This window comes from Phyllostomus discolor, chromosome 14 (genome assembly GCF_004126475.2).
Source record: "Phyllostomus discolor isolate MPI-MPIP mPhyDis1 chromosome 14, mPhyDis1.pri.v3, whole genome shotgun sequence".
In the NCBI taxonomy this organism is placed as follows: Eukaryota; Metazoa; Chordata; class Mammalia; order Chiroptera; family Phyllostomidae; genus Phyllostomus; species Phyllostomus discolor.
The window spans coordinates 3,894,440-4,036,586 of record NC_040916.2 but is presented as its reverse complement, the minus strand read 5'-3'; the positions used below and the strand labels follow the sequence as shown (position 1 = coordinate 4,036,586).

At 45.0% G+C, this 142,147-nt stretch overlaps 3 protein-coding genes, 2 non-coding genes and 1 pseudogene across 18 annotated transcripts; 3 read left to right on the top strand and 3 right to left on the bottom strand.

Annotated features, from left to right (window-relative positions):
* Positions 1–3,026: 3,026 nt before the first annotated feature.
* On the bottom strand, positions 3,027–39,957 carry MDM4 (MDM4 regulator of p53). Of its 10 annotated transcripts, none has more exons than XM_028530620.2 (11): positions 39,821–39,956; positions 26,070–26,180; positions 24,546–24,620; positions 22,473–22,606; positions 18,163–18,218; positions 13,977–14,044; positions 12,893–12,989; positions 10,545–10,705; positions 9,176–9,325; positions 7,451–7,531; positions 3,027–5,601 (listed from the first exon to the last, which is right to left on the bottom strand). In XM_028530620.2, the coding sequence occupies exons 2-11, from the start codon at positions 26,145–26,147 to the stop codon at positions 5,029–5,031; spliced, it is 1,473 nt and encodes a 490-aa protein (XP_028386421.1). In that variant the 5' UTR covers positions 26,148–26,180; positions 39,821–39,956; the 3' UTR covers positions 3,027–5,028. The 10 variants fall into 10 exon arrangements, 6 of the variants coding, with proteins under 6 accessions (XP_028386421.1, XP_035871345.1, XP_035871347.1 ...); XM_036015452.1 differs by lacking the exon at positions 39,821–39,956 and adding an exon at positions 39,448–39,649; XR_004900700.1 differs by lacking the exons at positions 9,176–9,325; positions 10,545–10,705 and having other exon boundaries at positions 5,537–5,601; positions 39,821–39,957.
* A 5,861-nt stretch (positions 39,958–45,818) lies between these two features.
* On the bottom strand, positions 45,819–46,612 carry LOC114512180 (annotated as a pseudogene).
* Positions 46,613–46,729: 117 nt separating this feature from the next.
* Positions 46,730–46,802, top strand: TRNAK-UUU. The gene has a single exon. It is a non-coding gene; the product is annotated as a tRNA-Lys (tRNA).
* Positions 46,803–47,062: 260 nt separating this feature from the next.
* On the bottom strand, positions 47,063–47,135 carry TRNAK-UUU. Its single transcript has one exon. It is a non-coding gene; the product is annotated as a tRNA-Lys (tRNA).
* A 9,472-nt stretch (positions 47,136–56,607) lies between these two features.
* On the top strand, positions 56,608–121,569 carry PIK3C2B (phosphatidylinositol-4-phosphate 3-kinase catalytic subunit type 2 beta). Of its 4 annotated transcripts, none has more exons than XM_036015576.1 (33): positions 56,608–57,055; positions 79,825–80,841; positions 83,760–83,860; positions 84,500–84,654; positions 84,946–85,066; positions 87,970–88,057; positions 88,197–88,276; positions 88,660–88,723; positions 90,119–90,265; positions 90,891–90,924; positions 91,809–92,004; positions 93,054–93,176; positions 96,447–96,614; positions 97,184–97,295; positions 98,476–98,618; positions 99,912–100,100; positions 101,332–101,425; positions 101,578–101,672; positions 102,100–102,280; positions 103,062–103,169; positions 103,795–103,887; positions 104,644–104,773; positions 105,547–105,683; positions 109,026–109,195; positions 109,701–109,857; positions 110,206–110,315; positions 111,218–111,419; positions 111,857–111,981; positions 113,293–113,410; positions 116,219–116,300; positions 116,711–116,817; positions 118,913–119,041; positions 119,550–121,569. In XM_036015576.1, exons 2-33 carry the CDS (start codon positions 79,912–79,914, stop codon positions 119,718–119,720), a joined length of 4,860 nt encoding a protein of 1,619 aa, XP_035871469.1. In that variant the 5' UTR covers positions 56,608–57,055; positions 79,825–79,911; the 3' UTR covers positions 119,721–121,569. The 4 variants fall into 4 exon arrangements, with proteins under 4 accessions (XP_035871469.1, XP_028386382.1, XP_035871470.1 ...); XM_028530581.2 differs by having other exon boundaries at positions 56,609–57,055; positions 87,970–88,081; XM_036015577.1 differs by lacking the exons at positions 56,608–57,055; positions 83,760–83,860 and having other exon boundaries at positions 80,745–80,841; positions 87,970–88,081.
* A 10,659-nt stretch (positions 121,570–132,228) lies between these two features.
* PPP1R15B (protein phosphatase 1 regulatory subunit 15B) lies at positions 132,229–140,455 on the top strand. 2 transcript variants are annotated; one of them, XM_028530637.2, is made up of 2 exons: positions 132,229–134,790; positions 137,792–140,455. In XM_028530637.2, the coding sequence occupies exons 1-2, from the start codon at positions 132,874–132,876 to the stop codon at positions 138,047–138,049; spliced, it is 2,175 nt and encodes a 724-aa protein (XP_028386438.1). In that variant the 5' UTR covers positions 132,229–132,873; the 3' UTR covers positions 138,050–140,455. The 2 variants fall into 2 exon arrangements, with proteins under 2 accessions (XP_028386438.1, XP_028386439.1); XM_028530638.2 differs by having other exon boundaries at positions 132,250–134,037.
* The last annotated feature ends 1,692 nt before the right edge of the window (positions 140,456–142,147 follow it).

Below are 142,147 nucleotides of genomic sequence, written 5' to 3'. Positions count from 1 at the left end.
TTGGGGGAAAAAACCTCCACAATTCACTGTTTAAAAATACTCTGCCAAATTTTGACGTCTCCTTCAGGATTGAGAACCTAAAACTGTAATATAATTACTCTATAGTTGACTAAGGGGAAATACCAAAGTTGCTGTTTAAGTACTTTTTTTTTAAGATGTATTTACTTTTAGAGCATGGAGAAGGCAGGAAGAGTGGGAAAAGGCCCAATCCACCAAGCCACACCAGCCACAGCTAAGTACACTAATTTCTATGGCGAAAGCTACTCTAATCTCTTCGTCCCCAAATCAGACCAAAGTTGAATGTCAAAACAGAAAATGAGATTTTGCTGTATATAAACATACATATTTCCCCAACAATGACACCACAAAATGGCAAAATTAAAAATATTTATTACACAAAAAGGCACAACAGAATCAACAGATATTTTTAAAGCATTACATAGTGCAAACACCAAAAACACACACAGCTATTTAGTGGCACTTATCATTTTAGCAAGCGGGCAACTATTCAGAGTTATTTTAAATTGCCATTTTCTTCACACTTTATGAAAACCCCAGAGCTTGGTCTACCAAAAACACAACAACTTGTACTATCTTATTCAAGGTTATTACGAGTTTAATTGTTCCCACATACTTAATCCTCACAACAAACTATATGAGGTACAGAGGGTAGTTATGTATATCACTTTACACACGAGAAAAACTGAGGTGTCGGAAGGTTAGGACTGGGACTCAAGGCAGTGCAATCACCTTACTCCTTATCTCTAAGAGGCTCTTACAAGCATCCACCTATAAACTAAGGAGACTCCCATTCACAGGCTGCTTAAGACCCCTATATTGCCAAGTGCCAAGGGGGCAGGAACATTTCATTCCCCTTTGAAAACATTCTCTGCTTTTAAAAAGAAGGACCAATGCCAACTATAAGGAGAAAGACATAATCCTCCTGTAGGAAGATGGAAGGTTGACCCCAATTTCTTAGTGCTGAGACATAGGGGAGCTAATTGCCCTGTTCCTCCATGACAGACACTAAAAAAGCTTCAATGACAAGTTGTTGTGACATCAGATACTCTGATGTCACAGCTTCCCTTCCTTACTGCTACAATCCACCAACTAACTCTGCAACAGAAACATTTCCCAGGAGCAACTAGAAAGAGGACTCTTACCTAAAGGCATGCTACATGGAAGGCCTCTGATATACAAGCAATACCCAAGAGTAGAGAATAACTTTGAACTCCAAGGGAAAAAAGAAAAAGAGTAATAGTAAAGAAGGAAGGAGGGAGAGCTGTCTGACATCAACTAATCACTGCTTAAAAAAACACCCTGGGATAACAGCAGGTATACTGCTAAACTCATGCTGTTATCATGATAATGCCAATTTTCAATAAGGCATCTGCCTAAGTCCACAACTGCTCTGACAATGAAATTGCTGACACCAGTACTTGCCCTTTTTTATATCCGTGATTCATTCTACCCCCAAGAAATGCTCAGTTCTACTTCCTGTGCTACACTCGCAGAAGCCATTCAATAAGGATTCTGGATAAAGGAACACCATCTGCAGAAGCAACATCTTGCATTTCAGATAAGCTACCAAGAAATACTGACTACCTTTTCTGCAGATACACTTCTTTCTCTAACCTTTTCAGTCATTCAAAAAGTTCTTGATAGAGGTACAGTAAACCCAAGTACAGATTTATTATGTTTTCTTTAACAACGCCACATTCATCAAAAACAGCATTAGTTGGGATTGCTCGTTCTTGTATCAGATCTTAAAATATTGGGATGTTTCTCCCACAGCAGAAAAAAGGTATGGTGGCTCCTATGAAGGAATAATACAGCAATGGCAAACAAAGAAAACTGTTAACAGAAAGTACATGTCAAAGCAATCTAGAAAAACGGTCCCCAAATTAGGCTCTGGGGAGCCACTGGCCAACCACCTCAGACACTCATTTCCAGTTTAGGGTTCTCAGTATTTTTCCTCAGATGACAAAGCGCAACTCCACTAATTACAAATCTGGGAAATCCCAGCAAAGTAACCTCCGCATACCCTGTGTCAGCGCAAAGCCCAGGCATTTGTAAACAGTGTACATTTTAGTTTTGGCACAGGAAAGAATGTGCAGGTTCCTTTATCTTTGAAGTGTAGATTCTAAACACAGCTAGCTTCTAATCTATATCCATTTTTAGCGAAAGAATTACCAGTCTTGATACTGTGTGTACACACATGTATACCCATGAACGGGAGAACCAGCAGTACGAGTCCTTCCTTCTTTAGGACAGGGGTTTCCACAATTTAAGCAGCTACTTGGCTAAACAGAAAATAAGATTCACAGTATCTAAAGGCATATATACTTTCAGATTACATAGCTCTCTGTGGGAAATAAAACCAAACAGCTAGTTAACAAGTTTCCTCCTTTCTAAAGAGAACCGAGGTAACAGTATAATAACAATCACCAATTTCTCATTAACGACTTTTCAAAGGAGGTGACATTGCATTGAACTGGCATTTAAAAAGCTACCAATGATCCTAACCTTTAAAAATAAATTCTTACAAAAAAATAATGTCCTACAAAGCATTATATACATCTAAATATATATAAATTATTAAAACAACTGCATATTTCAAATGCATGGCAGTGATTCAATTTTACATTTCAGGAGTTCATGGCAGGCTGGAAGCTGGCGTGGCTGGATGCTCACACACTATTCAAGCTTAGAATTGAGAACCTATGACATTCCATACATTGGCTTTACAGAAGTGGTTTTATTGGTTTGCATTTAGTGGTTTTAAAGTTTTGGTCTTCAATTTGTATAAAGTCTGATTAAAGTATCAAATATCAAATATCAAAACATACCAAATATTAAATGGAGTGCAAGTACAGTTGAGTTATTAAAAGACAGGAGACAGTTTTAGCTATAATCTATAAATTTTTTGTAAGGATTGACAAAGATCCTACATTTACAGATTATATGTAGGGTTAATGTAGGACAGATTATATGTAGACTAAATGTAGGATTTACAAAAATCCTTGTAAGGATTCATCACTGATGCTCTGAATCTTCTGTCATGGATAACATGATCACAAATACTAATACTAATTTAAACAGAACAAGAAACCTGCTGCTAATGTGGGATGATTCCATCAACCACAATCATGTAATGCGATAGAGCAGAAAAGACAGACTCCACTGACACCTACTCTAACAGGCCCCTCCGCTCTGTCAGGACCTCAGCTCAGGGCAGCTGACTAGGGGACAATGTGATTTAACATCTCAGTGAAATCATGTGAGAGTAAAAAGAGCGAGACAGGACAAACCAGATAGGATGCTGAAAACCGGGAGTGAACTGCCACTGTTTCCAGCAAACCGGGGCATATAGTTATCCTAAACACAACTGAAGATAAACGGTAGTGTTTCAAAGTCAAAAGTTTATCTTACAGTAGCAAACTATGAAGACTTCACATGCAAATGTCTTGCTTTAGTGGTAGTGAGTATAGAATAAATCTGTAATGAACAGGCATTGAAAAAAGAAAATCTCAAACACATCAACATGTAAAAAACTACTCCGATTTGCAATATTTGGCTCTTTGAAGCATTCCTGACCCATTTCGTTCTACCTCCAAGAAATCATGAGTTCTACTTCCTGAGCTATACTCCCAGAAGACATTAAATAAGGATTCTGGATGAAGAAAAACATTTTGCAGAGGCAGCATCTTGGATTTATATAATACCAAGAAATACTGACTACCTCTTTCTGCAGATTCACTTCCCTATAACAGTTTCAGTCATTCAAAAGGCTCCATGGAGGTACAGCAAATCCATGTAGGTTTTTATATTTTCAGCTCACTCAGATCAAGGGCCTTCTAAGCAAAGTACTTAGTACTAGTGGGAAGAGTGAAAACCCCAGATGAACAAAGCAGAAAAGAAGGAAAGCTGAGTACCGTAAGAGGTGTCTGTATAAGGTCGCACCAAAATCAACTATCTACAAACATGAATAAAATTTTAAGATTTTTTTTTAAGTTTTCTAAAAAACTGTAACTTCATATAAGAGGAAATCACAGGATCCTAGTGCAGACCCCCAATTCTCCCTGCCTCTTGTAACGTATCCCTTGTAAAAAGACCTAACCGGAAAAAATAAAATTGAGGTCTGTCAAACTAACATGAAGAAAGGAGTCTTGGGGGAGTAACAGGGAAGTAATTTAACTTTCTGAAGTTTTAAAACATTTACCACAGCCTAACAAAATACTAAAATCAAAGGGCTAGTCCCCCTTACTGGGGGAAGGCCTTGTTCCTGTCCCTAGAGGCAGAGCTGTGAGCAGCACTCCCCAAGAAGGGACCATATTGGAGAAAATGCTTCAGGGCCCTTTGCCACCTTTACTTGCCCTCCCAATAGGAGGAATCACTTACATGATTATATAGGGAAGCCTGACATTTACTGGGCCTTCTCTCTTTTGGGAAAAACTGCTACAAACTACTGTTCTATCTAAAGGCCAACCTTGGCTGCTAAGTCATATTCTCCAGTATTTTAAGGCTATGGGTTGTTCCAAATTCAACAAGCACCACCATTTAAATATTTAACAACTAATGAGAAGAAAGCAAGTATGGCTTCAAGATTTACTGAAAATATGACTTAAAATATAGATCTGGATTCCAGCACTAGCTCTGACTTTCCGCAGTCACTCAACCTTTAGCCTCATGTGCAAAATAAAAGAGGCTGAGTATATGAGTGCATTCTAGTTTTAAAGTTCTTGGATTTTAACAAACCTTATCCTCTAGAAATTAAATATGATGTTAAATAAAAGAATCTTGTTTACTTCCTGTATCTGGAAAAACCCCATTGTTAATTTAGCCCCCAAATTAATGATCTAGTTCTAAAGAATTCATTCTCAATTTCCATGTTTGGAAGCAAAAAATGTCCTGAAAAACATGAATAAATGAATGGACACAATGGGTCACACTGAGTGGAAATGCTTAATACTGATGTTTTGCTACATGCTCTGGCCCTGTTAATATTTTTGTAATTCATTGATTCAGCTATGCTATAAAAACCCTAATAACCAAATGAATCGCTTTCTTGCAAATAGGACATGAAGCTCCAGCCTTCTTTAATCTTCTGGCACAGGGAAAACAAGTGACAAGGTGGCTCGTCTTCCCATGAATAATGTTCCCGTCTCGTGGTCTTTTCTCACATACACTGCATGGCTTCAAAAGATTCCGGCAATCCTCCACATTTTCTACAGCTGTTCTCTGTTTAAGAAGATCAGCCGATTTGTCTCCCATGCTTGATATGGTCTCTTGGCTTTCAGATCTATGAGCCAAATCCAAGAATTCCACCGAGGTGCAGGAATCAAAGAGTCTGGGGTTTTCTTCTTTTCTATATCCATCTTTAGCTATAACAACTGGGGCCGATATGGTTCTCCGACAATCAGGAACATCGATTCCTTCACTTTCCTTCTCTTCAGGTATGGCAGTGATGTCAGACGTGGAGAGAGAGTGGGTTAACTTAGAGCAATCTGAGTACCAGTCCTTCCTCAGGGCCCAGCACCGAAAACAGTACCTCTTGCTTGGAGAGTTAAATTTCTTGCACTCAGTACACTGCCATTCATCCTACAAAGACAAGTATAGCCAATTAACACTCGGTAGGGAACTGGATGCTGAGAGAAAGGGAAGGTAGGCCAAATTCTCATCATCTCACTAAGCCCCAGGTCTAGCCTAGATGAAAATAAGCTGTACAGCCACTTTGATAGTTACGCAATTGCCAATTCAAGCCAAAATTTTATGTAGCAATCTTTTAAAAAGTTAAGTTAATTATTTTGGTGTTTTAGTCTGAGTGGAATTTACAGTTTACTTTTCCCTACTGCCTTCTTTTACAATCATTTCTTTTTGTACAACTAACTCTTATATTGAGTTAAGAGATACAGAATGAAGAAGAGATACTACTCTCATTCTTTCCTACTATTTAAGAAACATTGTAACATCTGGCAAAAAAAAAAGCTACAATTCTGAGATTTAAAAACTCCTAAGTGTATTCATGCTTTCTCACTGCTCTCAGGATCATAGGTAGCTAATGGTACACCCAACTTACACCCTCTGAAAAATGAATGTTCTTATCCTTGAATGCCAAGTGAATTTTTCCTACTTCACAATATTCAAATTAGGAGATCCCAGAGCTCAATACATTTTACATGCCTTGCTTAATTCGAAGGTTGCTACCTGGAACAAGTCAAGAGTATTTAATGCAGATAACTGCCTGGCTTTGACACAGGCTGACCCGACTGCTTTCAAAATGAACACCAAGCACTTTAAGTTTGGAAGTCATAACTCAGCTGCCCAGACCAAGAGACAGGGACACCATCTGTTAAACTGGGATGTTCTCTAGAGTCTCAAAACACTCCTATGGCCGATGAAGATCCTCAGATCCCACACAAATACTCAAAGGAACTTCATCATAAAGATCTGGAATTCATAATCGGTGGTGTGTCATAGTCTAATTGGCATCAACTTTTCTGGTAGTACATAAAGTAACAGGGCTTGTTAAACTCGAAAAGTCTATTTGCTTAATAAGTTTTCTGGGTCCAAGTAGCCACAGAAATCTGATGAAGATATAAACACTTTACTCTGCTATTTGTACTATGGTCAAGAACACTTAACGGACCAACATATCCTACTTTATTACTTAGCTATGCACAGATAATTTGCAATGAATTATTACCATAATGGTCAATAGTGGTGGGGTGGGAATGGGGGAGGGATCAACACCAGAGACAACCTGAAAGTTTTCTATCCCCAAGCAGCAAAAAGTAAATCCCCTCCTTATCTTTCCCTCATCACCCCCTTTTTTTCAGTGAGTTAGCTCAGGAGAGTACTTAAAGGAAAATGGGGAGCTAGCATGAAAATAGAAAAACAAGGAACACATATGTGTCTACACCTGAGCTATAATTGCTGACAAACCCACACCTATTACCTGAAACCTTAATACTAAATCTTCACTTATTAGCCCTCCCTTAATGTAAATCTGTTTGGAAATTAAGCCATTTTCCATTTCTTTTTAAGAAAGCATTGAAAATGTAGTTTTTATACTTGACAAAGAATTGTAGACAGCTTGTAAGTCTAGCTTTGGCATTACAGAGATGTTAGTGGGAAAAGCAGTGCAGGACTGTTCTGAGTAACTGTGTACCCACTACATTGTGCACAAAGTTTCTGTGGCAGGGAGAAAGGCACACAAAGAAGCATTTAAGTCATCCCTTTTCAAGGCAGGAAGAAGACAGATCAAGTCATCTCTTCTCAAATTTCAATAAAAATCTCTTAACAAAATGTAAAGAAACCCACATCATTAATCACCCAGGAAAGGTAGATAAAGATGGGGGAAAACGGCATTCTTCACAGCAAACTGCTGGAATGTTACCATCTGAAGACATAAAGGGTGCAAAACGGCTCTTTTCCCAGAGACTTGTACCTCAGAGGCAACCTCTACATCAGTATCATCACATATGGACTGAGTGTCCTCAAGGTCATCACTGTTTCCTGCTTCAATCACCTGTGACGGCAAAGACATCTTATTAGTAAGGTTTACCTATTTCACATGAAGTTATTACCAGACAGCAGAAAAGACAAAAAAGCTTCCATTGAAAACTCACATGCTGCCTCCATCATTACCACTTTCAAAGGAGAGAACTTAAATATGAGACCAAAAACATGGTTCTGTACATACCTAGCACTCAGAGAGTTACCAAATACCTTCTGCATTCAGAAGGAAGAGGGTGCCCATATTTATGACTTTAAAAAAACAAAACAAAACAGTATTTGAGTAGAAAAGCTACAATTAAACATGGAAATCTATCTTGGGACTCTATGTGGGCATTTTAAGACTATATACAATAAGTAACTTAAATGTAAAGAATGCACATCGCATATTCAAAAGCACAACTAGATATGTGATGCTCTGGTTGTCCCACAAAAAACATGCCTGCAGCCCTGGTTGGTATGGTTCAGTAGACTGAGTGCCAGCCTGCAAAATGGGGGCAGGGGCGCGCACAGGGCAGCACTGCAGGTTCAACTTCCAGTCAGAGCACATGCCTGGGTTGCAGGCCAGACCTCCAGTAGGGGGAGCATGAGAGGCAACCACACACTGATGTTTCTCTCCCTCTCTTCCTCCCTTCCCTTCCTTCTAGGAGCAAATAAATAAAATCTTAAAAAAAAAAAAAAAAAAAAAAAAAAAAAAGCCCACAGGCCAGGAAACGAAATATGTAAAGTGTTTTCTGAATTTTAAAATTTAGAATATAAAATTCTAAAAATTAAAACCCTTTATGACATATTAAATGGAATAAAACCAATTATAATACAATTATGACTCCCTGAATAGCAAATTTCTCACAAAAGTTCAAGTATTTTAAGTTCCATCTCTCTATAGAGGTTCCCAAATGTCACCTTTGTCTTCATTCTAGCCACTTGCATTTCCTCCTAATGCTACCCATGTAACTCATCTAAGAGAACCCAAGCATCTATCTGCCTACCACAAACACAGTGGATATCCCCTTCAGGATCCCAAATTACTACGAAAATTCCTTAAATTAAAACAAGTATCCAATTTAGGTCTGCTTTTTGCTATTTATTCAGTGGATATTTACTGAGATTCCTGACCATGTCAGGCACTGGGGTCTGCTGCCCAGTTGTTTTTGAGACTTGAGCACATACTCTCCATCTTGGTGTAGTCATATCATGCGCACTCAGAATTCTACCCCCCCCCCCCATCTAACATCTATAATATTTAGGAAAAACTCATCTGTTTATTTCCATTGGGTATAAAATGGTTACGAAAGCCATTGAGATGTCCAAGAAATAAGGATTTTTACTTCCTACAGGCTATTGTGGCCATTTAGAACTTTGCCTTATTAGCAAAGCAAGGTCTCCAGAAAAAAAAGCTCTACCATGAGAAACCAGGCAAACAGGAAAAGGGTAAATTATTGCTTCTAACAAAGAAGGAGCTTTATCCATGGAATCCTAGCCTATTTTTAAGACACCCTTGATTAACTTAGTATGAATCTGAAAATTAATATAGGAAAATATTAAGAAAAAAGGGGGGATTATGTACAAAGCAGTATAGTACAGGTCACATCACCAGATCCAAATAGATTCTGCACACACATAAATACAATCAATGTGAAATATTTCCACAACATACCATTTTGTCTCTCACTTTCCCTACTTCTTCACTTGTTTGTTCAGTACCAGCAGCTTCAACTCTTACTCCAGCACCAGACTGCTCTGGTACTGACTCATTCAAAAACCACACGTCATCTGTCGTATCTGAAACAATGGCAGTTCCTACATCCTAACAGAAAAAAATAAACATGAGTTTTTGTAGTCAGAGGCTTATCAGAGATGCTGAACCAACATAAATGAACTCAAAACTCAGTGTCCTCAGCGTCTCCAAACACCTAGCCTTTCTCCAATGGACATCTACTCATTCAGCAAATATCTACCTGGCACCTGCTATGTAAAAGCTAATGGACGTACGGGTGCCTGGTGAGGAGTTTTCTGATGTAACAGTACCTCAGTGTTAACACCTGAGAAGCAGCACTAAAGAGCTCACAGAATCCATTCCCTACATTCATGTCCACAAGTGGCACTCTGAGAACCTAGAAAACATTCTATTAATTATGAGTTATTCCTTCCTTTAATGGTCCAAGTTTGTTAAAGAAATATGAGAAATACTGACAGTAACTCAACTTTCTGATCTTAAACAACTTTAAATATAAATTTCTTTCTGCTTTCTGATCTTAAACAACTTTAAATTTCTTTCTACATTCAACTATGGAATTTTATGACATGCTTTTCTACCATATTCATCAGAGACAACTTATTATTTTGCCATAATATGCCCATTCATTCACTGAACAAATACTCAGTGAATGACTAGTATGTGTCAGATACTGTTTTAGGTAATAGGCAACAGAACAGAGTGGTTAATAATGCAAAAGCCCTGGACTTACATTTCAGTGGGGATAAACAGTCAAGGCATACATAAACACAATAAAATAATCATTTTACAAAGCAAGAAGTACAATGGAGAATATAAAATAAGATAAAGGAACAGAATAATGATGGCTTAAATTAGGGTATGGCAGAAGTAATAAAAAGTGGTTGGTTAGATTTCGGACATTTTGGATAACCTGAATGTGGTATGTGACAGAGAAAGAAATCCATCATATTCCTTGATATTTGGCTGGAGTAACTGGTAGAAGGTAGACTTACAAAGGATAGGCTGGATAGGAGTATTTAGTATAAAAAAAAAAAGTTCTGTTTTCAACATGTTAAATGTCAGATCATCTAAGCAGAGGTGTAGCGTAAGGAGGCAGCTAGGTACGGAGGTTGGGCATTTAGGGGAGAGGTCAGGACTAGATACAGATCTGCGCATTGTCTGTACACAGACGGCACAAGTCACAGCACTGTATGAGAATTCTTAGAGAATGTCATGTGCGGACAAGAGTAACCAAGAATGTTACTCTTTTCAAAAGGGGAAAAAAAGTTCCTCTCAAACAGAAATTTACCCGATTTGTCTGTAAATCAGTTGAGGCATTACTTCTAGGTGTATAATTGTTTCTCAAATTTCCTAAAAACCACCAAGGCAGGCCGGCTACATCCCACTCCTCAAGCCCGAGGTCCAGCCTAGATGTCTCATCTTGGGTTAAATTTTCTATCAAGTCTTCATCTACAGAAGTCAAATGAAAAGGATGATAACAACTATGTACACAACCCTTAAGCATCAAGACTCTTTATAATTCTTATAATCTTTTTGTAAGTAAAAAGTAATTCCTACTCCCAGGAATAAAGACTCAGAAACCAAATACCTTAGTAGCAGAGCCCAAATCTCCTCCCCTGTTTAGACTTCATTAACAAGTAACAACACTAGAAATAGATAATCGTTTATCAAGAAATCTATACTCTGAAAGCATACAAACAATGACATTGTTCTAAAGTGGTTTCTAAGGGTCACTTACTGGCATTTTAAACATTCCTACCACTGTAGTAACTAAAGAATGTCTTGCTCTAGTACATGGCATCTAATAATAGCTGATCTACTGGACTGCACGTGGCAATGGTACAGTGGCCAGACCCTTGAGATAGGAGGTGATATAGGACAAAACACAGGCAAATACAACGTTGTCAAAGCAGTCTCATTGGTACCACACATTTTGGGACATTTCTCAATAATTCATATGTTTGACGGGTAATAACCACTGTAAAATGCCAAATTCTAGGATGTCCAAAAAAATATATACATATGTCCCTTCTGGATCAGTGGGCTCTTTCAGAGTTAAGATACCTAAAATCCAAAAGTACTGAAAACCCAAAACACATTAAGTCCCCACATATTCTATGTAAAAGATCCTCTGTCCTACATCTAAATGATACTCAAGGCAGTTACTAACATGTGTTTGTTGCTACCACATAAAATTTTTTCTCTCCTATTGTGCCATCTTTTTTGTTGTGTTTTACTCTTTTCCTTTCTCCCTCTCCTCTACCTCTTCTCCCAATGCACTAGACATACCAATGGCAACAATGGATGTTTAAATGTGCTGAAGTACATATGTTTGAAAAAAATTTGTAATAACGGGTCCCCGCTAGGACAAAAATTTATCCCACCTACTTACAAATTATGTTGATCCTGCCTATTAAAAGGTTTATCTGTGCTCAGGGAAATGTCAACTCCCTTTTTACTCACTCATTGCTGAAGTTATCAGAAACCAAACTCCTAAGATGACTATTGAAGTATCTTCACCCAGTCAAGCTCTGTAACTTCTCATGCAGGGAATGGAAATAGATCATTCTTTCCACATATAAAAATTCTGTCCTTTTTACCTATATATCTTCCTGAAAACATTAAGCTATTTATTCTCAAAATTTACATCATAAAATACATAGTTTCTTGAATTGGCTATTCTTATATGTTAAATAGCATTCTAAGTAGAAAATAAGCAAAACACTGCATTTAAAGAAACAAAATTATACATTTAATGCCATAAGACTGGAATAAGCTCCAAGACAATTAGCCCATTATTCAGTTTGCAATCAAATGCAACCTGAGGAAAACCACCCAGCTGATAAACTGATACAATTTTAATTTAAACATTTACAACAATTTCTACAGTATAACTTTCCTGCCACTGCTCAAAGTGTGAGCCTAGACTAGAAATCATCATGCCATAAAATACCTTTGGGGAATTTTTGACTTTATACATTATTGCAGAAAAGTTTTTAGGATATATTTCATAAAGCAGGACTCAGGGGAAACGTCAATGAACTCATTTAACCTAACCATACTATATCTAGTGTGGATGGCAAAGATCTGATAACTATCACCCAAGGACCAAAGAACTACAAGGCCACTTATGTCTCATTCTTGACTCTGAGATACTAAGTATATTTTATCATTTTTCAAACTTCAAAAACCTATGAAAATTTGCATCAAGCAAATGAATCAAAATAAAAATTCTAACCAAACCAATATGTACGGGGGTGCCAAGGTTTAAAAGGCCAAGGCAGCTAAGTTACCACTTGGCAAACTGATCAATGTGCAGCCATCTTCTACTAGGCTTGCTGGCTGAAGGAAGTGTCTCTGCACCATCCCAGTAATCATCGGCTGCTAAAAGAGCACTACCATCTTCTTCAAAGTGAACAATAGTAACAAGGACAGAAAAAAAGATTTTCAGAAAAGAATGAGAAGCAAGTATGACATATGCCCCTCCCACTTTACATGCGAAGAGACAGCATTATTATTTTTTGAATTGTTTATATAACAGCATTAATTACAGCTAGTGCTTAATTTGGATAGATGCCATTTCTAGAAGTCATCAACAAAAAAGAAAAGTCTACACAGCCTTAATCCCAAACTTACTTTCTCTAGAAAGTTGTTTGCACTGTAAGGTAGGCACAGCGGGAATATCGCCTTCTTCAGTACCTTTCCTGGAACTGGAACTTTCCTCTGCACTTTGCTGAAAAGAAGGGAAAGGCGTGTGTCAGTGCAACAGAAACAACTGAGACCAGGGGATGTAGCAGTTCCGTTCTGGCTCAACAGCTAGTGTGCGACACAAGGGGTTACACACAAGAAAGAGAACTTGAAGTTCACAGGAGTCATCAAATAAAGGCAACGTCTCAACCCACTGTGAACACAACTAGGAGAATCCCAAACCTGGGGATGGGAGGGGAATCTCTGCACAAAAGAACAAAATCTACTGTTAAAAATAGGCTATCAATATAAATCCTTTAGTCTACTACAAAATTAAGTATAATTCAGAAAATATGAGAAATCCTCACCATATACCAAGATGATCATAAAGTTTTCCCAGGTTTAAGGAAGCTTTAAGAAATAGCCTCCAACTATGAAGATGGTAATTCTTTTTCAGTATAAGCTACTTATTACGGTGGAATGGAGCACAGCAGCAGACTGGGATCAATATTTGTAATTAACAAAATCTAAGTTTGTCACTGAACTATTGGCTGCAAGTACCAACATAAGAATAAGCATAAAATTCTGATTTTTCTCTCTTTTGATGAGTCTTATGACTAATTAAAATGTTATTTAGCAGGAATAAAATATCAAAAATGTAAAAAAGAAAGAAAAAGAAACGACCTGATATAAACTTAAACTTACTTGCAACAAGTCTGTTAAAATCTTATCAGTTTCTTCACACACCTATGAACATATACCATCACACACACACAGGTGCGCACACAAAGAAGATGCAACTGGAAAAACTGAAGATCAGAAGTGCTACATCCCAAAGAAAGATTCAGAGCCTGGAGCTCTGTTATGGATAGAACAGAGAATTTTCACTCTGTCCCTGGTCTGTGAACTCCCAAGAACCTTTCTTATTAAATTCTTACCACATTAAGCAAAAGGTCTTGGGAGTCCAAGATCCACAGGTACAGAGAAGGGGCCACTCTGTACAACAAAAGAAGTCACCATGTGGTGATTTTACCTTCAGTTGGTCTTGACTTGGAATATCCAGATTTTGATCCTGTGCGATAGCGAGAGTCTGAGCAGCATCTGGATAGCAAGTAAAACAAAAGAAAAACCTTCCCTGGTAATAACCATTCTTTCCACACAAAAAGGACCTCAGCAAACAGCCCTAGAGCCAGGTTTGGTCCCTAGAGATGAACTTCTCCATGTTGGTTGAACAAGGCTCTCATCCAAAAGGAACAGAAAAATCAAAACTGGTAAAAAGCGCAAAAACCAAAACAGGCTATAATCAAAATATATTACCAAAATATAATGTGGGGGGAAATGAAAAATGACCAAAAAATCTTCCACAGCAAGCTTTCAAACTTTAGTATGAAAAGTGATTGCAAGAGGAAATAATGGGGCATATTTTTACCATCTCTTCCTATAGGTATTTTATTACCAAATTTGCCTAACTATAAATAACAACAAAAAAAAGGTTTAGCTTTTTAATTTAATTTTTACTTTCCAATGTTAAGAAATTATAAAAGGTTATGAATCTGAAAATCTGAAATTTCTCACTTGCTTCATAACACAACAGCATCTTCATGTAAACTTACATTCTAATGTCAATGATGATTTCACAGTTTAAGTCCCCATCAACCTGAATATAGATTAGGTTTTTTTAATCAACAAGTCTTATTTTTCCCAGCTACTAGAAACATTTCCCAAGAAGGAAGAAGAAGCAGAGAAAGTTTTTTTCAAGGACAATAAAAAGATGCACAGGAAACAACAACCTGAGAGAAATTCTTAGATAGTCTGAAAGAAATGTATTCAAGGACCTAGAAATTTTCAAACAAAACAGAAAGTGAAAACTTAGCTTCTGAGAGTTTAATAATCTGGACCACTCATTGTATCAGACTATACATAACTAAGATGCTTGTAAATCAGTCTATCATGGATTGGGTTCATTGACTACTATCAATCAGGTCCAGAGATATTATGGAAAATATCCTCATCTAGGCCCTGGCCAAGTAGCTCAGTTAGTTAGAGCATCATCCCAACACACCAAGGTTGCGGGTTCAATCCCAGTCAGGGCACATACAAGAATCAACCCCAGGCCCTGGTTGGTGTGGGTCAGTGGATTGAGCACCAGCTAGCAAACTGGTAGGTCGCAGGTTTGATTCCTGGTCAGGGCACATGCTTGGGTGGCAGGTCAGGTCCCCAGCTGTGGGTATTCAAGAGGCAACTGATGGATATTTCTCTCCCTTTTGCCCCTCCCCTCCCCGCTCTCTAAAAATAAATAAATAAAATCTTTAAGAAAAAAAAAAAAAGAATCAACCAATGAATGCATAAATAAGTGGAACATCAAATCAATGTTTCTCTCTCCCCACCCTTCACCGCCACCCCCCCCACCGCCTTAACCTCTTTTACTCCGAAAATAAATAAATTTTTTTAAAATATCCTCATCTAAATAGACTGGCAGAGAATACAGATCCTACAACTGGTCTCATAATTCAGTTGTTTTGCACAAACATTTTCAAAATTGTAATTATAAAGGACATTATTTCTAGAAGCACTGTTACAGATAAACAGAGCTACTGAGAAGCTATCTGCATTTTCTGACCACAGTGGTCTTCAAGCTCAGTCAACATTTAATGTAGATGAAGCACTTTTTTTCACTGTCATTTGATTGTCATTTATATTCTAAAAGTTATCACCTTACTTAGGTTACAACAGTCAGAAGCAAAAAAAAAAAAAAAAAAAAGTTACCTGAGAAAACTATACTGCACTAAACAATTTTAAAAATAAATTCAAAGTTTGTCATATATATTTCATTTCATTAGGATGCATGTGGAAATTTGGAGGGAAAAAGAACCACTGTCTCCCTGGCCAGGCAGCTCAGTTGGTTGGAGCTTTGTCCCATACACCAAAAAGGCTGGGGGCTCGAATCCCCGTCAGGGCACACACCTAGGTGGTGGGTTCAATCCCCAGCTGGGGCACATATAGGAGGCAACCAATCAATATTTCTCTCTCATATTGATGCTTCTCACCCTCTCTCTAAAATCAATAAATGTATCCTTGGATGAAGATTGAAAAAAACAAACAAACAAACAAAAAAAACCCTTCAGTTTAAATAACATTTTCTTCAACTACCAAAATAAAAGATTTAGCTCAGTTGCAGAGGTGTAAAATAGGTGATATGGAAAACACTTATCTCATTTGTCCTTTCAAATATAACACAGAGCAGGTCACCCATTTTACAAAAATCAACCGCAAGTAGTAATTTAAGTGCAAGTCAGAGCAGACACAGTTACTTCGACAATGATTATGCAAGATGTTACCCTTTGGGCAATCTAGGTAAAGAATATAAGAACTCTTTATAATAGTTTTGTAATTGGTTTTGTAGGTGAAATTATTTCAAAGTGACAAGCTGAAAAATAAAACATTTTAAAGATTTAATGTTCAAAATGTTCAAAGAAAAGATTAAAACATTTTAAGGATTTAATGTTGGGGAAAAAATGTTTAAAAAATTAATTGGAGCAAATTCTGTTACAAGTGAGGGTTAAGCAATGTGTGGCATAATAAAAAAAAAATCAAGGGCTCGCCAATCAGATGTGTCTCCTGTACCACTTAATCAGTGGCATCTAATCTAGAAAAATAACTCTTATTTTAAAAATCTTAGTTTTTTTATCTCTAGACCTTCCTCAGGGTTGTTGTGAGGATCTTTTGAAATGTTTGTCATAAAAATGTTCATTAGTGAAACAGCGTAATAAATTCTGCAAAGGGAGTGTGAGAAAGAAAATGAGAGACAAAAAGTGAGAATTATACCTACTCTAGATATTCACAGAACAGATCAGAGAACAAATTTTACTGAAATGTACAGAAGCAAATATAAAATTCTCTATTTCAAGCGTGTAGTAAATACCACAGAAATGCCATATTATTTCTCAAGTGATTGAATTTCAAATCAAACTATCATTTGGAAGGCCTTCCCCCTCAAACAGAAATTTACAGCTGGGTGAAGTGGGCAAAAGCTCAGTGAAACCCTAGGCTTCAAAATTTGCTCTCACTTTAAAATGTAAATCTTTATTAGGAACAGATTCTTTTCCAAGCTATTTGTTTCAATAAACTATTGAAAGATAGCCAACCTAAAGTGCTATCTTGAAGAAAAAAAGTTGCACTACTTGGAAATGAGTGAGACACAGGGTTACATTTCAGCTGTCTCCAGTTTAACTCACTTATCTCTAACACACCACACTTCAGACCCAAAGCAGCCAACTTCCTGTACACACCTAGTGAAGTAAACTCAAATGGCAGTATTTAAAAGGTATGGAATCAAGCAAAGTGTGAGATAAACTAGCGTTCAGATAACAGAAAACTAAAACCATTAGGTCAAGGGGTTCTTGGGGGACCTTTATAATAAATAGATAGATCAGGCTGATGCTATGCGAGCCCACAAAGCCTGATCGCTGAAAGAGGGACACAAGACCTTACACGACTCTGATGTAAATGCAGTAGATGTACAAAGCACCACCTATGAAACCTTATCAGCAAAAAATTTAAACTTGAATCTATTCAAGCACTACTGGTTTACCAAAAATAGAGCAGAGAAACAAACATGTTAAATAACATCACAAGGATACAATCTGCTAATTCTAAAATGCAGAAAATGCTACAGGACAAATGATCCATTTCTTCACCAAATAAATGACATAACAAAAGGAGTGTTAGCAACAAATGCAATGTGTGGGCTTTGCATCAAATGTAGCCTTTGAACAAGCCCAGTGTAAAAGATATTTCTGAGATAACCGGGGGTCACTATACATAAACTGGCTATTGGGTAGTATTATGGAGTTAACTTAGTTTATTATTATACTGCTGGGTATAATAATGACATTATAGTTATGTTGAAAAAAAAGTCCTAATCTGTTAGAGCTTTTAAAAGTATACCTACATGAAGCAAACATAGTCAAATGTTAACAATTACTAAGCCTAAGAGGCACACACATTAATTATAACAATCTATCTCTAATATATTGAAAAATTTTCACAATGAAAAGTTAAATAGCATAGTAATCACATTCTGTGTAATCGTGTCCTTCCAAGTCATGCTAAGATAGCATTCCATCTCCACTTGATCCTTCTTGTTTTCCCTTCCCATCATTTGCCCCCCTTGAATTCAAAGCTGTGATACAGACTGAAAAAATATAATGAGATCATACCTGCAGCAGCAGTGGTTAAAGCAACAAGATTCCTTCTTAGCATAGCATAGAGAGGGCTGTCAGGAAGATAAAAATAAAAAAATTAATAACCCCATGGTTTCCCATTAAAATGTTAAGTGTATTTCTGATACGCCCTATCTCCCAACTTTGTAACATGTGGAGAGATAATTTTCCCCCCCAGAACAGATCTTTTAAATTATTAAAATATCAAGATGTTGCCCTGACTGGTATGGCTCAGTGGACTGAGCACCAGCCTGCAAACCAAAGGGTTGCCAGTTCTCAATCAGTGCACATGCCTAGGTTGTAGGCCAGGTCCCCAGTAGGGGGAGTGTGAGAAGCAACCACACACTGATGTTTCTTTCCCTCTCTTCCTTTCCTTCCCCTCTGTCTAAAAATATATAAATAAATAAAAATATGCCCTGGCTTGTATAGATCAGTGGATTGAGCGCAGGCCTGAGAACCAAGGCATCACCAGTTCGATTCCCAGTCAGGGCACATGCCTGGGTTGCAGGCCAGGTCCCCAGTAGGGGGTGTGCAAGAGGCAACCACACATTGATGTTTCACTTCCCCTCTTTCTCCCTCCCTTCCCCTCTCTCTAAAAATAAATAAAATTTTTTTGAAGATTCTATTTATTTATTTTTAGAGAGGGAAGGGAGGGAGAAAGAGAGAGAGAAAGAAACATCAATGTGCGGTTGCTGGGGGGGTCATGGCATGTACCCTGACTGGGAATTGAACCTGCGACACTTTGGTTCGCAGCCCGAGGTCAATCCACTGAGCTACGCCAGCCAGGGCAATAAAATATTTTTTAAAATTAAAAATTTAAAATAAAAATAAAAATCTTAAATAAAATAAAATATCAAGATGTTAATGCCCAAATCCTATTACTTGTATTACTTGTCTCCATTAAAAACTGATTAATTTACGTTTTACTTTATTAGCTGAGTAACCAAAGTGGGGAGATTTCCTTTGCAGACTACTCCTTCCTTATAAGAGTTAAGTTTTACATTTTAATCAGGAAGTGGTGGTGGAAGTGAGTCTTTGACCAGAAGACAAAATAACTCAAAAGAAAGTCATCACAAAACTATATAGAGAGAAAGAGAACACTGGCTTCTCAATTACTAATTAGCTTTTGATTGTACAAATAACCAAATATTCCATGTACATGAAGAAAGTCACACAACAGGTCAGAGAACTGCTACTGTGACTTTTATGAAGTCCATTATCAACCTCAGACTACCCAGCAGTCCTACTTTTCTCTCATCACCTAACTTTTCCTTTCTCTACAACCATTTCACAAAATTCTAACCTAGCCACCAAGCTCCCTAATATCCAGGCCTTTACACACAGTGGTTCAATCTGCCATAAACGCCATTTCACCCAGCTCCTTCTAACTGACTCTTTAATTATCCTTTGGCTCTCTGTTTAAATATCAGTTTCTCAAGGAACATTTCCTTGACACTTAAGATCCTAAGCCCCAGACTACAAGATGGCAGCGCAGGCAGACATGGCTTGCCTCTTTGCACAACCACATCAAAATTACAACTAACATAAAGAACAACCATCACTTAGAACCATCAGAAACTGAGCTGAGTAGAAGTTTGAAAACTATGGGATTAAAGAAACCACATTCAACCAGACTGGTAGGAGGGGTGCAGATGCGGAACAGGCTGGTCCCTCACTCCACGTATGGTAGATAAACATTTGGGCAGGGTATCTAGGAAGCAAGGAGTACCAGCCCTGCATCAGGCCCCCTAGCCCAGGTTTTCAGTGCCAGGAAGTTAAGTCCCCACAACTTCTGGCTGCAAAAACCTGCGGAGATTGAGTCAAGGCAAGAAAATGCTGGAGCAACAAGCAGTTCCTCTTAAAGCACACACACACAGACTCACCTACTCAGACTCCCTCCCTCTGAGCTCCAGCAGCAGGGTAGCAGCTTGAAAGGCACCAGTGACATACAGGGAGAAACTAAAGTGCCTGGCATCAAAGCAAGCAGAGGCCATTGTCCCTTTTCTACTCCCTCCCACCACAGAGCCAGAGGGCTGGTGCCATATCTCAGACTCCATAAACATGGCTAACACTGTGTGTCCCGCCTTAGAGATCCCGCACCCAATGTACTGGCCCACCAAAGCTGCTTTTCCATATGAATGGCTGGTCATGGCTCAAATTGCACAACTTCCTAACTCCTCTCAGGCAACAGCTGGCCTCAGTAGCCCCAGGCCCGACACTAGCAGCACCAGCCTACATTCAGAGCTTGGCTTCACCTGGGAATCTCCAAGCCAAGCACAAATAGAAGCCATCTCTTTGAGCTCTAGAGCTTTATAGCTCAGGCAGGGTGGCCACAGGCAAAACACAGATGAGGGATGACCGTGGGTTATACCACCCGGGAAACCCTAGAGCCAGCGCACCTGGTAGACAGCTACAGACCATGTCGGAGCACCACCACTCTGCCCCTGCACAACTGATCAATCCTCCATGGAGGTTAGGTGAGGGTTAGTGGTCAGTGGTCACAGCCAGTCCTTGCCTCTGACTAGCCTGGGTAAACCACCCCCCCATTGATCTGCCAATAGCAACCAAGGCTCAACTACAAGGGGAGGGTGTACTCAGCACATGAAGGGCACATCTCAAATACCCAGCTGGGTGATAGGGGAGGCTGTGCCACTGGACCCTACAGGACACCTACTACATTAGGCCACACTACCAAGACATGAAGTCAAAGCAGCTCTACCTAATAGAAACAAACACAGGGGGGCTGCCAAAACAAGGATATAAAGAAACATGGCACAAATGAAAGAACAGATCAAAACTCCTGAAAAAGAGCTAAACAAAATGGAGATAAGCAATCTATCAGATGAGAGTTCCAAAAACTGGTTATAAGGATGCTCAAGGCACTTAGTGAGGACCTCAACAGCATAAAACAGGTCCAGTCAGAAACAAAGGATATACTAATTAAAATAAAGAACAATTTATAGGGAAACAACAGTAGAGTGGATGAAGCTGAGAATTCGAATCAATGATTTAGAATATAAGGAAGAAAAACACAACCAATCAGAACAAAGAGAAGAAAAAAGAATAAAAAACAAAACAAAACCCGAGGATAGTGTAAGCAGCCTCTGGGACAACTTCGAGAGGTCCCACATTCAAATCATAGGGGTGATAGAAGGAGAACAGAAAGGGCAAGAAGCTGGAAATCTGTTTGAAAAAATAATGAAAGAAAAGCTCCCTAATTTGGTGAAGGAAATAGACATGCAAACCTAGGAAGCACAGAGAGTCCCAAACAAGATGAATGCAAAGAGGCACACTCCAAGACACATCAGAATTAAAATGCCAAAGGTTAAAGATAAAGAGAGAACCTTAAAAGCAACAAGAGAAAAGAAATTAGTTAGCTACAGGGGACTTCCCATAAGACTGTCAGCTGATTTCTCAAAACAAACTCTGCAGGCTAGAAGGGACGGGCAAGAAATATTCAAAGTCATGAAAAGCAGGGACCTACAGCCAACATTGCTCTCTACCCAGCAAAGCTATCCTTTAGAATCAAAAGTAGGGAAAAAGCTTCCCAGACAAGAAAAAGCTAAAGGAGTTCATCATCACCAAAGTGACGTATTCAAGAAAAAGATCAAAGCCATGAACAACACAATGGCAAAAAATACGTATCTATCAATAATTTAATCTAAAAATCAAACTAAGCAAACAAGAAGAACAGAGACAGAATCATGGATATGGAGAGCATTTTGATGGTTGCCAGATAGGAGGGAAGGTGTGGAGGAATGGGTGAGGAGGTGAGGGGATTAAGAAGTGCAAATACGTAGTTATAGAATATCCATGGGGATGTAAGGTACAGTATAGGAAATGCAGTAGCCAAAGAACGTATACACCTGACCCACGGACATGAACAATGGTGGGGGGATTGCCTGAGGGAGTGGGGTTGCTAGGTAGAGAGGGACAAAGAGGTAAAATCAGGATAACTGTAATAGCATAATCAGTAAAATAATAAAAAAATTTTAAAAAGATCCTAAACCCCACACATCACAACTTCACGTACCTCTTTTCTATAATGTTTATCATAGTATAATTTTACTATATATTAGTGTGATGATTTGATTAAGATGGGGAAGAGCATCTGTCTCACCACACTTTAAGCTCCATAAAATCAGAGACTGTTGGTCACTACTATGTTCTCAGTGCCTCATAGGCCACCTGACTTATGTAGGCTCTTAAATATTTGTGGAATAAAGGAACATACAACCATTAATAACTTATGGAGATTAAGTGGTTAGGAATAAGCACCCCCCAAAATAAACCCCCACTCTTTTTACCTTGGATTTTTCACAGAGAAGCTCTGACATCCTAGGAGTTCTCCCAAAAGATCTCCACCACAATATACCATATGCTGTTCCCGTGGATCGTACAGCTGCTTCATTGTTATATACTGACCTAGATAGTGCATGACCTGCATGGAACCAAAATACCATTAAGAGTTCTATCCAGCTGCTGTCAAAAACATACAAATTATAAGGAAGTAAGGTAAGTTAGGCTTGCTAGAGGAAGAGGTAAAATATAAGGGGTCCAGGGTCATACAACAGTATAGTTGACCCCAACTACTAGGTTCCTCCACTTATTATCATTCTGGACATTAAAAGACCCTTACGTTTTGTAACAGAAATGACTGGGAATAAGAAAAAGTGGTAAATTTACCTAGTACCCCTTTAAGTTTTTCTTACCAATCCAAATAAAGGGGTCTCTTATATTACAAGAGGGGATAAAATTTAAATTTGCCTGGGTCATAAAAATATTTTACAAGTCCAGGAGTACTTAACTATAATAGTTTTTTGATATGTGTTCACTTAATTATTTAATGGCTAATAAACCATCGGCTCTATAAGTGCATAAAACAGAATTTAAATGTTTATCAAAACTTTAGTCTTTTTTCACAGGTTCACAAAATAGAAGAGAACACAGACAAGTTCATAATTCAAAACTTAAGAATGATCAAATTTTGTCCTAACGTTTTCCCTAGATAACAGATTTTTTTTAAATTGCTTAATAATCAAGTTCACTTATGGACAGTAAGAATTCTGTTATCTCAGATTACAACAGACCAAAGTATCTATCGTTATCTTTAGACCCCAACTTCTCAGAAATTATTGGATATCTGGTGATCTATCCAACACTGTTCCCATTATATTAGGAGCAATGATGCTCATAGGCCACCTGCCATCCCAGGCAGGACGCCCCAATATTAACAAAGTTCTCATAGCTAATCAAATATCCAGGGGAAAATAAGATGGGGAGAGCATCTACTAGAAAAAAGGGGGGGCAAAAATGGGGGGAACAAGTGTTATATTTATGTCTACCCAAAATTCAGAAAAATATACACCACTCTAAATGTGTATATTCTCATTATACTACACTGCCTCAATGCACATACTGAGAACCAATATTTGAAAGTATTTAGGGAATTCCTCTTTATGGACCAGGTAGGGTCAAGATTCATAACATAGGGCTTAACAAATAAACCGCCTCTATCCAACTTCTTCCCCAGTAAAACATTTTCCCTGAACATTAGGTACTTCATTTCTTAATCCAGGTAAATTCTGCTACATTATTAGAGACAACGTAACTCATAATTTTGATATAAAAATCCACACTTTTAGTAAGTTTGAAAAAAGTCACTTATCAGAATTTTAGAGATATAGTCCAAAATGATATAATTCATTTAAAATAATAAAGAAAATATGAACGTTCTAGAGAATCTGAAATGCCCCCAGATTTGTTTCCTTACGCATTTTCATGGCTCAGGGGTACAACAGTGCAGATAGGTGTTAGACTTTTTAACAGAACTCAAAAAAAGCTTAGTAATTTTGTTTTCTTCTGTTTAGGAAGAGTTTACCTTACTAAAAGCAAGCACAGTTGGAAGAGTTAACATTTTAATACCGTGTCTTTTCCACTTCAAGATTTCAGTTTGTTTTTGTTTTTTTAAAAAAAACTTTAGAAGCTAAATAGGTTATTTAAATGCATAAGTGTTTAAAGTAACTTGCGGTGCCCCAAAGAGTATCTGACACATTTATAATGCACAACTACAGCATTTAATTCCTGCCTGGCAGCATATCCTGTAAATCATAGACAAAAGTCATTATTTAAAATCTTACACATTTTGCATTTTAATTCTAAGATCAACAGACTCATGATTATGTTTAGCTGATAACATACTTCAAAAGGAAATTTAAAGGAAATATGAAATTCAACTTAATTTGATGGTCATTTAAACAGAGTGAAAGTTGCCTCCCCAGTACCTCAGGAGAATTTTCTGTTTTAGGCCTGAGTTCTGAACTACATATTCATCAGCTTCTACTTCTCGGCTATTCTTAAACAGAATTTTGATAGTTTACCTGGGTAACAGTGAAGATTTCACCTTGTGCACCTGCTGTCTGCAAAATCTTCAAAAGTGGCAGTTTTGGTCGTACCTGGGGTGAATATAAAATAAACCTGATATTTACATTTCAATTAGACTGGTTTCTGATATCTCAGGAAACAAGAAAACCTTTAACTTTTTAACACTGGTAGTCAGTTATCTAATACTGTACAATCTTTCAATGCGTAAGATAACTACAGATGATTTTTTTCCCTAAAAAAATCACACTTTCAAAAGATAGCACATTCACACCACTAAGATGGCTATAATAAGAGGAAAAAAAGAAAATAGTGTTGGTGAGAATGTGGAGTAACCGGATACCTCGTGCACTGCTGGTGGGAATCTGAAATGGTGCAGCTGCAGTGGAAAACAGTTTGGCAGTTCCTCAAAAAGTTAAACAGAATTTGCATATCATCCAGCAGCTCCACTCGTAGGTACACACACAAAAGAACTAAAAGCAGGGACTCAAGCAAGTATTTGTACATCAGTGTTCACAGCAGCATTATTTACAATAGCCAAAAGATGGAAACAACCCAAATACCACCGGCAGATAAACAGATAAGCAAGATGTGGTATATCCATATAAGGGATAATGACTTTGTTTACTATTTCTTGACTCTTGATTGTGAAGCCTGTCTTTAGCCACACAACTTTGTTTTCTAAATTTTACACAGTCAAATTTGTTTCTCTCTTTCTCTTAACCCTACACAGTTTTGTCCTAAGGCCTCCCTCATTCTAAAGTTTCACAAATATTTCTTAAATTTTCTTTAATGTTTTAATCATTTCATTTTTTACATTTAAGTCTTTATCTATCTGCAATTTGTTTTTATACAAGGTTTGAGGTCTTAATTTGTTTCTTTCCAGAGATGGCCACATATGTCGAAACCATTTATTATATAAGCCACACTCCCATCAAGTACACATTCCGCCTTTTTAACAAATCACACTACATACTACATAATAGTGTGCACTTTTTGTGAAAACACAAAACAAAAATGATGTACTTTGATATGTTAGGGAAAAAGATCTGGAACAAGACACAACAAACTGATTAGTAGTAGTATCTTAGGGGAAAGGGACTTTGGGGGAAGAGATGAGTCAAAAATCTCTATAAATACTTTAAAGATAAATATATTATAAAGTTTTAATCTTTTATAAGAATACATTTGCTTTATCTACAATTTAAAAATTAATTAGAATGAAGAGATAAAACACAAATTTATGTAACTTGGTCCCAAATTCCCCACTAGCCACCTATACCCTAAAACATGCTAGTTTTCAAAATTTACCAATGAGCAATCAGTAACTCCCATACATTTATTTAATCAATGATCAGTTCAAATTTACAAGTGTTAATACTGTTTATTAATTTCCCTGATGACATTTTTAAAACAGTACTTCCGCTCTGTATAAAATCCTATCATCAGTGAAGTCGGCTACATCCCCCTACTCGATTTTCTAAAAACATAAAAAGAAGTAGGAATGCTTAAAAGTGATTTACCTGCTTGACTTGTCTCGGGGGGCTCCTGCAAGCACCGTCAGACGCCGAACACTGGGCAGAGGTAGTAAGTGATGCCATTCTGGCAGTGAAGAAATTAGCCTGTTGATAAGTCTAAAAGGATAAAAAAATTACAAAATCTCTTCTAAAGTAGAAAATTCTCTCTTTAGAATGTACAAAAAGCAGTCAGCAGAAGTAAAAAAGACGCATATGTCAGAACACCCTACACAGGTGCAATATACCTATGCTGAGATTCCTGATACCCCATCACTTCCTCGTCCCGATCCTGCCAGAAAACAGGAGCATAATCAAGAGTAAGAACCATTTATGCAATCTACCAACTTAGCTTCTGGAATATGAAACTTTTTAAAGTTTCAAAGATGGGACTGAAGTGGCCAAAGTTTTGCCACCCCAAAATAAGCTTTTTGGGATATTGAGTTTAACCTGTTTTATTAAAAAACAAAAGACCCAGGAAGAACCTTTGACATCCCCCCCTCCTGCCTAAAAGAATTCAGATAGAAAAATCTGCTCAAAGGAAGGGAGCATTAGTATCAAAATATAAACTAAATGTATCAGGGAGAAATCTAGCAAAGCCTGTTTTCCTCAGTCCCATTGTTTATGGTGGCTCAGTAAAAACTTGTTTATCACTTGTTGCTCTTTCTCTACACATAAAAAGGGGAGGAAAAATGGTGAAGTAAGGGCAGTTCTTTCATAAAGGCACAGTTTGTTAAGAAAATGTTTACTACTTTTGACTGGTTATGGCAACAGTCCCGAGAAAGTTTGTGCATATGCAGGATTCCGAGGCCCCAAAGGTTGGTCCAAATCTCCAACATACACTCAGGGGATGTAAGCAATCTTCTGTTAATTGGCCCACGGTTATTAAATGATTAATTATTCCTGTGTTTCTCACTCTCCAGCAGCTGTAATTTAATTTAGACCAGACTTTTTCTCTTGTCAAAAGCAACTAAATATCTATAAATTGGGTTAAACCAAGGTGAACACATATGATCAAATAAAGATCTAGCATGAACTGAAATATAGAATAATGTTTAATTAAAAATTCTCAACTTCTACCTTTTCTCCTTAAAAAAACTGTAGAAAACAAAAATAAAATTTTTAAATAAACTTGCTTGACTTTACTTCAGGCCTTTTTCTAGTAGAAAGGTGACAATCAGTGAAATTTATGAACACTCTGCATCAGGAAAAGGGTGAAAAGAGCATAGAAAAACTGATAGTCTGGCTAAAGCCAGCAAGATCCCTCACTCTTCTTACACAAGTATCAATTCCTCCTTCCTATCAGCTTCCCTTGCTACAAAAAGGGAAGTCTAATAGGATACTAGCATAACTCACATTTTAAAACAGCTAGCTTTTAATTGACATTTCAAACCTTACAAACAAACTGGGGGCTAAAAAAAAAACACTACATTTCCTCCTACCTTCTAGGTTCTTCTAGCTGGGCTAATAATCAACAGACAGTTAACAGGAGAAAATCAAATTTTTAATACATTTCACAAGGATGAAAACTCCAAAGACAGTGAGGCAAAACTGGGTATATGACATTTTAAACAAAGGAGAAACAATGGGGAATGGGATCTTAGATTTCAAAAGTGAGAGTTGGCCATTTACAGATAACTATGGAAGAGTGGAACATAAAAGCAGGTAAGTTTTTGCTAAGCAGCCACGAAACAATCAGATGCTGCGAGGGGTACCTAGTTAACAGGGCTGGGTTTGACACCCACCAATCTACCACACTCAACTGAAATTAGGCTAAAGTACGTATGTTAAGATTTCCTTCCTGGAACAAGTCTTTTCCATCTGGAATTCTCAGGCAGTAAAGGAGGGAGGGTCAAAGTTTCTTTCTGAGTCTTGTTTCTTAATAACCAATTTAAAATGAATATCCCAAAAAGCAGCTTTAGGTGGGCAAAACTCTGGTCCCCTTCAAAACCCATCCTCCCCCCAAACCTGCTAGTCCTGTAGCCTTCCCCATTCCAGTAAATGGCAACCCCATCCTTCAGATGCTCAGGTCAATGGCTTAAAACATCCTTAATTTCCTTTTTCTCTCACACGCCATACCCAGTCCATAAATAAATTCTGAAGCTGTGCCTGCACAATGTATTCAAATCTAAGCACTTCTCCCTACTTGTATTATCAGTACACTAATCCATCTCTTAACTGCACTGGCCTTTTAAAAGTTCTCTTGCTTCTGACACTGAAGGGGCAAGTCTATAGGGAACCTATCCGAATGATATGGTGCATGTAGCCCAGTCCCTGATTCGGAAAACCAGTGGGGAGCGAGTGGCACACAGGAACTGAACCCACGGGTAGGTTCTCCCATGGGGAATCAGGCCTGCATTGCACCTAGGATGCTTTGAGGCTTGCTTTTTTGCCAAAACTCCCTCACCCTGAATTGAGACAGCAAATGTTTACTGCATATCTTTAAAGTAACTTCCTTAAAGTCTTTGTGCTAAACCTCCAAAGTATGGAGGGGAACCAGTTCAACCACCTTCCCCCTTGCATCTGAAACATCCTTTTCTTTGAAGTCATTAGCAACATTCTTTCCTGATATCTGTAAAAGGTAACCACCTAAAGCAAACCTGTGCATAGTAAATGTGATATACCCAGAAGAGCAATTTAAAGCCTGTCCAGGCAAGGCTCAGGGCCCTCTCTCACTCAGAGTGGCCATGCTGTCCCTGTTTCTCCACAGGACTTCTGCAGTCCATGTGAATTTGTTCACCGCAGCCACAACACACAGACCCCGCTGGCCAGAGTCTGTATCACAAGTACCTAGGGAAAACTCCATGGAGCCAAGAGGGTTCTCAGCTTCACAAAGGAGCTAGAAAGAATTCAGGACTTGAGCCAGACCAGAGGTTAAAGCAGAAGCAAGTTTACTGAGTAGAGAGGATAAGCAAGAAAACCCACTTCACAGAGTGGATTCTCCAAAAAACAGAAGGAAAAAAGACCCACAGCCACCTCTAGAAGTTGAGCTGTTTGTAGATTCTATGGAAAATTACCAACCGGTAGAAATAGAGGGTGGAAAAAAACAGGATTAACATTAACCTTTACGAGGTATATTTTGCAGTCTGTTTTCCTTTTATGGTATGGGTAACCAGGAAGGTATTAATCAATCTTTGCAGGAATTTTCTTTGTTCTGGGGGCTCCCTGTAGTCTTCCTGCCTGCCTGTGTCAGGTAGCACGTGGCAGGCTCCTGACTTTATGTAGTTCCCATGCCTCTCTCCTATGTTACTTCCACTCTTATCTCTCTAGCACCTAACCTCCTCCTTTTGTTTTTTGCTCAACTGCCAACTTACCAATGAAGGCTTCCATGACCACCCATTTTTCAAACTGCAACTCCCGTACCCAGTGTTCTCTCTGTCTTCCTGCGTTATTTTTCTTCACGGTCCTTGTTACCAGCCACCACACTAGACATTTTAATTATTTAATCACTTAAGATACAAGCTACAAGTGGGGAGAGATTTGTATTTATTTATTCATTAGTATACCCCCAGTGTCTAAAATAACAATATACATGGTACAGCAACATGGTGGATACAAATATTAATAATAGTATGGATGATTTCCAAAAATGGTCTCCAATAAACCACATCTCCCAACTGGCTCTGTGACATAAGTTAATCAATAGAATGCAACTGTTAAAAAAAATTGTTTTTTAACTTTCAAGGGAGAAAGTACTTTGTAAAAGAAAGGATTAGGCCATGGACAGCAAGAAAGGCCAGGTCCTGAGGCACAAAGCCTGAACCATCAGCAGTATGGCTAGGTGAAAAGACAACATTTCTACTGTCCTGGTGTTGAGTGTTTTTATACATCAAGTGGAACAAGTGGCGGGGAAAAAGATGTAAGCCATTCTAAAAAAATTTACATTAGCTATAGACAAAGGAGGTGGGAGAAGATGAAGCAGAGCCAGTTCTGGGATAGGCTCAGAGTCAGCAAGAAGTGTCACTTACAGATTAGCCGTGGGCAACGGATGGAAAATTCACATGTAAATAAAATGAGGAGGGGTGCCTGGCTATTCCCTTTTGGATAATCACAGAAATAGCCACCTAGAAAGTAATCCTAAATTCCAACAGATACACAGGAATGTGAGCAGACTTTCCTCAGAGCTGGTCCACGGCTATTAACAGGCTAACTGTTCTCTCCCCTTCTCCTGCAGCTGTAATTTAATGCGTCCAACCTGCAGGCCACATGCAACCCAGGATGGCTATGAATGTGGCCCAACACAAATTTGTAAATTTACATAAAACCTTGTTTTTTGCTCATCAGTTTTCATTAGTGTTTGTGTATGTAATGTGTGGCCCAGAGACGCCAAAAGGCTAGGCAGCTCTGATTTAGAACATCTCAGAATTTTTTTTTCTAATCACAGCAGAACGGTATGTCCCCGTTCCAGGCCTGGCAGCTTCATTTCCATGCTTATTGAAGCCCCTGAAATCTGGCCACTCTACTGGAGACCCCACAAAAAGGACATGTGGATATCACTCCAGTAAGTTTAATTTTAAAAAGGAAAGAAAGGATACGTGGAGAGGTCATTTGTCCATCTGAGAGCCCCAGCCTTCCAGGCATACCTACCCTCAAAAAGCAACACACATCTTTGAACACGTCAGCCTCAGATGGACACCTGTCTACGGCTCAATGACAGACCACAAATGAAACAGCAGAAAAACCATGCAGCCCACAGAATTTTAAGAAATAAATATTAAACAGCTGCTGCTTTAACTCACTAAGTTGTTGGATGGTTTATTACATAGCATTAGATAATCCAAACAAATGGCAAAAACTTACAGATCACTCTGTACCAGGCACATATATTAACCCATTTAATATTCAAATAACCCTATGACGTAGGTAATATTTTATTTTACAGATAAGGCAAGAGAAGCATAAGGTTGTTATTTGCCAAAGAACAAACAACTCATAAATTGCTGGAGTCAAGATTGCAAACTCAGAAGAGCTCTTAGGTCCCCCTTTGGCGTTTCCCTTTACACCTCAAGTGCACAGAATTAACTACAATCCTTTCCTTCACGGCGTACTCTCACTGTTCATCCACACCTGACCCACTTTTGATTCTTTTTAAGTAGTACAATAAGCACCCACAAACTAGGGCTACAACCACAATATTGCTCACCCTATTTCCCCAAACTCCCCCCAACAATATCCTGAATCCTAAGTTTTGCTTTACTTCCTTTTCTTTTTTGTGCATTTTAGTGCATCAAAATGGAATCCTAAAAAGTATCTGTGTGTGAGTGGTTTGGCTGTTTTTAATTTTTTTAAAGCAGGTATATATTATATGTAACTTTAGCAATTGTTTCACTAAAATAATTTTTACTGTATTGTCACATCAGTTCTTTAAAAATATTGTGGTAAACTACGTGTATGTGTGTGTGTGTGTGTGTGTATACACACACACATATATATAAAACATAAAATTTACCATTTTTAGGTGTATAATTCAGTGACATTAAGAACAGTCACAATGTTGTAAACCAATACCACTATCCATCCATCTCCAGAACTTTTTTATCACCCCAAACTGAAACTCTATTCATTACACAATTACCTCTCCAATGCCCCTCTCCCTTGACCCTGGTAACCACTATCCTATTTTGTCTCTATGAATATGCCTATTCTAGGTAGCTCATATAAGTAAAAGCATTCAATATTTTTCTTTTTGTGTCTGACTTATTTCATTTAGCATAATGTTTTCAAAACTCATCCATGTTGGAGCATACTTTATTTTTCATTTAGTTTGACTTGTATAATATTCCAGTGTGTGATGACTTCCGTTGTTTCATGTGCCACATAAGAATGTTTTGGTAAACAATGGATCAATCAAATGTACAATGATGGTTCCATAAGATTATAATGAAGTTGAGCCCTGGCTGGTGTGGCTCAGTGGACTGAGTGCCGGCCTGTGAACCAAAGGGTTGCTGGTTCGATTCCCAGTTGGGGCACATGCCTAGGTTGCAGGCCAGACCCCTGGTGGAGGGGTGCATCAGAGGCAACCACACCATGATGTTTCTCTCCCTCTCTTTCTCTCTCCCTTCCCTTCTCTCTAAAAAATAAATAAAACCTTAAAAAATTTTAATTTAAAAAAGATAAATCTTTAAAAAAAAGAAAATCTTTTAAAAATGATTATAATGAAGCTGAAAAACATCTAACCCCCAGAAACACCACAGCCTTTGTAAAGTTGTAGCACAACACATCCTTCATGGTGTTCGCCATTGTCTAGTTCAGTGATTCTCAACCTTTATCATCTCATGGCACACATAAATGAATTTCTAAAGTTCTGCAGCAAGTAGCACACCAAAAAACATACTTTTTGCTGATTTAACAAAAAAAGGTATAATTTTTTAATTTGACAATCTAAGATAAAAAAGGTCAGTGCCCCTGACTGAATAGTTATGTACTGAATGTTTTAAAAATTCCCATAGCACACCAGTTGAAAATCACTGATCTAGTTGATCAATTCTGTAATGTATGCTTACAAAAAACTCTATGTTCATTAGGTTAACCTTACTGTTTTTTTTACAATCTTATATATCTAATTTGTCAGCTTGATCTACAAATAATTACTGAGAGAGATGTAATGAAACCTCCCACTATGTTGGTGATTTGTCCATTTATCCCAGCCCCAATGCAGTTCTAACCAATTGTGCTTCCTTTATTTAAAAATTTTTTAATCAGATACATAAATGCTTTAAATTGCTTGATTTTTTTTTTGGTAAACTGTCATTATATAGTGATTATTATTATGTAGTGATATTTTTCACCCCAATTAAGATATTCTGTCTTAAAGTGTATTTTAACTTTTATTAGTATAGTCACAACAGCTTTCTTTTAGTTAGTATTTCCAGGTTTGTATTTTCCCAATATTTTACTTTCAATTTTTGTGTGCCTTTAATCTTCTGGTGAACCCCTTATAAGAAGCACATATCTGGACTTTGGATTTTTAAATCCAAGTAGTCAAATCATATCTTTAACTGGTTTAGTTCATTTATTGTAATTGAAATATGTGGATCTATTTAACATTCCTACTCTCCTTATGCTTATTTGCTTTAACACCAGCAGAAAGTGTTGTGCCATTAAAAAAAATACTGATTTAAGAGCCATGGAAGTTCAGAGCAGAACAAATTAATTTTGACTGCAAGGCAGAGGATGAATGAGAGGGAATGGGGACAGGAATGGATTTTCAAATTGGAGAATACTGGAAAAAATGGGAAGGAAAACATCATGAGCAAAGACACTGTTTGAAGACATATGTAAGAAAATGAAGTCAATTGATGGACTCGGAATCGCAAGCATAATCTTGTTCCTTTTCCACTTGGAATCTCTTTCCATTTATTTATTTTTTTAATTTATCTTGATTTGAGAGAGAGGGAGAAACATCAAGCTGTTGTTCCACTTATTCATGCATTCATTGGCTGGTTCTCATGTGTGCTGACTGGGGATCTAAAGAGCAACCCTGGTGCATCAGGACCACACTCGAGCGAACTAAGCTACCCAGCCAGGGCCTGGAATCTCTTTTGAGTACAGCATGGTTAGATATTGCTACTTATTCCTTAAAAGAGAAAACAGGCTTAAAGAAGTCAAAAAACTTGCCCAAGCCAAAAAGCTTATCCTTTTTCATTATAGGCTTTATTGTACGGGTCTGCTTATACACAATAAAGAAATAAATAACTGTAAATGTATTTTCTTTTCCTTATGATTTTCCTAATAACACTTTATTTTCTCTAGCTTACTTTACTGTAAGACTATAGTATATAATACATATAACACACAAACTATGTTAAGTGACTGTTTAAGTTACCAGTAAGGTTTCCAGCCAACAGTTCTATTAGTAGTTAAGTTTGGGGAAGTCAAAAGTTACATGCAGATTTTTAACTGGGTGGGAGGTCAGCACCCCGACCCCTCCCCTAACACTGTTCAAGGGTCAACTGTCATTTCATTCAGTTGCTCAAACTAGAAAGTTATGAGTCATTTTGATCTCTCCCTCCCCCACCATTATCACATCATCAAACCTTACAGATGTCAACTCCTAAATCTGTCAAAACCACCATCTTCTCTTCAACTTCATGACAATGTCCCCAAAGCAAAAAGTGTTATTTTTCTCCTGCATCACTGCAACAGACTCATAAGTGGTCTCTCTAACCCCACTTCAATCCAAACTCCACATTACAGCCAAGATTAAAAACAAAATAAAACAAAGGGGGGAGGGGAGAAAACAACCCTATAGTGCAAGCTCTATAGCTTGCTACTGCTCTAAAAATAAATGACGGAGTCTAGCCCCTCAGCACCTTGCCAGTCTTTCCACTTGCACTGTTCTTTTCCATGTTCCCTGCGTCCCAGCCACACTGACCTTTTGGCTTGACAGAACTTTGCTTCCTGCTATAAAGAAGCCCTTTGCAACCCAGTTCCTTCATGTGAGCACTGTGAGTTCTGTACAAGACTGACTCATCCTAAACTCTTCAAATCTCAGGTCAAATGTCACTGCCTCAACAATCATTAATAGATACTGAAACCACTGATGTGAAACACTAGGGGAAGAGGAAGTTTAAAACACCTGGAGCAAGCTTGGCATTTAGCACTTAACTCACTGGCCAAATTTATCTCATTTAGCTCTGGGCCACTGTGACCTGGTTGGAGCAGAGTCCCCTAACCAAAAGGTCACAGGATCGATTTCTGCTCAGGGCACATGACTAAGTTGAAGCTCATCACATCAGTGTTTTTCTCCATCTCTCTCTCTCTCTCTTCCTCCTTCCTCCTTCCCTAAAATCAATGAACAAGGCCTCGGGTAAAGGTTTTTTAAAAAACCACATACATAAAAATAAAATAAAAGGTCATTCACACATTATGTACTCCCTGATACGAAGCAGTAGGAAGCACCCCCCTACCTATGAAGTATTCTTATCCCCCAATCCAAATTTAATCAAGCTTCTAGACTGACAAGGACTCCAGCCAACAGTGTCCGTGGTGTTATGGCTAAAACGAGATGAAGTCACACAGACTACTGAGTCCTGGAGAGGAAAAGGGATCGCATGACCATACTCTCAAGGGGAGAGCACCCCAACCCTTGCCTTGGCTTTAATCTACATAGGAATACAGGGCACATATGGAAAACTCATCAATCATTGTCAGGAAATAATGATCAAATAAATAACATTCAAAGAACTCAGAGGGCCTATTTTGAGTCAGGGTCAAATAGCTAAAGGGCCATAAACTTTGGGGAAACAAACTCATTTCATGCTTGGACCCCTATCATTTAAATTGAGGGCATTCACAAAGCAGGTTTCACAGGATTTTATGTATTCTTTCTTAGGCCTTATTGCCCCAGGGAACCCGCCCTTCCCAGCACAGGGCCGCACCCACCTCCGGCATTGTTTCAGGCTTAAGTCAGGCAGGGGAAGTAAGGCAGCCAAGAGATTAGGAGACTTCTTGCAGACAGAAAGAGGACTCAGGCTATGTCAAAGCTAAGGGGCGAGGGTCCATCACTCCCTTTTTCTACAGCCCCCCTTCCCTGGGGGCCCCCCGTGATCCTGCCTGTCTTAGGTCGTCCCTCCCTTGAGGAATCTTACCCGTCACTGGCTAACTGGTCATGCACTGGGGGCCAGGCAGGGTGAAGTAAAGTGGGCAGAGGCAGTGCCCCTGCCAAGGGTATAAGCTTTGTCTCCTCAGTGGCTTATGGTCCAAAAGTCTCTCACTCAGCCTTAGCCATGGGGCGGGGGGAGGGGGTTACAGCTTCTAAAACCAGGCAGGGCAGTTCCCAACACTAGATCTCACTGCTAACTACCTGTTGGAAGGAAAAATGGAAGGTAGAGGAATGAGTAAATACTAAAAGCAAGCAATCTGCCAAATTGAAAATGTAAGAAATTCTACAGGACCTGGGGTGGAGGGTATGGTTGACGTGGGGACATTACAAAAACATAAGCCTAATACAATGTGCCATCTGTAAAATGTCTTTTTTCCCCTAAAAATCAGTAAATTTTAAATTATTTACTAGGTATGAGATACTATTAAGAAACTGTTGAATGTAGTAGAAAGGCACTGTGGTAATTTTTTTTTAAATCTTGATCTGATTAAGAGATAACATCCCTATACTGTTTAAAGGTAAAATAAAAGACATCTATGATTTGCTTAACAAGGGGTTATTGTTTTAAATAAACTACCTTATTGAATGGTATACACCAATGTTGGGAAAACAACAGTAAAAATTCTATGTGTTTATCTGGAAAAACTAGTACTCTTGGAAAATATTCCAGTTACACTAAAATAATCAGTACCACTAACCTGTACTACTTTGGCTCTGTGGAGATGTGATTCTCTCCAGTTAATAATAAAGCCAGGAGTGAATACAGATGGCTGAAAAGAATATGCCTGCTTTTAAATGAAATGAGGAAAAGAAAGTTCTTTTTGCAGTTTAAAATTATTTTTTGAGAGAGAGAAACATAGATTTGTTGTTCCACTTACTTATAAAGTCATTGGTTGCTTCTTGTATGTGCCCTGACCACATCCTTGGCTTACTGGGACAAGGCTCCAACCAACTGAGCTACCAGGCCAGGGGTGTAGTTTTGTCTGCCTGCTTTCAAAAGGACTCTCCCTGATCATTCCACAATATAGCAGAACCCAAAATAACCAACGGCGGGCCAAAATACCTCGGTTTTTCAAGGCAGTTGAAGAGTATAGGACTATCCTAAAAGTAAAACTAAGGCACCAGGCACTCCCATTTCCCAAAACTCAGCCACCTCACCAGGGATGCGTACATAAGCTTTTACTATGTCTCCAACTTACTCTTCATTTCATCTGGTACTCTGCTCCAAGTCTCCACTTAACCACTCAACACACACCATAATAAACAATGAACTCAATTTCATTAAGTTTTCTAACCCTTATCCCACTCACCTTTCAATGTTTTTATACTGTTTTCAAACTACAAATTGTGCCCACCCCACTGGTCTTAACTCCTTCCCTCCATTAAGCAAGCGAGCCCTAACTGGTGTGGCTCAGTGGGTTGAGTGTTGGCCTGCAAGTCCTGCAAACTGAAGAGTCACCAGTTCGATTCCCAGCCAGGGCACATGCCTGGGTTGTGGGCCACATTCCCAGTAGGGGGCATGTGAGAGGCAACCGATTAATGTTTCTCTCCCTCTCTCCCTTCTTTCCCCTCTCTCTGAAAATAAAGTCTTTAAAAAAAAAGTGAGTAACAATGGTAAGTTTGCTCTGTGGAACATGTTTCTGTTATTGAAAACAGTAGACACTTAACAATTAAGCACCTTTGTGTCAGGCATATTTTACATATATACTTTATATATAATAACTTAACCCTTACAGAGATCCTAAAAGGTAGATATATTATTTCTTCATTTTCAGAAAAGGAACTGAAACAGAAGAGGAAAATAACTTGCCCAAAATCATGGTCGGCAGAGCCTGAGCTCTTAGCCATCAGCCTTCCAATGTATACTAAGTCATAATATAAAAAGTATTTTCAAGTGGCAGTCATGGTTGAAAACATTTCAAAGCCACTGCCTTAGCACCAGTCTTTTCTCTCCTCTTTTATGCCTATTTTCTGTTCTCAAAAATTATCATATCCAGGTCAAAAGTCACTTCCTTCGTGAAGGCTTTCCTGACTCCCCAAGGGAGGCTGATGACACCAGAGCAAATCTACTAAGAAGCCACATTACATTTATGCTTTTACGTGTGTCTCCTACCACCCTGAAATCATGGAGAGCAAAAACAGTCCTATTCATCAGAATGATGAAAGAGTCATTTTTTTGTTATACTTAGTTCAAGAAACTCCTACACCTCATCTTCAAATCTCTACCTCTTAAGACAACTGTGACTTTAAGAACAATTAAAATAAAAACTTCTTGTGTGAAGTTAGCAGAACTAAGCATTCTTGCCAATTCTTTAAACCCTCAGGACCTCTATATTAAACATTGTTGTCTGGATTCTTTCACTCAAATGTATGAGTATTAAAATAAATACATAAATCACGGGCCCAAAATGGGTCTGTGCTAAAAGTCCGTGATACCAAACCTGTCAATAGATTTAATACCAGATCAAAATGCAGTTTCAACTTCTCCCAGAAATGCAATCTTAATCGACTTCAAATTTTCTAGTCAAATACTAGTCAATGTGGACCCTCTCCATTCCCCCACGGAAAGAGGCAATCTGCATGATAAAAACCCTTCCATTTTCTTCCCCAAAAGAAATGGTGTCCTGGCTCAAAACGAATCCTTCCTGTATGCCAACTGTAAAAGAAAATAAATTTACAAACTAATCCTTCCTTTCCCTTGCTCCACCCTTCTTCCTACAAGTCTTCCATTTTGCACAACCCTATGAGCTCCCTTCTAGTAGCCAAATAGGATACGACCCAATTCATGAATCACTTAAAGCCAATTAGATCTTCAAATTTACTTGGTTGAATATTTTTTAAAAAGTTAATAAAAACAACTTTTTCTTGTTAAAAAAGCCACTATTCCGACTTTTTTTTAAGATTTTATTTATTTATTTTTAGAGAGGGAAGGGAGGGAGCTAGAGAGAGAGAGAGAAACATCAATGTGCGGTTGCTGGGGGTCATGGCCTGCAACCCGGGCATGTGCCCCGGCTAGGAATCGAACCTGCGACACTTTGGTTCGCAGCCCGCGCTCAATCCACTGAGCAACACCAGCCGGGCCCCGACTTTTTAGTTCTTGCTAAATCTGCCTACACGTGTACAAAGATGAAGGGTATGAGAGAGTATATACTCTAGCCGTTTGCAAAACCAACAACACGTCAAGAAACAATCTAAAAACCCATCAATGGGGAACTGTTTAAAGAAACTGTTGTACAACACAAAAGACAGTATATATCAAGTATATTTTATGTAAAGGGCATATTTTATGTCCCTGATATTATCTGAAAAACTTAGGGTGCAGAATCATACATACAAAATGATCCCACTGTTGTTTAAAATGTGTGTGTACAAAAGTCTGGAGGGATATAACACCAAGCAGTTAACAGTAGCTAGCTTGAGGAGGAAAACGGTTAGGGACGGTGGATTAACGTCACACACTTCTATATTGTGTGCATTTTTTAAAAAAGCACACGCTATTTGCAGTTTTAAGACTATAAAAAGTTGTGATCTGCCCAGTACAGATGAGGGGAAACAACAGCTTTTTCTTCGGGCGTCGCTTTAAAACAGTGACTTTCAAACTTTAGGCTGTACCAGAATCAACGAGGGGGGTGGGGGGCTGTGCGGATTAAAATACATATTCCCAAGTCCCATCTCCTGATATTGCCTGGGGAGGTCTGGACGTGGCCCCAAAATGAGCATTTTTGAAACAAGCACCACGTGCCTCTGAGACACATGACCCGCAGCCCTTCTGAAAATTGCTACCTTAAACTTTTGAGACACTTCCTTGTCATTCTCCCTGCCTTCCTCTCTCGCACCTCTTTCTCCAAAGTGCCTCAGTATTCCTCAAATTCTGCGTCCAGTTAAACATCGTCAACCCGGCTATTTCATTAGGCTTGTAACCTCTTGGCGGAGAGGCACCACTTCACTGCACCTCCATTTTCATCTTCCGCGGGTCCCGACCTTACAACCGTTTCCCCACCAGCCCTTTCTCCGCCATGCGCGACTGTCCCAAGGCCACCACCCCGCCGCAGGCTCCTCCTGCCTGCTCCCGCAGCTCTGGGACTCACGGAACCAGCCACACAGCCACGCTGCCACGCCGCCCCCCCCTTCCCTCTTCCTGACCCAAGAACCACACCTTAGCGCTCCACGAGCCGCTCTAACGCCGAGCCGTGGGGAAGAAGACGTCAAAAGTGCAGCGGGACCAGCAGCAATTCGAAATAGCGAGCACTGAGAGCGCAATTTCCGGCCGCCAGAATCTGTCTCATAGGGGAACTTCCGGGGAGGCCTCCGGCAACCATAGATGATGAATTCGAGGGCTAGAGAGGATGACCTCGCCTTACCATAGAGTAGAGAGATCGCAGTCAGGAGGACGGAGTGCAAAGCCTGGGGTGACTAAGAGCTGTGAGGTCCCAGGAGCGAACATTTCAGGAAATCGTGAGGTCTCGCTTTATCTGTAGCTGTGTCCCAGGAGACCAAAAAACCGAAAGGGGAGAAACGTAAGAGCATCCTCGGAAGCAGGCCTCAGCTCGTCAGAAAAACGCTACTCTCTGTGTTCCTCAGTGTTCTTCATTCTTAATCCCAGAGGAGGCTGGAGAAAGGAAATGGCCCGCTAGTGTTGTAGCTAATTGGGGGAGATAAGACATATAGACTCCAGATATGTGGTAAATGCAAAAGGACAGGTGCAAAGAACAATGAAATGGAGCTTATTTTGATCACACAAGCAGGTCATAGCTCTCTCTCCAAATGTAAAAATAGCTTCAACAAACCTCTCAAATGGGTCTTCTTCAACCTCTGTGGCTGCCAGAGGAAGGCCATTACCTCCCCCCAAATACCTCAATTTATTTTAGAATGATTATACATGTTAGAGGATTTTCTGAACGGAAGTATGTTCTTCTGCAATTTCTATTTGTTTCAGTTCTGCACTTTGGAAAAGAGTAAGGCTTCATTCTTTCCAATATAAATACTATTCAGTTATTTGAAGACAGATGCCACATCCCATCCCTAACTCTCCTTTGATTTTCTGCAGGCAAAAAAATTCCCTTAAGAGACTTCAACAACAGTGCATGGTTAAGGGTTCTGACCCCCACAGTCCGCCTATAACTTTTGATTTCCTAAAAATGTTACTATTAAATAACAAAATTCAGCTAAGTAAATTCTAAACATTTGCTTTTCACATTTAAGCCTTTAATTCACTTGAACTGACATGTGTACATGTTGTAAGATCCAATTTTATTTTATTTTATTTTTTAAATTTCTGTAGAAAGAAAGGGAGAGAGAAACGTCCATACAGGCCCTGACCAGGGTAGAATCCACAACCTTGGTGTGTGGTGTGGGGATGATGCTCTAACCAACTGGGATAACTGGCCAGGGCTCAAGTTTATTTTTTTCAATGTGAGTAATAAATGTATGGCTCTATTACTGAATCTATAAACTAAGTGTGTTTATGGTCTCTTGAATTAATCTTTCCTTCCTATTTAGCATAAATATTGAAGGTTTTGTGGCAGAAGTGTCATTTGAGTTGGGCCTTAAAAAATGAATAGGATTTCAAGAGGCAGAGATGTAGTTTGAAGAAATATGGCATAAATAATGAGGAGAGGAGACGGATGATGAATGAGAAGACAGTCTTGAAACTGAGAAGAGTCTGCTTTGCTTGAAGTGTTGAATGTTGCATAGAAGATTGACATTGTGTTGAATAACACACTCCAATATAACACAGTCCAATATTTCAAGCCACACATAACAATATGTTATATGAAATATTTTTAACAATATATATGGCTTGAAATGTGATGGTCCAAGTTGAGATGTGCTGGAAGTGTAAAATACACATCAGATCAACAAACTTTGTAGGAAATAATAATGCAAAGTATCTCATTAATAATGTTCCATATTGATTACATATCAAAATAATATTTTGGATATATTGGGTTGAATAAAATATATTTAAATTAATTTCACCTAATTCTTTTTACTTTTTTAAATGTGGCTACTAGAAAACTTTAAATTACACGTGTAGTTTGCATTATATTTATATTAAATGGCACTGGTATGGAATGCTAGCATAGTAGGCTGGGGCCAGATTGAAGAGGATTTAGAAACTGTTACAGAAAGTTCCATGTGTGCCCCGACTGGCGTGGCTCAATTGGTTGAAGCGTCATCCTGTAACCAAAGGGTTGTGGGTTGGATTCGATAGCGGCTTAAGACTTAGGAAAATGTAGCTTGAGGTAAATAGACATAAATCTAGCAATATTATGTTAAGTTTTTGTTTCAGAAACTACAGATAAGGCCCATCCTGGCACCTGGGAAAAAGCAGCTGACCTCCTGGGGCACTGGCTAGAAATTACTGCCTGGAGACATCCATACCAGGAAGAAGCAAGCGACTACCCCTCCGCCTTGGAATTTCAAGGCTTTCACTGACACCTTGTTTGATCTCTCCCAACCCCCTTATAAAAGGTCTGTCCAGAAAAGAAAGGGCAAGATGGTTTGTTAGGTTATGAACCCGCCATCTTCTTGGATCACTGGCCATCTGAATAAAGCGCCTACAAAAGATTCAATCACTGTCATTGCTTATTGGATTTGGTAGTGACAGGCAGCCCGAACACCAGTGTCTTTTCCAGTTACAGATTCATGGTTAGAGCACATACCTCAGTTGTGTTTCAACCCCTGGTGCAAGAGGCAAACAATCAATGCTTCTATATCACATCATGTTTCTCTCCCTTCTTCCTCACTAAAAGTATGTCCTCAGGCAAGGGAGGGAAAAATGTTTCACATGTTATTCAATAAGTAGTAGGAAAGAATCAAAGGCTTTGAAGAAAGAAAAGGCAGTCTAATAACCCTAATTAGATGGCTCAGCATCCCATCTACACACAGCCAATTTTATCATGGAAACCATTCTACCTTTAGCTCTGGGTAGATGATTAACTCTGGTGACGTGATTCTTATAGATAACACTTAATATAGTAGTCCTTGTTATTTTTAATGTAACATGAGTGGAACAAACCTAATGTGAGCTCCTTTGAATGGGAAATTGGAACATTAATGAGCCAACTTTTAATAGTTACCCAATGTTTAAGGGATAAAGTTACTCCTTTTGCCAAAAATTAACCCAATATTGTCTGCTTTCTAAATTCTCTATATCTCCCTCCATTCCAGCAAAATAAGTCAAGCTGTATATATAGAATGATGGCTATAGGTAACAACACTGTATTGCACATTTAAGATTGCTGAAAGAAAACCTTAAATGTTTGCAAAGGGAAAAATTGTAACTGTTTGGTGACAGATGTTAACTAGACCTATTGTGGTGATCATTTTACAACAAATACAAATATTGAATTACTGTGTTGTGCACCTGAAACTAATAATGTTATATGTCAATTACACCTCAATAAAAACAATTTTTTAAAAAATTATGTTAAGCATTTGTTGAGGGGTGGATAGTGTCAGAGAATAATAGAAACAGGAGAAGTCATAGAGTCTGTTACTGTTACATCTTTGCCAGTAAGACTTTTTTCCCCCCTTCTTTGCATCTTTATTTTTTTGTTTGTTTGTTTGTCAAATACAGTTGTCATTCAAAGTTGGGAACCGCCCTGCCTGGTTCAGAAGCTGTAACCCCCCCATGGCTAAAGCTGAGTGAGCAACCTTCAGACCATAAGGCACTGAGGAGACAAAGCTTATCTCCATGACAAGAACACTGCTTCTGCTCCTTTTACTTCATCCATAACTGGCCCCCCAATGCTTGATTCGTTAGCCAATGATAGGTAAGATTCCTCAAGGGGGGAACGACCTAAGACAAGCATGATCACGGTGGCCCCAGGGAAGGACTTGGGGGGCTATAGCAAAAGGGGGTGATGAACTTTTGCCCCTCAGCTTTGACATAGTCTGAGTCCTCATTTTGTCTGCAAGAAGTCTCCTAATCTCTTGGCTGCCTTACTTCCCCTGCCTGACTTAAGCCTGAAACAATCCCGGAGGTGGGTGTGGCCCTGTGCTGGAAAGGGCGGGTTCCCTGGGGCAATAAGGCCTAAGAAAGAATGCATAAAATCTTGTAAAACCTGCTTTGTTTAGAATGCTCTCAGTTAAATGATGATGGTCCAAGCAGGAAGTGAGTTTGTTCCCCAAAGTTTTGTAGTCCTTTAGCTAACAGACCCTGACTCAGAATAAGTCCTCAGAGTTCTTTGTATGTTATCTATTGTTTGATCCTTACTTCCTGATAATGATTAATGAGCTTTACCTGTATTCCCAAGCAAAATGAGCCCATTAAAAGCCCATTAAGGAAAAGGCTCTTGGCCCTTCTCCTTTGAGAGATCAACCACCTTTCCTTCCCAAGCAGATCATATCTTGGCAGACTTATTCTCATCCATGGTGGCCGGGGGCCCTGTGGGTGGAGACCCCCCACAATTGAATATTATTTTATACGAGTTTCAGGTGTAGAGCATAATGGTTAGACATTTATATAACTTACCAAGTGATTTCCCCCAATAAGTTTGGTACCCATACATATTATTACAATATTATTAACTATATCCTCTGTGCTATATTTTACATTCGTGGGACTATTTTGCAACTACCGATTTGTACTTCTTAATCACTTCAACTTTTTCACCTAGCCTCTCAACCCCCTACTATCTGGCAACCCGCAGTTTGTTCTCTATATCTGTGAGTCTGTTTCTGTTTCATTTGCTCATTTATTTTGTTCTTTAGATTCCACATATAAGTGAAATAATAAGGTATTTGTCTTTCTCTGCCTGACTTATTTCACTTAGCATAATAGCATCTACATCCATCCATGTTGTCACAAATGTTAAGATTTCATTCTTTTTTATGGCTGAGTAATATTCTATTATGTATATGTACCACATCTTCCTTACCCAAACATCTACTGATGAACACTTAGATTGCTCCCATTTCTTGGGTATTGTAAATACTGTTTTGCCAGTAAATTTTTGACTGTATCAATGCTTATTATGTATCAGCCACTGTTCTAAACAATTTATATAACTATCTCATGTAATTCTCACAATCCTCCTATCATCCTGAAACAGAGAAGTAGCTTGCTCAAGATCACATAGTGATAGTAGATTCAAACATGGCCACCTCCCTTCAGAACCCAGGCTTTATGTAAAAGTAGTTATCCTTTCAGTTTTTCAGTGCTCCTCTTTAAAAAATGATTTGAAATATTTCCTAACTTAACAATATTTTGCATTTTCCCCAAATTGTATTCTTCTATAACAGGATTACTAATGGCTGTATAACATTTTATATTAAGGCTGTACCATAATTTTTATAGCCATTTATGTCTCTTCCAATTTTTTCCAATCAAAATGCCATGACAGTATCTCCCATAATCAGGTCTTTTTGTACATCCCTGATTATTTATTTCTTTAGGACAGATTTCCAAAAGCGGAATTGCTGGACCAGAGCAATCACCTGAAAAGCGGTTGGAATTAAGCAGATGGAATTAAAGGAAAGCAACATCAGCTAACAAAAACCGCTACTTGTCTCACTCCAAGACCCATGGTGGGTAATTCTCAATCCCGCCCTAAAGCAGAGGGACTGCTCAGATACTAAAGGCTGTGGACAGGAGACCAGTTTTCGGATGACAAGATCAAAAAAATTCTCTGTTGGAGGTTGGCTTTCTAGTCTCTGGCCTAATAAGGTTTCTACCCCCTAGGTCACTGCTGGTGACCTCCTCTAGGGTTTGCTTCGCTTAGAATTACTTACAAGACAATCATTATCAGGCTGCAGGGTCCTTTCTCCCACTTTATACTATGCAGTTGAACACTATAGTTTCAGAACAGCATATTTGTATTCTCTTAGACTCATTTTTTTTTTTACCTGTTGTAGGGTAGGTTAGAGAACTGATATCCACCCTACTATCAATAGTATAATAGACCAGACATTACTGCAGCACTTCAAAAGCGGTATACAGTGTCATTCTCTTAATCCTGTACCTATAACAGAGATTACAAATCAAAGAAGCCTACCTAATGATAATTATTTAGTACATAAATATCTCAGGATTCTGAATTAGCTGGTAATGCTGATGAAAGGTGCATGATTTAGGTCATGTGTGTGTGTGTGTGTGTGTGTGTGCATGTGAGTGTTTTAAACCCAAAGTGTATTTATATATTTAATATATTCATCACAGGGGCTCAACCAGGGACTTAATTTAAAAAACAAATAAAACAAACAACACAGCTGAAGACACAGAGTCCTATACAGAAATCAAGGCAAGGATAAACCATTTAAGGAAAAAATAAAAAGCACAAGGAGAGAGGCTGAACAGCCTGGGTCAGGGCTCTTGGCTGGAGACCTGCTTTGCATAGATTTCTTGTAGGAACTTTTTAAACGCGTTGGGATATGCCAGAGTTGGGCAGCACGTGTGTTCAACCACGGCTGTCGAAGTTGGGTTCTCGTAGCAGGCTCTGAATGGAGAGCAGGGTCGTTCTTACGTCATGCAGGGCAGGCCACTTGTCCTTAGCGACATCCAGGCAGGTGTTAACCTGGGTGTCCACGTTGGGGTGGTAGCAGGGCGTGAGGAGCTTCACTGTGGGGGCGTTGTACGGGTAGCCACACTGGTGGGGGGGGGGGGGGGGGGGACTCAAGGGAGAGCTTATACCTCAGATATTTATATACTGTGACAGCTGCTCCGTGGATAGTCCCCACACATTTAAAAAGATTGTCTGATTAAAGAAAGGCAGAAATTCCTTTGTCGCCAAACACCGTGTGGATCGTTAGCTCCCATCCCAGGCCTGGCGCAGCGGTCCCGTGCGGCGCCCCCGCTGGGCTCCGCCCATGTATTACCAGCGGCGGCCAGGCTGGCGGCGGCTGGGTGGCGGTTCCGGGAGGCCATCGGGGCAGCACAGGCAAGGACACAGGAGCTCCGAGAACACGATTGTAACTTGTCTCGGGTTTTCCTTTGGCAAATGAATCCCGAACTTTTTGAAGTTTAAAACAAGTGTCACAAAAATACAAGTGGGAGGAGTCTATCACGCAAGAGTCCTTATTTTTATGTAAGGGTTTACAAGAGCAGCAAGCATTTGCAGGAGCCCGGATAGCTCAGTCGGCAGAGCATCAGACTTTTAATCTGAGGGTCCAGGGTTCAAGTCCCTGTTCGGGCGCTTTGCTTTTCCTGCCTGTTTTCTTTCTTGTTTTGATGTTTTTTCTCCTCAAATATTAGTTATCTGAAAAAAAATTACTTTTTGCTGGGAAACCACTGTGCAAAACCTCCATACTCACAAAGAAATTAAGTAATTATACATAATCACTTCCCTCCAACCCGACCATTTATCTGAAATGAATTCAACCTAAAATAATTATACGCTCAGCTTTGGTATTTTTGTATAACATTTGGTAACTGCAGAAAGGTGCGAAAAGAGGACGCCCGAACAGGGACTTGAACCCTGGACCCTCAGATTAAAAGTCTGATGCTCTACCGACTGAGCTATCCGGGCACTCATGTGACAAATTTCTTCTTTTCTTTACTTGGTATAATTCTAATAAATTGTTTCAAAAATTAAATTTAGATTTTAACTATATTTAAAGTGTCTTTTTGAGAAAGATAAAAACAAAGTTCACTTTTCCATTTTTCTCCATTTATTTAAAGCATGTGTCCTTCAAATTGTTTCATATTTCATATTTCATGTTTGATAAATTGTCAATATCAACTGAACTCGCTAAAACTCAATGGCACTAAATAAAGGACAGAAAAATGGGCAACCAAGCTGAACATCGAACATTCAGGTGTAGAACTGCAACCTCTTTTTGTTATAATTCTTCTGTCTTCCATTTATCACTTCCCTGATAGGACCTCTTAACTTTAGTTATTCTACTGAACCAGATTACAGTATCTTTCCTTTTAATGAAAAATATATTTCCATTTACTAAATGATGTAGCCACTAGATAAGCATTCCTTAGCACAAAAGAAGGAAAAACACATTTGATTCACAAATATAGGACAATAGAAGTGATTGTAGAAATGTGGGTCTGAATTTACACTGAGAGAAAGGGAGTTTTCCACCTTTAATTCAGATTTTTATTAATTTTTTGCCTTTTCTGCTCTTCCAGACAAGTTGTAGTTTTCAACTCAGATTCACAAGATAAATACTTCTAAAGTTTCTAATACTTAGTATAATACTTATACTAAGTGTGCACCAGAGGGAACAACATGTAGCATTAAGAATAAAAATTTCCAATTAGCCCAGTTTTTCCTACAATCAAGTTTATCAACCCTGATGCATAGGGTGTGGAACACAAGATTATGAAATTTCAAAGACTGATGAGGTCATTCTTTTTTTTTTCTGGGAAATTGAGGCTTCTGAACACAATGGACAACAAAATAGCTCAGCCTTGGTTGGAGGTATTTCTTTCCTATGATTGTCTAATTCCTTTAGAACAAACACCAACAAATTGTGTGGTCCTGAACAGGCCTGGGTTTCCACATTTATAAAATGTGGGAAACCGATTAGATGACCTGTAAGATGCCTTCTAAATCTAAAATTTTACCACTGTTCCTTTTCCCACTGTGAATACAATTAAAAGTGACAGACTCAAAATGCAAAGGGAAGGAATGATTTAATTGAACAAACATTTATCAATCATCTATTATTTTTTAGGTTCTGTTTTAGCTCTAGACGTACATGACATAGATCCTGCTCACAGTCTAGGAAAGGAGGCAGACATTTGAGCAAACAATTTTAACAAAGTAATAAATGCAGTAATAAAAATTCAAGTACGAGTGGCAAAAGATGAGAATGGACAGAAAGGCATAGGTTATAAAGCGAAAGGAGGTGGTCTGTGAGTTTTCAGCAAGAAAAACACATGATCAGACATCTGAAACCTCTACAATTTTGTTAACCAGTGTCACCCCAATAAATTTCATAGAAAGGGGGAAAAACATCATCAGAGCTGTACATAAAAGAAATTGTAATGAGCCAGACAGATATTCATTTATTTATTCAGACATTTCTTGAACACACACTGTGTTAGATAAGGAAAGACTCTTTGCTCTCTTTTTACGAATAAGATGAATTACACCTAACTTTTTTTAAAGGAAGATAGTTAAAGCAGCAAGACTAATGAGGACTTTGAGTATTTTTCTCCTGTCCAATAACTTTGTTACATCGTACTCCCTTTCCTTCTAGATAATAAACCAGCCGTTTAAAATCAAACAGACTAGTCCATAAAGTTGCTTATTGAGTACCTACTATTTCCACAGCAGTGAGCTAAGCACAACAGGAAAAAACGATAAGACTGGAAGGAAAGTGAGGAGTGCAAGCTCTGTTTCCAGGGGTGGTGAATAAATTAATCTGGCTGGACTGGAAGGAGAAGGTCTTGACTGGAGACATTTGACAGGTTTACTTCAGAATAAGGAGAATAATTTTGCATTTGTTAACATTGTGAAGTCCCATCTGAGGCTGCATATACCAAAATCAGCTTTTTCTATGTTGCATTATTTTATTTAGACTATTGGACTTCATTCTCCCAGTAGAGGGCAGTCTAAACCGACAGATTTAAGCCCCACCACTCTTTCTCTGCTCCTATTTCTCCTGCTTAATTTTCTTCACTCTTTAGGGAAGGTAGGGCAAAAGAAACTTCAATGTGTGGTTGCCTCTCACTGTGTGGTTGTCTCTCATGCGCCCCCCACTGGGGACCTGGGCTGCAAACCAGGCGTGTGCCCTGACTGAGAATGGAACAGGCAGCCCTTTGGTTTGCAGGCGGGTGCTCAATCCACTGAGCCACACCAGCCAGGGCTCCCTCATTAATTTTTAAAGGGATTCTTTTTATCCTCCTACTCATCAGACTCATATGTCTTTGAAAAATCACCATCAATTCTTTATCAGAGCTGGGAAAATTTGTGGAGCAAGCAAAAATTACAAGGCTTACCCTTGTAATTTTCACACCTTGTTCTCTCAGTGGCCCTATTTCTTACTTGGACTCTGACACAGTACTCTTCCTCCAGCCAGCAAGCGTTGGCTCACGTGTTTGCACCTTGGCGCTGCAACTGTGTTTTCACAGGGACTTGGGGGCACCTACTTGGATGGTGAGGTCTTGTCTCTCCCACCCTGAGAGTCTCACAGTGGTGTATCTAGCACAGGGATAGTTGTGAGTTGAATATAATGACATTAAACAGCCAGAAAGCACACCTCCAATGGTGGAATTTTAGGCCAGCAGGAAAAGTTTAATTTCAAGAGGCTTTTCCAGGGCTCCCCAAACCAATATCAAGTGTAGCTGCCTACTCAGAGACCAAGATGTCCATTATCACTGCATAGTCTTCGGAGTTGAGACCATTACAAGGCACTGGGAAAACGTGTGGTACAGAAGTCTGTGTGTGTGTGTGTGTGGGTGGGTTTTGGCCTAGTAACTCCATGCTGAGAGCAGTCCGGGTTTCTGATGGGCCCTCTAACCTCTCTTCCCCCACTGTCCTCTGAGAGTACAGACCAAGAATCTTAGCAGAATCAAAAGCTCAGACACTGGCATCAGCCCTCAAATGTTCTGGGTCACAGAAAAGATGTAGGGGAGAAGAGGGACTAATTTCAACACCAGTCAGAGTAAATCCATCTCACTACCAAATATTTTACAGAGCACCCTTACCCCATCTCCAATATCCATTCTTCTTTCAAAGATACTGGAATCTTTTTGAAGACAGTATACTGAAGAGCTTTAAAATGAAAATGGTACAAACATTGCCTTTTTTTATAATAAGGATTTTTATTTTTAGAAGGAGTGTAAGGGAAAGAGAGAGGGAAAGAAGCATCAATGTGTGGTTGCCTCTCACACGCCCCCTACTGGCCCACAACCCAGGCAAGTGGGTTTGATTCTGACTGGGAATCAAACCAGTAACCCTTTGGTTCACAGGCCTGCACTCAATCCACTGAGCTACACCAGCCAGAGCCAAACATTGCCTTTTTCAATTTTAGCTCAGATTTGTTTTACATTTTAGTCTTAACCCATAGCAGTACCCTGAGAGAACATAACACAGGTAAATAGATTCAATCACCTTCTCCCATTCATTTCAACCACTTGCTCCCTGACTGATAACCTGCTTCTTGTTACTACTACTGAAGCCTTAAATTCTCAAGTGCTCCATTGTCTAGCTTGGTCACTCTCTTCCGGTGAACTAAATCCAGGTGTTCATTCATTCACTCATTCACCAAGTCTTTATTGAGCACCAGCTTTGGATCAGGCAATAAATTAGGCCTAGAAATTGAAAGGTAAACCCAATAGAGATTTCCTTGTCCTTAAGGAGCTTATAGTCTAGTTACCCTCTTCTTCCATTTCCTCCCCCATTCAGACAAAAGCAAACAAACAATTCCAACATGTGATTAGTGCTGCAATCCAGGCAGTTATTGGGTGTGCCTAGAGAGCCTTAGAAGGCACTCTGGGGAAGCTTCCTGGAAAACTAGTTGTAGGGTGTTGGTGTATTAGTTTGCTATTGCTGCTGTAACAAATTGCCACAAATTTAGTGGATTAAAACAACACGAGTCAGTGTCCCAGGTTCGATTCCCAGCCAGGGCACATGCCTGGGTTGCAGGCCAGAACCCCCAGCAACCGCACATTGATGTTTCTCTCTCTCTCTCTCTATCTCCCTCCCTTCCCTCTCTAAAAATAAATAAATAAAATCTTAAAAAAAAAAAACCACGAGTCTACTAACACAGTTTAGATCAGAAGCCCAACATGGACCCCACTGGGCTAAAATTGAAATTTCAACAGACTCTGTTCCTTTCTGAAGGCTCTACAGAAGAATTTGTTTCCTTACCTTTTCCAGTTTTTAGAAACAGCTCACATTCCTTGGCTCAGGATCTTCATTCTCCAACATTAAAGTGAGCAATGTTGTATCCCTCTTACCATTCTTCCATCATCACATCTCCCTCTGACTTAACTGAGAAAGCTGTTCCACTTTTAAGGACTCTTGTGATTAAATTGGGCTCACTTGGGCAATCCTGGATACTCTCCTCATCTCAAGGCCCTTAACTTAATCACATCTGCACGATCCTTTCACCATTTACAGGTTCCAGGGATTGGGAAGCAGACACTTCAGACATTTCCTCCTTTGGGAAGCTACTATTCTGCCTACCATGTAGAAAAACAGCCACGTGGGCTGATAGAAGTGGGGCTTGCAGGTAGGAGGCCCTTTCCAGGCAGTAGGAAAGCTTGCAGAAAAGTCCTTGGTGAGAATAGTCCATATTCTTGGAACTGTAAGGAGTCTGGTAAGAGCAAAGCCTGAAGTTTGCACTGAAGTGCCGGAGGGAGTTATTTATTCAACCCACATTTATTGAGTGCCTACGGTATGGCAGATGATGTTTTGAGGAGACAAAGGCAAACAAGACAAAATTCCTCTCCTCCAAGGCTACAGTTAGAAGCAAGGGGCAGATTGTGAGAGGCTTTGTTAACTTTCTCAAGGAGTTTGAACTTTAGCTGAGAGCTACATGGAGCCTTCCATTCAATAAATTTTATTGAGCATGTGCTATGTGCCAGGCAATGTGCTAGGCTCTAGGAATACAGAAGTTTAAAAATCAAAGTAAAAATTGCCTGCCTTTGTGGAGCTTATATGTTAGTAGATTTTCAGCAAGAGAAGCAGATGTTCACTTTAGAAAGATCACTCTTGCTGGGGTGTTGGAGAAAAGTCTGGAGGGGAACACTATTTGAGGTAGCCCAGTATTCTAACTCCCCCTTCTTCAAGATTCACAGCCTTGCCCTGACTGGTATGGCTCAATTGGTTGGGTCTTGTTCCCCAAGGCAAAAAGTCGCTGATTCAATTCCTGGTCCTGGGATGTGGGTTAGTCCACCAGTCTGGGTGTGTGTGAGACTCACATCAACGTTCCTCTCCTTTTCTTTCTCCTTCCCTTCCCCTCCATCTAAAAATAAATAAACAAAACGAAAGAAAAAGATTTACAGCCTTTCCCCAGTTTCGTGACCCTCCTTGGGCACTTCCTCTTTTGTCGGGGATCCTCTTTCCCCTTTATCCTTCTGCTGTACCTGTTCTGCAACCCCCAGCCCTCATTCAACATTCTACATCTGAGCTTCCCAGGGCTGCAGGAGAAAATGATAAAAATATTTACATCAAAGCCACTGCGTGTTGGAATATCTGATCCAAGCCACATCCTCAACTCTGCTGACAATTCTGTTTCTCTAACAAGCTACCACTCTCATTTCTTTCCGTAGCTTTTGAATCCTAACCATTCTCCTTAATCCTCAATCCCACCCTGACCCCTTCTCTCTCAGGAGATGACTTTGAGACTGTCAGGTAGCAAATCCTTCTCTCAGCTTCTGACCGCTAGGTTTACATGAACTCATCGGCTTGTGCACTCTTCCTCCCAAAGACAACCCAGGCAGCTCCACCCTCCCGTGCCTGGGTCCCATCCTGTTGGGGACATTTTTCATTATCACCTTCCCATCTCCTTTACCTTCCCCCTCAACATATGAGCGTGTTTGTGTATAAGGCTTCCCCATCTGAAAAAGACATAACAAAAATCTTCCCCTTGATTCTGCATTCCCCCTGTTCACTGCACTTCCAGTTAACTGCCAAGCTTCTAGAAAGAGTGGTCTGTATTCATGTGTCTCCTTTACTCCTTCACCCCCTGGGGCCTGGTTAAACTATATCTATTCTCACACCACTGGTACCGGTGGCTTTCTTAATATTTTTTAAGATTTTATTTATTTATTTTTAGAGAGACGGGAGGGGAGAGGGTGAGGAACATCGATGTGAGAGAGAAACAGTGATTGGTTGCCTCCCATATTGGTTGCCTCAGCACCCTGACCGGGAACTGAACCCCCAAAACCCAGGCATGTGCCCTGACCTTTGAACAGGTGACCTTTCACTTTGCAGGCCAACCAATTCACATTGATCAGGGCCAAAGGGCAATTTGTAGTCTTGTCCTCCGGAATGTCCCTGCCGCACTCGTGCTCCCATCACTCCTGATACTTTCTCCCAGCCTCCTTTCTGAAACTCTGTGGTCTCAGTTTTTCTATTGACTTGGTTGTTTTTTCTTGATTTCTTTTGCAAGTCTCTTCCTTCCTCTCTGTACCCATTTAGGTGACCTCACCCATGCCCATAACTTTGTTGGCCACCTATAATGTGAAGAGCACAAAATCGATATCCCTTGTCCGTGCCTATACTTTGAGTTTAGTTTCAGAAATCCACTGCCTATGAGACGTCTTCACCTAAACAATCTATAGATACCGCAAGTCCAACACGCCCAAAATTACACTCATGCTTGCTCCGCAAAACCTGGGCTCTGCCCCTCACGTAGCAAATGGCACCATCTGCCCCCAGTTCCTCAGGTGTCAAGTGGGGAGTAATTCTGTTCTGTTTTCAATTTTTTTTTTTATTGGTTTGAGAGAGAGAGAGAGAGAGAGAGAGAGGAAAGGAGGCAGAGAAACATCAGTTTGTTCCACTTATTTATGCATTCATTGGTTGATTCCTTTCTTTTTTATTTTTGTTTGTAAAGCTTTAAAAATTTTTCATGCATTGATTGGAGAGAAAGAGAAAGAGATCAACCTACTATCCCACTTAGATTCTTGTATGTGCTCTCGATTCCTTTAGGTGCCCTGACCAGGGATCATACCCACAACCACCTGGAAGGAGCTATGATTTTTAGCTGAGGATGGCAGCCAGAGCACAGTGACCCCAAAGAGAGAGATCCTGAGTAATAAACATCCATCCCTTCCTGGCTTCCCTCCTCCCAGTCTCCTCTCATGGCTTCCATCAGCCCACCCCTATGAGAAAGCCGGAGGGCCCAGGATGGATCTGAGGGGCAAAGGGAAGACATATAGCACATCTTCCAAATCCTTCTGGGTAATACGCCAGGAATTTGTTTTCTGATCACATCACTCCAGGCTCCACTTGTCTACACCCTGGGTTCCCTGCTACCTACAGGACAAAATCTAAACTTATTGGCATGCCCTGGTTTTCCTTATAACAAATTTTCTCCCTCATAAAACATATTAGAAATGGTTCGATATGATCCAACAGCCCAGACCTCCTCCCTCTCAGACTTTTCACTCCAGCAACATTGAGGCACTGATGGCCCCTACGCCCCTCTGTTCTCGCAGGCTTCTGAGCTTAGCCTGATGACACCCACAGAGCAAGCTGGCATGAATGTTTGTATTGTGAATAAGTGGTAAAAGAGCGAGTGAATGAGTAAATGTGTGTTTATCCCCTGTGGCTCTTGAGGATCAGGAATAGGAAGGATCGTGTGTACATTACAACATAGGTGCAGAGCAAGCTGCCTGTCCACATCAGAATGGTTTACGTACATTCATTCTCTCACTTGATCTTCGCAACAGCCTGAGTGGAAGGTGAGGCTGATATTTTACCAACACTCAGGGGTGCAGTGGACTACCCAAACTCACATCCCAGTGAGTGGAGAGCACTACAGGCCTCAGTCCCCTATCATGCGCTTCTCCTCCCATTGCTTCACTCAGGGTTGCCTGCAATTAACAGTCCTTTCCATTTGCCCAGATTTCATCTTTTATGAGAATAAAGCATTTCCCAAGAAATCCTTCTGAATCCTGAAGTCACTTTTTAAATGCTTTCTCCCTTCTGTAGGTTTCCTTTAGGCATTCGAATTCCCTTTCCAACAGTTATCCTCTTACTGAGTTCTGGAGGGCCTTGCAACTGTACTACTCAATGAATCTAAGAATTGTGTTGAGTTGCAGTTTCATGATAATGAGGACATTTTTAAAAGTCCTTTCTGACACCTTTGTCTCTTTTTTTTTTAACACTCTGGTGAACCCAAAATAGGCTGTAATGGTAGCACTTTCACAAATATTTCCTTGAGACCAGGGAAGAGGAAGGTTGGTGGGCAGGTGTTCTCACAGGAACGCTGGCTGGGGTCCCGGGCATCTGAAGGAGGAGGCTAGGATTCTCCAGACCCTGGGTGCATTCAGGGCACTGCAGAGGAGAAAGATTGAGAACTGGGTGTTGATCTCCGCAGCCTGGCAAGAAAGAAGGGGGATCCTGGGGGAAAACAAGTTTCATGCTTTGAGGAAAATGTACTTTGAGATCGTAGATCATAGTTATTATGCAAACCAAACGCAGATGAGGAGCTGATAGCCTATTGTGTTTTTTGGGGTGGGGCCTCTTGTTAAATTCTATAGACCACCACTCAAAGAAAGAAAGGTACTTAGAGCCAAAAAATGCTAAATACGAGGGTATGACATTCTGCACGAAAGGGTTTTTTTTTTTTCCGACCATAATTGGGTTGGAGGATCTGCCACCGCGCCTTCCCTCAGGTTGTTGATTACTATCCTGAGGCTCAGGGCCGACGACCCACGTGGGCAAACAGAAAAACCGAGGAGGCCGAGTGTGACAGCGACAGTGCAGCTGCTCCTCAACCTGACCTCGGGCCTCAAGTGGGGGCTCTTCCGGGTTTCGCTACCTTCAAGATTGGGGAAATTCCTCAAAAAGATAACGGAACCTCAAAACTCTGCCTTGCCATTTCCAGCAGAACGACTTGACATTCATTTGACACTGTGCAAAGGGAAAAAGTCACAACCATCTGCAAAAACCCTCACCCGAGTGGGAAGGGGAAATCTTGGCTCTTGGGTTTTCCAAGCAAAACTTGCCGCTGGCGCGCTTCTCCTCCAGGCGCACTGGAGGGTAGGGAGGGAGTTGGAGGGAAGGAAAAAGGAGAGTAGGGGAGGAGAAGGGAGGTAGAGGAGAAGGGGAGGGGAGAGTTGGGAGGGGACACTAGGGAGCAGAGAGGAAGGGAGAAGAGGGGAGGGGAGGGGACGGGGGAAGGAGATGGGAGGGGAGAGGTAAGGGGGGAAGGGGAGGAAAAGTCGACGACAGGATGAAGTGGAGGGAAGAGAGAAGGGAAGGGGAGGAGACAGTAGGAGAGTGGGGGAGGAGAGGGGGTGGAGGAGACCGGAGGGGGGGGCGGGAGGGGAGAGCAGGGGAAGGGGTGGAAAGCAGTCAGAGCTGCGGGCCCGCCCCGCCTGCCCCCGGGATTCTGCGAGTTCGGCCCGGGGGCGGGGGCTAGAGCTGGCGCGCGGGGGCGCGGGTCCAATGCTGTCCTGCGCGGGCCGGGCGGTGTGGCCGAACCTCGCGTCGGTGTGCAGTGCCCTGGGTCCCCGGGAGATGGCCTCTGTGCTCTCGTCCGCTGCTCCCGCTATTGTCTCCCGAGGGGTTGCCTGACTGCGGGCTGCGCACGCTCCGGGCCAAGAGGACTTTCTTTCCCTGGAGCTGGTCCCGGCGTCCCTTCCTGCTTCCCAGCTGCTCGAGAGCGCTGAGCCCGGAGAGGGGCGGCGCGGAGGGGCTGTGCGCTGCGGGGCCGCCAGCGCGGGGCCGGAGCCGAGGCCGCCGGGAGCTGTGGGGCGAGCTGCTGCAGTCACGGCAGGTTCTCGGAGGAGAGCCGGCGGGGAGCACAGGTAGGACACACGCACGTTTGAGAGCAACTACCCAGGGGGATGGCCCGGCTGGAAGGGAGCGGAGGTCAAGGGCTGTCCCTCTAACATGGCAACAGCCGAGGCACAACAATAGCAAGAGCCAAGGGTGCCCGAGCACGCTGAGCCGCAGATGCCGTGGGGGCGACAGCTCCAGTTCCCAGCGTGGAGCAGGTTGCCGGATCACCGCCCCCCACCCCCCCAACCCCGCTCCAGCAGTTTTGGGGCATCTGGAGCCCCGGGGCCGTCCTTCCACACTCCTTTCCCTCTTAAACACACTTCCTGGCTCCCAGCTGTTAGAAGATCTGAACCAACCAATGGTTTGTCTGTTTGTTTATTTAAGAGGAGAAATAAAACGCAAAACCTGCCCTGGCGTGGGGGTAGTGGAGATGGTGCTTTCTCGTGCAGTGGGTAAAAAGTCATCATCTAAGCCTGGAGAATATATACATTTAAAAAAAATCCAGATGGATGGTGGACTTGGTTTCTCCCTTATAAGGAAGGATACTGCAGCAAGAGGAGAAAGCCTGGGAGAGGGACCCTTCAAGGCCCGAGGTCCCTACCCTCCGGAGAGGCGCTGCTCTTCTGGCCTGTACTTGTCTCTCATTTTCAGCTTCCCGACAGCAGTGGCTTTGATGCTGGAGAGCCACGCAGCAGCAGGAAGCGCAAGGGAGGCTGGCCAGCTGGGGTGGGTGGGGTGGGGTGGGGTGAGGTATGGTGGGGAGTCCAGGGGCTTAGCAGAGTCCTGAGTGGGGGGAAGAGGTTATAAATGTATGAAATTAGTGAGTGCAGATACCCTCCTTGGCTGAGGGCGGTGTCGTGTGCGGTGAATCTGCCATTGCTCTTGCTCCTTCAGGCCAACCTTGGCTCTCTGCATCTCCACCCTGTTTGGGGGTCTTTGTGGCTTCCCTGTCCATCCCTCTCCAACCAGCCTGGAATGGAATCTATTGTCTCTGTCTGCCCTGATGTGTGTTTTTTTTCCCCCTATTCCATTGGGGAATTTTGTCCCCGAGTCTGGCTGGTCCCAGCATGGCACCAAATTCTTTAGCAAGCAGCTGCTCCTGCTCCCCAAAGTGGGCCAACACTGCCCCTCCTGTCTCTAAACTACCTGACTGGGACATGGCCAAGCAGATGTAAGCAATTTGCACTAAATTCCAACCCTGTAGCAGTTGCTGAATGAAAACTTACTCTATTGCCATAATAGACCTTGGAAAGATACTGGAAGAGAAGTGGCCCCAGGGGTAGCAACTCTGATTCCCAAATACTCCCTCCCCAATTCCAGCTGTGGATCTCAGAGCAGAGCAGTTCTAAGGCTTCAGAATTTGTAGCTCCTCCGGAGCCTGGCAGTCCCATGTGGGTTGTGTCCATGGAAAAATTAAGTCGAGGCACATTTTATAGCTCCGCCTGGCAGCCAGCGTCTGAGAAGATGGTGGTTGCCGCTCCTTTGGTCTTTGGGTGAGCCCAAGGTCTCGTTTCCATGGCTCTGAATTTGCTGCTGAGTGTGCATGGGTGTGTGTGCCTGCATCTGATCAAGCTCTCAGCCCTGGCCAGAGGGAGCGTGTCCAATGCCCTCTCCCTGGCAGCATGGATGAGGGAGGCCTCTCTGGCCTTTCCCTGTGGTGCTCCCTTGGGCTTGCCCCGTGGCCTGGATGCCCTGTGTTGTTTGCTGTGATCCGGTGGTGCTGTAGCAGATCTCCCACACGCTGTGGGCCTTTGGTTCCCACTCTGTGGTTCCCTCATCCCACCTGGTGAGTGTCTCATGTCTGTGGTCCTTCAGGCTGGATATCTCCACTCAGGCCAGCAGGGAGAAAAACAAAGGGTCTCTGTTCCCTCTGGAGGCTTGTAACTGGCCATATACTTCAGGCTCCTCATGCTCCCAGGACGTGAACTTGGACATGATAATGTGGAGTAGCAGAGCAAACAGTGGGTAGGTTCAGTGTCAAAAGGCCTGGCTGGCTTTGAGTCCTTGCGTGACTTATGTGCTAACTATGTGAGCATGGACAACTTGTGAACCTCTTTGCCTTAGTTTGCATATCTATAAAGTAGGAAAAAATAGTGCTCTTGGCTCACAGGATTGTTTAATGGGTGAAATGTACTGCTTACCATGAACTGAATAAAGTCACATATGCAAAAGCATGCATGAAAAAGCATGCACTATAAAAACTACAAATGTCAGTTATTCATCCTGAGTTTACCTTGGTGACAAGAGAAGGTGAGCTGGTAGATCTGGGGGCAGTTGTTGGGGGAAAAGAACATGGAACAGAGGATGTTCCGGAACCTTTCCTTTTTGGCCACTGGAAGAGTGGTGTGAGAATATTGAGGTAACTCTTCCTTGGGTATTTCTCTTTGAATAGGATTGGCTAGATGGGATCTGGGAGAGAAGAAAAGGTTGCTCAATGATATTTGTAGGGAACTCAGGAGAGACATACACTCCTCAGAGGCTGGCTGCGCTCTATAGACAGGGTGGTGCTAAAGTGGCAAACAATGTAACAGCCAACGCCCATGTCAGCCAGCTAGTAAGCGACAGGAGTGGTTTGAAGCAGGCCATCTCACCCTCTACTTATAACTTTGATGGGACTATCAGGTGGGCATTGGAGCTTTGGGGAGCAGAAGGGTCGGCAGAGTTGCAGAAATCATTCACACTGGATTCCTTGGCTTGAATGCCCATGAGATGTCACCAGACTGGACACACTAGATGATAAACTTCTGAAGAACAGGGGCCCAGCCCCAGCCTGGCACACAATCTCCTTGGTTCCCAGTTGTTTGAGGGTTGAGGCACTTGTGTGTGAATTCCTTGGGCTCCCACCTCTCTGGCCTTTCTCTGCTTTCTCCGTCATATCCTTGCCTTCAGCTTAAGAAAACGGGATAATCAAACAAGTAATTTTGCCACCTCCTGGGAAAATTTGGGCCCTGGGGGCCCTGGGAGAATCGAGGCAAATCTTTTGTTTTGGTATTCCCATATCTGCTTTATTTTGTATCTGTTTTATAAAACAAGAGACTGTTCTTGCATTTCCTGTGATCACATAAAGTGTCACAACTGGAAAGGACCTTGGAAATCACCTCCGTGAGAAGTCACACAGTTGTTAGCACTGCTGAGACTTTTGTTTGCCCTACAGATCACAGGATGAGCAATGGAAGGACCTACCCTTTGGCTCTTTAGAATCCTGCGTGTGTGTCGACCCTCTCAGTGGTTTTATTGTTGATAAATTCTGTTCTCTCAGAACATTGGTGATGGAATTCACTCCTCCCAAATCTTCTGGTTAAAGAGATTAAAGACAGAGAAGGCATCACTTGTGCTTTGGGACAGAGACCCTCAAGGTATGGAGAAGAGGAGAGAGATTTTCAATAGCCCTGGAGCAGAATAGAGAACCTATGGCTGAGGGAATCTTTAACAATTACTCCTCCCTCTTCCTGAGAACTTCCTGTAGAAAGTCTTAACCTGGCAGAGTCCCCATAGTATTTCAAAGAGAAGACAAAGCTCATTTACCTCTTTAGAAACTGCTTTCCTTGCACCTTAACTCTGTTTCAACGTTCCTTGAAAACTTTGCTCAGCTCCTTACTTTCTGGACCTTTCTTTCGCAGCCCCAGCCAACCCTAGTCATTGCAAGACCAACCTCCTGAGCAGTGGTTTCTTCTCAGCAGTTCCTACTATGTTTTGTGCCTTCTTCTCAGTTTCTGGCCCTGCGGGGTAGAGGTTAGAATCTAGACCTTAGGTTTTGACTTTATCTCCTCTTTCTACATCCTTCCCACAGTGGAGGTGGGTGCCAGGAGCATGAGCTGCTCTACCGGGGCTAGCTGCTCATGCCCACAGGGAACAAGCTTCTGTGGAGGCATCCTCTCCAGCCAAGTCTTTTTCTCTTTCTAAGTCTAGTTGGTGCTTCTTGGCAGCAAACCGGAAGTCATAAGGGTGAGGGGAAAGAAGGAAAGAATCAAGGAGTTTCCATGTTGAGGAAACACTACATTTCCCTTGCCAGTTAGAACAAATAGATGTGCACTCTTCTTATCGCAGGTCACAAACTGACCCTGAACTGAGATGAGAGTAACTGTGGAGCGCTTCAACTGCCGAGACCTCTGCAGAGAGCCCTGCTTTTCTGGACGCAGAGCGTCTGTCTCATTTCTGACCTGGCCTAGGTGCACCACTGGGTCCAAGGAAGGGGAGGTTGCTTGCAAATTGGATATTTAGAAGAACCTAAGAGAAGGCAACTGTATTTCCCCAAAAAATATTATAACCAGGGATGTCAGATTTCCAATGTAGACTTGAGGAAGGCAGATTTTTTTTTAATTATGAGAAAAGATAGATACAGTCCCCTGACAAGGGACTTTGAAAGACAGAGTGGTTTCAGGGGGGCTGGCAAATTCTCTGAAGTGTGATTTTGACTATGCTGTCACAGACGATTGCACCAAGGACGGGAGAGGGGAGCTGCTTGAGCACAGATTCGAGTACCGAGAAACGCAAGCGGATAGCTACTGGCACTGAGTGTCCACCCACCTGCAGCTTTTAAAACATTATCTTCATTTTCCTGTCTTCCCACCCTTGGAGGAAATTGGTGATGATAAAATTATCTCTTTCCTCCTTTACATTTGGGAGAGGTGAGTTTTATATTAGGTTTATATTCCAACTAAAAAGTAAAACACATGCCTAAGATTGTACAATGAATTAGAGAAAAGCTGCAGTTTGAATCCAGGCCAGAAGCTCCCCTGTGCTGCACAGAAGGGACCTGTCAGAAAAAGGTCAATGGGGCCCAAGTTCGGACTGAGACAGGGCTCCCCAGGAACCAGGGGGCGACAGCAGGTGTTCTTCTGAAAGTCACCTGTGGAAGAAGATATGATCACAAAGGGGTCTCAGTCTGTCAGGTAATGTTTAAAAAGAGCTCATTCATTCATTCAGCAAATGGGTGTTGAGTGCTTACTGAGGCCTTTGGGTACTTTCAATGCCTAGGATAGATAGCCTTCCAGAACTTACTGGCTTTTTGTTTTTTAAGATTTTATTTATTTATTTTTAGAGAGAGGGAAAGGGAAGGAGAAAGAGAGGGAGAAAAACATCAATGTGTGGTTGCCTCTCATGTACTCCCCACTGGGGACCTGGCCTGCAACCCAGGCACGCACCCAACCGGGAGTTGAACCGGCGACCCTTTGGTTTGTAGGCTGGCACTCAGTCCACTGGACCACACCAGCCAGGGCAGAACTTATCGCTGAGTGGGGATGCAGACAAGCATATAGCTTTGGCAGGGGTGGGAGAGCGTGGGATGCCTTGACAATTCCTGTGTGAGGAAGTTGGGGTGATCGGACTCCTGGAAGAAATAAAATGTTGGCTGAGATCTGAACAATGAGTGGGAACTGGGGTGGGGGATGAAGTGAAAGGCGAAAGAGATGAACTGAAAGTAGTTTAATCTGACCAGAGCCAGCGAAGGAGTTTTCATTGTGCCTTTCGTTCATTAACTTTTTCACTCACCGGTTGTGCATCGAATGTGCACGACGGACCCGGCGCTCTCCTGAGTGCACAGCAGTGAAGAAGGCAGACAAAACCCCTGTCTTCCCAGTGTTGACGTTCTGGGAGCACTTAGTTCGCTAAGAATGAATTAAAACCGGTCTTCTGTGTTTTACTCACTAGGAGTTTCTCCCTGTAGGTCAGGAAATTACTTGTAGATGTACTCTGACTGAACTCGAGGTGGGTTTGAGAAGGACTCTGGTGGTAACTATGGATAATAGAGAGTGGATTCACTAATGGTTGGTTGATTGTCCCTCCAACAAAAACATCTGCAGCAGTGCCTCTGCTCTTGCATTCTCAAATTCGTCAATGGAGAGATGGGATAAATTCAGCATAAGGTTAAGAGCATGGCTCTGGGGTCAGATTCCTTGGGTTCAAAATCTGGTTTCCCCATAGACTTGTTGTTTGACCTTGGGAAAGTTACTTAATGTACCCATGCTTCTGTTTCCTCCTGCGGAAGACGGGAGAAATAATAGCACCAGGAGGAGAAAGGCTGTTGTGTGAATGAAATGAGGTCATTCATGAACTGCCTAGAACAGCTCCCCATAAACGGCAAGGACCCAGTAGATGGTGGTGGTTACAGTTACTCCATCACCCTCCAACAGCAGGTTTGTGCTGAACCCTAGGCATACAGACTGGAGTTCAACGTGGCCCCTGACCCTGAGGTAAACTCGCCATGCTCAGAAAATCCAAGTGAGTGGATGAATCTCTCTGTGGCATGGGGTAACCCTATACGCTCAGAATGAGTCGCTTGCCACATGGCTGCCGCAAGTTTGGTGTAATCTTGGGTAGCGTTTCATAGAAGTATGGAAGTTTACCAGAGTGCTTACTGTTTTGGGGGCCTGTAAACTCTGAGAATCTAGTAAATGCTATTGGAAAGGTATCTACCTGGAAAAGTACATTACAACTTGGCCTTCCTCACTCAGCCTCAGAACCTCTGCTCTTGCAACACGAGGATGTGACTCTCTTCTGGGTTGGTCAGAGCGCCCTTGGAACGCGGTCTTTAACAGCTCTGGAGCTTGTGTGAAATACTGCGCTGAGCAGCGTGGGGAAGACAGGATAAATAAGAGGTTATTTTTATTTGTAAGATTAATGGGTTAATGTCTATGAAAGTGCTTTTGGAACTATAAAGTACCTACATGGGTGAAAGATATTTTTATTCTGATGACTAGTAGAGATAATACAAAACAATATAAATGCAGTAGGATGCAGTAAAATTTTTAGAGATGTTTGGAAGATAGCGAAGTGGTAGTCAGAGGACGTGAGAGAAGGCTGCAGTATGAGAGCAGGTGTTCTGTAGAGGGCAAGCAGGGCTCCAGAAGGCGCTCACAGGAGTGAAAGTCTGTGGAGCCCTGGAGAATGGTTAAGAACCATTAGCATGTGGGAGGTCTGCAGGGGACTGGGCTGGGGCTCAATGTAGAGTGTTTTGTTTGTTTGTTTTATGTGATTTCAGAGACAGAGGGGGAGAGAGAGAAAAACATCGATTTGTTGTTCCACTTATTTATGCATGCATTGATTGACTCTTGCATGTGCTGTGACCAGGTACCAACCTGCAATCTTGGCAGATATGGACGATGCTCTAACCACCTGAGCTGCCCAGCCAGGGCATTGTGGGGAGTCGTGAGTATCTGACAAGGAAGGGAGAGGCAAAAACCCTTTCATCGGCAGAGTGGCATGACCAGAGCTGTACTGCAGGAGGGTTATGCTGGCAGTGCAGTGCAGGGGAGACAGACTAGGAGGCCGTTTCAATCATTCAGGTACCAGAAGGAATAATCACTTTCCAGAGCCTAAGAGTTCACTTAATGAAAGTAATCAGTAGCTTGGAAAGGAACGGACCAATCTGAGACAGAGTTGAAACAGGAAGGCCGGGGGAGCCCCTTCCCTGGAAGATTCTGAGAATGGGGGGCTCATTCTGGGGAGAGCACTGGAGTGAGAGTCCAAGACCTGCTTCTAGTCCCACTGGGGCCACTGACTAGGCGTGTGACTCAGACAGTCGTTTCCCTCCTCTGGTCATTGGTTTTCTTGTCTGCAAAACTGGATTGGGGTTTTTTTTCTTGCTTATTCGCTTGTTTTTTGAGCAGCTGGCAAAAGCGAAGAAGTGTTTTGGGGTGTGGGGGGAGAATGCGGGGATGCATCAGAATAATCTTTGGTATCAGCTTGAACATTTAGTAAAATGTGATATGTCTGGGTCTGTGGCAGGGTGGGAAAAACACTGAATTTTGACCTTGTGTTTAAGTTTAACTCCTGATCTTGTTATTTACTAGTTGTGCGACCTTGAGCAATTCACTCAGTCCCTTTCCTGTTTTCTAGTTTCCTCATTCATAAAGTAAGGGTAATAATATCCACACTTAAGGTTGTTGTGAGGACTGAACAAGACAATATCTGGCACAACATACCAGAGGCAAACAATAGATCTGTTTCCTTCCTTCTATTTCTGTGGTGCTCAATTCACTTAGCCTTCCTCTCTGCTTGCTCCTCTCCCTCCCATCAAAACACTCTGGTCACAACCATGGACACAGCCCTGGAGGTACCGATTTGACAGACTTTGTAATGGTGATTATGTTACTTGTAACGGGATTTCAGCAATCTGCCTGTGGATTGTCAGCTCCCATAGGCCTACACACGTACTCACACCCTGGCTACGTGTCCAGCTGCCAAGCATGTCAGCTACTGCCTGCTGAATGGCTTCTGACTGTTGCCATCCCAGTAGGCCCTGAGAGAGGGTCACAGTGAGTGATGGCCCAGTGAGGATGGGGTTGGGGAACTCTGAGTGTGCAACACTGTGCTGGGTGGGCAGTGGTTCACCCCTCTGCTGAGTGTCCACTTTCCCCGGTATAGATGGGCTCTGTCTTAGGGGGACCTCTGTCTTCTCCCTTGGGACCTTCCAGTGCAGAGTGGGGCACAGAGGACGGGAGAAAGGCATCAGGGCTCGTGCAGAGCAGCAGTAAGATAAACTGACATGGTTCCTTGCTGTACTCCTCCACCCCCAAGTCACCTCTTACTTAGAAAATACATCTCCCTGACCCCTTCCTGCACAGAGATACAAAAATGGGTTTTATGCCGTATAAGGCAGGTGAGTTGTTCTTGGCCCCAGACACTAGGCCAGCATTTTAATCAGTCATGTCACGCCCACAGCATCACAGTGTTAAGGAGACACTGAGAATAAAAGAAGTAAGGAGAGTTCAAAAGGGTTGGCCAGGAGGGCATCTAAGGATCTCGAGTTGGGGCGGAACAAGGAGAGAGAAAGCAGGAGGTAGAGGAGGGCCCTCCAGCCACACCCATGGCTTTCTCGAGGCCCTGAGTCAGGCGGCCTGGGAAATAGGGCACGGGGTGTATACCTGCCTGTGCGAGCAGACAAGCCAGGCTGAAGGCACTGGGCCTACCACTAGGACAGGTCTGGGGGTGACCAGGCTGACGTGGGGAGTCATGGCTGGAGTCCCCTGTGGTCTGGCACCATCAAGACCACTACCTGCAGTCTGGGGCCTCTGGACACTGAGAGGCCATCTCGGAGGGGACCTCATTTCTCAGTTCCCTGTTAGGGCCCTGCTTCCCCAGTGGGGTTTCTCTTTTGACCTTGGTAAATAGAATCCCTGCTGCAAGTTCAGTGTCCTTGGCTGCCCTGAGCTGGATATCCTTCCGGCAGGCTACCAGGAATAGTGGAGTGGAAGTACGTGGCTACTGGGGAAGGCCTGGTGTCTGCCTGGGTCAGGCTGGGTTAACAATAGCCAAAGCCAGGGGTTCCAGGGGGTCAGTGACTGAAACGGACAGGCTGCCTGGTGGGCAGCACTGGAGGGCTTGTGTTCAGGAGAGGGGCAGCAGATTCCTGGGATTCAGTAGCTGAGACCAGGGGAGGCCATGGAGAGGCCCAGCCTATACCAGGGATCTGCCTGCCTACGTTACTGGGTCATTCTTCCCAGCGCCACCAGACATGTCCCTTACTGCTGCCAGAGTAGTTGGGCTGGGCACTCTTTCCCTCAGACTTTGCTCTATAAACGCAAGTGTCCCTGCGGGCACTAACGCCCAGGCCTCGAATGCCCTGTGTAAATTAGTGTCAGGTGTTTGGTAGTGTTCTGTTTGTGTGTGTGTGTTTTTTTCTGGGCTGAAAGACAGGGGCTGCTTGAGAAATAGCACCCCTTTCTTTTCCCGCCCTGCTCTGTGGGTACCCCAGGACTCTTCCACACAGCCCTGGCTTAGGAAATAACCACCCCTGAGGCCTGCCAGAGCCCATGGCCTTGGGCAAGGGCCCCCTGGGCTGTCCTGTCTGGGGTCTTCTTCCCTGGCACCCTCACCCCCCCCCGCCCCCCCCCCCCCACCCCCCGGTGCTCCCGGGCCTGCCCCCAGTGTGTTGGAATGTGAACCAGGAAGAACCCGCTGGGAAAGGCCCTCCCTGGGAAGGCCCAGAGCCGTCCCCTGGGGCCGAAAGTCCTGTTTCCTTTCTCTTCTGGGTTTCGCCTTCCATCTACTTTTCTCGGACTCACTCATTTGCCAATGATACTAAGATCTCGACTTCATGGTATCTAGGCCAGCTTTCTGTCCTCAGGGAGCCAATGAGGGGGCGAGTGAGCTGGAGAGTGTGTGAGTGTGTGTAGGTGTGGGTGTGTGTGGGTGTGTGTGGGTGTGTGTGGGGGGGAGGTATGGGTATCTGTGCTGTTTGTGTGGTTACCATGGCTTTGGATTGCTATCAGGGATTTTCTCGATTTGGGGAGTTAACGCTGACTGAAAAGATATTCCCTGTCTCAGACCACACGTCTAGATGGCTAGTTTAGGAACTGTGCTGGCAGAGGGACCGTGGGAAGGGCTCTGAATGGTGGTGTAGAACTTCCTCGCCCAGAAGGAGGGCAGGAACTTGCCCTGGGCATGGTGTGGGAGCAGGTCTTCAGCTCCTTGGAGGACCTCATGGATGGCTGATTTACCTTTTTTGCTCAACTTCCTTTCATGCTCCTCTGAGCCAAGCAGGTGGCTGCCAACTGCCAGTAGCCCACCGCCCACACAGTGTGTCCCTGCCCAGCCTGGGCTGATGGGCCGCCCTTCTTTACCCACAGACAGAGCCATCACACTGCACACCAGGCTGCTGGCCCCGCCTTCTCTACTCTGCATGTAGCATTGTTCTGCGGGCTAATTTTGTGAGTTCTTCTTGTCCCAAGGCTTTGGAACATTGATTACAAGTGAGCACTTGTTGGGGGGCATAGGGCTGGGGCCAAGATTATTTCTGTGTGTCAGCTGTCTGGACCCTTTTCCAGTGTGATACCCAGGGCAAGCTGGTGACCCTTAGTGGTCCTCACTCTCCTCATCTCTGAAAGACAAGAGGACTCTGTCATGGAGAAGGGAGGAAACCTTTTAGAGGTATCAGGAAGGTGCTACCAGAAAACCACCAGCGAGTTGTTATAATTAAATGAACTGCAGCCACTCCCTAAAAATCAGAACATTGATCCCCAGCAACGACGTTCTCTGGAAGATGGTCTCACTGGCATTATTTGGTGCACTCTGGTTAGTCCAGTGTCTGCAGTTACCCTGAAATACATCCTGTCTCCTTGCCGTGGAGTAGGACCGTGTTTGAAGTGCATCCTTGCTCCTTGCAGACACTGATAGGTTAGTCTGACCCTAAACATGAGGACGTGGGGTGTCAAGACTGAACCTGAGCGTGAGGTGGATTCCCACTGCTTCTCATCTCTTCCCCCCAGGCAGAGCATGTTCTGTCCTGGCTTTGGTGCCTCTCTCTGGAGAGAAGCAGCTATGACCTACTTTCTGGATTCTGCTCAATGGGCTGGTCTCCTCCAGGGAGTTTTTCCAGCCCCAGGAAGGAATCCTGGAGAACTGGATTCCACAGGGCATAAGCTGGGTAAGCTGGTCTGCAGGTTCAGCTGGAGGTGACAGAGGCGGCAGTCTGGGCCTTGCCAGGAGCCCTTGTGTTGCAGGAAGCAAATGGCTCTGTGAAGTCAAGCTGAGGCGCTGAGGAAGGGAGAGCAGATGGCAGGCAAAGACTAGAGGGGGCTGCTACGTCCCCATCCTCACACACCCGTGTTCTCACGTCCCCCTCCCAGAGGGGCTTGTGCAGTGCTTCATGGGGCCTGCAGCACCTTCAGAGACATAGGGTTTCCTGGATCCTGGATATTGCTGTTTGGGAATGTTGGGGTTCTTTTTCTTTTCTTTTTAAAAGTTTTTAAAAATTGATTTTAGAGAGAGAGAGAAGAAGGGAAAGAGAGAAACATCGATTCCTTGTTCCACTTATTTATGCATCCATTGGTTGAGTCTTGCAGGGGATTGAACCTGCAACCTCGGCGTATGGAGAGGATGCTCTAACCGTCTGAGCTACCCAGCCATGGTGGGGTCCTTTTCCTGGCGGTTGTGCTGGTGGGAAAGTTGTCTGTGAAGATGTTTCCTCAGGAGTCCTCTCCAGGTTCACTGGAGGCAACAGAGGGGACAGAGTCCCCTTCAACCCACATCAGCTGGGGGCCAGGATTCGTCAGGGAAATTCATCCTGGGAGTTCCTCTTAGCCCTTAACATTCTGTCCCACTGCCTTTCTCTGGGGGGCTGAGGAAGCTGGGAGTAACTCTTCTTCTTTAAAATTTTTTTTAATTTTAATTTTTTAGTGAGGTAACATAGGTTAATAGCATAAATTTCAGGTGTACAACACTATAATTGGTATCTGTGTGCTCTGTTTTGTGCCCACCATCAGCAGTCTAGTCTCCTTCCCTTGCCAAGTATTTGACCGGCTTCACTCATTTCGTCCGTCCCCGCCCCCTTTCTCTCTGGTAACCACCATTGTGTTGTCTGCATAGACTAGTTTGTTTGTTTGTTTATTTTAGTCCATTTGTTACATTTTTATTTTAGATTCCACATATGAATGAAACCATATGTTTTGTCCTTTTCCCTCCGACTTATTTCAGTCAGCATAATACCCCCTAGATCTGTCACTGTTGTTACAAAGGGCAATATTTGATATTTCCTTCCTCCCTCCCTCACTTCCTTCCTTCCTTCCTTACAAGTTTATAAGAGCATATTTGAGCCAAATTTTTCAGGACATGTCCGGAACTAAGATCTCAACACGTTGAGAAAATGCTCTGGAGAGTGGTAGTTTTGTGGTTCTTTTTATGCATTTAAAAAAAAATTATGTTATTGTTGTTCAATTACAGTTGTCTGCATTCCCCCCCCCACCCCCCCCCCCCCCCCACCCCAGCCAAACCCACCTCCCTCCCTTGCTTCCACTTTCCCCCTTGGTTTTGTCTACATTTTTTTTTAACTTTAAAAAAAACTTTTATTTTAGAGAGAGAGAAACACCGATTTCATGTATTCACTCAATTCTTGCACTCGCCCTGACCAGGGACTAAACTGGTAACTTTTGGTGTACCGGGATGATTCTCCAACTAACTGAGCTGCCGGTCAGGGCTCTTCTTGTGCATTTAGAATCAGAGAAGATGTAAGGAGGGTTACATGAAATCTGTTGGTGATAGATTAAGGAGGTAGGAGAAAGCAAAATGAGGGAATCTCGAAGATGGGATAAAGAGCAACGTGGAGAGACACACTGGTGGGCACAGGGTAGTAGCGTTTACAGCACACAGAGGCGGTGTGCAAGGGATGAGACAACGAGGAATCTGGTGGTTTTATCTCTGGTGCCAGCAGTTGTGCCTTCGAAGGGTTATTTTGCAAGGGCCACCTCCTCTGGTGACACAATCCCTAGAGGAGGCTTTAAAATGACTGTGTGTTGGGAGTTGATTGATCCTAGCAAGGTCTGCCTCGTGACCAGCTTGTGCTGGGATACAGGGCAGAATAAAGAGTGCGTTTCATTTTCTAACTATTCAAACAGTCAGGTGGGCTGAGGGCCTGTGTTCTTTGCAGACAACATTGTTGTCATTTTGCTGGGTTGGCCAAAAAGTCCATTTAGTTTTTCCATAAAAAAGAAGACACATTTTTCATTTTCACCAATAACTTTATTGATTTGGATATTTTGAGTATGCCAGCTATTACTCGCTATTTGCCTCTAGTGGGTAGAGGCCATGGGTTCTGCCAAACATCTTCCAACGCGTAAGACAGCCCCACAGCAAAGAATTATTTGGCCAAAATGTCAATAGTACCAAGAAACTTCACAAACCACTTTTGACACGTTCAATTAGTCATAGCACCTTCTCCGTGCACTGCACAAATCTTTTTTTGCATTTCAGTTGCATTTTTACCTTTCTTGAAATAATAAAGTGTATTATGCCAAAAATGTATATTTTGTTCCATCTTCAGTATTAAAATAGCTGCACAAAAATTCACCAGTTTCGATGTTTTTTTTAAAACGCATGCTGATATGACAGCTGTCACAATACAATCTAACAAAATTGTTTCAAATGAAGTTAAAGAGGACTAAGCACTACTAGAGCCATCTTACTGGGGGGAAAAATGAACTTTTTGACCAACCCAACAATTAGAGCTGCTCATGGGACAGGGCTCATCAGCAGAGGCCAGCATTCAGAGCCCGGTGCAGTTTTGGAGCTGGGAATCCAAGATCAGCGTGTTGATAGGGTTGGTTTCTCCCGAGGCCTTTCTGGCATGTAGACGGCCACTTTGTCTTTGTGTCCTCACATGGTCTGTCCTCTGTGTCCATCTTTCCTTATGGCTAAATAATATTGCATTGTGTATATATACCACATCTTTTTAAAAACTGATTTTAGAGAAAGAGAGGGAGAGAGACACATAGATTTGTTGTTCACTTATTTATGCATTTATTCATTGATTCTTGTATACACCTTGACCGAGGATCGAACCCACAACCTTGGTGCGTCGGGATGATGCTCTAACCAACTGAGCTACTGGGCTGGGGTCTAGCACATCTTCTTTATTCATTCATCCATGGTTGGACACTTACATTGCTTATGTATCTTAGCTATTGTAAATAACACTGCAGTCAACATAGGGGCTGCATATCTCTTGGTGAATTACTGTTTTGGATTTCAGATAAATACTCAGAAGAGGAATTGCTGTATCATACAATAGCTCTATTCTTAATTTTTTGAGGAACTTCCATACTCTTTTCTCTACTGGCTGCACCAGTTTACATTTCCACCCAGTGGATCTGAACTAGAAAGGCTGGTTCTTGAGGCTGCAGTGGCTAAGGCCAGGCAGTGGGGAGAAAGCAGGAAGTGTGGACCAGACAGAGATGTGGCTGCTCTGGCTCATGAGATGATTCCTGAGCTGGAGATCCACACTCTGCCAAGACCTTTCTTTTCTATTTGCAAAAGGTTCCATTCAGCTGGTTGCCAGCTCCTGATCCCTGGTCCTCCCATCTGAATTGTCAGCTCTAGGAAGGAAAGTTTTGAGAGGAGCCATGAGCTGCCTCCTCTCTTCCACCCCCGACTTGATACTCAGATCCCAAGTCTGCAGGGTATGTGGTGAGAGCTGTGATCTTGTGGATTCTGTGTGTGTGTGTGTGTGTGTGTGTGTGTGTGTGAGCAGAACCAATTGCAAGTGGTTTCTGAGCTGGGATCAGGAACTGCAGGGCTCTAAATACAAACCCAGTTCTATCTAGCCATGTCACACAGCCTCCGAGCACCCGTCCCTCTGCTCTCCCAGGACCCAGAGAACCCTCTACTAACTCTTTTGTCCACTTTGACTTCAAATTAGTGGAAAGTCCAGGGTAGGCCTAAGGAAGCTAGAGATGGAAAGTAAGTTCCAGCAGGAAAGACTGAACCATGTGGGGTTGCTTTAATTTGGCCAAGAGGACTCTAGAAAGGGGCTGTATGAGTGGGAAGAAAACATAGGCAGTTGTTTTGTGTCTCCCCACGTCTGGGACTGAGAACCACACCAAGGTGACAGGTTAGCTGAGAGGAAGACTCTGCCAGTGCATGTGATTCAGTGGTGGGCCTGACGTCAGAGAAGCTGTGTAAAACCTGGAGGTTTTCAGTACACAAGCAGGGATCAGATGCCTATCTGTTTGAGACAAGGAGTCGGCCTGCGTGACCTTCTTGTATACGTTCCTGCTGGAGGAATTGGATTCCTAGCATAGCACACACTGAGCTTCCCTGTTTGAGCTGGGGCTCTGGGAGGGAGAGGTGGAGTAGGGCTGCAGGTTTGTGGACTGAGGGATGGGGGGTGGGTCCCTGGCTACAAAGCCAGTGGAATTTTGGGTATGGATAAGTGCAGCTCTTGGGGGTTGGTTCGGGTCAGGGATCCTCTCCGAAGAGAAAACTCTGGAAGCCAAAGGGATAAATCAAGTCCTTAAGGCTTCCAACCCCTTGACCATTCTGTCCTTGGGAGAAGGTGCTCCCCAGGGAAGTCCTAAAACTGAGTCCACTTTCCTTAGTAAAAACTACTAAAAAGTGAAATGCCCGAGGCTGGGGACTGGAAACCCTCTGTATTTTTCATTACCTTGTTGACAGCCGTCCACTTTCCCCGCCTAGTAAAGATGGGCCAAGACATCTTCCCTGCTTTGTGCCCCGGGAGGGGGATTGATGTATTTCTGGAGATGTCTATCATCTTCGCTACGTTGTAAGTTCTCTGGAATTATGACATAGTCACCTGAATACTTATAGGTCTGGCGTGGCTCTTGATGTGTAACCAATACTCAGTGCCCACTGGGATCCAATTCTGTGGCTCAGGAAGTGAGGAGAAGATGACCTAGACCCATTAGGCCATCCCAAGCAGAGCAGCTCTGATAAGGTATCCTGAGCAAGACGGCAGGAAGCCCTGTCCACCACAGCTGCTGTCAGTGCTGGCCGCTGGGCCCTCCCGCTTCGGCAGCTCACTGGAGGATGTGCCTTCTCTTGACTCTCCTCCCTCTGACTCTGAACCGTTGTGTGTCTGGGCCCTGACCCCATTTCCTGCCCCCTGCCAGCCTTCGGCCATCTGTTGGCGGCTTGTGTGGAACTGAGTTTGGTGCCTGGTGCTGCATGGAACCTTGCACTGACCTCCTTGGCCCGATGCATGTCCACTTCCTTCAGCTGACCAGAGCTTTTTGGGGTCCCTTTTCACAGTTCCCACTTGTCTTCCTGGGAGTTCTGAAACCCTCGTTTGTGGGCCATACCTGGCTGCACATTTGAATCTCTTGAGGGGCTTACAAACATTCAGAATCCAGGGGCTCACTCTACTGAATCAGACCCTCCGGGACAGGGACTAGGAATTTGTATGTTTGAAAAACTTCCCAAGTGACAAATATGGACTCTATATTCAATAATGTTATGGTGTCAATGTTCGGTTTTGTGGGTGGCATTGTGTTGATATAGAGACCGTCCTAGTTCTTCAGTGGTTCAGGCTGAAGTATTTAGGGGTGAAATGCTTGCATCTTTCTTTTAGATGGGGAAGCCGAGACAGAGAACGCACATATGGGGTAATGAATGTTAACAAGCAGTGCGTGCATGCAGGTGGTGAAGGGAAACTGGCTAAAATGACCTTTTAGAGGATTTTCATGTGCTGAGAGATGGTTACCAAATGAGAACACAGCCAGGGCCACCGAGGTGCACAACCAGGGAGCACCATTCACGTGGCTTTCTCTGTTGTGGTCAAGGGTGTCATTCATTTAGAGCACAGTGTGTGGGTGCCCCCTGGGGTTGTGCGGCGTAGCAGTACTGGCCCCAGCCTCCTCTCTGTGGATGGATCCGCCCTGCCTCTCTCCTGGGACCTACATGGATGTTTGCTTTTTTACAGAATTTCTAGTAGCACTTGAGGACTAAGGAAATAGAGCAGTTTCTAAGTTATCAGCGCAGCAGAAGCTGGCAGAGAATGAAGTGAATTGGGGAAGCGGGAGGCAGGAAATGTGATGGGACTGATTCCTAAAATACTTGGTGCATTGCCCCTCCTGCTGGAAAATTCGGTTTGGAGCGTGAGTCTCACCATAGCTCCAGGCTGTTGGGACTGGTTGCTACTGCCGCCCCTCTTTCCTTCTCTGGATTTCCCCTGCTTCTGGCTGCCACTCTACTCCGAACCTGCTCTTCACTTTAGGGGTGACTCTCCTGGTGCTAAGGGTTGCTGCCTGTCCTACCTCCTCACCGTGGATCCCTGAGCATCAGAGTGAGCTGAGCCCGAGCCTTTTGCGAGAAGCGGCTCTCAGTGTGGCCCAGGCATGAACTGTCAGCAGGCTGGGCCTCCTTCTCAGCACAGCTGACAGACAGTCTGGTGGCATCCCGGCCAGGAGGCCAGGGACAGGTGGTGGTGGTTAGAGACGGGCAGCTCAGATTCCCTCCTCTGCATTCCAGGCTGGGAAGAACCTCAGGAGCTGGGCCTGCTGGGTCATCCTTGGACCTTTCTTCTCTTTCCCCCAGGGTTAAGGAGCCTTAGCCTGTGTTGGAGTCCTCTGAGAAATGTGCTGGAAGGGATTCAATAGGTCAGAACCAAGACTCCCAGAACTAGAAGGTACTTCACGTGGTGGTGTTGTCCATCCACCCCCCTGCCTTTGGGTGCCAGACCTGGCCTACTGAGTTGAAACTCAGTCCCATGTTTGAAGGACCCCAAAGAAGGAAGCCACCTGCATTCTGACCACCTATCTCCATGTCTAAAAATTCTTACCACCAGAATACCCTGCCCATATATCCCAGTTCACATATATTTTTCTCAGTGGAAATGAAATGAATTTGGAATTTGAGGAGCTTAGTGCAGGTGATTGATCCATACACCTTTAATTTTGAATAAAATATTTTAAGACTATGTTTGAGATAAGTACAGGTTGCTATTGAGAGTGTAAAGAAGGGGCCCTTCCTTCCACCTGCAGGTTCAGAGGAGGCTTTCTGAAGAACGCGGTATCTGAGCAAAGTCTGAGAAGAGTGTGTTGGAGTCAGGCAACAAGTATCAGGAAGCACTTGCCCAGGAGTAGAAGCAAAATCCCGGCGGTATCAAATACTTGGTAATGAATGGTTGCAGATTGGTGGGAGATGGTGGCCGTGATAAAGACCTTGTAAAGGAACCAAATGGAGAGCCTTAGAAGGGGTTTAACCAGGGAGTTAGTGGATCAGATTTACACTCCAGAAAGAGCCCTCTGGCTGCTCTGTGGAGAAAGCCTTATAGAGGGAAAGATTAGTAGGAGGAAGTGCTCCAAGAGGCTATTGTAATAGCCCGTGTGAGAAGAAAAGGGTTTAATTAGAACAGCAGCAGTCTTGATAGAAGGAGTAGATTTGGGAAGAGTTACCGATGAAGAGGACAGGTTGGTAGACCTTGGCATTGGACACAGGATGCGAGGAAGGAGAACTCCAGAAAGGCTGCAGGTTTCTAGTGTGGGTGATGGGTGGTGCCATCCCACAGGGGGGAACCAGAGGGAGGAGAAGGTGTCGGGAGGAAAGAAGGTGACCATTCAGTTTGGGACATTTGGGGTATGAGGAACGGGTGGGCTTATAAACCTGGGGGGAGCTACACATTTGGAATCATCAACACGTAAGTGGTGTGGATAGGAGATAGACCAGATGAAGCTGCCCAAGGAGAGTGTGCTGAGTGAACAGTGGGCTGAGAATGGCTTCCTGGGCCAACACCAGTGTTTCAGGGGGGCACAGAGGAAGAGCAGGACGAAGAAGGATGTGTAGAACAAAAAAGCTGGTGTCCAGGGAGCCAGGGGCAGAGTGTTTAAGGAGGAAGGGCATGGTCTTTGAGCCCAGTGCAACAGCCATAAGCAGGCAGGTGGACATGCCTTCGGAACTGCACGGCCTGGGTCTAGCTGCTGGGCCAGCTTTAGAGGAGTGTTAGGGGCAGAGGCCAGATGACGGTGAGTTGAAGAGTAAATGAAAAGGGAGAATTGAGAAACTGGCTGGGAAGGGAAGGAAGAACGGAGAGATTATTAGCTGGAGGACAACATGTCAAGGGGCCCTGGCCAGTGTGGCTAAGTTGGTTGGAGCATCATCCCATAACTGAAAGGTTGTGGGTTCGAATCCCGATCAGGGCACATACCTAGGTTGTAGGTTTCAGTTCTGGCCTATAGGGGGTGGGGGCACTGCAAGAGGCAACTTCATCGATGTTTCTTTCCCTCTCTGTCTTCCTTCTCCTTGCTCTAAGATCAATGAGCATGTTCTCAGGTGAGGATAAAAAAAAAAAAGCCAAGGGAAAGTGCTTGGGGAGTAGTGGTTTTCTTCTCCCACTTTCCTTTTAAAGTTAGAAGAAGCTTGAACATGTTTACGTGCCGAAGAGACAGACTGAGTTAAGGAGAAGAGGTGGAGATACAGGAGAGGGAGGGGAAATTCGTGGAGCGCCATCTGATGGACCCTGTGGAGGGGCTGACAGGAGCATAGGGGGGAAAGGGAGGCCGAATGCTTACATGGGTGACTCAGCAGGAGGGAGAGGCAGGACGCTGGGAGAGATTCCTTCCAATGACTTCAAGCTCCTTCTTCACAGAGGTGCCTGGCTGAGGTACCTCTTACTATTCCGCTTGCCCCAGCTTGGGCCCAGAATCCACAGTGGGGATCAAAAGGCTTAAACTCAGTCCGACCCTGAGCATTTACCTAGTGGCTCTCATCTAAAGCACGGGGACCTCCTTTTCCTGGGACCAGCTTTCCAGCTCTGGGCAGCTAAATTCCTGGTATCCTCATCTGGCCACCTGATTCCTTTGAATTTCAAATAGAAAGACTGCCTCTGACTCTCTGTAGATAAAAAATAATTTATAAGAAGCTTTTGAAGGGTGGAGAGACTCAAACAGGCAGAAAAATTGGCGGAGTGCTCTGTGCGCCTGAGGCTGGGCTTGGGCTAATTTGTCTTTGGGAAACTACTTCTTAAAATTCGCCGAGCCAGCCCGGGCCCTTGAGGGTCCGGTGCCTGTGCCTGGCAGATGCATGGGGTCCTGGGGTGGTGGGCGGGGCCTCAGTTAGGGGATCCCCTTGTCCCAATTCATTTTGCTTTCTCTCTCTACTTTCTTTTATTTGTTTGCTAACTCCTTTTGGATCTGATGGAACTTGCACCTAAGAATCTGTCTGAACCTTTTTCCTGTTGATGTTTTCAGTTTTCTAATCTGGAGGAAGAACATGCTTCATATATTTATTATCTGCCGGATAAGCAGTACAATAGAATGTACAATTTTTGATAATTTTTTGAAATCGTGAACTTCTTTGTTGCCGGTGCTAAGGGTCAGATGTGACTACTTCACACTTAGCCTCCCCAAGCTCATCTGAAACACATGTACAGCAGGTTCTTGAATAACATCATTTTGTTGTGACATTGATGAAAAAATAAAATCGATCCCCGCCAGGGCCACTGCCTGTGCAGAGTTTGCATGTTCTCCCCGTGTCTCCGTGGGTTTTCTTGGTGCTCCGGTTTCCTCCCACCTCCCAGGGATGTGCCCCTTAGGTGGACTGGTGTGTCTGAATTGTCCCACTCTGAGTGCATGTGGGTGTGAGGGGCCCTGCAGTGGAAGGGTGTCCTGTCCAGGGTAGGGTCCCGCCTTGCTCCCTGAGCTTCTGGGAGAGGCTCCTGTCACCCATGACCCTGAACTGGAATACGTGAGTTGGAAAATAATGATCTCACTTGTGTGGATAGCACACATTTCTTTCAATGTTTAATATTAGAAATGATTTGGGTCTTTCTTTTGAAGTTTGGTGATGTTTCTGTGACCAGAAATATGCCCTAGGAACTTAACTCTTGTTTGTATTATTGGCCTGTGGTGAAATTGGTTCTATTCTATGTTTTGTGTATAGTCACAGCTTCAAGAACCTGTCAGTAACATTGAGGAGTTACTGCACACACATAGGCCTGTTGGTTCTCAGCTTCGGCTACAGACGAGAATCTCCGGGGGCAGTGGGGGCGGGGGGTGGCTTGAAAATATTACTGCCCTACTTACACCAATGAAATCACAGTCTCTTGGGAGTGAATGAGGGGGGACTATACTTCTAAAAAGTTCCCCCAGTTTCTAACGTACAGCTAGGGTTGAGAACCGGTGGGCCAGCCTACCGTTGTTATTACAACCATTTGCTCCGTGTCTTTTTCGTGTCACGGCTTCTAAAAGAAAGGGTGCCAATAAGAGTGAATGAGGGGGGCTGCCTGCAGTTAGAGGCAGCTGGCGCGGGGCCCTGCCTTTCTGCCTGGCTTCCTGAGGGCCTAGGGGAAATCAATATTTTGGCAGAACTGTAATCCATTGGCCACCTGGGCTCACCCTTTGGAAAGCTTGTTTCATTGCTCACGTTAGCGTATTTAGGGAGGATCCTTGTGCAGCCTGTGCCACATTGTGCTGCGCTGTACTTTCCATTTACAGCTTTAATGAGGTACGATTGATGTACAGTAAACTGTACATGCTTAAAGTGTACAGTTTGAGAAGCCTTGACACGTGTGAAACCTTTGCCACAGTCTAGATAATGAACATATTCTCATGCCCCAAGGTTCATTTCTTTTCCCACCCTTCCTCAGATAACCACTGATCTGCTCTCTTACTATAGACTAGTCTTCATTTTCCAGAATTTTATATAAATGGAGTTCTACATACACATGCTCTTTTATCTGGTGTGTTTTACTTAGCATATTTTGATCTTTATCTATGATACTGTATGTGTCAATAGTTCATTCCTTTTTGTTGCTGATGAATCGTCATTTCTGTGGACATATCACATTCTTTTCATCTGTATACCTATTGGTGGGCATTTGGGTTATTCCTGGTTCTAAGATATTACATATAAGGCTGCTATGGATAGTCACGTATAAATCTTCGTGTGGATACGTGCTTTCATTTCCTTGGGCGAGACAGCTGAGTCCTACAGTAGGTGACTGTTAACCTGTTCAAGAAGCTGCCTCTTTAGAGAGGTTGTACCACTTCACATTCTCCTCCAGCAGCCTCTGAGGGCTGCCTCTAAACTGACTGACGAGCCCTTGTTTCTGTCTTCTCCTCTTGGCTGATACATCCTTCTTTCCTCTGAGTACCTGTGAGAGAGATGAGAATGGGCGTTAGAGACCGGAGGCGGAAACATGTCCAGATGAATGGGAGGGTGGACGGCTGTAATAGATACATAAGGTTGTCCTGGTATGTCTGTTTTTCCCTTATCTTTCTGTTTCTTTAAGATTGTGTTTATTTATTAGGGAGAGGGGAAGGGAGGGAGAAAGGGAGAGAAACATTGATGTGAGAGAGAAACATCGATTGGTTGCCTCCTGTATGTGCCCCAGCTGGGGACTGAACCTGCGACCCAGGCATGTGCCCTGACCAGGAATCACACCCTCGGCTCTTCATTTTGTGGAATGACGCCCAACCCACTGAGCCACATCAATCAGGGCGCTGTTTGTTTCCAAATGTTGTAGGCAATCAAGAAAGAGGCACTGGCCCAGGTGATGTCACTTAAGTCAGATTATTAATACATCTCTTTTTGTGGCTGAATCATTGATATTTTTACCCTTCACCTACAGGTGCCTGTCAGACACCATGCCACAACACTGCAGACCTGACGTTGGCAGGAAGTAGACTTCCTGGCCCCCTCCATCCCCACCCTCACCATGTCGTCCGCTCAGGGCAATGGGGAACACTGGAAGTCCCTGGAGTCGGTGGGCATCAGCCGCAAAGAGCTGGCCATGGCTGAAGCCCTGCAGATGGAGTACGATGCTCTGTCCCGGCTCCGGCACGACAAGGAGGAAAACAGAAGCAAGCAGAACCCAGACCCCTGTCTCATCAGCTGGGATGAGCCTGTCCTGGACTTCTACAGCAAGCCGGCGGGAAGGCAGAAGGACCTCAAGCTCTTACGCGGTCTCTCTGGCTCCGATCCTACCCTCAATTATAACACACTGTCCCCACAGGAAGGGCTGCCCAACCACTCTACCTCCCAGGGCTCCCCGCCTGGCCCGGTTCCCTGGCCCACAGGCTCCCTGGCTAGAGACTATCTCTACATTTTTGATGGTTCAGATGGAGGGCTCTCTTTGTCCCCAAGACCTGGGGACATAGATGGCTCTTCTAAGAAACTGTCCCCACCTCCTCTGCCTCCTCGAGTCTCTATCTGGGACACCCCTCCCCTGCCTCCCAGAAAGGGATCCCCGTCTCCCTCCAAGATCTCCCAGCCCAGTGACATCAACACTCTCTGTTTGGTTGAGCAGCCTCCAGGCAAATTGCTAGGGCCTCAGATCCTGGAGGAAGAGGGGCCGAGAGGTGGGAGCACAGGGCACCTCCGGGGGTCTGTGGACTACGACGGCATCAATGATGCGATCACACGGCTCAACTTGAAGTCAACCTATGATGCAGAGATGCTGCGGGATGCCACCAGGGGCTGGAAGGAGGGCCAGGGGCCCCTGGACTTCGGCAAGGACACTCCTGGAAAACCCGTGGCCCGGAGCAAGACCATGCCCCCTCAGGTGCCCCCCCGCACCTATGTTTCTCGCTGTGCCAACCGAAAAAATTCGACATCTGGCAAGAACCACCGGATTTCTGCTGCTTCGGTGAGGACCTTAGTGTGTTTCTTCTGTCTTCCTTCCCTCGTGTCATTCAGAAACAGAACAGTTCTTCTTTGCTCTTCCAAATCTGCTACATACTCATATCTGTACTCCTCTGCCCTCTGCTTCTGCCATTGGGCCCCTGGGTCCTGGTGAGGGAGAGGAGGAGGGACACCTAGAGACATGGGTCCTTTCCAGGGCTGAGTTTTATGTATCTCCCGGGTGCAGGTATTTCAGAATCCCAGTCCCCAGTGTGTGCCTGCTTTACGATGTGAGGGTAGAACTGGGGTTCTGGGACTCACTGTTGGCTCTGTGGCCCAATGGCCTTGTGGACAGGAGTGAGTTGCTTTTGCTTTTAGCTCTGCCAGAAATGCTGCATGGTGATGAGGCTCAGTCCTCATAGTAACCATTGTTCAGTGCTCACTGAATATCAGACCCTGGTCCAGACCCCGCAGCAGTGCTGCCTGGTGGTCCAAAGCCCACAGCCTGGTCTCTCCCATTTCAAAGCTGGTTTGTCCTCACTCTCTCTGTCTCTCTCGGCGTCTCTTGCTCCATGTGTGTGTGTCTTTCTCTGTGTCTGTCTCTCTCCTATCTCCCTCTTTCCTCTGTCTCTCTTTCCTTCTGTGTTCTCCCTGTCTCTCTTTTTCCCTCTCTCTCTCTCTCTGTTTTCCTGTGTCTACTTCTGTGTTCTCTTTCTCCCCACCTTTCTCTCTGTCCCTCTTTAATCATGGTAAAATTGCATTACCTGTAGTCCCTTTCCTAATTGTGAGCATACAGTGCAGTGGCGTGGAGTACATCCCGGGTGCTGTGTGCCCATCACTGCCACTCACCACTTTTCACGCTGAAATGTTTGGGGACAACATGTAGTATGACAACAGTGGTTTCACTTTCATCGGTTCATAATATAAAATAGAAAAGTGTTTCTGAAAAAGCACACAGTGGGTTCCAGGGTGGTTCTGATCTTTTCTTCTGGTTTAAAGAAGTACCAGCAGCATGCCCTCAGGCGGGACGGGAAGACCACTCTGTGTTTCCCCTTGGGCCCCGTAAGCCCTGGTCCTAGAAGGGTCAAGAGGCACCCTCGTGGCTGATGACTTCTGTAGGGACAGTATTCCACCTCGTTCCTTCCCTGTTTCCTCCTTATAATTGTCCAAGGGACACCGGGACTTTCCCACCTCATGGCCTAGCAATTGGAATCCTTCGAGACTCTGAAAAAGCCACGTGTCCTTCCTTCCTGTGCTGCTGTTGAGAGAGCCCCCAAAGTAGCATCAGCTCCTCAGATAAGTCATAGCTCTGGATGGAGCTCAGGGCTTTTGAGAGGCCCTGCTCTGAGAGGTGGGGCTGCTCCTGCTATTTATAGGGCAGGGAGAGTCCTGTTCCCAGTTCCCAGTTCCTCCCGCTGAGTAGGGCCTGCTCACCGGGTCCAGCCACCCTGGTAGGTGGTCACCTCTGTCACTCCCTCTCCCACTCCCTCCACTCCCCCCCTTCCCCCTTCCCTTGTGTGTCATCAGAGCTGCAAGAGGGAGCTCACTCCAGAGTCTCCTTGAAGAAGCGAGGGCAAAGCACAGAGGTCTTGCCCATTCTTAGTGGGGATATGCGGCCTTGGTCTTCCCCGCCTCAGCTCCATGCAGGGACCCATCCTCCTGGGCGGAGGGACCCCTCAGGCCCTCGGCCTGTGCCGCCACCCCGCCTTCGCCGGGCTTCCAGCCAGAGCGACCCTCCTTACCCCAGGCCTGCGGAGCCAGCTCTGGAAATGGTTGGCTCCAAGTGCCAGCTTGGTACCCCCGCTGCCAGCCTCTGCCTGGCAGACTCTCCCAGCCAGCACCGGGCGATGCCACCAGGGCCTGCCAGCAGGGCGAACGTAAGTGGCTTTGTTTTCTTATGGAGCCAGGGAGTGGCACTGGAAGGGCATGAAAATGGCCTTCAGAAGCTACTCTGTTCTCTACCCGCTGCCTTCCCCTCCTCTCTCTGACTCTCTGTCTCTCTGTTTCTGTTTCTTTGTCTGGTTCTGTTGCTCTGTCACTCTTTGCTCTCCCTTTTGTGGGTTAATTGCTGACAGTGGTACTATTGTTTTGACTGGGACACAGTCATGAACTTGGCAGAGCCAGGGCCTCACATGCCAGCTGCCCCCACTGCTGCCCTCCCCTCGCCGCACCCCCTCCCTGCTCACCCATGGGAGCAAGGCTCACAGGAGAGGGTCACTCAGCAGAAACTCTGGATATTCAAATCAGGAGCTCGGTGCTGCCCTCTGCCCAAGGGGTGGGGAGGATATAAGAATAGCCAGGGTTGGGGTGAGAAGCGAGGCACTGCTGTGTGTGCAGACCCTAGCTTTAGGCTCCCGGAAGCAGGTGTTGGCACAGGCTGTGGGCATTCTGTTCTAGCTGCAGCTTCATTGCCTTGGGGTGGCCTTGCCTGGCGGCTGTGGGCAGGCCCATCAGGTAGACACCCTCGCCTCGCATCACGCACCAGCTCCCCTACTTCCTGCTCTCGGGGCTGGGCGGCAGGACTAGCCAGAGGGCTTTTTTAGCACTCCCTGTGGGTGAGCGAAAACAGCAGTGCTGTGACTACAGGAGACAGTTTAAGGTCTTGTCTGAGAATGTATCCACCTAACCTTACTCCACCTCAAATCTCCACCTACCTGCCTGACCTGCTGCACTGAGCTTATTAGAAACTGCCCCTTGGGAAGGAGGTTTGGTTTCTGGACTCAGCCAAAGCTTCAAGTTCTCTATTTCAACTTGGCTCTTGGTCTCCTAAGATGGCAGATAAATCTATTCCAGGATTTTCCATATTGTTTGTGCCCCTTTCACCGAATATCCATTGCCTTGAAAGTCTTCACACCTAGAGTGGAATAGTGCAGCAGGTCCGAGGGCAGGGGGAAGGGGCGTCCTGAGGGCCAAGGCACTGAGACAGCTGTTCCCCTTTTAAAGGCGGTCTCTCGGCCCCATGCTGTCACCAATGGCCACGAGCTGTTTGAGGTCTCGGAGGAGAGAGATGAGGAAGTCGCTGCGTTTTGCCACATGCTGGATATGTAAGAGTTAAAGAATGGGGTTGTGGGGGCTGGGGAGGAGGTCCCCTCTTTCTAGAAAGAAAGGAGCAGCACATGTAATAAACCTCACTTCAGAGCTATGGGATGCTTCCTATAATAGGTGTCTGTAGGCTTTTTGAAATCTTAGAAGCTTCAGATTGTGAGGCCGATGTGCTACTTACCGTGCTAACGAGGCACCTTAGATGTTTCACGGATTTGACAAAAGTTATAAAGCCTCAATTTAACAGTCAAATTACCCCAACCCCTTCAGGCTCAGTGGCCCTTAGGAGCAAGTACCCCCCAGACGGAGATGGGAGTGTTATCTGGAGCTAAAACAGAAAGGAAATGGATTCAGAAAATCTTTCTGTTGCACTTAGCCTGGGGCGCTTTGTTGTCTTAGAACTATCCCTACTGCTCAGCTCCCCTTGGGAAACATTTTGTGACTGTAGCAAATGTGTCAAGGACTCGGTTTCCCAGAGCTGCTTCCCCACCACCTTCGCCCTGGACTGCAGACCTGGAGGGCAGGGCCGAGTGGGTGCAGAGGGGCCCTGGGCCTCAGGGCGGGTGGGTCCCAGCAGGCTCTTCTCGGCTGCTCTCTTCTGAAGGCAGAGCGAGGGTCCTTCTCCCTCTCTTCCTGCATAGCCTTCGGTCTGGCTCCAATATCCAAGACTACTTCCTAACTGGATATGTCTGGAGTGCTGTCACCCCAAGCCCAGAGCACCTTGGGGATGAGGTCAACCTGAAGGTGACAGTGTTGTGTGACAGCCTGCGGGAGCCACTCACTTTTACCTGCAACTGTAAGTTGAGGGGAGGAGGGTGAGCCTCCCTGAAGGTGGGTTGGGATCCTTTGGTCTCAGTTCCCACCCCACCTCGTGGCCTGCATGATGGACAGTCAGGAAGCTCCTGTGGGAGACTGGCTCTGGGGCGAGCTTCTTAGGTCCATGGTCACTTCCTTTAACCCCACACTGTTTTATCCGGTTGGTGATAGTGCTGGAGCATGCTTAGCCGGGAATGGGGATCGGGGTAGAGGCTGAGCCCCTCCTGCCCTAACCACTCCCTTCATTGCTCCCCTGCCCCACCCTGCACAGGTTCCTCCACTGTGGACTTGCTCATCTACCAGACCCTGTGCTACACCCATGATGAACTGAGGGATGTGGATGTGGGCAACTTTGTGCTGAAGCCCTGTGGGCTGGAGGAGTTCCTGCAGAAGTGAGTGAACTGGGGGACGAGCAGGGTGGGATAGGATGCAGCACCTGCCTTCTGGGTAGTAGCTTTGCCAGGGGCTTCCTAGGGGAGGTGCTGGGCTCCAGGCTCCGGGCTGCTGGCTGCCCCGCAGTCCCACAGGCAGGACTCCTGCTTTCCAGGCACACTCTCAGCCACGTTGCACTTTCCCAGGAGCTCCGTCTTCCAGCAGGGTTGGCTGGCTTCCTGAGCCAAATCTGTGGAAAGAGTTTGGAGCAGAGGTTAGGCAAAGACTAGGTCATATTTGCTTGCAGACTTCTACACGTGGAGAGATGTGGAGAGACGGAGAGACGGGTGGCGGGGGACTATGTGGGGGGTTCCCTCCTGCCCTGGATTATGTGAGGTAGCCTATAGCGAGGGGCAGGAGGAGGACTGGGCAGAAGTGCCCAGTGGAACCTAGGGGAGAAATCTCAGTTGCTCTCTCTTCCCCCTTCCCAATGCTAGCAAGCCTGTCCCCTCTGGCATGTGCTGCTGGTTAGCCTCCTCACCCAAGGCTCGCAGCCAGCCTCCTCTCCAGCCAGTGTCCTCTGCAGCAAGTGGCCTCCTTGGACAGTCAGATGTGGAGCAGTAGCTCTGGAGCTCTGGCTGGAGTGGGGGATTACACCCTTCACGTGGCAGGTGGAATCAGGCAGACAGCAGCAGATCAGGAAATAGAGACCTGCTCTCCTCCGCACGCTTCCAGTTGCCTGTTGCCCATGAAAGCAGGCCTTGGAGTGGGGATAGGAGAGGCCTGTGTCCTAGTTCTCAGGGGAGCCTATAAGTACCACTGCTTGCTCTTTCTCCTAGATCCAGGTGTAGATGAAGGACGGTTGATCTATGGCTAGAGCAGTTCTCAGCTGGTTTCTTTAGCCTGAGGGATGTCATGGGGCCTTTGTGGCTTCTGTGCCCTCTCCTGGGAAAGGAAAGGGGTAGAACCTCACATGGCACAACTCCAGGGAGTGGCGACGAGGTGTTTCCATGTGTCTGCAGTTTCCCCTGGAACACTGAGAGGGGTCCTAGATGGGAAGCACCCTCAGCAGCCTGTCACTGTCGTAAGGGGACAAGGGGCAGAGTGGGGCACATCATCGTGGCTGGTTCCGGTTCTAGCTTGCCACGTACTGGTTGCAAAACCCTGACCCTCAGTTTCTTCCGTAAATGTAGTGAGGATTAAATGTGAGGATGGCCCAGTGAGCAATCAGTAAATCTACCAGGGAAGGACCAGCCCAAAGGGAGGAATTCGTGGGGATCCGATTAGGTGGGTACTGTCCAATCTCCCTTGTGGGCCCCCCATCTATCGGTCCACAGGTGGCAGATGAGCTGTCTGGCTCTACCTTCTTGCCAAGGCCGAGGGGGAGTGTGCAGGGTGAGGTGGGACAGGACGATGGTCCTGGGGTCATGCCTCCCTTACTCCAACTAAAATGCACACATAGGAAGGCCTTCCATGCAGAAGGCGAGCAAGTCCCCAGGGGACCTGCGTCCAGGAGCCAGGTCTCCTGGATGGAGCCAGGAGCCTCCATCCAGTCTCTTCTCTTCTTTCTCACCAACAGAGAAGTCCAGACCCCTGAGCACAAGACAGCTGCCTTGGATGGGGTGGAAAGGTCCCTCTCGGGGGGTCCAGAAAGCTGCCAGCTCCCAAGGAAGCCCTGTGGTTTCCCACTGTGCCTAGCAGGGTGGCTGATGCCAGGGGGAGTGGCAGGGCCAGGATGCAGGCTGCTTTCAGATAAGAGCCCCGAGACAGTCCCAGAGGAGGGTTGGGTTTCCTGCCTCCTCCCCACCGAACCACACTCTTCCTTCCTTCCAGGGCACTCCCACCAGACCTGCCCCAGAGCCCAGTCTCTCCAGCCCTAGGTTTTGGCTGCAGCTCATACTTAGCAGGTTGGGGCCTCGCTCAGAGGCTTGGTCCCTCAGGATGTGGAGAACTCCCTTAAGTCTTAACTGAACCCTGGCTGGCTTCGGGCCAGGGCCCCTCCATTGGCTCCACACACACCCCTCCCTCCCTTTGCTCCTCTACTCTCTCCTGCATTGCTGGCCTAGACTCCCAGCTGTGCTGAGGAAGGAAGTCCCTTTCCGGCTTCTGTTCCTCAGCTGCTGGAACCCAGCCCAGGCCTGCAGTGCTAGCCTGCAGGTGAGACTCACCCTGCCTCTCTTCTGGGTTTCCTTTCTGACTGAGGTGTGATTTGGGAGGAAGGAAGAAGCTGAATCATGGAGGGACTTCCTAGGCCTCCTTCTCTGAGCTTGGGGTGAAGGTGGGGTCTCACTTGTCATGAGCAGAGGGAATGGCAAGCAGGCAGGTGTCTGCCAGGAAGTCTGTAGAGGTTTATATAGTTATTCACAATCAGGCAGGACCCCCAGAGGAAGGGAAGAAGCAGACCTTTGATGGGTGTTGGGATAACAGACCTGGAATCTTGCTGGGTGTGCTTGGCTGACCTCAGCACCCCAGTTGGTAACAGTAGAGGGTGGGACACCTAGGACCTCAGCAGGGGCACAGTGTCATTCACTGAGCTCCACACCCAAGTGTGAGTACAGGCTGACTTCCAACATGGCTTGTATCCCAAAGCCAAGAATGGGGTTTAAACACTGTCCCCTGAGAAGTCCCTCTGTTCCCCACCCCACCACAAGTCCCCACCCTGGAGTGAACCACCGATAACAATACAGGTAATAAATATCTGGGAAAGTCAGTGTTTGTACAGACTAAGGGCTTAGTATATTAGGTGGCTTTTCTTTAGACAGGCTCTACCATGACATTTCTAGGAACCAAGGTAGGGGTATAACACAGATAGCCCCCCTGGGTCACCTCCCGGTTCTCTTGTTTCTCCCTAAGGCTCAGGTCTAAACCTCCTTTCCCACCAAGTCCCCAGGATGCTAACGGTCTTGTCCCTCTGTCCCACCAGCAAGCACGCCCTGGGAAGCCATGAGTACATTCAATACTGCCGCAAGTTTGACATTGACATTCGGCTACAGTTGATGGAGCAGAAATCTGTACGCAGCGACCTGGCCCGGACGGTTCGTGGGGTAGCAGAGGGTGATACGGAACAAATACATTTAGTGGGAGTAGGGTAGGAGTGCTGGGCTGAGATGAAGGCCCCGACCCTCCCTGAATAGGGCACTTGTTACACAGGTGAACGATGACCAGAGCCCCTCCACTTTGAACTACCTCGTCCATCTGCAGGAGAGGCCAGTCAAACAGACCATCAGCAGGTGAGAGTGGTGTCATCTTGGATTTGGGCCAAGCAGGAACTCTAAGGGGACCCCAGCAGATGCCCTGTTTACCTTCCGGCCAGGGCTTCTTGCAGGTGTTGGGGGTGGAGTCAGGAGTCTCATGGGGACGGTGCCCACTCCAGGTGTGTTACATCTCTGCCCTCTAGTACTTTGCCGTCATTCTCCAGGTGAGAGGTGGCGGGATAGAAAGGACTTGCTGCTTTTCAGTCTTCATGGGACATATGGAAGGAGTGACAACTCCTTTAAACCAGAGTCAGTTTCCTGAGACCTGGAAAAAGGGAGAGAATGGGTTGGCCAGTCCATGGGGCGGGGGTCTGTCCTGACTTCTATGACTTAACTTTTCCCTGTCCCCAACTTCCTAGGCAGGCCCTGAGTCTTCTGTTTGACACTTACCACAATGAGGTGGATGCCTTCTTGCTGGCTGATGTGAGTATAGATCGTGGGCTGGGCCGGCTGCCCAAAGCTCCTCCCCACCTCTCCCCCAGTCCTCCAGGGATCAGCCCGCCCTAGAAGGGATCTGGAGAAGCTATTGAAGATTTGTCGGGAGAGTACTTCTTTTCATTCCCCTGGCTCGTGGGCAAACCAAGACTGCTGGCCGTTGGGTAGCTGGCACGTGTGTGTGCAGGGGGTTCTGCCCCTCCGTAGAAGTAGGTCAGGCACTGTGTCCTGATCCCTGTCTCTGCAGCAGGGCATCTCCAAAGCCAAGGGACATTGAGTTGTCACTCCAGCTGCTGTAGCTGAATGTGTACTGGAGCGTGTCCGGAGTCATGAATGCCCAGGAAACTGCTTTGAGGGGCTCTGAGGTTCTGGCGTCACAGATGGAATACCATGAGGAGGTGGAGGGTCCTAGAGGCAGGGAAGGGCCACAGCTCTCCTTACTTGGATTCACAGGGGTTTTTAAGCCTCAAAACCATGATAATAAACATTTGCCCCAAATGTGGTGAAACTAAAGAAATTCAGATAGGGATCTTCAAAACAATCTTTGTCTTATTGATTCAGTCCGTAGTGGCCATAGACCCTTCCCTTTTGGGGAGTTCAGCATCATATCTAGTTCAGAGCTCTCAGCAATGCCAGAATCCTTACTCTAGCAGTCTCTGCTTGAACATTTCCTGTGATGAGGGGCTAGTCCTCTGAACCCCTTTTCTGCACTTGTCTGGCCCTATGTTAGAGGCTGCTCCGGACGAGTACAAATGGGATAGTAACATATTAGTTGACAGAACAGGGTGGTAATGAGTTAATCAAGAGCTCATGGAGAGGCAGAGAGAGGGGGACTGGCCAGCGAGGGCTTTAGGAAGGAAGTTGGATTTTAGCTGGTCCATGATTTGAATGTATAGTGGTAATCAGGGCAGCACAAGTGAGGGAATTCCAAATGAGAAGACTGCAGGGGCCTAAGTGCAGAGAGGAAGGAGTGGGCGTGGCGTGCCTGGGGTAGTACCGAGATGAGATCTGTCTAAAAATTCTAGGAGGTGGTAGAGAAATAAGGCTGTGTGGACAAGTGGTACCTCAGTGTGGTCTCTGTGGCCTCCTTGCTATACCCTGTGGATGCCTCTGTGGGAGACGCCGCGCGTATTTGTGTAGTATAAGTAGGCTGTAGCTGGGGGTAAGAGGAAGCTCAGGGAGGATGGCTGAGACAGACCTGGGCAACATGGGCATGGCTCATTGAATTCAGTAGGAGTGATTATTCGCCCGTGTTGGGCGTTTGAAAATGAAGCGTGGATCCCACTAGTTTCTCCTGAGGGTCATGAGCTCACACTCCTCCCACACTGGGCGCTGGAGGCTAAGAGTGCCAGCCTGCCAGCCTCACTGTGCTTCCTCTCACAGGGGGACTTCCCACTGAAGGCTGACAGGGTGGTCCAGTCCGTTAAGGCCATCTGCAACGCCTTGGCTGCCGTGGAAACCCCCGAGATCACCAATGCTCTCAACCAGCTGCCCCCCTGTCCCTCCCGCATACAGCCTAAAATTCAGAAGGTAATGGGGCCCAGAGCACTAGCGTGGGGAAGGAAGAGAGGAATATTCACAGGCAATTGGGTAATTAGCTGTCCAGGCTCTTCTCTGCACCTCCATCTTTTATGTTTGAATAACCACAAGAGTTCTTGGGAAAGGGATGCCAAGTGTGCCCCCTCTTCCTGAGGATGAGGGTGGGCTAGGGTCCACCTCCTGGGACTGATCGCTGGGAGCTCGAACCAGCAAACGCTTTACTCACTATCACTGAGGCATTGCCTGGCAGTTTGCATCGGGATCAGAGTGCAAATCCAAAACCTCCCTGGGCCAGGAATTTCCTGACTCTCCAATGGGGACTGTGTGCTGGGCAGACAGGGCCAGCATGACAGGCACTTGGTCTGTAGTAGAGTGGCCTAAGGGTTAGCGTGTCTCATCTGGGTGGACATGATGATTTTTATCTTGGTCTGGCTCACTCTGTCCATTACACAGATCTGGTACAAACCATTACTTTGTCCTCCCTGGGGAATCTCTGCTCCTCACACTTCAGTCCAGTTTGGTCCAGAGGAGCGCAGCTGTGAAAAGCCCTTCTTCTAGCTGGGATGGAAAAGGCTGTGGCCCTGAAGTTCCCTTCCTTCTCCTTTTTCCCCAATAGGACCCCAGCGTCTTGGCTGTGAGGGAGAACCGAGGTAAGAGAACCACTCTGTCTTTCTGCGGTAGGGGCAGGTAGATACTGCTGACTCTGCCCGGATTCCTTTCCTCCCGCGGCCCTCCTGACTGCCGGGGACTGCCAGGGCGTTGTCTGTGTTTCCTTATCAGAGGCTTGGGCACATCTGGAGATCACATTTCTTTCCACACAGTGTTTTCTCACTATTTTTACTGGTTATTCCTGTGGTGTCCCTGGGAGGTGGTGATGAGTGGGTGTGAGGGTGGGGTGGGGTGGGGTGGGGTGGTGATGCAAAGTTAGCCCTGGGTTCCAGATGCAAAAACTGTCCTTTAGGGAGGTTGTGATTATTCTCAAGTGTCTCATCAGCCCTGCGTTTCCAAGTTAGGATGGGCCCGGGAGCAGGTGATAAGGAATTTTTCACTAGGATTCCTCCTTGAGTCTTTCAAGCAGAACTTTGCCCTACAAAGCCCATGTTCTGGGATTTTTGGTCAGTGATTCCCAGTCTTTTGGATTTCACTGACCAATAAAATGTTCCGAAAGTAGTATTTTGGGGATCAACATAGAAATTGTCATCTTTTATTTTGCCAAGCAATGACTTTTTTAAAGTAACCGACAATTGTGATTCCATTTCCTAAAAGAAAGGACATTTTATATTAAATAAGTTACAAGGTATAAAAGGACAGTGTTTAAAATTTAGTATCTGTCATTTGATGAGAAGCTTATTACATGCCCCTGCTTTTTTTCTCACTTCACCACAGATGGGTGCACTTTGTCATGGCTACTTAGAAATCTGACTGGCATTTGGGGACTATTTCCTAGGGTATTCCATCCTAGTCAGCACCATGGCAACAAGATGGGGCATGTTGAGGCCTCATGACTTTTCCTTCTGACCCCTTCCTTTCACAGAGAAGGTCGTGGAAGCCCTGACAGCTGCCATCTTGGACCTGGTGGAGCTGTACTGCAGCACGTTCAACGCAGACTTCCAGACAGCGGTTCACGGGAGCCACAAGCATGACCTGGTCCAGGAGGCCTGCCATTTCCCCAGGCCCCTGGCCTTCACTGTCTATGCCACTCACCGCATCCCTATCACCTGGGCTGCCAGGTGAGCCCAGGGCTGATGGCTTGCAGGGGGAAGCAGAGTTTGATTTCCAGATGGCTTCTCCCACTGCCCTACATTTAGATCTCTGGCATTGTGGTGCACAGTGGCTGAGGAGGAGAGCCAAGTGCCTGAGGGGCACAGGGGCTGGAACATCCCAGAGGAGAGAAAAGGTCTCCTAGGAGATGGTGAAGAGGCTGCCTGGGGCAGATCCTGCCATTCCCTCTTAGTGCTGGCTCAGAGCTGGCTGCACAGGCACCCCTGCCCCCCTCCCTTCCAAGGCCAGCTGATGGAGACTTGGTGACAGATGGCTGCTTCCCAGATCCAGGGCCCGCCCCACAGCCAATGACTGCACTCCCTTGCAGATGCACAAGGGGAGGGGCGGGGAGGTGGAAGATGACCCTTCTTCTGGACTGAAGTAGTGGGTGTAGAGAGGCTCCTTCATTGGGTAATCCTCAGCTCCTCTGCAGGGTCCCCAGCGTCCAAGGCCTGGGGGAACCAGCATCGGGCTCCACCTCCCCCTTCCGGACCCCTCCTGCCCCTCCCTCCCCTTCTCTCTTTGTTCCTCACTTAATGTATTCCTCTAGGCAATTGACAGAGAACAAAGGAGGCAGCCTGGGAAACCAGGGCCTTCTCTGACCTCTTCTGTCAGGCACCTGTCACAAGCCACAGGGACCCCCATGTGCTGGCATTCAAGTAGGCAGATGTCGTTTTCATCCCCTACCCTTCTCACCTGCGCATGTGCACACCCGCACACCCGACCCTGGTGGGCTGGAGCTGACTGGAAGGAGGAGGCTGCAAGGCTGGTTCCCTGTGAAGAGGGAAGGAAAACCGTGACCCAGCATGGAGCCTGAGACTGGGCAGAGGGATCCAGATTGAGTTGCCTCTCCCGGAGCACACTTCTGCAGCTTTGATCTGGCCGTCCTGTCTGTGACCCCTGTTACAGTCCCCAGAGAGCCAGAGGGTTTTTACCAAGGGAAATAGTGTTGGCACAGTTGAGGTGACTGAGAGAGGGGTTGAGCTGAGTGGCCTGACCTGCCCCCTGTCTCTTGTAGCTATGAAGACTTCTACCTCTCCTGCTCCCTCAGCCATGGCGGCAAGGAGCTGTGCAACCCTCTGCAGACCCGCAGGGCTCACTTCTCCAAGTACCTCTTTCACCTCATCATCTGGGACCAGCGGTAAGCCCTCCCTCCGGGCCCCGGCAGGAGCCAGGCCTGGTCACTAGCCCTAACCAAACAAGTCGTTCAGCATCTTGAGTCTGCACTCCCCAAACTCACAAATGAGGACAAGTGTAACTTCTACCCCTCAAGCTGTTATGAGACTCCAAAGAGAAGTGTCTGTGAAGACTCTTGGTGAACCATGAAGGGTCACATACAACGTTCGTTGTTAGTTTCACCAATAACTCACTGTTTTGATCTTGTCTCCCTTAAAAGATTTCCCTGACTTTTTCTTCCCCAAGTTTCCACAGAATAGAGAGGGGACTTACACATGGAGGAGAGAAAGTCGTCTAGAGGAAAGAGTAATGGGCTTGGAGCCACAAAAACCAGGCTGTATTTTAATCTTGTTCTGGCCTCTCTATGCCTCAGTCTCTCAAACTGTAAAGTGGGCACATTTGCTTAACTTAGAGACAGTTGTGGCATTGACAGGAGATAGATCAGTTATGAATGTGAAAACCATAAGCCCAAGATAGTATTAATTAGCATTTATCAACAGTAATCTGCTGCCAGGAAGGTAGGCGTGAGCCACACGAAGCAGGAAGGAAACGGAGGCGAGGCCGCCTGAAGCGGCTGCAGGTGTTTGCCTGGCCCGGCCTCCTGTGTGCGGCCCTCCGTCCTCACCCCAGGGAGTCAGAAAGCCCTTGTTTGCCGCCCCAGGTTCACTTCCCCATACTGACGACATCTGAGTTCTCATCTGCAGAGCAGAACTACCTACCGCTTCAGCATTTGGAGTGCATATTCGAGAGACTGAGAGGGTCCCTGGGGAGGCCAAGGTTGGGCAGGCCAAGGTTGTTGAAATAGGTCGTTGGGGGGTCAGTTTAAAGCAGGACAACTGGGGAGGCAGGCCCTTTCTCCTGTCTTCACACTTGTATGATTCTTAGTGCAACAAAGGTGTGAATCAAGTCCTGTCATGAAACAACTCCAGGCCAGGAGAGCCTCCCTAGAGGCTTCTGGAAGTTCCCCCACTCCCTTGGCATTCTCTGGCCATAGTTACTTCCGCTGCCAAGGGAAGGATGCTATACAGTGCTCCAGGCCGGGCAGACCCTGTAAAATTGGCCTTCGACCCTTTCCCCATAGAGGGTCAGAGGTATAGAAGCAGCCAGGCCTGTCCTCCCTCAGCCTGCCTGCTCTCTGGGCCTCATTCCACTCCCCGCCTGAGATTCCTGCCTGAAATCCCAAAGGGCCGGTGCCCTGCCTGGAGCCTTGCAGAAGGTGTCATCTCAGCACTGCCCGCCCAGATGCCCCAGGGGAGACCTTCGGCACCTTCCTGGTGAAGACAGAGGCACTGGGGAAAAGACGCTACAGTGAAGGGTCAGAGCACAGGCTCTGAGTGCAGTCATCCTCCCGTCCTTCCTGCAGGTGCAGCCTCGGGTGGCTCATCCAACCCCAGTGGGCGTGGTGATAGGACCTACCTGTAGGATTGCTCGAGAGCGTTGGGCCATGGCAATACCTAGCACATGATAAATGCCGAGGGAGACCTCTCAGGTCCTGTTCCAAGTGACTGACACTGACTGTGATACAAGGGGATTTTTGTACATGAAAATATTATCTGTACAGCTCACTTCTAGTGCAGTAGCCACAGTGTCACACAGCAAAAAGCACACAGACAATGTACACACACCACACGAGTGAAGCTGTGTGACCCTTTTCAGTGGTGAGAAAACTGAGGTGCAGGGGTGGGGGTAGTTGCCCTGGGGTGTAAGTGGCTGACCCAGAACTGGAACCAGCACATCCCAGGAACCCTTCCTGGAGGAGGCAGCCCTTTTATAAGTAAGTGATGTGATGCTGAAGAATGGGTTGCAGAGGGAAGGCGGGGTTCCTTGGACAGGGAGGAGGTTCAGGGCTGTAGCTAACCTGCTGATTATCCTGACTGCCCCTTGGGGCAGGTCCATGGGGAGATTGTGGAATACCAGGCACACTCAGGGACTGAAAAGAGGGGGCCTTGACTGGTTCCAGGGGTTATGATTTCAGTGAGAAAGTTTCTTCACTCCCCTCTTCCTTCGACAGGAGGTTGGAAGCCTCTTTCTGGGTGAAAAGAAAGGGACCAGGCCCAGCTCCTTCTGCTCTTTGCTATGGGATCAGCTGATTCTCTCAAAATAGGCCCAGGAGCGGCACTCTGCCACCCCAGCCAGGCCCCTGGCATGTCCAATGGCTGCTGGAGGGGCCCTAATTATAGCTGCCTGCCCCCCTTCACCCACCCCCAAGCAGCTGGGACAGAACAGGGCTCTGCCAGTCTCTGGTGGGAGGGAGGGAGGGAGGGAGTGCCTCACTTGGGTGGAGAGGAGTCCCCTGGAGGAGTGAGGGGCAGCCGGGAGGGAGGCTGCTTTATCATGAAACTGCTAACCTTGGGGGTGGCAGCTCTGCCTCTGTGCCCTCTGGCATAGAAGCTGTCGGTCCTGGACTGCCAGAAGGGTGTGACAGTGTGGACTTTGGCCCAGGGACAGCTTCCCTGAAAGGTAATGTGGGCCTTCCCTCTCTTTCCACAGCTCTACCCCACCCTACCCTAGCTCCTTATCCTGAGCTCTGAGGGAGCAGCCTGGTGGTTCTGGCAGAGGAGCCTGGGAGAGGACAGCTGGGCCTGGGTCATGGCGAGGGCTGAGCGTCTCAGTTCTCGTGCCCTCCCCCCTCACTTTTGAGAAGTCCCCTCTCTTTATCCTTTTGGCCTTGAAAATGTTTAGGATGAGAACAAACCATGCTGTGCCCTGTGGGGTTAGGAGAAGGGGACAGGGAGCGGACAGACAGGTGGAGGACTGTGGGGGAGGGCGAACGGAGGGCAGAGAGCATGTTGCTGCTTCCTGGTTCTCAGCAGCAGGTGGAGGGAGGGATGGGACTGTTCAGTGGAAAAGGATTGTCCGAGGAGCATCTTCTCGGTGGTCCTCTGTAGAAATCCTAAAACAGGAAGGTGTGAGGCTCACAATATGGGACATGCAGGCCCCTGAACTGTGAGATGGCTCTTTGTCTGGTCACCACGGAGAGTCCCCAGATTAGGGGGTGTCTGCCTCGCCTTACTGAGAGGCTGCAAAGGCACTACCCTGTGCTTGTGGGTGCGTCCAGTGAGGTTTCACCAACAGTGTGGGACTGTCCGGGTTCAACAGGAAGGCCTCCCGATGGAGCATGTCCGGTATCCTGAGAGGAGGGCCAAGTTCTCAGACCCAGCTTGACTTCCTGGGCCACCTGTCCCTTGAAATCCCAGGGTCAGCAACTCCTGACATCGTTCCTTGTTCTCCCTAGGATCTGCTTCCCGGTGCAGGTGGACCGGCTGCCGCGGGAGACGCTGCTGTGCGCCACTCTCTATGCTCTGCCCATCCCCCCGCCCGGGAGCTCCTCTGAGGCCATTAAGCAGCGGCGGGCCCCTGAAGCCCTGGGCTGGGTCACTACCCCGCTCTTCAACTTCAGGCAGTACGTGACCCCCAGGGCAGTAGCTTCTTGGCCTTGGAAGAGAAGGAGGGGGAATAGAAAGGGGCCTGGCTGTTGCACTGGCCACTGCCTACTGGGAGGGTCGGCCATGAGGGGCCCACTTGGCAGAGTCCAGAGGGTCCCAGCCCTGGTACAAGAGACCAAAGCACAGGACTAGTGACCAGGATGATGGATGCAACCAAGGGCTACTGGGAAGGGCTGGTGGCACAGGACTGTTGGGGAGAGGCACGGACATGCAATGCTCAGGTATCATGTCATCTGGTCTTGTCATTAGAAGGACCTTAAAGGTCATCTAGTTTGGCTCTCCACATCAGGAAGGCACCCCTGCCACCAGCTCATCCAGACCAGAGTGTGGTTAGCTCAGGAAGCTTCCTGGAAGGGGGTGCTTTTCTAGGACTCAGAAGAAGAAGAAGGCTGTGGCCCCGGGGGAGAAAGAGTATTTGAGTGGTCGCTTCAAGCAGAAAATGCAGATTGGGGAGCAGAAGGAAAACCATGTCCTTAGCCACTGGCTTTGTTGGCTTATCTGCGCCCCCCGCCCCCATCTTCCTCAGCATCCTGACCTGTGGCCGGAAGCTTCTGGGCTTATGGCCAGCAACACAGGAAAACTCCAGCGCCCGTTGGAGCACCCCTAATTTCCACCAGCCGGACAGCGTAATCCTGCAGGTGAGAGCCCAGCCTCAGCCCCGCCTCCCTCATCAGGACACACTCATCAGGACCACAGCAGAGTCAGTGCCAGGCCTTGCCTTGAGGTTGGGCTGGGATGGAGGAGAAAATGCTGGAACTTGGGGCATGGGATGATGATGTGACTGAGCAACTAGGTGAGTGTAGTTAGACTCAGGGTGGGAGGGCGAGTTCTGTGGAATCTATGCCCACATCCTGGAGGTTAGCATAGATTTAAGGGGCCTCAAGACGGGGTCTGAGATCCTCTGCATCTGTGATTCAACTCCTTGGAGTCCCTTGTGTTGAACCCTCATATTACAAGTGTGATAAAATCGTAGCTGTCCTGTCTTGGGGCCCTAGGGGAAGTGCTCCCTGAAGCAGTCACTCAGAGCTCTAGTGGGTGCACAGACTCCTGGGAGGGGGAGGAGGAGCCGGTCAGCACCCAGGTCTGGCTACCAGTTTCCAGCTCCACATTCTGTGGTCATCAGATGCGTTTGGTATGGAACATGCAACGTCAAAGTGGACATGAAATGAGATAGAGTTACACAGAATGAAAGTTTCAAAAAGCATTGTCTGTCTTATTTTTCACTCTACGTGGAGGGCACAGAACAGTGGTTGGCACATACTAGGGTTCAGTAAACATTAGTCGAATGAGGGAACACAGAACTCCTTCTGGGAACTGACTCACTCGGCTTCGATATCCCTTTTGACAGACACTTGCCAGCATAGAGCAGGGAACCCAGGGTCTCAGGCTTGAGAGTTGGTAGGGCCCTCACCCGCTGCGAGGCCTGACTCCCGTCAGGCAGCAGTGCCCTCCAGCACCGAGCTCAGGGCTCCTCCACCTCGGCTCAGAGGGCCCAGTGCTCAGCCTGGCGACACTTTATTTCAGAGCTCTGGCTGAGGCCCGTCCCTTGCTCACCTACCTGCACCTCAGGCCACCCTCTCCCTCACTTGCCATTTTTATTTCTCTTCATTTCCTTCTCTTATTTTGCTCAACATTACAGCTGAAAGGGACTTTTGAGAGCACCAAGTTTAACAGGGTTATTTTATCGACAAAGGACCTGAGGGTAAGGAAGGGAGGCAGGAATGCTGGCATGTGAGGGAGAAGCTGGAGACATGAGTAGGTGGCAGCCCCCTCTTACTTCCTGTTCTCTCTCCTTGCTTCTCTGATGCCACCCCTCAGATTGACTTCCCTGCCTCGGCCTTCGACGTCAAGTTCACCAGCCCCTCTGGAGACAAGTTCAGCCCCTGCTATGAGTTTGGCAGCCTCCGGGAGGAAGACCAACGTGTGCTTAAGAACATCATGCAGAAGGAGTCCCTGTACTGGTGAGGCCCACGGCATCCCCCATGTGTGGCTCAGCCCCCACGAAGTCTATCACATTCTGTGACCTCTCTCACCTCCCAGCTTCATGACCTTGTCCTCCTGCTTTGGGAGTAGAGGTGGGATGGGGTGGGCATTGCCACCTGGGCAGGAGGTGGTGGAGAGAGGGCTCTGCTGAGGGCAGGCCCCAGGCCTTTTCTCATGAGCTGATGCTAGGCAGGTAGAGCCAAATGGGTTAGGAAATTAGATCTGGGAATGCCCACCCCCATACTGGAAACTTGGCCCAGACTCAGCTTGCCAAGAGGACCAGGGCTTCACCCCACACTGCAGATACGCCGTCTACTACTTGCTGTCCACTGGGGCAGCAGGCTGCTGACTGTGCCACCCTGCCCCCATCTCCTGTTCCTTCCATACCCACAGCCTTTGCGTTTCTCTGGCCCCATCACTTTTCAAAAAGGATCAGGTGTCAAGGCAAGCTGGCAGCTCTCAGGGGTAAGGGAGTCCAAGCTGATGTCATCTCTGGGGCTGCTTCTGTCACCAGCATTAGAGAAGGGGGCTGAGGAATCAGGACCCGGAGGAGCTGGAGGGATGCCCACTGTCTCCATGCACCTCTCTGGCTCCTGCGCAGCCCTGTGCCTGTTGTGGGTGGGGAAACAGACAGAGACAGGGCTCATTTCTCTCCTTCCTGTCCCACCCCATGCAGTCAGAGCAGCTGAGTGACCGAAGACCTCTGCCCCCACTCCTCTGCTGGACCTCTGGCTTCATTAGTCCCTCAGCTCCCTTCTCCCATTAGACACCTGATCTCAGGCAAGGCCTAATTAGCTGTAGGTCCTACAAATCCTCCAGCTGGCCCCGGGAAGCCCCAGGATGTCTCTGAGCTGCCCAAACCCTGCCCTGTGGGGACCACTGCCCTCTGGTGGCTATACTTGGGAATGGTGCCCCAAAAGGGCATCCTTAGGAGGAGGAGCATATTCTGTGCCTTTGGCCCTGCATTCTGCCTCAGGTCTGAGACATCCCAGAGTCAGCATCGAAGATGCGATTTGGACCCTGGTTCCCTTTCCACACTGCAGTCACCTAGGCATCTTTTGAAAATACCTATGTCACTTTCCCAGACATTATGAGTTAATTAGTATGGGCTGTGGCCTGGGCATGGGAATTTTACAAAGCTCCTCAGGTGACTGTAATGCCACAAAGTTGAGGAACCAGAGTTGGACAGTGTGTAGCATTCTGTTGGAGAATGAATACCCTATCCTCTGGCTGACTCTGCTCTCTCACCTCCCCTACTGCCCACACCCCAGGCTCACTGATGCCGACAAGAAGCGCCTGTGGGAGAAGCGCTATTATTGCCACTCGGAGGTGAGCTCGCTTCCACTGGTGCTCGCCAGCGCCCCCAGCTGGGAGTGGGCTTGCCTGCCCGACATCTATGTTCTCCTGAAGCAGTGGACCCACATGAACCACCAGGACGCCCTGGGGCTCCTACATGCTACGTGAGTTGCAACACTCACCTTTACTGACCAGCTGTCCTTCCAGAAGTCAGGGCTCCGCACTGCCCACTGGGAAAAGCCAGTGGCCTGAGCCAGCTGACCTGAGCCAGCCCTGGAAATGCAGGGCTTTTCCACTCCTCCTTTTCTGTTTTTGTCTCATTCCCTCCCCCAATGTTACATGATGAACATTTCTCAAACATGTAATAACAAAACTGAACATTTTATAGTGAACATCTGTCTACCCACCACCTGGACTCCAACCATTAGCATTTGCCCTGTTTGCTTTATTGTATTTGTATCATCCATCCATCCATCCATCCATCTTTCTTTCCATCCTTCCTTCAGTCCATCCTATTTTTAATGCATTTTTATGTAAATCGCAGGCATCTTAACTCCACCCCTAAATACTTTAGCATGAATATCATTGTCTAGAGCTCAATTTTTTTTCTTTTGAGGTGAAACTTACATGTAAGGAAATGCCCCACTGTGCCTTACCTGTGCCCCAACTGTGCCTTACCTGCACAGTTGCTGAGTTTTGGCAAGTGCACACACCCATGTGACCCAGACCTTCTCGTTTAGTTCTACTCTAACAGTCCTCCCTTCCCTCTCTCCTCTGAAGAGTTCTCGGGGGACACAAGGCTCCCAGTCTCAGACCGCTGGGCTGCCTTTCCCAGGCAGTAGCCAGCATTCTTGGCTTCTTTCTCACCTTTTCAGAAATTCAAATGTACTCCATCCTGTCTTGCCTTCAGGACTTTTTAAGGCAATAGTTTTGCTCTGCTAAACTAATTTTGCCAAGGTGTACAGGCTTATATAAAATTCCACAACTCTCTGTTATTCACTTGGCAAGATTTGCATTAAAGGGCTGTACCAAGACACAATGCTTTGACCCTCATGGAGGGCTCTTTGGTGACCGGAGTTTCTGGCACAGTGGGAGCTAAGAAGAGGTCTTTGGGAGTGCGATTGAGGGCTCTGTCCTGTTCTCTTTAAGTCATGCGAGGAAGGAATGTGACTACCTTCCTGCTCATCTGTGGCCTGAGTCCAGCTTTGACCAGAGGACAGGGCCATTCTCAAGATTGCTCTCCAGAGAAGGTGCTAAGGATTCTTCTAGTAGCCTTGGCAGAGTCTGAGGGACTTTGTCTTTTCTCCACCCATGCCTCCGAAGCTCAGGTGTGAGGTGCTGGCTCGCTCCGGTGCCTGTGGCTGGGTGGTCAGAGTGCTGGGCTCTGTTTCACAGCTTCCCGGACCAAGAGGTGCGGCGTATGGCTGTCCAGTGGATCGGCTCCTTGTCGGATGCTGAGCTCCTTGACTACCTGCCCCAGCTCGTGCAGGTGGGTGGAATGGCCTGCCCTCCGGTTCTGACAGCCCCACCCCCAACTCCAGCTTGGTCTGCATTCTCCCCCTTAGAACCTAGGGTGGAGGTAGTGGTAGGTATGGATTACAGGCAGTTAATACAGCCTCATCTTCCCTCTCTCCTAAACAGGCCCTAAAGTATGAGTGCTACCTGGATAGCCCCCTGGTGCGCTTCCTCCTGAAACGGGCAATCTCTGACTTGAGAGTGACTCACTACTTCTTTTGGTAAAACTGTGTGCGAAAAAGGTGGGGGAGATGTGGGTCCTTTACTTGAGAGTGTTTGACTCCTAGGCGTGCAGGGTGGGGTTTCAGTATGCTGCTCACTTACCGTGTGGCTTTGGGCCAGCCCCTTACACTGAGGGGGTCTCAGTCCACCCCCGGTTAGCAGGATCTTCCCTGGCCCTCTTACCCACCCACACATGGTGGAAAGAAAGGAGAAACGGTTGCCAAGGGGCTTTGAGCGCTACTTGAAGGCACGGTGGGCACAGTGGGCACAGTGGGATGTGGATGAATACCTCTGTATGAGCCGTGCGTGCAGAGCTGTTTTCTCTCCCCAGTCTGAGGTTGCAGCTGGGTCTGATCCCTCTCCCCCTACACGCCCTTGCCTGTGATCCTTTGAGCCGCCTGACTCCCCACTTCGGTTGCCTTGCAGGTTGCTGAAGGACGGCCTCAAGGACTCCCAGTTCAGCATCCGCTACCAGTACCTGCTGGCGGCCTTGCTGTGCTGCTGCGGCAAGGGGCTGAGGGAGGAGTTTAACCGCCAGTGCTGGCTTGTCAACACCCTGGCCAAGCTGGCCCAGCAGGTCCGGGAGGGCACCCCATCTGCACGGCAGGTGAGTGCAGCGAGGCTGCATCTACCCATTTCTGGTCCTGGGCTTCTGCAACCAGTCATGAACTTCCCAGGCATCCTAACCAGCAGGATGGTACTCAACCATCTCTGATTTAGGGGCTGGACAGATGTGACTCTCTAACCCCGAGGTCACAAACTGACAATGTGCAAGCTGGATAAAGCCCATGGATATGTTTTGTTTGGCCGGCAAAGTATTAAAATTTTTGGTTAACTTTTTGCCTTGAAGGCCGAGCACAGTTGTGTAAGTTGTTCACTACACAAGAGCACCCAGGCAGAGGCGGCCAGTGAGGGCTGAAATGCAGTGAGACTTTGTTTGCCGCGCTGTGTGCCGTGGCCAACCCACAGAGGGCACCTTTCCCTGTTTGCATAGACGGGCCGAGTTAGGCCAGCAGTGTGCCTGTGGCTAACATTTAAAAATTGAGATTGTAAAGTCCAAATTGTTAGCTTTTCTTGGCAGCAGTCTGAGCAGCCTCTTCCCCTTGACTCACAGCCTGCTCTCTTGGTTCACGGGGCCTGCCTTACGCTGCTCTGTCATCATCTAGCCTCTTGAGGTGCTGGGCTCGCTGCCAGTGCACTGTCCCAGGCTGCGGTATGGGAGGGCTGGGCTTTCTTCCTCGCGGTCTCCAGGAGGCTGCCCGTATTCCCAGGGGGCTGTTTTCAGACCAGTCACTGTTGGAAGCCGCCCTGGGGAGAGGCCTGGGGCTGAGTGCAGCAATGGGCCCCTCACCTCACCCCTTCTCCTTTGCCTCCTCCCGTCCTCTCAGGGGATCCTCCGCAATGGCCTGGAGGAGGTAAAACAGTTCTTTGCCCTCAATGGCTCCTGTCGCCTGCCGCTTAGCCCCAGTCTTCTGGTTAAGGGCATCGTGCCCAGGGTAAGTGACCGCTGGGTTTGGGGCTCTTGGAGCGGGGAGGGTTCAGTGGAGTCAAGGTCCTAGCACACCCGTTTATTGAAAAAGATGAGGAAGAAAGACATGTGTGGGGTCTTCCCCCAACCCTGGCACACGGGGACTTTTCCCTAGCAGCTGTGGGGTGATAGGGTGGAGTGCTAGGGATGTGTCTCGTGATCGTGTTGGGTTGAAGCCGGGCTGGAGAAGCTGTTATGTGTTATTTATGAGCACTCTTGGCTCCTGGCACTGCTGAGTGCTTCAAGCTGGTTATCGCATTTCATCCTCATGACTTACAAAGTCACAACGGTTGGGAGCCCTGTTTCACGGCGGAGTAAACTGAGGTGTAGATGGGACACATGACTTACCAGAAGCCACACAACATGCAAGTTGTGTGCAGAATTAACTGAAGGGATGAGAGAGTGGGTGCTCGAGCTGAGCTCACAACAAGCTGCACAGACAATGGCGCTCGGGAAGGAACAGGGCTCCTGAGAAAATCTGGAAGAAACCACAAGCAGGTGGAGGGAAGCGGCTTGACCCACATAGACAGGCCATTCTCCTTTCTGGGTGTGGACCACCGAGCTCCTCCTCACGACCCTCTCTACTATGGCAGGACTGTTCCTACTTCAATTCCAACGCAGTCCCCCTCAAGCTCTCCTTCCAGAATGTGGATCCGATGGGTGAGAACATCAGAGTCATCTTCAAGGTGAGGACATTGCCCATGAGCCTGGTGGGACGGAGGTGATAGAGAGAAGGGGAGGAGCCCAAGGTGGCAGAAGCAGCCCCAGGCTAGTTCTCTTTCTGCTATTCCATGTTGTCATCTTAATACATGAAAGACCATCAGCTGAAAAAGGAAATAAACTGATTCCGCATGGCCCCAGGGGTTGGGACATGCAGGGAGGCAACTGACAACTTGACAGACAGAAGCACTTTCTAGGAGGCAGAGCTACCCCCACAGTGGAATGGGTAAGGTGGTTATCTGCTTGTCCCTGGGGGTATTCAAGCAGAGGCTGAATGACTACGTGGCAGTCATGTCAAAGAGGAAATTAATGTATCATATGCAGATTGGACTAGTTGAGCCATAAGGCCCTCTAACTGATACATCCAAGTTTTGGATAAGTGAATGATAGTTTCAAGGTGTGTAGTCTAGTGAGAGGAGATGAAATGCACATGTCTGAATCCAAGGTACAAACATTCAAGATTTAAAAGGGCATGCTGGTCAGAAGGGCTGCATGAAGAAGGGGAACCTGACTTCAATTTTGATGGGGATGTGGGGTTCGGGAAGAGCCAGAACACTACATAGCCTGTCCCTGGTGGTCTGACCTGGTGTGAGCTGAGTAGGTAGGTCAGAGGTAGACGACTGGGCAGTCCCTGTCACTATTGTTTGGATCCTTCTGGGAGATCTGGGAACCAAGGAAGGCAGTAGAGATGGTTCTGGTCATCACTCTCTTCCTCCCTCCAGTGTGGGGATGACCTTCGTCAGGACATGCTCACCCTGCAGATGATTCGCATCATGAGCAAGATCTGGGTCCAGGAGGGGCTGGACATGCGCATGGTGATTTTCCGCTGCTTCTCCACCGGCAGGGGCAGAGGTCAGTTGGCAGTGGGCAGGGCTGTGAACGGGGCGGAGGGTAGGATGGGGGTGCCCTTTGCTCTCTGGCCTTTCGCCTATTCTCAACACCACCTTTGTGTTTCTCTGGAAACATCAAAAGGGCAAGATGATTTAATCAGAAGCTGTGGAGCGGCATTAAAAAAAAAAGGCAGGGAAGAGAGACTTATAAAACAGAACAGCCAAACATACTCTGTAGACTTTGGATCCTGATTCAGCTGAACCAACCGTGAAAAGAAAATATGAATAGGGACTGGGCTGGGTGAGACTAGTTTAAATGAGACTAAAGAATGGTTGTTAATTTTTAAATGTGATAATGGCATCGTGGTTTTGTCCTTATTATTTGTACTTGAAACATTTACAAGTGAAATGACATGTCTGGGATTTGCTTTAAAATACCAGCAGGGGGAGGCAGCAGTGCTGGGTGAGTGAAATAGATGAGACAAGATTAGCCAAGTGATGGTTTTTGAAACTGGGCAGTGGATATGTGTGAGTACATAATCCATTTCCTTATTCTTATATGCATTTGAAAATTCTCCGAGTAAAAATTAAACACAAAAAGGAGCAGCAGCTATGAACAGGAGAGACCAGAGTCACAATGCTGAATGTGAGACCTGGGAAATGACATCCTTCCTATCATGATCTGCTCCCCTCATTATGAGACTTGGTCCCACTGCCCTAGAGTTATTCATGGAGAAGCATCTCCTGGCAGTCCCTTCCCTCTGCTCTGGAGAGTGACCCAGTGCCCCCTCACAGGGATGGTGGAGATGATTCCCAATGCTGAGACCCTGCGCAAGATCCAGGTGGAGCACGGGGTGACCGGCTCCTTCAAGGACCGGCCCCTGGCTGACTGGCTGCAGAAGCACAACCCTGGAGAGGACGAGTACGAGAAGGTAGGGCTGGGAGTGGCAGGTGGGGCTGGGGCGGGGTGTGCCCAGAGTCTGGCACAGGGCAGTGCTACCGAGAGGCCTGCACGTGCTCAGAGGAGACAGCTCACCTGTGTTGGGAGGAAAGACACACCCTTTCTTGGCTGGCTGGCATGTCCAGATGTCTGGGGGTGGGTCAAGTGACTCGTAAGTGGACAGAAAATCTCCTGGTAGCCAACTGGGAAACCTTCACTGTGTTCCCCCATTAGACCGAGTTTTAGAGGAGGGGGCCAGCCTTTGAGAACCTGCCTGTATCTCTCCTAATCATGGATCCTAGTCAGTTCTGTGTCCTCTGAGGGGTTCAGTACTTTACAGAACACATGTTAGTTGGAAGAGACTTTAAAGATCATTTTAACCCAACTCCTCTTTATATAGATGTGAATTAAGATTGGCTAGTTCCTAGTCTGGGGGCTGGCCTGTGGCAAGGCTGTAGCGGAAAGCCAGGATTAAGGTTAGGTAGCAGATGGAGGTGATAGAAAAGGGGCGGACCTGTCCCTCAGGTGGAGCCTTACCGGGTGGAGGACCTTGGTGGCCTGCTGTGTGTGGTCCACGGCTGGGCCACCGTTTCATGGCTCTAGTCTCTGGGTTAACTGAGTTTAGGGAAAGAAACAAATCACAATAACCACACTCATAAGAGACTGACTATAAGCCAGAGATGCTAATTGATTCAGCTGAACTTCCAGGGGATCCAATTACTAATTTATATTGATCAATGCATTTTATCCCTGAGGAAAAACCTACCGGACAAATTATCATCAGAATGTTGTTTCATGAACATCTATTTAGATAATCTTAAATGCCCTTAAACACTGACGTTCCTCAGGGTTTAATTCCTGACCTGCTGTACTCGCTGCATTCCAAAGTCTTCTCTCTTCCCTCTCTCAAGCTGTACACTCTATAACCATCTGCTTGCTGGACATCTCAGTGTAGGCAAAACTCAGCTTTTTGTCTGCCCTCTCTCGAAACCGGCTTTATGTGTGTCTGCTCTCAGGAAATGGTGTGACTCTCTGTGCAGTCCCCCGAGCCAGAGCTGTGGGTCTGCTCGCTGCTTCCCCTGTCCCACCTCTGCTGTACCAAGCCCTGCTGATACTTCCTCCCAGACAGTTCTCAGATCTGTCCTCTTCTTTCCATTCCTTTTAGCGCTTTACTCTTGGTTCCCTGAACCACTAGCCCGTCTCCTCCTTCCATCACCATTCTCTGCTTGATTTCAGAGGTGTTTTACGAAACAGCACTGCATGCACACGTAACCCAGCTCTGCCTGCCTCTGGAGTCTCGCCCTTCCCTCCCCATCACGTGATAACTTATGCTGCAGCTTAGGGAGCTATGTGCATGTCCATGATACCTTTAGATGCTAGTAATCCCTTCCACATCCCTCAAAACCCCCTCCCTCTATGTTACAGACTTCCAATCCTCTGCCCTTGGAGAGGAGTAATGGATCTGTACCCAACCCCCACCCCACCTATACTGTTTCTACTAACATGTGTTTTTCAGGTAGTAAACAGCCACCGTGTAGAGGCACTATGATTGGTGTTGGAATTATGATTACTCCCTGCCAAGTAATAAAGAGTCATAGTAAATATGAGAGATGTATATACAAGAATACACACATAGAAAAGTAACTCTTTTAATATTTAATAAGTCTTTCATAGCTAGCTTTTCAGCTCTTCTTGCCTTTCTGCTAGAATAATGCTGGTAGTTTCTTATGATGGCTCCCAGTAGAAAAGAACTAGAGATGTTTGGTTCTTGGCCACTTACTCAGCAAAGAGAGTTCCCTACCTCCTGCCAGCGAAAGCCCCTAAGTCAGGAGAGCTCCCCTTGTTCAGTGAGACTTCCTGCCAGTAAGTAGCTAACACCCTGCAAACTTAAGTGATGGGACTTACTCATTTGCCCACGGGCACACAGCTATCGTGTAAGTCAAAAGAGGATGCATTTCAGGTAGAAAGAATATGTGTCAGGAAGGCAAGTTGATGGAAGGGAAAGTCAAGACTGGGAGTTGATGTGTTACATCCCTTGTTGATTGGTTTCCTTTGATTCCTATGCTTCCCTTCCATGGAAGCAGTCTTGCTTCCAGAAGGCATATTCTGTGATTTCTTTACAGACTTTCTATTCTGAGTTTGCTATGGGTTAGTCATCCGGTTTAATTCAACAGGTATCCGGGAGGTTTCTGTGTATAGCTAGTTTTGAAACAGGCCTTGTGGAATAGCCAAGAGGCTGCTGAGAGAAGAGATCCCTAAGCCCTGGGGGAGTAAAAAGACTAAACCCTTAGTGAGTGGTGGTCCCAGAGCAGCTGCAGGGGATCAATGCGGAGGAGTCAGTGTAAGCCGGGCAGGTCTGGGGAGGTGTGGGGCTCAAGGAAGGTCTGTGAAGGATGGCGGAAATTTGCAGAGGGATATAGGGAGGGCGCACATTCTCTTTCTCGGAAGCTTTCTTCCATTCCCAACTTTGTACGTTCCTGGTTGGCTGTGATGGTTGTTGTCCTCTGCTGATGCGCCTTTCTGGAGTGCTTAGGAATTCTGTAATTGTCACAAAGAGGATTTAGAGGGTGTAAGTGTCCATTTAACAATTCCACATATTTTTACTTTCTAGAAAGAGGTAAGGGACAGGTATTGACCAGATAAAATAAGGTAGATCCAACCCCTTCCCTTTCCCCTCCTGCTTTAAACTCAAATATTTATATATAACACACTTTACAAACTAGAGATATTTGATTTTCAAGTGTAAAACACACCCAGAGCCATTAAGCTGCCTCAGCTCTTCTTCCGAGTGAAGCGACTTTAGTAAAATTAACATTTAGCTGTTACTAAGAACACTGGGGATAGCTGTTGTTTGCGGGGAAGGGGGAGGGTGGAAGAATTAAGAGCAGGGTCAAGAAGGGACCCTTAAGTTGGTTGCCTCAGTGTGTGCTTGAGTTAACATGGTCACAGCTGGTTGGGAAAGTTGTATATGTCAGTCTTCCTCTCTCTTAAGGTCTCTTCCACCTGGGCTGCTCCAATTTGGGCTCTGGATGAGTTCATTGTCTTTCCTACCATGTTCCCTGGGAGAAAGAAAGGTGCAGAGGAAGATGAATTTCAGATAAAGTGGTGGAGATACACATAGAAGCCTTCCACCTTCTCATACTCCATAAGATACAAGTGATGAATCTATGTGTATCAGTGTGTACACTGGTCCATGATGAAAGCTGAACGGGCAGATGTGAGACACTGTTGGGACTCACGAGAGGCCAAGCCTGGTGGAATTCAGTCTGGCTGTGCCCTTGGAGTCCTTCCAAGCCAGATTTATGTCCTCTCCCATCTCCCTTTCCTCTTTCAGGCTGTGGAGAACTTTATCTATTCCTGTGCTGGCTGCTGTGTGGCCACATACGTCTTGGGCATCTGTGACCGACACAATGACAACATCATGCTGAAGACAACTGGCCACATGTTTCACATTGATTTTGGCCGCTTCCTGGGACATGCCCAGATGTTTGGCAACATTAAGCGGTAAGTGGTCTTTGGCAGTCTTCTGAAGCAGGGATGTGTATGTAGGATTGGGGAGGGGTGGTCAGTGGAAATGGTTCAGGGCTGGGACACAAGCCCATGATGGAAGGGGCTGCATTTCAGAGCAGGGTTCGGTCTGAGCAGCTTTAGAGAAGAGAAGACTGAGAAAGGTCAGGTCCTTGCAGGGTCTTGCAGAAGGCAGGGACCAGCTGCTCTCTCCCTGCTGAGGACTGAGCAAAAGGAAAATGAGCCCAAACCACAGCAAAGGGAATACAATTAGATATCCAGGGAAAAAATCCTGCTGGTTTGTGGATAAGAAACCAATGAAGGATGTTTCTGGGGACGTTTTAGGATTAAAGTAGGAACCCCCCCCCCAAAAAAACAGACAGCCCCATCTATCTGGGTTTGCACAGGCGATGAGGGGTGAGGGGAATGATCCCCAATAAGTCCCCAGGATGGGCTTCCTCCTCCATGTTGACCTTCTCCCTGTATGTTCCCCTTGGCCCAGGGACCGCGCCCCCTTTGTCTTCACCTCGGACATGGCGTATGTCATCAACGGGGGTGACAAGCCTTCCAGCCGCTTCCATGATTTTGTTGACCTTTGCTGCCAAGCCTACAACCTCATTCGCAAGCACACCCACCTCTTCCTCAACCTGCTGGGCCTGGTGAGGAGCCCCACCCTTTCTGAACCCCTTGTTTTTAGCCTCTGGCACTTAAGACTTCCCTGTCTTGCTTCAAGGGATCCCAGGAGATGTACTTTTTTGAGCTCTATATAAAGGCAGGGCCCAGATGCCCTGGGTCAGTGGTGAATCAGTGGTATCTATGCGGGTGTCTGGCTTCCTGCTCCAGCCCCTCCATTTTCGTGACCCTCCAGCCACTGTCCACAGCATCCGTCTACCACCCTCTAGGAGGGGTAGGGAGCCTAGCTGTAGAAAATCTTGCCCTACAGTGGGGAAGAAGCCAGATTCCTGGTTGTTTTAGGCACCGTCTCTTCTCCTTTACTCTCCTTGTAGATGTTGTCCTGTGGGATCCCTGAGCTCTCAGACTTGGAGGACCTCAAGTATGTGTATGATGCCCTGAGGCCTCAGGACACAGAGGCCAATGCCACTACCTACTTTACTAGGTAACACTCTGCATATAAACGTGCTGCCCACCCTAAGTCATTGATTTCCAGGCTGCCTGCTTGGGAGGAGGAGGGCTAGGGAAATGGGAAAGGCTTAGCACAGGTGGCAGAGCCAAGGGTTGACAATGTGAGTATGCTGTCCCGATTTTGCCTCTCACTTAGGCAAATTACTTCACCTCTCACAGACCCATCTGCGCTTCAGCGCTAATCTTCGTCTATAGAGGTATTGCAATTTGCTTATTTACATCCTCACCAGGTCTTAGTCAAAGAATTTGTTTATGGAGCAAGTACGAATTTTTAGTTTTTAGCCCTTTGGATCAAAACTTTCCCTCTCCCTTATAAAAACAAGAATTTCATGGTTTCATTTTCCCATCTTTCACAATGTTTTTAGGTGCACTATGTATGACACGGAATTGTCTATGTATGGATGCCTACAGTTTTGTATAGATGATGTCTCCCATTTTAGTATGCACTCTTTTTGGAACTTTGCAAACTAATTCTTTTTCTGTTGGTCTAACACAGAACCTTTCCTTTTGGACTGAAATCTCTAGATTGAGTAGTGCTTGGTGAGGTTACATGGTACTAAACCTTGAAATTCAGTTTGACACAATATTTAGATACTCGCCTGGTGAGTCTAGGTGGAATCCTTAATTCCTTTCCACCTTGGTTCAACACTCTTTGGCTTAGGAGGGCAGCAAGGGGAGATAAGACCCCTGGATTCACATGAATAAACTGCATATAGATCATTGTGTGCCAGTCACATGCTCTATGAGGATATGACACAGGGAACATGATTTGATGTGAGTCAAGTGTTGTCTCAGGTGTCAGGGGATATTCCTTGAGATAGCTCTGTCCAGGCAGTGGGGACATGGGTCTGTGGTAACATCCTCTTATACCAACAGGTTGATTGAGTCCAGTCTGGGCAGTGTAGCCACAAAGCTCAATTTTTTCATCCATAACCTGGCTCAGATGAAGTTCACAGGCTCAGACGACCGGCTGACCCTTTCCTTTGCCCCCCGCACATACACTCTTCAACGCTCTGGCCGCATCAGTGATGTCTTCCTCTGCCGCCAGGAGAAGGTCTTCCACCCCAACAAGACCTGCGTAAGTGTCTTCTCCAGTCTGATCATCCCTTGCTCCCCAATGTCCCCAGATTGCTGGGTTCTATTTCTTCACATCCACACTGTGGGCACTGGAGTCACCCGGCACTTGGTGCTGGGAGCAGTCATAGACCATGTCCCTCTCCCTTGCCTGAGTGGCCTGCCTGGAATCAAGGAGATGAAGTGGATGGTTACTCCCTCTGAGTCAAGGGTCTTCGGAAATATGTGCAGGAAATATTTGCTTTCAGATCCTTGCAGATGTACATGGGCACATCACCTTTGTCTCCACTGGAGATACTTTTGCCTTCTTCCTTGTGGAAAGTGTACACCTCCCCACACACACACACGCGCGTGCGTGCACACAGTTCAGTTCCCTTACCTACCCTCCTCGTTGAGTGCGGAGGCTGTGGCAGGTGTTCTCTAAGACTGGAACCTTTGCAGATTTATGTGGTAAAGGTGATGCGAGAGAATGCTCATGAGGCCACTTATATCCAGCGGACGTTTGAGGAGTTCCAGGAGTTACACAATAAGCTGCGGCTGCTCTTCCCTTCTTCTCTGTTGCCCAGGTAGCTGCCCCCTTTACTCTCTGCTAGAGGGATACTGGAGAGGGAGAATGGATGGGTGGTGTGCAGGACTGCAGGAGCTATAGATCAACAGAAGGTACTTGATTTTCTGGGCCTGGTAATGAGTTTGATAACAACTCAATACCAGCTCCCCCTGCTGGTCAAGCTCTCCAGACTTGAAAATAAGCTGGAAGGAGAACAGATTGGATCTAAAGGTAGGGAATTTACTAAATGTGAAGATGTTTGAAGGTTTCTAATGTCTTAAAGAGTAAAAGCATTTTTCAAATGCTACACAACATGCAGATTTAAAAACAAAGAAATTCTGGCACATGCTACAACATGGGTGAAACTTGAAGACATTATGCTAAGTGAAGTAAGCCAGTCACAGAAAGACAAATACCGTGTGATATTCCATATATATTAAGCACTTATAGTAGTAAAACTCATAGAGACAAAAAGTAAAATGTGGTGGCTAAGGCCTGGGTGGGGGGGTGGGGAACATGAAGAGTTGTTTAATGGGTAGAATTTCAGTTTTGCCACATGAAAAGAGTTCTGGAGACAGTAGTGTTGCACTTATAACTTCGTGCCACTGAACTTAACGGTGGTTACGATAGTGAATTTTAAGTGTATCTCACCACGAATTTTTTAAAAATGAATTTTCAGATGATTTTTACCTTGATGGGGAAAACTGGGGACTCCATAGTGAAAGGTTTCCTTAGGCTCTGCCGAGGAATAAATGCCAATCAGCCACAAAGTTAGGCAGTATAGAGCTTTATTGGGGTTTGTGCACCCAGCAGGTTCCCGGTCCCCACGGTGGGGCCCGAGAAAGTGGCGCCCCAGCAGTGAATGTGGCGGGGTTTTACCTTGGTTGGCTCTCTTCGTGGGAGCTGGGGATTGGTCCCCTTTGAACAAAGCGGCACCATATCATTGGTGGTTCTCCTCACGCCCTGGTTTGACGTCAGCCGTCTTTTCCGGGTTGTAGTTCAGCCGCCATGACTATAGTTCAGCCGCCATTTTGTCCTACCCTGCCCATCCTGACAGGTAGCCCCTGCAGCACTTCTGGGGACCCGTTGGGCTCTGCCCATCAGTTTGGCTTTCTCATCTGGGGTCCTCGGAACTGCCGCGGGGCACCCTGGGCACAGATCTGGGGAGCTGCGGGAGGAACGGAGTGGGTGGGGTCCCTGGGGAGGGAGAGTGGTGAGAGACGTGGGTCGGGTGGCTGAAACAGCAAATGAAATGTGACAAATCCTGTTGTCTCTTACCTTTCTCTTTCGTCCGCCCCTCCTGCGCTTCCTTGTCCTCCGGCCACGTCAGCTTCCCCAGTCGCTTCACGATTGGCCGCCCGAGGGGAGAGGCGGGGGCCGAACGGCGGCGGGAGGAGTTGAACGGCTACATCTGGCACCTGATCCACGCCACCCCGGAAGTGGCTGAGGTGGGTGGGGGTCCCCTGGTCCTGGCGCTGGCCATTCTGGCGCTGCTGCGGGGTCGGGGTGGGGGTGGGGGTGGGGGGACACGGCGGAAGTGTGGGGAGCCCGCTGTCAATCAGGGCGGGCCTTGGGCTCCGCAGGCCTCGTCTTCCGCTGCAGAGGAGGAGGAGCAGAAGGAGAGGTTGAGGTCACGCTTGTCCTCGAGGTCTGGCTCGGAAGTCGTGGGCGTGGATTCAGCCTCGCACGAGTGTGGAGTCAGATGCGTCCCAGGGGCCTTGGGGAGCTCAGAACCTGAGAAAGGAAAGTGTTCCCGAGGAAAAGTGTCTTGGGCAGATAGAGGGTGTGTCTGTCACTGGACCAAAGTGGTCCGAATGCTCTGTAGTTGCCAGCCAGAAGACAACTCCTTGATAATTTGATGAGAAGGAACTTGATTTCAAGCTTGCAAAGCATCTAGTCCGTCGTTATTAGGGGAAATCATGCATAAACATCAAGGTAGACTTCATTGTCTCATGTATATAGGAGGGGACATTCCAGGGCACTCGCGGTCAAGAAACATGTTTATCCATGCATCACAGATTCCGACACGGCAGAATATCTCCACCCCTGGGAAGATTTTAGAATTCTAAGGAGGACATAATGAGGAAAGTTTAGAGGAGGCCACTGGAAATCCTTCAGCTTGTTCCAGCCCTCCCAGGTGATGTCATCTGGTTGACCTCCTGATCCTGCAAAACAGGCCCGGCTTGTTCCTGAAACCCAGTTCTAGCAGAGAAACTTTCAGCAGATCGCAAGATAGCATCAGGCAAATCTTACACATTTTTGAGTGTTTTAGGTGGAGTCGCAGGTTAATGGAGGCAAAGTTATAAACTCGAAACAAAGGTTAACTTGTGCTAGGTTACATGCCAGGCTGCATGTGTAGCTTAGGTTATGTACCCACTGTTAAAAAACAAAAATTCAACCAAGTAAATTGGTTACTGAGTATGCATGGATCTTGCGCCATTTCATCTAGTAAACAGAGAGGGGCTTTAAGAAGTTGTACAGGATGGAAGGTTTTCCCTAGGTAGAAACTGGGTGGGACAGGAAAGCTGTTAGCAAAAGGAAAGGAAGGATTGTTTCAGGTAAGGGCCACTTGGTGGGAGGTGGGCACCACAGGGGTCTTACTTGACTGATTACCTCACTAGTGTTGGTCAGGAAATTCCAAGTCGATTGGTTCACATTCCTGAGCTTCCTTTTTTATTTCATAAAGGCTGAAGCTGGGGATATTTTTGTTGTTTTTATTTTTGGCTTTTTTGAGAGTGCATTTATTAAAGTTGGGGACAGTGAAACAAGGAAGGGCCTAGGATAGAAGAAGCAACAGGAGAGAGGCTGGGCAGGGCTGCTTTAGCTCACTGCGATGTCAGGGAAAAGGGGGCCCTGGAGACAGGGTCAGGGGATCAGCCTGGGTCAAGCTGCCACTGCCCACTGCTCCCCTGGTTGCAAGTCTGGTGTGGTCTCTTAGGGAGCGCATGCCAAGGTCAAAACTTTTTATTTTAAAAAATGCAATGGAGTCTTGGTTTTTTTGTCCTTGGATCTGCTCTTTCTTAACACCACTTAAGATTTTTTTTTTAAAAAATTGTATTACAAGCCCTGGCTGGCGTAGCTCAGTGGATTGAGCTCGGGCTGCGAACCAAAGTGTCGCAGGTTCGATTCCCAGCCAGGGTACATGCTTGGGTTGCAGGCTATAACCCCCAGCAACCACACATTGATGTTTCTCTCTCTCTCTCTCTATCTCCCTCCTTCCCCTCTCTAAAAGTAAATAAATAAAATCTTTTAAAAAGTTGTATTAAAAAATTGTATTACAATTTGGTATAATTTGTTTTTATAATAAGTGTGTATATAAGTAAATAAACACAGCCATCAGATCCATCACCCTAACAAATCAGCAAGCCATGTCCTTGTTTCCTTCCTATCTGTCTGCACGCAAATGCGACTCTCACAGTTTTATAGGAGTCATGACTTAAATATAGTTCTATACTCTGTTTCTTTTCACTTAGCATTTAGAGTAAACATAATTTTGTTTATTTTTTTCTTTAAGAATAAACATAACTTTAATAAACATTGACTTGGAATACCATTTTCTCCTTAACCATCTGCCTCTTGAAAGATACTTAGATTATATTCATTTTTTCCTACTATTAATGCTAGAAAGGATATTTTCACACATTTTTTGGTTGGTTTTTTTCCTAGTTATTTAGGAAGCATTCTTCAGAGTAGGACTCATGGTCTTTGCCCCAGGCTGGCTCAGGCATTTCTGTGCCTAAGGGAGAGGTGTGTGTCTGTAGGGGTGGGAGTAGTAGGCAAGACCAGGCTGCTTTTGACCTGATGTGACCTCATTTTATTTGGTTGTTTTTTCTTTTTAAAAACCTTTCTATTAGGAGAACTTTAGAGAGTATAATTAGTGCACATACACATATTCATTAATCTAAGCAGTTAATATTTTGCTATATTCGTTTATTTCTGTATGAAGTATTTTAAAGTAAATCCCAGACATAAGCCATTCTACCTCTAAATACTCTGCATCTCTAAAACATAAGGGCGTATTTGTACATGATTATTGTGTCATATCATCCAGTACATAGCCATCATTCAAAATTGTCCTCTCATCCCCCAAATTCTTTTTATAGTTGGCTTGTTTGAGCCATGATCCAAGCAAGAACTGCGTATTACACTTGGTTGTTATGTTTTATAAGTCTATTTTAATCTCGAATAGTCTCTTTCCTTTCTTATTGGGCCATAGTCTTATTGAAGAACGACCCTGTTTACTGATTTTATTCCAGTGTGATTTGGTGTATACCTTCTTCCACCCCCTGCCCCGGGATGAGAAGGCTGCGAATACCAGTCCAGCTCCCAAGCCCTCAGGTACAGTGCCTTTGTGACACTTCTGCCAGCCCCTCGGAACCATTCCCAAGGGGAACTTCTCCTGCCCCGACCTCTTCCCAGTTTTCTGTTCTTCCCTTGTCTCTGTTCCTTTGCTTGCTAGCCACAGAATCTGGTTTCCTACTCAGGCTGTGGGATCCACTGCTCCTTGTGCGGGTTCCCCAGGGACTGGGTATTTAGTTGATGGGTTACACAAATAGGATAGACCCACCCCAACCCAGCTCTAAATCATGTTCACAGATGCCACCTGGCAGATCCCCCAGGGGGTATCAGGACCCTGCCATGGAGATAGTGTTGGTGGAGGAGGGTCAGAGGAAAATAAACATCTGCCTGACGCCACATGGAAATAGGGCTGGCCTAACGGCCTTTCTCGGTTTTCTTTGTCTCTACAGATGGCTCATGGGCCCGTCCTGTCGGGAAAGTGGGAGGGGAGGTGAAGTTGTCCATCTCCTATAAAAACAATAAACTCTTCATTATGGTGATGCATATTCGGGGTTTGGTAAGTATGTGTGCAGTTGTCATTTGATTCTCTATCTTTCTCCTGGTACTCTCCTGACTGGTGAGACCTGTACTGCCCCTGTCTCAGGAGAGTAACCACAGGTTTGCTGGGTACCCAACATTGGGCCTGCTACTCCGCCAGGCCTAGGGTATGGCCAAGCAATACAACTTCTTACAGCCTGTGGTCTTTGGCAAGTAGCCTAAGTACTCTCAGCCTCATTAGAATGAAGATCATGTTAGTATCCATCTCATAGGGTTATTATGGGTGTTAAATGAGATAATGCATGTAGAACACTTAACATAGTATTTGGTATTGTTATGGTAATCATGGTGATTGTAATGAGGGAGAAGCCCAAGGGACTTTTTACCTGATTGTACAGGTAAGGCAACCACATGATCACCCTGGAGAATAATCAAGGCAGTATATAATTACTAAAATTTTTGGTACAATTCTGAGAACATTGTGAGTGGATAGGGGAGGGAACTTTTATTGAAATCTCGTAATGTGCTGGACTTTTGTAAGCTGGGACATTGGTATGTGACAGAAGGACCATGAGCTTTGGAATCAGAAAAACCTGAGTTTCGCTCTTACAACATCATTCATTCATTCATTCAACAAATGTTCATCTAGTGCTTACTAGGAGTCAGACACTGCTACATTAGTTCTGGGTACAGGGTAAGGAAAATAAAATCCTTCCCCTCAGGGAGTTTATATTCCAGTAGGAAGAGACAGACAAATACATGGCAAGTGCTCTGGCAAGAAATAAGGCAGAGAAATAACACAGGGCTGGAATGAGGGTGCTGGCAGTTTTACATAGAGTGATCAGGGAAGCCCTTGTTGATGAAGGATGCATGTGAGCAACGATGGAGAAGGTGAGGGGCAGGCAGATATATATCTGAGGGGACACTGTTCCAAACAGAGGGTCCAGTTAAAGCCAAAGGCCAGGGACTTGCCTGGGGTGCATGAGGAACTGCAAGGGGACCTAGTGGCTGGAGCCTGTGGAACAAAGTGGGGAGCAGGGGCTGGTGAGCGGGAGGAGAGCACAGCTGGCTGGAGGCCGTAGTCGGGACTGGGCTTTTACCCTGAGTGAGATGGCAACCACTGGGGGGGTTTTGAGCAGGGACATGTAAACAGAAATTAATTTTAGATTGTAATAAAGGTTAAAAAAGCATTTATTTGAGCAAAAAGAACTGCCACCAGGCAGACACAGATTCGGGTAGCAATCTAAATTGTTCTCTGCTGAGACAAAGGGAGGTCATCTTTCCTGTAGAAAGTTCCTACCCAAGTTCCCAGTTTCATGCAGATGAGATTTCCAAGTTGTTCTGTTCTAATTGGTTATTATGGAATAGTTCTGATTGGGACCTGGCAGGTCTTAGTCCCTTGGTCAAGAGACAAGACCAGGAGCTCCCTTGCAATAGTTGACTCAGCTGCATGATCATTGACAAGGCAGGACATGGTGCAGGAACCTGAAAGTTCAGTCTGAGGTTCTTCCTGGTGTGTGGAGTACGTGAGAAGCCCCTGTCCGCAAATGGCTCTTAGGCTGTTATTCATGAGATTTGGGCCCTCGAATGATCGTAAGGAGTCCATCTGAGCAGGTAAATTCCTCCTTGTGATTCACGTCAAATGAATCTTTCTTCTCGAGGGTCTACAGGCATAAGATCTAACTTAAGATTTAAAAGGTTCAGGCTGGGTGAATCACTCATTGGTTGACCTTGAGCAAGGAACTTAATTTCTCTGACTCATTTCTCTACATCTTACAGGTTTACTTGCATCAAGTAACAAAATAGACAAAGACACTGGGCGAGGCAGGGAGATACCTGGGGATATGATCATTCACTCATGCCCTGAGCATTTGTGTAAACAGTATAGACTGGATACAATAGGCAATCCAACTGATATTTTAGTAGGACACCTAACTTTATGGTGGATATTTTTATCAGAATGGAGGGAGCTAGGAAGCAGCCAAGTAAATTACATGCATTGTGAGAAGCCAGGTGTGGGATGAGAGTCTGGATCTGGGTGTGATCACAGGGATGGTGATAAAAAGACAGGTAGAAGAATCTTCATCTTTTTTTGGTTTTCATTCTCTTTGCAGCAACTGCTCCAGGATGGGAATGACCCTGATCCCTATGTGAAGATTTATCTCCTTCCTGACCCTCAGAAAACCACTAAGAAGAAAACCAAAGTGGCCCGGAAAACCTGCAACCCCACCTACAATGAAATGGTGTGTGGGGAAGTTACAGGGGTTTATAAATAAAGTTGTGTTAGAACAGAGCCACACCTATTTTTTAAAATATCATTTATGGCTGCTGATGTTGCAGGGGCAGGGTTCTGAAGTTGTGACATAAACCAGACTAGATGACCTGGAAAGTCACATTTATTCTTGACCTTTACATGGGAATTCTGTGGACCCTCTGGGTTGGGGTTCCAGAGCTGGGTGTGGCCTGGCCTCTGTCCTATGGGAAGAGGAGTCTCCTGATCCTTTGCTAATAAGAGCAGTGTCTCTAATTAAAAAAAAAAAAAGCCCCTCATTTGCTTGAACTCTGAGCAAAGAACAAAGTTCTTTAAAGCTTCCTTTGGCTTCTGTGTGCCTTCTCTATTCCCTTGGGCTCTGGTTGGGGAGATACAGTGGTGTTCACCTCAGCAGATCAAGTGACCACAGACGTAAGCATCTCCCTCTTCCACAGTTCCCTCTCTTACGACTTTGCTCTTCCCAATCTCTGCATCTGCAGCTGGTGTATGATGGGATCCCCAAGGGAGACCTGCAGCAGCGGGAGCTACAGCTGAGTGTGCTGAGTGAGCAAGGATTCTGGGAGAACATTCTCCTTGGAGAGGTGCACATCCGCCTGCGAGAGCTGGACCTGGCCCAGGAGAAGACTGGCTGGTTCGCGCTAGGATCTTGAAGTCATGAGACCTCGTGAGCCCAGCAGAGCTCCCACCCAGGGCCCCAAAACTGGTGGTGGAGCTAGGGGAGAGGACTCTCGCTTCTTGACTTGTGTTTGTCTTATGAAGAGGCAGGGCCCTTGGCAGGCCTCCCTGCCGTCCAGGCGAATGGGGCCTCTGTGGTGGGAGGCAGGGAGAGGAAGAGGCTCTCTGCCACCCCCGCCTCTGCAAACCGAATTCGAGTTGGTTGTAATGAGCAGCCCCTTGGAGGCTGTGAGGTTGCAGCAAAGTTTTAAGTTTACCTTGTGTCAAGGGAGCAATGCCTGGTTTGGGGTGTGTGGGGTGGGCTGTATGAAGTAGAGTTTGGAGGGAGGGTGGGTGGATATCTTTATTTTTATTTTTAAAAAATGAAATAGTAATGTTGTCCTAAATGGACAGGAAGCCTTGTGAGAAGGGACTTACATATGCCTCAGAAGGCAAAAAGAAGACTATTTGGACTTTTTGTATGACTAAGGTTCTTTTTGGACTTTTCTCTAGGGTTGTGTTTGTTTTTTTTGTTTTTCTCTCTATAGGAATTATTTGGAGAGGGGCCCAGTGGGTCCTTGGTGACAGCCCCCCTCTCTAAGGGCAGGTCGGGGAGGGGCAGGGAGGGCTTCGTGTGCTGGACTGAGGCCTGTGCTGCTGGGCCTTTCTGATTTTGCCTCCAAAGGAGAGCAATGTGATACCTATGTGTCAAAGGAAGGGCCTTTCCTATGGGGTTCCGCAGAGGAGCTGTATTCAGGGACCCGTGCTCTTTTGGGGAAATTCTTCCTCTACTTTGCCGGGACTCACCCTGAATATGTCTTCTACACCTCCATCCTTCCGCCCTTCTGGGGCCGTCTGGTCCCAGTGAGTACACTGGGGCTGCTCCCCCACAGGTCTCTCTCCCTTCGTTTTCCTCTGTGGGATGAAAATGCTGCCTTGGCCCTTGATTTTGTTTCGTCCGTGGGCATCCGGGCCCTGGGAAGGGGCCCGAGGCTGCAGATGCCAATGTGGCTGCCTGCTGGTTAAGTCTGGGAAGGCTTCCATAACTCACCACTACTTTTGTGCTGCTTCTCTCCCAAACTCCATTCTGTCACATTTTTTATAAGAATTTCCCTCATTCTATGGGGCCATACACCTACTTAGTCTGGAGCCAAAAGGAAAGGGGCTGGGGTCCCGTCAAAACTTGTTTTTTCCAGTGGTTTTCTTTGCTCTCAAGGAGGCTGGATTGGAGCGGTGATTGATCTCCTGGAGCTGGGAGGGAGAGACTGGGTTTCTTATCTCTTAATACCCCGAATTTATTATCACTTGGATTTGAAATTCACTCTTGCGCTTTCCTTCAAAGCGTATCTTCCTTGAAAAAAAGAGGGAGAGACTTTGAGTTTGATATTAATGTTTTAAACTAGCATTGGCCTGATGTGCGCTGTGATTGGGGAGTGGAGATAATGGGGATACTTTGCACACTGTCTGTCCCTCCTCAGCTTCTTCCCCAGCTCCAAGGATCGGAAATCCCCCCCTTTGCTGACTCATTCCGTAACTGGAGAAAGAAGCTCCACTCATTGAAGCCATAGGGCAGCAAGGAAGTTTAAACTTTTCTTTTAAATTAAAAATAGCAAGTATAAAGCTGGCTGTTGTGGGGAGAGGCTAGGGAAGTGGGAACAGGAGTGGACTTCTCCAGATGAATGGACCATGGATACGTTACTGGCTTTGTGCCTGTAGCTCATTTTATTTGGACCCTCTAAGCCCCTGGTTTAAAGAGGTCCATGTATTGTACCCACTTTCCAGATGTCCTTGTATCTCCTACTTTCTCTGGAATTGTATTTTTTAATAAATGACATTTAAGAAAAACAAAACTATCGTTTTCATGATCGGTTAATGTTTACATGTTTAGAGTAAACATCTGGTGTACAAGAGAAAAATAATACTAATGGTTTACAAATGGTAACTTTTACATATACTGGTGCACTTCACTAGATGTTTTACATGTGTCACTAAACAGAGCCTCACAAGTTGATACAACAGGTGAGTATTATTATCCCCATTTTACAGATGAAGAAACTGAAGATCATTGGGATTGAGAATTTTACTAAGGACACAGCCACTCAGCTTGGATCTGGAATTTGAGTGCAAGTTTATTTGACTCCTTCTAGGCCATGTTAAATACAGTTCCTTAAAATGGTGTAATCTGTTAGTTTTCAGAGTGTTTTAATATATATGATGTCATTTCTTATTACAGCTACCCTGGAAAGTAGATATGGCTCATTTATTAATTCTGTTGCCATTTACTGTGCTTACCAGGACTACCTAGTTCCACTAGCATGCCTCCATTCACAGGGTATACAGGCCTTCAGTTGTATCCTGGGTCCTGTACCAGGTACCAGGTTGAGGTTTAAAAGGTAAATTAAGATAGTCCTCACCTTGACATGGTAGCTCAGTTGGTTATAGAGTCCTGATATGCCAAGGTTGCAAGTTAGATCTCCAGTCAGGGCACATACAAGAATCAACCAATGAATTCATAAATAAGTGGAACAACAAACTGATGTGCCGGGGTCCAGCCTCGGTGGGTCTCAGGGTCCCCGAAGGAGGAACGGCTAAGGCAAAGTAAATGGAGCGAGGCACCAGATGGGGTGCCGGAGGACAGTCAGGCTTTTTGGGCCCGGACTCACCGAGAAAATTCAATCTTTATTTTCATAGGGGAGGTTATACAACATTCAATGCATAGTGTGATTATTAAAACAGAAATGGTTACCATAGAAATAACTTCAAAAACTACAGAAGGTTTTACTTTTACAGATCAATCATGTTAAACAAAGAAGTAACCGAAAAGTACAGGAGGTCCCACAGACCAACCATGTTAAACAAAGGTTATTTTGACCAAGAGTGTCATTAATCAGATAGCCAACGAAGCTATACGGGCACAAACTTTCAGATGCCAATTAGTAACTAGGTGTCTATTAAGATTCTAGGGATTGGTCTAAGTTAAAAGGGTGCAAGAGGTGATTTATAGGTTACATAGAAATTAGCTATTGTCCGTTGAGGTTAGATTTGTCTAGGTTAGGTAACTGGTTTCCTACCTAGGTGTCTTGATTTATACATCATGGGGGGGGGCATATTTTGTATTCATTTCCATGTATTGAGATTATTTTCAACTATAACTCTTTGCTTCTTTACCCACCTGGTCCCATTAATAAACATTCCTGTCCAGGGTATGGGAGGGGTAGTGGCTCTAATAAATCTTGAGCTTTAAGTGGTGACTTCTTAAGGGACATTCCTAGCAACAGCTTCCTCCAGCACTCTGGCAGCTGGTCTGCCCATAGTTTAATTTTGTCCTTAACTTTCCAGGTGGGGGAGTAGGCAGCATTAAGGTTGTTAGGGATTTCTGTTCTGTGGTCAGCAAATCATTCCACACAGAATCAGAGGCATCGTGCAGATATTTTGTTATAACACTCAGGTATCTAAAAATCCTACCACCTGTTGCTAGCAGGGACAGGCATACAGGGGGAGATAGACAGGAGATCCGGCCACAGTCACCTCTACTGTGCAGATGCGTCTCATCCGACCTGACTGTCAAAGGTCAGCTGTTGGTCAGCTCTCGACACTGATGTTATTATTCTCTCTCCCCGCTCTCACTCTTCTTTCCTCTCGTTCAAAAAAAGAATCAATAAACAAAAATAAAAATAAAAATAAAAGACAATCCTGTACGTTTAAAAAAGTCACTGCCTAGTTATATTTATCCAAACCCAGTTTGAGAGAGCAGAGCCGTAGCCCAGAGCTGAATACCCCAAATGGAAGATGAAGGCGATGTGACCTTTGTTCAAGCATTTTACCCAGAAGTTTCAAAACTCTTGGTGGGGGGGGGGGGGGGGTGTCATATTTCATGCTGAGAAATGTCTTGGAGCTTCCCAGGGATTTTTAGTAGTAAACAGGAGGAAGTGTCGCTTGCTGTATTTCTAAGTGGTTTTGAGGGGTAACCGCAGTGCTGGACAAGTCCCAAGGGACCTTTTAAAAGTTAGAATGTGGGACCCTGGCTGGTGTGGCTCAGTGGGTTGAGTGCCAGCCTGTGAACCAAAGGGTCACTGGTTTGATTCCGGGTCAGAGCACACTCCTGGGTTGTGGGCCAGGTCCCCAGTAGGGAGCATAAAAGAGGCAACCACACATCGATGTCTCTTTCCTTCTCCCTCCTTCCCTTCCCCTCTCTCTAAAAATAAATAAATAAATAAAATATTTTTAAAAGAAAGTTAGAAAGTGGGTCTGGCAAGAGTCTTAGTTAAAGGAAATTTCTTGGCCAAATGGGGTAGAAATCTGAACCACCCTGAGGGAGTGAAAGTGAGAGCTTGTGGAGTGGGGAATGGGATTGCCTGAGGAGGAGAGAAAAGAAGCCCAGGAGGCTAGGTTCTCTGAGTTCAAAGAGAGGTGGCAAAAATAAAGTAACCCAACTTGCTGGGAATTTTGGGGAGGCAAAGATTAGATTGGACTTGAAGGGATAAAAGTAAGGCAGCATTTTAAGCTGTGAGGTAATTGTAGTGAGTGGGACTTGTGCGAGGTGTCTAGTCAATAGGCAACACCGACAGCCTCCTTGGGGTCAGGTGGGGAACCGGGCTCCGTGGCAACTACGATGATAAAGGGGTGGGTCCTGTCCTCCAGTTCAGTACAGCTCGGGAGGCAGACAGGGACACAGGTAATTGCAGGGCAGTGTCTCAGGGCCAAAGTGCAAATGGGAGTGGTCAGTCTAGAGTTTAGATGTGGAAGTCCTCAGCACTTAGGTGGCATTGAATGCCATGAAACTGGATGAGATCACCTAGATTAGAGAAGCTAGAAAACAACAGGGGTGGACTGAGCTCTGATGCAGGTCGACATGTGGAGGAAGAGCCACCAAAATTGCATGGAAACCAAGAAATTGGTGCCATGGGAGCCTACAGACAAGTACTGCTGATATCCTAGGGCTGCCATAACAAAGCCACACAAACTGGGTGGCTTAAATAACAGAAGTTTCTTTTCTCACAGTTCTGGAGTATGGATGTCCAAAATCAAGGTATTGTCAGGGTTGATTCCTTCTGAGGATTGAGAAGAAGAATCTGTTCCATGCCACTTCACAGGTTCTGGTGGTTTACTGGCAGTCTGTGGCATTCTTGGCTTGTAGATGCATCACCCCAGTGTCTGCCTCATGTTCACATGGTGTTCTCCCGGTGTGTGTATGTTTGTCTATGTCCGAATTTTCCCTTTGTATAAGGATATAGTTATAGTGGATTAGAGCATACCTAATGACCTCATTTCAACTTGCAAAAGACTTTTCCAAATAGGGACATATTCAAAGATACTATAATTAGGGAATTAGGACTTCAATATCTTCTAGGGTAGTACAAGTTCAACCTATGACAGAGAATGATTTGGCAAAATGCTCTCGGTGACTTTGACAAGATCTGTTAGAATGAATGGAGGGAATGAAAGCCACATTGGAGTAGCTTAAAGAGAATAGGTCATGAGAAAGTGGAGACCATCAACATGGATAATTTTTAGGCATATTTTATTAATTATGATATTACAGCTGTCCCATTTTTTTCTCCTTTTTATCCCCCTCAACTCTGTACCCCCATTCCCACCATCATTCCTACAACCCCTATTTCATGTCCATGGGTCATACATATAAGTTCTTTGGCTTCTCCATTTTCCACACTATTCTTAACCTTCCCCTGTCTATTTTGTGCCTACCAATTATGCTTCTTATTCCCTGTACCTTTTTCTCCCATTTTCCCCTCCCACTCCACACTGATAACCCTCCATGTGATCTCCATTTCTGTGATTCTTTTCCTATTCTATTTGTTTGCTTAGTTTTTGGTTTTGTTTTTTAGGTTCACTGGTTGATAGTTGTGAGTTTGTTGTTATTTTACTATTCACATTTTTTAATCTTCTTTTTCTTAGGTAAAACCCTTTAACATTTCATATGCTAAGGCCTTGGTGATGATGAACTCCTTTAACTTGACCTTATCTGGGAAGCCCTTTACCTGACCTTTCATTGTAAATGCAAGCTTTGCTGGATAGAGCAATCTTGGATGTAGGTCCTTGCCTTTCATGCCTTTGAATACTTCTTTCCAGCCCCTTCTTGCCTGTAAGATTTCTTTTGAGAAATCAGCTGATAGGCTTATGGGAACTCCTTTGTTGGTGATTGTGTCCTTTTCTCTTGTTGCTTTTAAGATTCTCTCCTTATCTTTAATCTTGGGTAACTTAATTACCATGTGTCTTGGCGTGTTTCTTCTTGGATCCAACTTTTTCGGGACTCTGAGCATCCTGGACTTCCTGGAAGTCTATTTCCTTTGCCAGATTGGGGAAGTTCTCCTTCATTATTTGTCCAAATAAGTTTTCAATTTCTTGCTCTTCCTCTTCTCCTTCTGGCACCCCTATGATTTGGATGTTGGAACATTTAAAGTTGTCCCAGAGGTTCCTAAGCCTCTCCTCGTTTTTTTGAATTCTTGTTTCTTCATTCTGTTCCGGTTGAATGTTTCTTACTTTTGTTCCAAATCATTGATTTGAGTACTGGTTTCCTTCCCTTTACTGGTGTTTCCCTGTACATTTTCCTTTATTTCACTTTGCACAGCCTTCACTTTTTCCTCTATTTTGTGACCATACTCAATCGTTTCTGTGAGCAGCCTGATTACCAGTGTTTTGAACTCTGCATCTGACAGGTTGTCTATCTCCTTGTTGCTTAGTTCCTTTCTGGAGTTTTGATCTGTTCTTTTATTTGGGCCATAGTTCTTTGTCTCGGTGTTCCTGTTATATTGTAAGGGGCGGAGCCTTTGGTATTAGCCAAGGTGGAGCAACCCACGTTGCTGCGTTGTGGCGTTATATGTGGGGGAGGAGTCAGAGAGGGAATAACACTGCTTGCTCACTTGCCGAGTTCTCACCCCACTTTCCGTCATTTCCATTGCTTCACACAAGCAGGTTGTGCCCTTTCAGGTGCTGAGTCCTAGGTGGGGGAGCTTGTGTACGTTGTAGGATCCCATGGGCCTCTCCAACGGACAATCCTGTGAGATGGAGTTTCTTCTGCTGCTGGCCCCTTCACAGGTTTTTACAGCCAGAGCTTTTGAGGCTTTACTTTCCAGTGCTGGATTCCTGGGTTGCAAGGTTTGTCTCACTTCTCAGTGTTCCTCCCGGCTTATCCCCACACGAATATGGGACCTTCTGGTTTACCAGCCGCGATCTCGCCCACCCCAGTCTGCCAGCCGCCGCCTTGTTGCGCATCCTCTCTGTCCCAGCTTCCTACCTCTGCCTGTCCTTTCAGTCTGGATGAACATTTCTTCTTTAACTCCTTGGTTGTTGGACTTCCAGTTTGACTTTCTGGCAATTGTCATTGTTTTATGTTTTTAAATTGGTTGTTATCCTTCTTTTGGTTGTACGAGGAAGGGAAGCGTATCTACCTACACCTCCATCTTGGCCAGAACTCCAACATGGATAATTCTTGAGAAATTTTGCTGTAGTGGTGCAAAAACTTGGAGGGGCATGTATCTCGAGAAAGTTTATTTTTAAGATAGGTGATGTTAATCTATGTTAATGTGAGTGCTCTAGTGGCTTGAGAGAGAAAATTATATGTTACAGGAAAGAAGCGATAAGGGAGGGCAGAATTCCATGAATAGACATGAAGGGACAGGATCCAGGAAGCTTCTTTGTTTGTAATGGGATTGAAGGCAGAGTGTGTGGGTCCAGGTGTGGGTAAATTGGTGAATTTGGTGATGGAAAAACGAGGTTATTCAAGTCCAATTGTATGTATTTTCTCAATGAAGTATGCAGTGTGATCATAAGTTGAGAATGTTTATGAGCATGCTGGAGATATGAAAAAAGAAACATGTGAAACAGTCTCAGTGTAGGAGAAGCAAAGCTACTATGGATATGGATATCTGTAGCAGTGTGCATAGTTTAGTGCTTTTCTCCAGTACTGATTAGCTGCAAGGGTGTAGACTATGAACAACTGCACAGTTGGGTATAACTAAGGCGGGAATCTTGCCAAAGAAGAATGTTGGAGTAGGTACAGGGCAAGAGTCTTTGTAAGGGGGTAGTTTTAATGCTGGATTATGGGATTTATGCTCAGTAAGGAGGGAAGTGAAGGAGGATGAATCACAAAACACTGGTAATGGCAATGTTTTTGAGATTTCTGGGGGTTAATAAGTTACTGAATAAGTGACACCAAGACAGTGAGTTAGAAAGGAGGTGGTGTCTAGAGTATGGAATGCTTGGAAATAAGATTTTGGAGGTGGTACTAATGCTGAAAAATGAAGTAAAAAACTATACACCTTTTACCTCAGGCCCAGCAAACTCCTTAAAAATAAACATAAGAAATTAAAATTGAAATGATCTACTAAAGTGCCAGTCCAAAGACTTCTTGGCTTTACCAGCATGTACACAGACACAGCAACATGTTATCTTTGTGTACAGAGCTGCCCTGCCTCTCTGCCCTCTAGCTGATAGCAGGCTAGAGGAGGCTGGCTCACACTTTATTTACCTGTCAAGATTGACAAGGAAGTCACATATTTTTATAGCTTTTCAATACTTTCTGATTGCATTTCCCCCCTTTATTTTTTTAAATTATATTTCATTGAATATACTATTACAGTTATCCTGAATTTCCCCCTTTGCCCCCCTCCACCCAGCACTCCCTAGTCCCTCAGGCAATCCCCCCACTTTTGTTCGTGTCCATAGGTCGTGTGTCCTTTGGTTACTTCATTTCTTATACTGTACTGTACATTCTTTTGCTTATTCTGTAACTACCTACTTGTACTTCCTAATCTCCTCTCCTCTTCACCCATTCTCCCCTTACCCCCTCCGATCTGGCAACCATCTGGTAACTAACTTCTTTTCTCTTGCTGCTTTTAAGGTTCTCTCTTTATCTTTAATTCTTGGCATTTTAATTATGGTGGGTCTTGGATTGTGCCTCTTTGCATCCATCATAATTGGGATTCTCTGTGCTTTCTGGACTTGCATGCCTGTTTCCCTCACCAAATTAGGGAAGTTTTCTTTCACTATTTTTTTTTTCAGATAGGGTTCCAATGTCTTGCTCTTTCTCTTCTCCTTCTGGCACCCCTGTGATGTGAATGTTGAAACACTTGAAGTTGCCCCAGAGGCTGCTTGTAGTATCTTCATTTTTTTTTTATTCTTTTTTCTTCTTGTTCTGATTGGTTGTTTTTTGCTTCCTTATGTTCCAAATCATTGATTTGATTCTCAGCTTCATCCACTCTACTGTTGTTTCCCTGTAAATTGTTCTTTACTTCAATTAGTGTATCCTTTGTTTCTGACTGGATCTGTTTTATGCTATTGAGGTCCTCACTAAGTTCCTTGAGCATACTTATAATCAGTGTTTTGAACTCTGCATCTGATAGATTGCTTATCCCCATTTTGTTTAGGTTTTTTTTTTCTGGAGTTTTGATCTGTTCTTTTGGGCCCTGTTTCTTTGTCTCCTTGTTTTGGAAGCCTCCTTATGTTTGTTTCTATGTATTAGGTAGAGCTTCTTTGACTCCATGTCTTGGTAGTGTGGCCTAATATAGTAGGTATTCTGTAGGGTGCAATGGCACAGCCTCCCTTATCACCCAAGCTAGGTACTTGAGGTGAGCCCTTCCTGTGGGCTGAGAACACCCTCCTCTTGTAGTTGAGCCTTGGTTGTTTTTGGTAAATCAATGGGAGGGATTTACCCAGGGCAGTCAGGAGCAAGGATTGGCTGTGACCATTTACCACCAACCTCTGCCCTCTGTGGAGGATCAGCTGTGCAGGGGCAGGGTGGTGGTGTTCTGACATGGTCTACAGTTGTCCACTTGTGTTGGCCTTGGGGTTTCTCAGGTGATGCAGGCCAAGGTCAGTCCCCACCTGTGTTTTGCCCGGGGCTACCCTGCTTTGAACCATAAAGGAATCTGACATAGCTGCTACTTTTGCTTGGCTTGGAGATTCCCAGGTGAAGCCAAGCTGTGAATGTAGGCTGATGCTGCTAGTGTCAGGCTTGGGGCTCACTGAGGCCAGCTGTTACTTGTTTGAGAGAATTTAGGAAGTTGTGCAGCTTGAGCCAAGACCAGCCATTCATATGGAAAAAGCAGTTTGGGTGGACCAGTATGTTTGGTGGGGTGGAGTCTCTAGGGATCTCTAAGGCAAGTGAAACAGTATTAGCCATTGATTTTTTTCCCCTTTAAAAAAATAAAATTATGTATCCAATGATTAGATGTTTTGGAGGAAGGGGAATTCCACTTAGGAAAGTTCTTAGAGGGAGGGAATTTCAGGAGAGAATGGGAAGGGTTTACAGGAACAAATATAAAGGGCACATGGAAAAAACTAGGGGGGGTGGAAATGGGAGGGAAGTGGGGAGGGATGGGTGGGTAGGCTGGAATGGGAGTAAAGGACAGAAAACTACTTGAACAATGATTAAAATAAAATTTAAAAAAGAAAGTTTTTAGAAAATTTCTTCAGGAGCATGTAAGTAGTGTTAGTGACAGACAATGTTGAGAGTGGAATACTAGATGCCTGGTCGTAAGGAAGATGCTAGTATGTTAAAGCATTATTAGTCTTCTAGTCAACATTTATTTGGCACCTATTATGTGCCAGTCAACATGTTAGGTCAATGGTTCCTAAACTATTTGATCGTAGGACCTCTTTACATTCTTAGAAATTATTGAGGATCCCAAGAAATTTTTGTTTATGTACGTTATATCTATTGGTAGCTACTGTTTTAGAACTCAAAACTGAGGAATTGAAAAATATTTGTTTAAAAAGAATAAACCCAATATACATTAACATAAGTGACATTTTTATTAAAAAATTATTTTTGACCTTAAGAATCCTTTGAAAAGGTCTTAAAATGAGATCCCCAAGGGTGCCCAGACTATACTTTGGGAACCAATATGCTAGGTATCAGAACACAACCCTTATGGAACTGAGACCAGCAGGAGAAAATAGGCATGCAGTATATTATAATACAGTGAGTTAAGTGCTTTAAAAGAGTATAATACAATTCTGACTGAGGAGGTTAGCAAAGACTTCAAGGAGTTGACATTTGAGTTCAACCTTGAAATATGAATAGGTATATAACAGGGGAGGTGAGGGCTTTCTTGGCTGAGAAACAACATGAGTAAAGGCATAAAGCAGGTTCAATGTTTCTAGAACATAACATGCATAAAGGGAAGTTACTTGAGGAAAGGCCGGAAGAGTATAGTAGGCGGAGTCTGCATAGTCTTTATTCTGTAGGCAATGGGAAACAATTATTAGCTGATAAATAACAAATATTAACTGATGTTTGTTCCCCTACTGTATCTAGGCTAGGCTCTGTATTAAGAATTTAGTTCTCTCACCAACCCATTGAAAGAGGAATTATTAGCCTCACTTCTCAATAAAAGAAACTGAGGTTTCTGAGTTAATGTGCATATTTGGATTTTTCTTTTCTATTATTAAACTGACTCCTACTACTAATCCATCTTTCTGAAGTTCTTAGGACTGAAAATGAGATATTTTCCAGAGATATGAATAGTATAATAAGGGGTAAAACCATAGAAATTGAGGACCTCTTAGTTTTCTAGAAAGAAGTTGGCTGTTCGTTGAGCAGAGCCAATGAAGCAGGAGAAACAGGGCTTCTCCTGGCTTCTGAAAGCTCTTCCTGCTGTCCCTAGTGCCTATCACTGCTGTCCTCCTTCTGTAATAGATACTTGATGTTTTTTTTAATTTTATTTTAATTGTTCAAGTACAGTTTTCTGTCTTTTACTCCCATAGATACTTGACTTTAAGGGTGTTGATTAAAACGTTTTAGCAGGAATAAGGAAATGAACTAAGACCAAACTCCCAAGAGAATCAAATATAGCAGCTAAAATTGTTAAACAAAATTTTGTTTCAAAGGATAATAGTCTGTGGTTTCTTCTTTGAATGTTGTATCCTATAGTTCTGGGGGCTCAGGATATATAGTTCTGGGGGCATTGCCCGCTGGGAAGTATTAAAGAGATTAAACAGTTCTAGGGACTATGTTTCCTCCTCTGTGAATCCAGTTTGCCCCATTGGAAAAAGATAGTCTAATAGAGACCCACCTGAGAAACAAGAAATTACACTTCCTTGGGGGTGAGCGGGTTGGTATACGTGGATTGGACGCTGAAGAACCTCAAAGCTACATTCCAGGCAAAGATAAAGAGTGATTTAGAAATCCTAAAATCGAGGGGCAGGAATACACGCAAAAGAGTGATTCATTTTTCATTTGTGTTTTTTCGCTTCTATTACTATTCGCTCCGGATTATTCATGTTTTAACACTGTTAGAGATATATTTACACAGCGTTGTCCAACGCTTATTAAACTCACATCCAGGGTGATCATCTATTTAGCACTGAACCCCGATATATGAAATAAGTGTGTACACTTGGGCGTGCATTATGCCCTCAAAAGGGTTCTAAGAACCTCTGGAGTTTCCTGAAACATCGAGGGTGGGGCGGGGCGGGGCAGGGCAGAGGGCGCGGGGAGGGAGCCCTCTCCGTGAAGTCCACAGAGAAGCAAGTGCGCATGCGCAAAGCGCAGGCCTTGGCTGATGCAACCTCGCTGGCGCAAGCCCGGTCTACCGAGGGTAAGGAAGCCGACAGGGACCGAGTCAGGGGCTGGCAGCCGCTGCGCCCGGAAGCACGCGAAAGGGCCCGCCCGCTGGGCTCTGTTAGGGACGTTCAGTGGCGCAGAGCTGGTGGTGTTGCGGGGGTGTCCTAGTTCCCCATCCGGTTGCTTGCTGACCAGCATCGGCGCTGGCCCTGCAGCCATTTTGAACTGGGTCTGTCCCCGCGTCTGTTACCTCCCCGGCCGCCCAGCGCTTCCGGGGCGCGCAGTGAGGGGCTTTTTAACGGTCTGTTTCTGGTGGAAAGTCACGCAGCTGCCGCGAGAGATCGCTGTATGGTGGAGAGGCCTCTAGCGGATTAGGGCGCTTCTTCCCCACCGGGATGGATGTCGTTGCTGCCGCCAAGTTCTGCGCCTGCCTTTCCGGACTGTGTTTTGCTGACCAAAGCCGAAGCCGCTGCCTTCTTTGGCGCTTCTGCTGGCCCCGGGACCGACGTGGCGCGCCGATTCCTCTGCAAGGTGAGGCTGGTACCGTGTAGGCCTCTCTGGATCCCGTAGGAGGTCCAGCCGCTTAGTCTGCGTACCACGCCACAGACTGCCAAGCAGGGGCAATGGAGTCGGGAGCGGACCTGCCGCGGGAAAGTCGGGGGACCCGAGCGGGTCCTCTGTTCCGGCTGCCCTTCTCCCTTCGGCCCCCGCCGCCTGGTACTGGCAGGTTTCCCACACCTCCTGCTGCAGAGCCACCCCGGGACCACAAACCAGTTTGCTCTACCCGGCCTGAGGCTCGGACCAGCTACTTGATGAAGGTGCTTTCCCAGCTCATCTCGCCGCTCCCCAGCCTTCTTCAGAAACTGCTGATTTGGAGCCAGTTTTTAGGTGGCATGATTCCGACCAGATGGCTGGATTTCGCTGGAGGCTACAGCGCCCTGAGAGCCCTGAGGGCTCAGGAGGAACTGGCCTCCCCTGCGGCGCAGAAACCTGTGAGTTCGCTGGAGCTGTACCCCTCAGCCGACTCAGCTGCCAGTCTTCTGGGCTGGGTACCGGAGAGTTTCCACTGGCAGTGCATATCCTCCGATCCAGATTTGGAACTGAAAGCCCAGGGAAGAGCCTCGGACTCTGACGCCCATACTCTTCTCTTTGAGCAGCAACTGTGGGGAGTGGAACTGTTGCAGAGTGGCCCTCACGCTCGGCTGTTCTCTGACCGGAAAATTAGCCTTTCCTCCTCCTGGCCTCGAAACATTCAGCACTTAAGCAATTTCAGCGCCGTCTCCTATTTGCTGAACCCCTCTTATCTGGACTACCATTCTCGGGTAGAGCGTAGCTCTCAGAAGGGCATTGGAGGTGGCGAGCTAGTTGATTTCCAGACGGTAAGCCCAGAAACCAGCTGTCTGCCTGAGGACTATTCTCAACCCCAGCCACTGAATGCAGAGATCACTAGCTGCTCGTGGCAGGAATGCCCACCTCTTTCTAGAGAAGGCCTGCCAGAAATTGACCATATTCGCACGAAACGGCTCGAATTCCTTCAGCAGGCTAACAAGGGGCAAGCGTTACCCACCCCTGACCAAGATCATGGTTACCACAGCCTGGAAGAGGAACACAGCGTTCTCCGGATGGATCCGAAGCCCTGCAGCGGTAGTCCGACACAGTGCGTTCCCCCAGCTGGAGCCGTTCCTGGAACTGCCCAGGAATCCACAGAAGAAAAAACAGAATTGATTCAAGAGGTTCCTCTTGCCTTGGAAAAACAAGGCCCTTCGGAAAGCAGTCTGTCTTGTGAGGTACCTATGGAAAGAGAGCCTGGGGAGGACCAAATAAGTGTAGTTGACTCTTCAGACATAGAAAATGATCTTTCCATTTCTGCCAGACCAGCGTGTGGTAACAAACTGATAGATTACATTTTAGGAGGTGCATCCAGTGACCTCGAAACAAGTTCTGATTCAGGAGGTGAGGATTGGAATGAGGAAGCTGAGGATGATGGTTTTGATAGTGATAGCTCACTCTCAGAATCAGACCTTGAACAAGACTCTGAAGGGCTTCACCTTTGGAACTCTTTCTACAGTGTAGATCCTTATAATCCCCAAAACTTTACAGCAGCGATTCAGACTGCTGCCAGAATTGTTCCTCCAGACCCTTCCGGATCAGAGAAGGATTTGTCTGATGGGTCTGACCTAGAGAATTCTTTCCAGACTGGAAGACTTCCTGAGTCTCCTGACCATAATTCTGGGGAGGAAGATGACTGGGAATCTAGTGCAGATGAAACAGAAAGTCTCAAACTGTGGAACTCTTTCTGTAATTCGGATGACCCCTACAACCTTTTAAATTTTAAGGCTCCCTTTCAAACATCAGGGAAAAATTGGAAAGGCTGTCATGACTCAGAGAGGCCATCTGAGCCCATTGTAGCCATGTCTGAGTGTCACACCTTACTTTCCTGTGAGCTGCAACTGTTAGGGAGCCAAGACAGTGAATTTCCAGATGTGGTACAGGGTGGGGCTTTTTCTGGAGACAGACACACACATATCAAGAGGAAAAAGGTTTGTTTGTTTTCCTTTTTTTGGTATATGTATATTTTTATGTTTGTGTCTTTTAACTTGCCTGATAATTTGTACAGACTGGTTTGATATAGTTAAATATGGTGGCATGACTTTCCTGGAGGCATAACAGCACATATGTTTGAGGAAGACCTCTAAGCTTCCTAAGTCCATATCTTTGGATTGAGAAGTGACCTTCTGTTTCCCCCTCAAGTAGAGTGTTGTCCCTGTCCAAATAGAAAATGCCAGTGTATATGTGTTAGCAGGAAAGTGCCATTTTTGTTGGAGTTGGCAACTCTGAGCTCTATGCCTACAAGCTTCAACTTTTCACTCTTTGTTAAGGAACAGAAAAATTAAAGCTTATGTGTACATGATTTAATTTTTTTCTGGAGGTTGGGAAGGTCTTAGTATAGCCATGGAGTTTTTAAATGTTAAATGTGATGTCGTAATAAGTGTCTTCATTCCTGTCCATTTGAACCCAGAGGGATGATGGTATCTGGAAATGAGTCAGATTTACTTGGTTTTTGCCATGAAAGGAAACAATTTGAGTATTAAAAACTCTGTATGTCAGAGTTTTGATTGCTGGTCAAAACATTACAGGAGATACTACCTCTTCTTTAAGAATGCAGTACTACAACCTATGGACATGAACTAAGGTGGGGGGATGGTGGGGGGGAGTAGAGGGGAAAATAAAGAAAAAAAGTGCAATACTAGTTATCATTAGCCAACTACAGTTTAATAATCATGTAATACAATGATGGTCAATTTATATGGTTTATCTTAAGTAGTTGCTTCCAATTTCCAGGCTAATCTTAAAACTGTATTGAGTATTTTGTTGTTCAAAACATTGTCAGGTTAACTTTATTTTGCCAGTATTTTAAGTTGCTTTTTTGTTTTCTTCATCGTTTATTCAGCTAAAGTTATTAATTGGAGAGAAATCCTCCCCAAACACACAGGATATCTCTTATTAATAAAGACAAAGTTTCTTTAGTTCCCTGTACCTTTATTTGGACAGAGAAGGGAGTGGGTAAATTATTGACTTCAGATTCTGCAATATCAGGGAGTTTCCAGTGGACATTACCCTCATCCATTGGTTCCAAATGTCTGATATAATACTGTGAAACTATTCGTGGGGTAGAAAATATCTTTAAATGTGTTAATCTTATGTCTTATCTGTAGATGCAAAATAAGTCATTAAAAATTAAGTTTTAGTTTACAGTTCTCTAAATGTCATCATAAAAGAGCTTTTTCTCTGTCTTTTTAAGGGACCACTAATATAATGAATAGCTAAGAAATTGTCTGGAAATGGCATGAGCACTTGACACCTGGAGACCTGTGTTCCCTACTCCGAGTGGTTAGGTCCAAGAGATTTGGGAATACAGCCAAACCTGGGCAGTAACTTGACCTCTCATGGCCTTGAATCACTCATTTATCTGTTGGGAATAATAATAATACCACATGAATTATTGCATAATTCAGATGAGACGAGTAAATAAAATTTGTAATTCATTGCCTTTACCTTTAAATGGTAGCTCTTATTGTTCAGGGACATCAAGCCAGCTGCATGTCTCATTTTAGGTTACTCATTGAGTAAAAAATGGGATGAGTCAACTAGGTTTGAGACTATTGACTGAACTAGAAGCAACCTGTATAAAAGATTATGTCTAAAATATGGTCAAATTATTTGACAGCCTTTGGCTACTTGCCATTCTTCAGGTATATGGGAATAATCGGTACTGCCAAGTTCTTATAATGAAGCTCTCAGATCTGAATTTAAAATGCATAGTCATAGGACAGATTGTGGAGCCAGACTCAGGATTTGAATCCTCATTACACTATAATAGAAGCTGTGTGATTTGAAGAAGTCATTTAACTTCTCCATGTCTGCTTATCTACAATGGAGATGATGATAGTGCCCCATAGGGTTGATATGAGGATTAAATGAGATAAAAACTATAAAGTGCTTTGAAAAGAGCCTGGTATATGGTAAACACTATGTAAATGTTGTTATTATTTATGTTAGTGACAATGAATAAGTGACATTAGAATGCAATACCTAGTAAAGGTTTACATACCTACTAATTGTCCTCGGGGGCATTTGTTGGCCTGATGTAAAGGGAATGAAAATGGTAGGCCACAGTGGAATTAGCTGATGAAACTATTGAACATACTTTAAAAGCAAGTACTTAGTTACTCTTGAGTTTGATATCTTACAAAGAAACTTCTATATTAGAAATTAAGTAGCAAATAACAGGGACTGTCACTCATTATATGTGATCATATATATGATAATATTCACTCTCATGAATACATACAGGGTGATAGCATATTGAGGAATACAGGGAGGATTTTTATCTTAACTACAAAGTCTCTTATAGTATTATAGCCTTAAAGATATGTTAATTTTGCTGTACTTTGTAAGGTAAATTTCTCTTATATATTCTGATTACAAAAGTAATAGTATAAGAATAGTATTGCCTTGACTGGTGTGGCTCAATGGGTTGGGTGTTGTCTTGCAAACCAGAAAGGTGGAAAGGTCCCAGGTTCAGTTTCCCAGTAAGGGCACATGCCTGGGTTTTGGGCCAGGTACCCAGCTGGGGGTGTGCAAGAGGCAACTGATTGGTGTTTCTCACCTAATAAAAGCATTGCCTTCCAGGTGTATATTTATGAAATCTTTTGTTTGGAAATATTTGTTATATTGGAAGAAGACTATCAGAATTATATTTCACTAAGGATTTTTAAAAAGTAAGGATTAATAATATTAAGAAAATCACAGCTCCTCATCTGTATGCATTTTATTGACATAAAAAATCAAAAAGGGGGAGGGTAAATGACAAGATGCCCACTACTTCTTATTCAGATGCCATCTAGTCAGCACTCATTCTTTTTTTAACTTCCTTTTATAGTTGAGACCTGATATTCTGAAGAATTAGTAGCAAAAAGGGTTAATTACCTCAATGATGATTGTAATATCTTAAAGAGTGATTAGTCTTTGTCTTTATAGGTAACATTCCTTGAAGAAGTTACTGAGTATTATATAAGTGGTGACGAGGACCGAAAAGGACCATGGGAGGAATTTGCTCGGGATGGATGCAGGTTCCAGAAACGAATTCAAGAAACAGAAGACGCTATTGGATATTGCTTGACATTTGAGCACAGAGAAAGAATGTTTCATAGACTCCAGAAGACATGCTTCAAAGAACTTGATGTTGTGCAGCCGTGTTCAGATGGTTTGATAGCCTCTGGCCCTAGTGTACACTGACTCCTCCTCTAGAGGTTTCTTTTAAAACAAAAATTGGCAGCTGTCCTTTGACTTTATTTTAAAAGGATATGCTGCTGAGATCCAGCAACCTCGTCTAATATTGTTTTGCAGAATATCCCACTCAGAAACGTCCAGGGTTGAAGCCAAGCCCTGATAATGAAGGATGAGATAGTGTGATTTATAATCCTCCCCTGTTTTATTTAGTTGAATGAGTTTTTGGATGTTTGTTTATTAAGGTGCAGAGGGAAACTTTTAAGGTGTAATTTTGCACTTTAAAACTTATTTTCTTGGGAAACAATATAGTGTTCAAAGCCCATTTTCCATTTAAATTATGTGTACCTATTTATAAACTTTGGGCTCTTTTTTGGCCCTCTAACATTCTGAAATTAGTGGGCTTTTATGTTTTCTCTGTATTTTCTTATTTCAGTGATTTGGCCCTTCTCTACCTTAAGGCTCAGAAAATAATCCTATATACGCTACCAATTTAAGATGCATCATCTTGTGTCACTTTTATTTTTCTTTGAAGAATAACTTGGGCTGAAAAATATATGGTGGGTTTTTATTTTTAGATTAAGTTATACCTAATATACTTCCAAGGATTGCCACAACACCATGTGTGGTACTCTGTTACTTTGGGAAAGCTGTACCTTTTTGCCACATTTTAACATCTAATATATTTAATTTCTGTTCAAACTTTTTTGGAGAGGGTTCTGTATATGTTATTGTAGTTTCCAGTTAACTGTTTTTTTCCCATATCTTATTAACAGATGGAAATTGTAAAAGACACCAGAAAGTAATAATTGTATCATAGGCATTCATATATTTATTTTTTAACTAAAAGCCTAGACTTTTCCTAGGAAGAAGAGAGGGGATATCAGAGCAATTTGGTTTTGTTATATATGCTTTCAGCAGAAAATCAGTGTTACTAATGTCCGGCCTCAGCACTGTCACTTTTCAAACCTGTCTGGGTGACACCGTAAACTTGGAAATGGGCAGCTCTGAATTTTCCAGTTTGAGATGTAAAATAGAGACTTCAGCCAGTATCCAAGTTTATTGTGTTCTATTTCAATAAAGAGAGAAGGAATAATGAGAGCAGCAAGCCCTATAATTTTAAGGAAAGGATAGAACTATAGATTTAACCACTATAAAGTCTTAGTATCTGTAGCCCAAAGTTTGCTTTTGAATCCAAGTTTTTGCTGTGACTGCTTGGCTAATTTAGGTAGCTCTACATGGTGTGCATCTGTTAGGCTGAAGGAATTATCCAGCTCCTTTAGTGGTCTGCTTTTAGTCCATGTGCCTCCTGTCACAGGTAATGGGAAATACGAGTAGGATAGATGACCTCTTAATTTTTAACTTGTTTCAGTGTGGGGATGATTTTTCATCAGAAATACTTGTGGAGTTACTACCTCAGTTAGTAATCTACCTGATTATTATTTTATTTCTATCTGGTTTGGTCTAAGAACTGCCTCTAGTGTCTATAATGTGTGTGTACACATATACATAAACACACCGAGAGTGCAACAATACAGAAGGTCACATTTTTTCAGAGCCCTTAGTCAAGGTGTTTTGTGCCCCTCCACTTTAGGTAATCACAGAGAAAACACGACACTATGAAGCAGGCTGGTTTCAGGCACCAGCTGTGTCAAGTGGGAAGAAGGCATTATTTGTCTTGAAAAAAAGCTTTTTGAAAATGCAAAGGCATTCTTTTAAAAACAGAATGAAGTACACTATTTTATGTCAGAAATTTAGGTTGTGTTTTGTGTTTCTGAAATCTAGCACCTCTGCCCTATTTAAGGATATCTTGACATTAATTGGATTGTGGGAAACTATTCCCTTAGGATTCCCACCTCAACCTCACTACCAAATGAACAGCAGCTCGGTTAACAATTCTCCCATGTACTACCCTCCTTTAAAAGAATGGCTCAGAGGGTGATGACAGAGACAAGTACCATTTTTTAAGTTGAATTGAAGGATAACAATTCTTGTTAGTTTCATCCCAATCCTAGTTGTTAGAAAAGTTAAACCTCCACCATCTTAAAAAGAAAATCCTTGTAAATTTTAATCAAACAATTTACACATTTAAAGTCTTGCAGTGGTGCTTTAAGTGTCAAAGAAGCTTATGAAAAGCTTTGTACAGACAGGTAAAATTTCTCTTTTTGAGTGTTGAAATCTAATTACAGCGCCTCTTCATCTTTAACTTGAAATCAATACTATCAGATTTTATTTTTTATAATTTAAGGAAGGTGAATTTAGGGGACTAGAAGACTTCTAAATTGGCTTCTACAGATCCAGTGTGTAAAATATAACATTTGTTGGGATTTTATAGTAAAATTTTGTATATAACTTAACTAATCTGTAACACGTAATAAATATATTTGCAATTATTAAATATGTGATTTTGGTTTATCTTTATTATGTGTTTCATAATACTTCACATTGGTTTCAGAAATACTGAGCAGGATTTTCAGGTTTAAATCAGGTATTTTTGTAGAAGCTTGGAGGGGCGGGACATACTTCTGTGGTTTAGAAAGGCTGTGTGACGTGCAAAGTGCACCTCAGCTGACTGAAGGGCAGGAGTGGCGATGGGGCAAATATTAAAATTGCAAATGACATTTCAGTAATAGGAAGGAGAATTTGGTTCCTTGAAAGGCCCCACTTAAAGACTGGGGACTAGAATCTAAAATTGGTTGATTCCAACCCTCTACTTCGGCTGCAAAGAAAACAGTGAAATTAAAAGTAATTACAGAAGCAGTAAAATTCATATGCTGGTGTTAACATAGAGTTTCCCCTAAGTAGCAGGTAACTCTACTTCTCTTATTTTGTGATTATTAATGATAACCATGGTTTTGTAAATCATGATGATCTCCCGCGTATAATTTTGAATCTGATGGTAACATCAGAACAAACACTTTTTTTATCCTGAAAAAAGAGGAGACATTTGGATTATAGCAAGCCTGTTAATAGATTAAGGCATATGGATCTTCCTAGCTAATGAAGTTTAAAGGTATATTTCTGAACTGGAAGGAAAGAAACTTAACAGTTACAGATCATTAGCGCTTAGCACAAGTTGAATTGACAGCCCTAGGTTATTCTTGTATTACCATCTTGGGGTTAATTTAAGCATTTTTGGATGTCTTTCCAGGGAGATATATGCAAATAGCTATATTCATACCAAGCCAGGTTTATTGCATGACTGTCCTGATGTATAAATTGTGTTGTGTACTTTTTGTACTTTAATAGAAAGTTTAAAGCAAATACATAATTGTTGATCCAAGAAGTTTTGATAGTTACACATAGAATTTGGACATTGGATCCTCTATGTCCCTTTTGAAAATAATGGACATACTTAATTTTTTCTCATAAAAAGTGTCATTTATAAAAGTACCTAAAATAGAATTATATAAAAGTATTCTTAGTACTGTCTAAAAGTAAGTATGCTGCCCAGGGTGCCATTTTGAGGTGAGAGACTTAATTTCTTTTTATGTGTATAAAGAGGTTTTTGATCATCATTTAACTGATTATGAAATAAAAACTTTCAGGTGTTTAGAATTTTCCTACTTTGGAAATTAGGGTTCTTTACTTACAGACTTAGCTGAATGCTCTGTGATCAATACAAAACAGACTTTTTCTCCTTGGATTTGCTCCAGCAAGACTAAGTTTGTGTGGATCAGTTATGACTTTAAAATACAGAGGCAGCATGAGATCAAGATCTATAATAGGTGTAATAAATAGGATAAATAGAGATCTCTTTTTAACCTTGTTCACTTTGAGGATATATTAAACAAGCTTTCAATTAAAATGTTTCAGTGACAGGTTTGACTTGGGGAATTCAGAGAAATAATTTCACACATGGAATGAGAACACGCAGAGGTAGGGGTATGTTCTGCTATGTAACATCTGAGTTACATTAGTGTTTTACCATTGGTAGACGCCTGCATCTAAGCAGGGATGGAAAGTGGGTGGCTGGACCCACGGGGAGGGTACCTTAGAGATCTAATGAGAACCTAAGGTCTAGAAAGCTGAGCTATAAGGAAAGAAGTTTTGGAGCTGTTTTTCAGATTTGGTTCTTTTAATCTTTTATTTTACCCTTCCCTTCAT

Coding starts and splice junctions, on each gene's coding strand:
- MDM4 (XM_028530620.2), bottom strand. CDS start 26,147: ATGGCATCACTTACTACCTCTGCCCAGTGTTCGGCGTCTGACGGTGCT. Junction 22,607..24,545: donor AAATCTTCACTGTTACCCAG/GTAAACTATCAA, acceptor GGTTCCATGCAG/GTCATGCACTATCTAGGTCA. Junction 9,326..10,544: donor CTGATTTACAGACAAATCGG/GTAAATTTCTGT, acceptor TTTTTCTGTTAG/GATGTAGGAACTGCCATTGT.
- PIK3C2B (XM_028530581.2), top strand. CDS start 79,912: ATGTCGTCCGCTCAGGGCAATGGGGAACACTGGAAGTCCCTGGAGTCG. Junction 102,281..103,061: donor GCACCCCATCTGCACGGCAG/GTGAGTGCAGCG, acceptor CCGTCCTCTCAG/GGGATCCTCCGCAATGGCCT. Junction 103,888..104,643: donor ACATCAGAGTCATCTTCAAG/GTGAGGACATTG, acceptor TCCTCCCTCCAG/TGTGGGGATGACCTTCGTCA.
- PPP1R15B (XM_028530637.2), top strand. CDS start 132,874: ATGGAGTCGGGAGCGGACCTGCCGCGGGAAAGTCGGGGGACCCGAGCG. Junction 134,791..137,791: donor CACATATCAAGAGGAAAAAG/GTTTGTTTGTTT, acceptor TTGTCTTTATAG/GTAACATTCCTTGAAGAAGT.